General features: G+C 52.6%; 7 protein-coding genes and 1 non-coding gene across 18 annotated transcripts; 3 read left to right on the forward strand and 5 right to left on the reverse strand.

The window, feature by feature from the left end:
* The first annotated feature begins 16,993 nt into the window (after positions 1–16,993).
* On the forward strand, positions 16,994–24,730 carry NR1D1 (nuclear receptor subfamily 1 group D member 1). The gene is made up of 8 exons (XM_059150053.1): positions 16,994–17,640; positions 20,372–20,707; positions 20,903–20,991; positions 21,095–21,239; positions 21,606–22,249; positions 22,563–22,748; positions 23,309–23,519; positions 24,242–24,730. The coding sequence occupies exons 1-8, from the start codon at positions 17,610–17,612 to the stop codon at positions 24,439–24,441; spliced, it is 1,842 nt and encodes a 613-aa protein (XP_059006036.1). The 5' UTR covers positions 16,994–17,609; the 3' UTR covers positions 24,442–24,730.
* Positions 24,731–24,911: 181 nt separating this feature from the next.
* Positions 24,912–48,161, reverse strand: THRA (thyroid hormone receptor alpha). The gene is made up of 9 exons (XM_059150054.1): positions 47,944–48,161; positions 37,223–37,583; positions 34,755–34,822; positions 34,050–34,150; positions 31,800–31,947; positions 30,948–31,153; positions 29,844–29,990; positions 28,984–29,242; positions 24,912–28,355 (listed from the first exon to the last, which is right to left on the reverse strand). The coding sequence occupies exons 2-9, from the start codon at positions 37,273–37,275 to the stop codon at positions 28,105–28,107; spliced, it is 1,233 nt and encodes a 410-aa protein (XP_059006037.1). The 5' UTR covers positions 37,276–37,583; positions 47,944–48,161; the 3' UTR covers positions 24,912–28,104.
* Positions 47,616–81,850, forward strand: MED24 (mediator complex subunit 24). 10 transcript variants are annotated; one of them, XM_059150045.1, is made up of 28 exons: positions 47,623–47,761; positions 52,058–52,146; positions 56,612–56,797; positions 56,886–56,968; positions 67,846–67,884; positions 68,236–68,309; positions 68,664–68,896; positions 69,042–69,098; positions 70,541–70,652; positions 70,810–70,960; positions 71,272–71,385; positions 71,931–71,978; positions 72,385–72,467; positions 72,734–72,820; positions 73,271–73,382; positions 73,867–74,009; positions 74,678–74,715; positions 75,155–75,237; positions 75,586–75,764; positions 75,881–75,980; positions 76,297–76,472; positions 78,378–78,642; positions 78,887–79,068; positions 79,225–79,315; positions 79,644–79,743; positions 80,624–80,704; positions 81,042–81,190; positions 81,348–81,850. In XM_059150045.1, the coding sequence occupies exons 3-28, from the start codon at positions 56,668–56,670 to the stop codon at positions 81,462–81,464; spliced, it is 3,027 nt and encodes a 1,008-aa protein (XP_059006028.1). In that variant the 5' UTR covers positions 47,623–47,761; positions 52,058–52,146; positions 56,612–56,667; the 3' UTR covers positions 81,465–81,850. The 10 variants fall into 10 exon arrangements, with proteins under 10 accessions (XP_059006027.1, XP_059006028.1, XP_059006031.1 ...); XM_059150044.1 differs by lacking the exon at positions 52,058–52,146 and having other exon boundaries at positions 47,616–47,761; XM_059150048.1 differs by lacking the exon at positions 52,058–52,146 and having other exon boundaries at positions 47,624–47,761; positions 56,617–56,797.
* On the forward strand, positions 74,973–75,076 carry LOC131817244 (small nucleolar RNA SNORD124). The gene has a single exon (XR_009348428.1). It is a non-coding gene; the product is annotated as a small nucleolar RNA SNORD124 (small nucleolar RNA).
* Positions 81,851–83,245: 1,395 nt separating the features above from the next.
* Positions 83,246–85,864, reverse strand: CSF3 (colony stimulating factor 3). The gene is made up of 5 exons (XM_059148427.1): positions 85,671–85,864; positions 85,398–85,552; positions 84,903–85,010; positions 84,630–84,776; positions 83,246–84,306 (listed from the first exon to the last, which is right to left on the reverse strand). Exons 1-5 carry the CDS (start codon positions 85,681–85,683, stop codon positions 84,142–84,144), a joined length of 588 nt encoding a protein of 195 aa, XP_059004410.1. The 5' UTR covers positions 85,684–85,864; the 3' UTR covers positions 83,246–84,141.
* Positions 85,865–90,994: 5,130 nt separating this feature from the next.
* On the reverse strand, positions 90,995–104,372 carry PSMD3 (proteasome 26S subunit, non-ATPase 3). The gene is made up of 12 exons (XM_059148474.1): positions 103,965–104,372; positions 100,929–101,119; positions 99,435–99,572; positions 97,376–97,512; positions 96,478–96,668; positions 96,207–96,310; positions 93,612–93,726; positions 93,388–93,507; positions 93,156–93,259; positions 92,741–92,896; positions 91,662–91,712; positions 90,995–91,455 (listed from the first exon to the last, which is right to left on the reverse strand). The coding sequence occupies exons 1-12, from the start codon at positions 104,188–104,190 to the stop codon at positions 91,378–91,380; spliced, it is 1,611 nt and encodes a 536-aa protein (XP_059004457.1). The 5' UTR covers positions 104,191–104,372; the 3' UTR covers positions 90,995–91,377.
* A 2,768-nt stretch (positions 104,373–107,140) lies between these two features.
* On the reverse strand, positions 107,141–118,588 carry GSDMA (gasdermin A). Of its 2 annotated transcripts, XM_059148475.1 has the most exons (11): positions 118,375–118,588; positions 118,013–118,193; positions 113,699–113,864; positions 112,773–112,869; positions 112,223–112,270; positions 111,794–111,817; positions 111,051–111,074; positions 110,299–110,453; positions 109,712–109,826; positions 108,517–108,590; positions 107,141–107,838 (listed from the first exon to the last, which is right to left on the reverse strand). In XM_059148475.1, exons 1-11 carry the CDS (start codon positions 118,586–118,588, stop codon positions 107,596–107,598), a joined length of 1,341 nt encoding a protein of 446 aa, XP_059004458.1. In that variant the 3' UTR covers positions 107,141–107,595. The 2 variants fall into 2 exon arrangements, with proteins under 2 accessions (XP_059004458.1, XP_059004459.1); XM_059148476.1 differs by lacking the exons at positions 111,051–111,074; positions 111,794–111,817 and having other exon boundaries at positions 110,299–110,501.
* Positions 118,589–129,856: 11,268 nt separating this feature from the next.
* LRRC3C (leucine rich repeat containing 3C) lies at positions 129,857–130,681 on the reverse strand. The gene has a single exon (XM_059149666.1). It carries the CDS (start codon positions 130,679–130,681, stop codon positions 129,857–129,859), a length of 825 nt encoding a protein of 274 aa, XP_059005649.1.
* Positions 130,682–137,363: the final 6,682 nt, after the last annotated feature.

Raw genomic sequence — 137,363 nt, forward strand, 5'->3', positions numbered from 1 at the left:
CAGAGCAACAGCAAGCACAAGCACAAGCCAAGAGGAGAGGAAGAAGCAGACTCCCTGCTGAGCCGAGAGCCCAATGTGGGACTCCATCCCAGGACCCTGGGTTCATGACCTGAGCAGAAAGCAGACACTTAACCAGTTGAGCCACGTGGGCACCCCTGAATGTCCTCTTTTCATCAGACCTTCTCTGGTCACCTTATGTAAACTCATACCCTCCTCCAAACTCCCTCTTCCTCCTTTCTGCTTTATTTTTCTTCTTAGTACTTATTACCTTCTAACATAATTTACCTTGTTTATTGTCTTCTTTCACTAGAATATAAGCTTCATGTTTTGTTCACTGCTATACCTTCAGCACCCAGAATCTTAGTCTGCACAAAGTCGGCACTTAATAAATATTCATTGAATGAATAAATGAGCTGTGTAGATGTATTAAAAGAAAGCATCGTCTCTTGACCTTTAGCTTGGTTAATGAGTGATAGTTATATTGATATTAATATAGTATAAAAGATAGTGAAACCTGGTAAGAATAAAGTTGTCTTGGAGTACAGAGATAGAACATACTATCTTCTGGAAGGAATTGAGGAAGTGGCAACTGAGCTATGTCTTGAAGGTTGAGACCATAGGAAAACTGCAGACAGAAATGAGAACATTACAAAGGCAAAGGATAAAGGATAGGTTGGAGTAAGTGAGAGAAACTGACTGAAGTTTAGCTTGTATAGTGCAGAGTATAGGGAATAAAGCAGGTAAGATGGGTTGAGAACAGATTATGAAGGTCCAGCTAAGGAATATTTAGTTTATTAGCCAAGGTGAAATATCAAAGGATTTCCAGCAAAAGAATAGAATGACCAGGGCGCCTGGGTGGCTCAGTTGGTTGAGCAACTGCCTTCGACTCAGGTCACGGTCCTCGAATCCCACATCGGGCTCCCAGCTACATGGGGAGTCTGCTTCTCCCTCTGACCTTCTCACCTCTCATGTTCTTTCTCACTGTCTCTTGCTCAAATAAATAAATAAAATCTTTAAAAAAAAAAAAGTATAGAATGACCAGATTTGCTTTTGTTTTTCCAGATTTGTTGTTTTTTTTTTTTTTAAAGATTTTATTTATTTATCAGAGAGAGAGAGGGGGAGAGAGCGAGCATAGGCAGACAGAATGGCAGGCAGAGGCAGAGGGAGAAGCAGGCTCCCTGTGAGCAAGGAGCCCAATGTGGGACTCGATCCCAGGACGCTGGGATCATGACCTGAACCGAAGGCAGCTGCTTAACCAACTGAGCCACCCAGGCGTCCCTCCAGATTTGTTTTTGAAAGCTAATTGAAATATTTGTAATCTTCACCTAATGAATCAGAAACACTGGAGTGAGACTTTGCAGTCCATGATTTTTTTTTTTTTTAAGAGTTTATGGGGTTCCTGGGTGGGTCAGTCGCTGGGCGTCTGCCTTTGGTTCAGGTCATGATCCTGGGGTCCTGGGATCAAGCCCTGCATAGGGCTCCCAGCTCAGCAGGAAGGCTGCTTCTCCCTCTCCCACCCCCTGCTGCTTGTGTTCCCTCTTTCACTGTCTCTGTCAAATAAATAAAACCTTTTTAAAAAAAGTTTATTTATTCATGAGAGAGAGAGAACAAGCAGGGGGAGAATGGAGAGAGGCAGAGGGAGAAGCAGGCTCCCCGCTGAGCAGGGAGCCCAGTTCGAGGCTCCATCCCAGGACCCTAGGATCACAAGCTGCGCTGAAGGCAGACGCTTAACTGTCTGAGCCACACAGATGTCCCAGCAGTCTGTGTTTTAACAAGCCCTCCAGGTGATTCTAATGCCCCTCAAATTTGAAAAGTTTCCAGGGCTTGCCAATCTATTTTATTTTATTTTTTTAAAAGATTCATGTATTGAGGCATAGGTGGGTCAGTGGCTGAGCATCTGCCTTCCGCTTGGGTCATGATCCCAGGGTCCTGGGATGGAGCCTTGCATCAGGCTCCCTGCTCAGTGGGGAGCCTGCTTCTTCCTCTCCCTCTGCCTGCCGCCCTCCCTGCTTGTGCTCTCCCACTGTCTCTGTGATAAATAAATAAATAAAATCATTCATTTATTTTGGGAGGGGGCAGAAGGAGAGGGAGAGAGAATCTCAAGCATACTTCCATGCAGAGCATGGAGCCCAACATGGGGTTCCATCTCACGCAAGATCACAACCTGAGCCAAAATGAAGAGCTGGACACTCAAACCAACTGTGCCACCCAAGTACCCTTGACTTTTTTTTTTTTTTTTAGTCTCTGCAGGCAACATGGAACTTGAACTCACAACCCTGAGAGGTCAAGAGTTGCTTACTCCTTACACTGGGCTAGCCAGGTGCCCCTTGGCCAATCTATTCTTAAAGGGCCAGACAGTAAATATTTTAGGCTTTGACAGCTATAGTGTCTCTTGCACTATTCAACTCTGCTATTGTAGTGCAAGACAAAATATAAATGAAAGTGGCTTATGATGAGTGTTTTGTTTTTTAAGTAGCCTCCAGGCTGACCATAGAGCCCAACTTGGGGCTTGAACTCATGATCCTGAGATCAAGACCTGAGCTGAGAGCAAGAATCAGACGCTAACTGACTGAGTGACCCAGGTGTTCCATGATGAGTGTTAATCTAAGGTGCCAGGGCTGTGCAGCTATAGAGGGAAAGACTGTGGTTAGACTCCGTGGTTAGAAACAAAGGCTCTAGCATGAGATTGCAAGCAACAATCATAGTTCCACCATTCCAAAGAATTTTATTTAGGGGCACTGAAATTTGAATTTCAAAAAATTTTCATGTGTCATGATATGTTTTAGATTTTTCAACTATTTAAATATTCTTTTTTAAAAAAGATTTTATTTATTTATTTGACAGAGAGAGAGAGCGATCAGAAGTAGGCAGAGAGGCAGGCAGAGAAGGGGGGGGAAGCCGACTCCCCACTCAGCAGAGAGCCTGATGGAGGGCTCGATCCTAGGACCCTGAGATCATGACCTGAGCTGAAGGCAGAGGCTTAACCCACTGAGTCACCCAGGCGCCCCAGTTTAAATATTCTTACCTTAGATGCACCTGGCTAGCTCAGTCAGTAGAGCATGTGATTCTTTTTTTTTTTTTTTTTAAGATTTTATTTATTTATTTGACAGAGATCACAAGTAGATGGAGAGGCAGGCCGAGAGAGAGAGAGAGAGAGAGAGAGAGAGAGAGAGAGAAGCAGGCTCCCTGCTGAGCAGAGAGCCCGATGCGGGACTCGATCCCAGGACCCTGAGATCATGACCTGAGCTGAAGGCAGCAGCTTAACCCAATGAGCTACCCAGGCGCCCCAGAGCATGTGATTCTTGATCTTGGGGTCATGAGTTCAAACCCCACCGTGGACGTAGAGCTTACTTTAAAAGATAACAATTTTTTAAAAATCTAGCTTATTCTTAGTTTGTAGCAAATACAAAAAGAGGCATTGGGCTGGATTTGGCACTAATTTTTGGTTCAGAGATCAACAGAACAAACTAGAACCAATCTACAACAACAAAGAACACTGTACAGGACCCATGTAAATCAATACAGGATAGCGTAGAACAGTTATTTTTTAAAAAATATTTATTTAGCAGAGACCATAAATAGGCAGAGAGGCAGTCGGGGCGGGGTGGGGGGGGGAGCAGGCTCCCCGCTGAGCAGAGAGCCTGATATGAGGCTGGATCCCAGGACCCTGAGACCATGACCTGAGCCAGAGGCAGAGACTTAACCCACTGAGTCACCTAGGCGCCCCTAGAACAGTTATTTATTCTGAGATTACATGCTCCCTATTTTGTGTGTGTTAAAATTTACTTTCTTTTGGGAAGTGAGGGTGATAGTAAAATAGCAATTGGTGGTAGTAGTTTTTTAATGTCCTTACTTGGCAATATAGAACACTGGCAATTCTACATCAGTCCCCCACATTTTTTTTTTTCTGGAAATTTTACAGCTCTGAAATCCAAAGTCTAAGATTTCACTACTCCAGACTAAGTAAACATGCTTTTCTCCCCTAAAGCCAAAAGGCTGGAATTTTTGGATATGAAGGTCTGATCTTCTTGATTTCAAGCCACAGGATAAGATAGATAACCTACCAGAAAGCTGAGCCCTGGGAAGAGAAGCTCTTCTAAGGAAGGAAGAGAATCTGTGCTTCCAAACCATTAGGTTTTTAAACTGCAGTAATCCCTGAACTAAGGCACCTAAGGATAAAAGAGTAAAGACCTAGAGGGAGAAAGTGAAGCAGCTGCCCGTGAAGGCACCTAGGAAAACCTTAGGGCCCATAAAGCAAGTGCCTAAATAGTCCTCTGCCTATTTTATCTTTAATGGGATAATGACCATTCCCTTTTGCCCTCTGGCTAAGGGTATGGATGGAGTTAAAGCCAGCACTATCACTACTCCACGATTTAGGAGGGCCAGCCAGGATGGTGAGAATTCCCCTTCTATGACCTATGTTCTTTGAAGGGAGTGCCTATGCTGTGCTAAGAGCAAGCCCCTTTACCTGTCTGGGTCTTGGTTTTCCTAGACCAATAAGAAAATTGAAGATCATCTTTAAGGCCCCTTTCATGTTAAAAAGACTGTATGAAGCTGTGTTTTCCTGCTAACTGGGGGCAGAGGTGGTAAAAGAGGCTTGTTTTGGCTTCTCCCCAAGGAGAGAGGATTCATCTGGGCGGCTTCCTGAGGCTCTTGGAAAGGTAAATAAAGACTGGGGTTGTGTGGCTGGCATTAGCCCAGCCCCACATGGCCCTGAAATGAGACCAAGGAAGAGAGGCCACCTTTCCTTTCTCCGGGAGTATGGGGAATGGGGAACCAGTATGGAGCCACGGAGGTTTCCGGCTCCGATGCCCGAGAGCTCAGAGCTCTTTCTGGCAGAAACCCTGCCCTGCGTTCCTGGCCTCCGCGAGCAAGAGGTTCGTGTGCTGCTCCTCTTTTCCCCACCGCAGGGGCCTCTCCGAGGGCAGGACACACCCGCTCTGCCTTTTTTTTTTTTTTTTTTTTTTTTGCTTAATAAAATCACAACTCCAATTTGGGCATTTCTCTTCCATTGCCAGCCCCGCCAAAACTTTCAGCGGACTCCGCCCACTCCACGTGGACCTCCCTTCCCTGTCCCAGCAACCCCCGCGAGAACCGCCCCCCCAAAAAAAACACGTGACCAATTGCTGTGTTTCCGCCCTGGGGCTCCCTTTTCCCTGGCACCAACGACTGAACAAAAGTGCCCCCTTCAGGGTGAATGTGGGGCAGCAGGCTGGGAGAAGAGGAAAGTTGATTGAGGTGTGCAGTGCAATATGGGAACGTGGATGTGTCTACTTAAAATGATTTCACGCCTCGTAGCTCCCTGGCTAATAACATTAAGGATCACACAAAATAAAAGATGAGGCTAATTCCAGAGAAGGGACATCGTCAAAGAAAACGACTTTGGGGGTGGAATTGGGAGACTTTTCAATCCCTCACTGCACAGTTGGTTATCTCTACTCCAACTCCCATTTCCCCTAGAGTTCTTCACTGTTGTTGGCAGAGCTCTCTGAAATCCTCAGATACCAGACAAGCACCAAAAGTATTTGAATTACCGTCTGGATAATGGGAATATGGCCTCTCCTAGAGTTGCTTCGTGGCTCCTTCACCACGTCCCCTTCCCCAACAACACTGGAAGCAGTTCTCCCTCAATTGGGCTGGTATTCCTCGACAGCTGACATAAATTATTTACAAAGCGGAGTTTCTTCTTTCAGCGTTAAGGACATCTGTCCTGGATGAGAAGAGCACAAGGGATTATGTTGGAGGGAAAGGTAGGCAAGACAGCAAAATTAGTCCAGTGGGAAGTCTTGATGCAGGGAACAAGAGGACTAACCCGGAAAAGCTAGAAATACAGGTCAAATGAAACCAAACAGGGAACCGGTTTTCCTCGGAAAAAAAATCTGACCTAGCTTTGTCCATTCCCCCGACTCCTTTTCCACACATGAGTTGTGAGGTTGAGAGATTGGATTGGGAATTGGGGTGATGGAAGGCATATGATTGGGAGATGACTGCGGTGAAGAGTTACACCAGGCAGTGTTTAGAGAGGGGTAGGGAAGGTTAAATTTAAAACCAGAATTATCACAGAGCCATTTGTCCCTCAAAGGCATAGAGGTCATGAATAGGAGCCCAAGAGCTACAGGTCCTGGGGCCCAAAGAGGGGGACCTTATGGTAGCCAAGTAGCTGGTTCTCCGGTGTGGGGGGCATGTTAACAAGCAATGTATGGAAAGGAATGGGAGGAGTCCGAGGGCACCTATTTTCAAGGGAAACATCTGAGAAGCGAGTAAGCTAGAACGTTAGAGACTAGGGACACTTGCTCTCCTATAACTCAGCATCTGTCAGTGCTCCCATTACCAGGTGCTATTTCCAGAGTCCTGGGCCTAGTGGAGGAAAAGGGAGGGGCCCTGGTAGAAAGACAGTGGGAGACCCGTTGGGCTCCTCCCCCAGCCTAGCTGCAGTTCCAGAGTTTCGCCGCTCCGGGGCTCCCGAGCTCAACCACAGGCCCGTTAGAGTAAGGGAGGAAGAGAGAATCTCCTGACGGTGTGCGACGTCAGTGACAACCCTGAGCAGAGAGGTGACCTGGAGGTCATCTACTCTGAAGCTGCAGACCCTTCACATGGCCTTTGGGAAGCCATCCAGCCTCAACCCTTCTCTCTAAAAGGGACCTGTGGCACTGGGAGCCAGCTCCCCATCTCTCACCCTCACCCTCCTCTCTGTGGTCATTTCCTCCCCCGCATGTTTCCTTCCCCTGTCCCCAAGCACGGGGTGGGAGCACCACCACCATTCCCCCCACCCAACCCCCAGCCTGTCAGAGTCCTGAGGAATGTTCTCACCCTGGCTGGGTGCCAGGCTGTAGACTTCCTGGGCTTTGGGGGTGGGGCTTGGCGGAGGGGAAGCCCTTTGGAGAGGAAAGCCATCCAGTCCTGCACTGCCTGCGTGCTCTCCCTGTCAGGAGCTCGCTCTCTCTCGCTCTCTCTCTCTCCCCTAAGTAAAAGGCTCATCTATCATTCTCTGTCACCACCACCTAATTTCCTCCCCCTACAATAGCATTTCCTTGCCAGGGCAAAACGTCCACAATCTGGAGGCAGTGAACATCCTAAATACTGTGGTTTATAGTGAGAGAGAGGGAAAACACCTATTTCAGAACCTACCTGCCTGTTTCAGAAGCCTGTAGCTGCAAGGAGAGGTTCAGCTGCCAGGGTCCTGAGGTAAGGGGGTAATTCGGTTGCAGGGCTTCTTCTGGATCCTTCTCAGAACCTCAGATCTAAGGAAGTACATGGGTCTCCATATTGTAAAGCTTGGGAGTGGATTTCTACTCAGCCTTCATATCCCTGAAATAAATCAGCTGAAATCTGAACTCACTGGTCCACATCAAACCAAGGAAAGGGAAATCTTGCCCCTGCAGACGGGGGTGGGTTCAGCAAGAATGGGGAGCAGGAAGAAACCACCACCAAATCTAGTGAAGAGAAACCAGGCCTGTCAGAGACCTCTGGCTCCCATCCAAGGGGTCACTGCTCGGAAATGTTTTTTGTATTTGAGGTTTGAACTGTCTTTTTTTTTTTTTTTTTTTTTTTTTTTTTTTTTTTTAAAGATTTCATTTATTTATTTGACAGAGAGAAATTACAAGTACACTGAGAGTCAGACAGAGAGAGAGAGAGAAGGAAGCAGGCTCCCTGCCGAGCAGAGAGCCCGATGCGGGACTCGATCCCAGGACCCTGAGATCATGACCTGAGCCGAAGGCAGCGGCTTAACCCACTGAGCCACCCAGGCGCCCTGAACTGTCTTTTGACATTGTCCACAAATGACAAAGTGAAAACTCAGTCCTGCAGTACCCCCTGCCGGTGGTCCCTCCGTGCCACTTTTGCAGCCTCTCTCCCTGACGTCATCTGCAGACCTGTGCCAGATTCCCAAGTTCCTATCTTGAAACCTCAGCCCCCACACCCAGGGCCTAGGGGAGAGCCGATGTAGGTCACTGCGGCTGAGCCTGTAGGGCTGTCTGCTCCTTGAGCCCAGAGCCTTTCAGGCACAGAGAGGAACCCTTGCAGAGAGAAGTGAGAGAAAAGGCTCTGGGCTCTGCCCAGAGGAAAGCATATTCCTCAAAAATTGAAGCAGGCAGAGGCCAGGAGTCAACTGATCATGGTTAAGACAATAATGGCATCTCTGCTCCTGAGAGCCTATGTATGATGGAAGAGAAAAGGCCAGAGGAGAGGGGCTGAGCATGGCTACCATCTCTGCTCCCCCACCCCCACCATGCCTCACTCCTGTTCTGTTTGCCTGTGAAAGGGAACCCTTCTAATCCAGTGTCCATTCCCCTAGTTGCTTTGCTTTCCAGGCTCAGGTTTCATTCTCAGGAGCCTTTGTGATTTGCCTTAGAGACCCTCTGCTTCCTCTGGTCACAGTTTCTGGGGCTCAGGAAGCCAGAGTAGGCCAGAGTTGCCCCCACCCTCCCCCATTGAAAGTCTTTTCCTGCTTGTTATCTGTTAAACTCATTTTGCCTGGGGTACTTCCAACCCTCTGGGACCTCATTTCTTTTCTTGGCTCTCCCTACCCGTCTCTGAGATCCCCAGGAGGGTGTGTGCACGTGTGCACATATGTACATGGTGCTCATATTCTCTTAGTTATGCAGAGGGAGTCAGGGACCTATGGCTCTAACTAGTTTGGGGTTCTCACGGTCACCAAAAATAGACAAGGGACCAGTTTCTACCTCCAGCCTCAGAACAATTTAAGCCACAATCAACATTTTTTTTTTTTTTTTTTGAGAGAGAGAGAGACAGAGAGAGAGTGCACAAGCCAGGAGGAGAGGGAGAAGCAGACTCCCCATTGAGCAGGGAGCCCAGTGCAGGGCTCAATCCCAGGACCATGGGATCATGACCTGAGCTGAAGGCAGATGCTCAACTGACTGAGCCACCCTGGCGCCCCGCCTCCCCCTACCCAATCAGCTGTTCTAATAGGAGTCTCAGTTACAGAACGAAAAGTAGGTAAGACGGAGAAAGGATAAATAATAACGACCCTAACCTTCACTTCCTTTATTCTCCCCAATACCTTCCCCTCCCCTTTCAGATCTCACTCATCCTCCCACTATTTATCTGCTCTCACTTCCAGAATCCTTGCACATAGTAGGCACCCAATAAATGCTTTCTACACTGAGTCAAACTGAATCTGGTGGTGCTCTCTGGCTAAAGCTAGCTGAAGAAGCACGAATGGGGAAACATGGACATTCCCCTAATCTGGGGCTAGACCCTGCAGGACGGACAGCAGGGGAACAAAACCTCAGACCAGCGTGCTCCCCTCAGCATGCATCTGAATCACGTGCTGGGCTCCACTGCTGGAGCTCCTGATTCATTAGGGCTGATCAGGGACCTGACAATTTGTCTTTCTCATAGGTGCCCAGGTGATGCTGACCACACTCCTAATCCCAGGGCTGCCAGTGGATCCTGAGAACCACTGTGGCAGGGAAGCACAGCCCCCTACCCCAGTGCTCGCCATGGGGACTTAGCTGCTTCCAATATTATATTATGTAAGAGGAAGAAACAGGTGAGAATTGGAAGCATGACCCCTGCACAGCCCTCCACCCCAACGTGGATAGGGATCTAAGAAAGATAGGGCAAAGGCAGCAGAAGTCGGGGCTGGACTGATTATCTCTTCTATGTCGTTTAAAATAGCCCACGGACTCCATCCTTGTTGAAAGTCACTTCCCAAAAACATGTTTTGCAGCAGCAGCAAAGGAGCACTAGGAATTTCCTGTGGCGAGGCAGCGCCAGCATCGGGAGGGGAGAGGCAGTGCTGAGCGGAGCGGAGAGCCTTCCCTTGGCTCCGGCAGGGCCACGTGCCCCACCCCCTCGCTTGCACATGTCTCCGCCACCACCGCCGCAGCAGCCCGGCTGTTTATGAGCGAGTTGTTGTGGTAGAAATGGAGCAGGCTGCACATGCCCAGGCCATGTGACCCGGGCAGCCCGCGTGAGCCTCGGCCGGCACAAACACACTGGGCCCTGTCCTCTCAGGACCAGAGAAACAGGGGGGAAGATGGGGAAGGAGCGAAAGGGCACTTAGGCTTCCTTCTCCCTATCTCCAGGGTCTTTATCCTCCTACTGTCTCCTTTTGTCTCTCCTGAACCTCAGAGAGAACAAATACCCAGGAAAGAAACATGGTTTCTGCAGGCGTATAGTTTCCCCCCCAGGCAACCCAGTGGCGTTCACACAGCGGCCCACAGCCCCAGGCTCCATAGGAACAAAGGGCCTTCCCAAGCCAAGAGCAGAGTGGCCGCCCCTAGCCCTGGACAGGAGTTGATGAGCCAAAGTCAGCCTGGAGCCAAGACTTGGTTTCCCTGCAGCCTGGGCTCCCCAGATCAGGCTGCCTCGTCCCCTCTTTCTAGGAAGGAGGATGCCACACAGAAAGGCAGCAAGTGCCCATTCCAGGATTAGAACAAGGAGAGTTAAAGGATTTGTGGGGTCAGGGACAAGAAACCAGAGTTCTTTCTGTGGCAGTGGATAGGAAAAGGAAAGTCCCTCTGCCAGTTGGGGATAGGGAGGAGCTGAGGGCGGGGTGGGGGGTGGGGGGATCTGGAGGAAATTCACACTAGTACCCCAGTCCAGCTGGAGAACAAACACTAGTGTGAAAGACAAGCTTAGGCTCTATCCGGCATGAAAGTGCCCCTCCCATCCACCTGGCCCTCCCAGCCCCAGAAGAGTCTATCTCTCAGCACCCTAACCCCAGACCCCCAATGCAGCCCTCTGCTCTGGCCACCCCCACCCAACCCTGCCCATGACCCTGTTTCTGAGCAACAGTGCCTCTTGCTGGGATGTGAGACCGTGCTGGAGTCAGGCGGACAGTAGGTTAGCAGGAACAAGCAAACAAAATGAGCACGACCCACATTTCCTCATCGCCGCACCAAAACTTCGCAGATCCTGCATTGCAGAGCTAGCGTTTTTTTTTTTTTTTCTTTCTTTCTTTCTTCTTTTTTTTTTTTTTAAATCTCTGCTGGTCCCCTACACACGTCTGCATTTTTGCAACCAGCACAGATTTTTTTTTTTCAGGGTGCAAACTGTGCATTCTAATGAGCCAAAGCTCCTTCCTGTGGCATTGAAAATCTCTTTGGCAAATTACTTCTCCATCTTACCCCCCCCCCCAGTTTAGAAGAAGGGGGGGATCCCAAATTTGTGAAGTCGCATCCTCTCTCTCCTTCCTTCGCCTACCCCCCCTCCCCCAAGATACTGCAGTCTTTCCGGCCCAACTCACAGCTGCAGACCAGGGGAGAGGGATGGGAGGAGGGAAAAAATGAGCTTCTTTCCTTCTTTCCATGCAGGCTGAACTGGAGGGGCGGGGGCTGCCTTTTTTTTTTTTTTTCCTGGGCAGGCCACTGCACCCCTCCTTTCCCTCCTCATCCCAGCCAGTGTTTATGTAAGCCTCCCAGAAGCTCCACACAGTCCCTAACTAACGTCTGCCCAGGCCATGGCTCCTCTGAGGTCCATCCTGCTCACGAGGACTGTCATAAGCCCCTGGCCTCCCCAGACAGCTACAAGGACATCTGCAGAGACCCAAGGAATGGAGATAAGGAGAAGGTTTGACTTAGAACTTGTGGTAAGAGGTTGGGAACAGAGGCAGGCACACAGATACCCCTTCGCTCCCCACACAAATTCCCCTGCATCCCAGTCCTACAGAGGCTCAAGGACAGAAAACAGGCCTTTGTCAGGCCTGAAAGACAAAACCATCAGTAGGCTCCAGCAGCAGCACAGCAAAGGTTGAACAGGATGGCCTCAGCATAGCATATGCTGGATGCCCCCCAAGCTAGGGGGAGGAACCCCACGCCAGAAAGAGGGTGATCTGAGACTTAGTCTTCTACTACCAAGGATAGTCCAGGCACCTCCTGGATCCTGTGATGTGAGTGGGATCCTGGGTTCAGAAAAAGGGACCCTCCTTCCAGTTCCCCAAAACATCTGCTGAAGAAGCATTGACCTAGGATGGTGGATGGCTTTAGAAGGGCTGTACTTAGAGGTGCACATTGCTCAAGCAGGTACCTGGGGCAGTGGGATATTGTTTCCTTAGGGCTCTGAGCACAACTTTGGGGGCCTTCCCTACTCTCATTGAATGAATCCATTCTTTTTCATTTTTTTAATTAAACATTTTTATTTTTATTTATTTATTTATTTTTACAACATAGTGATTCAACATTTATGTATGTTACAAAACGTTCACCACAGGCACCTGGATGGCTCAGTTGGTGAAATGATTGCCTTGTGCTCAGGTCATGATCCTGGAGTCTCAGGATCGAGTCCCTGCAGAGCAAGGAGTCTGCTTCTCCCTCTGACCTTCCCCACTCTGAAGATGTCTCTCTCTCTCTCTCTCACTGGCTTTCAAATAAATAAATAAAAATCTTAAAAACAACAACAACAACAAAATGCTCACCACGATAAGCATAGCTCCCATCTGTCACCATGTGAAGTTATAGGAAACAATCCGTTCTTAATACACCCTCTGAAGGAAGCACCATGGTGCTTTAAAGGGTCCTGACCTACCTGCCCCTTCCCCTTCTTACCAACTGTGGATCCCCAAGTCAGAGGGAGAAGAAGGTTCAGATGCCTCCTTCCATGACTCACCTCTGCAGCGGTCTCTGTGAACATGTGTTTGCTGTTTGTCGAACCCTCTCCTGGCCCCCCACATCTCCCTTTACAACCACATAAGGAGAAAGTGGGGGAGGGAGGGTAAGGTAAGAGGAAACATAGGCCTGGGAAGGTGAGGTTCTTGTGGGGACAGAAGGTGCTTTAGGCCTCTCTTTTTGCTGACGTGCCACCCTTCCAAGCAGCATTATTGCTTAGGAAACACCAGGAGAAGCCGGCTACTCAGACATTTTGGTGTTTCTTTTTTTTTTTTTTTTTTTTTTTCAAAGATTTATCCATTTATTTGACAGACAGATCACAAGTAGGCAGAGAGGCAGGCAGAGAGATAGAGGAAGCAGGCTCCCTGCTGAGCAGAGAGCCCAATGCGGGACTCGATCCCAGGACCCTGAGATCATGCCTTGAGCAGAAGGCAGAGGTTTTAACCCACTGAGCCACCCAGGCGCCCCACATTTTGGTGTTTCAATCGAAGTGATCATTTTCTCCAGGACAGACAGTCTTGCTAGTGGAAATTGTTGTCCCCTCAGACCTGGGGTCAGATTCCCAACGTTGCTGTTTTCACTGTGACGTTGACAGTGGTCACGGGGGAGAGAGATGGGGGGGGCTTTAGCCCGTCCAAAAATCTCCTCGAATACCATCACTTTTTGAGGTGACATCTTCTCAATCTTTAGTGCTTCACTTCAAAAACAGCTTCAAGACCAATTGACTAGCCTCTTGCCGCATCCCCGCAAGGCAACAAACATCTCAAAACCTCAAGCTCCCTATTTGTAAAAGAAGAATGAGGCCTGCAGCACAGTGTTGTTATGGATATTAAATGAGCTAATATATGTAAACCACTTAGCCCAGAGCCTGGCATACAGCTGGTACTTAATACATGCTTCTTAGTTCCTTTCCTCAGAGATAGGAGTAGTGAGGCGAGGGTAGAATCGAAGGCAAAAGCACAGCCATAGAACTTAGCCCTGGACCATGCCTTACCCTTTCTTTCTCCATCGCCCCTAAAGAACAAATCAGCTCAGACTTGGGCCCTCCTGTGGCATGTTCCCGAAATTCTCCCCAAGACATCAGTGCTTTGGGTGGGTAAAGGAAAGCCATCTGGCCCTTTAGAGAATAGGAAAAGAATCTAGAAGGGCAAGGCATGAGTCTCTCCCAGGCCCATGCCTTCTTCCCTGATTCTGGGGCATTCCCGGGGTTTCTGATCCAGGTTTGCATCACCTGGGCAGGGAGGTTACTCCCCTGGGCAATGGTTTGCTTGGTGAGGGGGAAGGGAAGGCACCTACTGAAGCCTGACCTGGTTTCCAGCAAGGACCCACCCTCAGTCAGTCAGTCAGTCAAACAGTCAGCCCAAGATTTAGGCCACCCAGGATGTGCCCAGGGTGTTGCCCTGTTACCCAGAACAACACACAGGCAAGGAGCATAGATCCTGGACCGAACACATACATCTATGCACACGCATACCATTCACACATACTCACGCACGCAACCTCTCACTCACACAATTGTTATGTATATCCTGACCAGAATTTAGAGCTCTTGATCTCGTTTCTTCCTCTGCTTTATCTGTGCTGTCCGAAGAAATCCAGGAGAATTTGAAGACATATTTGGAAACACACACACACACACACACACACGCACGATCCAGCCCTGCCCTATAAGAGTGAGGTCAGTCCCCAGAATCCCAGCCTCTGAGGAATCTGAGCATGTGTAACATGGAGCCCAGGCTGTGCCAGCTCTTGGCTTTGCATCCATTCTACACAGTTCTAAACTGAGCACTGTTTATGAAGAGTCCAGTTTCTTCTTGGGCTGAAATTAGCTGTAGGAGGAACAGTTGTGTGTGTGTGTGTGTGTGTGTGTGTGTGTATAGAAGTGAACTGGAATGTCCAGCTGGCAGGAGAGGCGGGAGGCTGTGTTGAATTGCACCTGTTGTCTTAAGGTCAAGGTTGAGGTCGAAGAGAGGCCAAAGCTAGATTCCAGCCAGGTCTCCAAAGGCCAGACTTCTCAGACTTTTCTCCATCCGTTTGGTGGCTCTGGGTCCCATAGGTCTCTGTCCTGCCAGTTGCTGCTGGCAGTAGAAGGAACAGGGTGGAGAGACTAGAAGATTCTGGAACCAAAGAAGAGTCCTGCCTCTTCATTCTTCTGTATCCTTCCCTCCAATTGTAGAAGGAAGATCCCAGAGTTACCTCTTTGTCAGGAAAGAAAAAGGGGACCCCTAAAGAAGTGCTGCAGAGGAAGGAGGGAGCAGAGGTAACCCCCCCTTCTTTGGTTCCTCCCTCCCAGCCTCCGCCTTCATACCTCACTCAGACTGCAAAACAACCCAGCTCCTTGCCAAGAATTAGGCTGACTGAATTTCGGCTCTCCCTGCCTCTGCTTCCTCTTTCCTTTCCCTGGCTGCAAACTCAGGGAGAGATTATGGACCCTTGGCCCTTTCCCTATAGGGAAAAAGAGCAACAAGGAGAACAGGGTAGACAGAATCAATGCACAAAGAACAGAGCTGTGGGCCTCAGAGAGAGTCCAGGACAACTAAGGGGAGTGTGCTGGTGTGGGTGCTGGGGCTGATGGGGCACTAGAGGTCATGCCAAGGGCCCTGATTTTGAATCCAGCCCTGGCAGATACCTGAACCCTGGCCCTGGCTGTGAGGAAGAGCCGGAAGAGCATAGACAGCAAGCAGTACTGGACAGAGCCACTCACCTCCCCAGCATTCCCTCCAGAGCCCGGCAGGAGAGGGAGGGGAGAAGGCTGAGGTCAGAACCAAGTTTTCCTGAAAAGTCTCTTTCCTTGTTTGTCCTAGGCCCTCCCAGGTCCTCCCACGCTCTCTGGGCTACAGCTTCCCAGCTCTGGGCCAGAGGACCAGGGAAGGCCAGGGAAGAGCCCACTGTCTTCTCTCTCCCACTTTTCCTTGTCGGGGGTGGGGTGGGGTGGGGGGGATAAAGCTTAAGCCTAGACTATTCTATGGAGCCCATTTTAGGGAGCACATCTCCCAGGAGTCTGAGGGTCAGTGGTCAAGCCAGCTACTCAATAACCTCCCCCCAGTCAACCTCACTGTCCTCTCTCAGTTTGTGTGTCTCCTCACTACCCAAGTTCATCCTTCCTTAGTGCCCACACTCCTCCTTTTTCTACCTCTCTGGTGACTGTCATGTCTCTGGGCATAACCCTCGCACTGCCCTAGGAGTTGTCTGTGAACAAGTGTGGAAGGGCTTCCTGTGCAGGAAAAATAAAAACAGAAACAAAAACAACAACAATAAAAACCCTCCGGAGAAGCGTACTGGGACTGAGGAGGAGTTAGCGAGAAGCAGCAGGTGGCTCAGGCTCACTTGGCTGCTTGAAGAAGAGGCCCCATCTCTCCCCACAGTCCAAGTCCTCGAGCAGGAGAGACCCATTTTCACCAGGGCTCTGAAGGGAGATGCTATTTCTAACCCCTAGTCAGTATTTCCCTTGCATGTCTGCCCATCTCCCTGCTGTTTCGAGTGGGCATTAGGGAACTAAGAATGAATGTCTCACCATGAGCCACCTACTTCTTCTAGGCCTCATTTTCCTCTTACCAAGGAAAGGATAGTGAGGAAAAGGGGCAGGGGTTAAGATGATCTTCAAGCTCCTTTCTGAGTTCCCTTCGGTGGGATCTTCGTGCTGCATTCCAGCACTGGTGGTTCGGGGGATGGGGTGTCACTCTGCTCCCAGACCCCTGCCTCACCTTTGGCCCCATTACTTTAGGACCTCAAAGCACTTTCACCATAAAGTTCCCCTCCCTGGCCTTTTTTATTTCCCAGACAAAGGGAAATGACTCACCCCAAAGTCACCTCGAATGAGTGGGGTGGTGTCATACAAGCAAACAGGGACTCCCTAGGGACAACCTCACCCCCACGGCAGCAACAACTTTCTCTAGGGGTGTTCTCCCTAAGGAGAGTAGAAGAGAAAAAGGGTCACGTTTCGTTTTGGTCTCAGAACTTGGCCCTGCAGCAGAAATTTCAGCTTAAGTTCCTGACTCTGGGGATATCTCCCTCCCCTACTTGTCATCTCTCCCTGTGTCACCAGTAACCTCAAGGCGAGGTCAGTCCTGCAATCACGTGAAGCCCTCACGTTTGCAAGGTTTGCAGAAAGAGCCTGTTAGCTTTTATCTCCCAGGGAACAGCCAAGCTTGCCAGTCCCTCCCCAGGAATTCACATGCCTCTGCCATACAGGCTTTCCAAACACGCCACCCTGACTTTTCAGTGCACCCCACCCAATTCGGCTCTTAGCTCCTCCCCGGCCCCAGCTAAGGCTTTTGCAAGGCAGAAAAGAGGAAATAAACGCAGTCCGCCCACTTTGCCAGTGGACTACGAATCCCGAAAGGCTTAGCGTTACGCAGGCGCACGGAGCTCAACGTGCCTGCTGCTGGAAAAGTGTGTCACTGGGGCACGAGGCGCTCCCTGGGATCACATGGTACCTGCTCCAGTGCCGCGTGCGGCCCGGGAACCCTGGGTTGCTGGCGCCTGCGCAGAGCCCTCTGTCCCAGGGAAAAAGGCTGGGGCAAAAGGCGGCTGAGATTGGCAGAGTGAAATATTGCTGCCGAGGGAACGTAGCAGGGCACACGTCTCGCTTCTTTGCGCCTGGGTGCTCCGTTTCTCCCCATCACCTACTTACTTCCTGACTGCATCCTCTCTCCCTCTGGGACTTTTGCACCGGGAGCTCCAGATTCGCTACCCTGCAGCGCTGTGAAGCCGTCAGGCAGTGGCACCCCGTACACTGCAGAGACCCGAACCTCCTTGCTACCTTCCTGCCAGAACTATACAGCAGGCTGATTTCCCCCCCTCCCCCACACTCTGCTCTTCCCATGCAAAGCAGACCTCCGTTGCCTCTGCGTCCTACCCTTCTGCAGGGCTGCAGTCCGGCCACCCCAAGACCTTGCTGCAGGGTGCCTCGGATCCTGCTTGTGATCCGCGGGGTCCATTCCTCGCCCTCAGTCACTGCTCAGGGGGCGACAGCGGCAATTGCAACCTCCAGTCTGTATCAAGGTCCAGTTTGAATGACCGCTCTCAGCCGGTGAAGACATGACGACCCTGGACTCCAACAATAACACAGGTACCGGAATTCCTTTACTATCATCGTCCTTTGTCACGGTCTCCTCACTTCCATATATACCTTAGAACAAGAGGAACTTTGTAAGGGACTGGCGACTCCCTCGGCCTGGGGATTTGCTAGCATAATGGGGACCATAGGCTGGGATTTCCAGAGCGAGTTGTTCGTCCTGGGAATGCGCCCGGAAGCGCCGCACCACCACCTCTCAGAGTCCCAAAGCTCCTTTTAGCCTGAAGGACTCGTATCCCGGGCAGGAGGTAAAGGAGAGCGGGTACGTGTGGTAAGATGCACAGTTTTGAGAGACTGGGAGCTTTGGAGAAGAGCACCAAACGCCCCTATCTTCCCCTCCCCCCTCGCCTGCAGCTGTGGCATGCCTGGCCTTCTCGGAAAGAGGACCCCCCTCCTTCCTCTTCCCTTAGTTCCTGCATGCTCAAGGGAACCTGAGAAGCAGTGGGGCGATAGGGGCACCAGGCGGGAGGGGCTGGGAGAATGGGTCGGATCTCACTGGGGAATCCTCAGTGACAGTAGGGAGCGGCACTTGAGGAGCCGGCTGAGTGGTGCCCTGCCCCAGGGAGGACACCCACAGCGCCCGGGAGGCCGGGAGGGCTCACATGGCTGCGGAGTCGGGCCCACGTGCTGCGTTTGTTTTCATTCAGCAGAAGCCGTGGCCGCCACCCCATTGGTCGTTGCATCCCGGCCCCGTTACATAATGAGCTCCGCCCCACCCCCGGTCGCCCCGGCAACGCGTGTTCCCATCTCTCCTCCCCTCAGTTGCCCCGGCCGGGCTGGCGTTTGGGGCCCAGCCCAGGGCCCAGAGGCCCAGGAGGGGCGGGGCGGGGGCGGGGCTGCTGCTCTCGATTGACGGGAAGCGGAGGGGGCGGAGCCTCGAGTTCCGGGGTTCCTCGTTGGGGAGCCACGTGCAGGACGCACACGTGGAGTGGGGACGTGAGGCCGGCTGAGGGCCCGGCTCCCGCCCCGCCCCGCCAAGATCTGGGTGAAGCTGGGCTGACTCACCGCCCCCGCCTGCCTCCTTTTCCTGTCCGCCTGCCTGGGGCCCCCTTCTCCCCATCACTGAAGCAGAGTAAGATGGAGCCATCCTTGACCTCTCGTGGCCTCATGTTTACACTCCTCAGTGGTACCTCACATCTAGACACCCTTCTCCTAGTTCCTTCCACTTTATTCTGTTTGCACCTACTTCACTTTACTGTCTTTAGACTCAGCCTCACCACGTTCCAAATTCTTACTGTTCCTGGAGCATCTCTTTCCTTAGTCCTGCAGACACTGTCTTACTCCCCACCCCCACCAAGCAAGCAGCAGTTTGTCACAAGGATTTCCCCAGAACAGCTACATCTCAGAATCATAAGTGAAGCTTTTATCTTTTTTTCCTTCACAGAAAGGAAAACTGAGACCCAGAGAGGGGAGTTCATTTCCTCTAGGTCACAAATCAAGTTGCTTGTGATAGATCTAAACCTAGAACTAGACACTTTTAGGCATGTCCCTCACTTCCAGGTTAGGAATATCTTTGAAAGAAGGTCTCACCCATCCTTTGGGGGATGGGTGAACTAGGTCATGTTCATTTACCACCAGATAATATCCCATCCTCACCCCCTACCTAAACCCTGAAACTGTAGGAGCTGATCTGTTGTGCAACTATTTTACTGGGAACTGGGTTCACCCTGACCAACCTTGAGCTATTTTAAGGTTGCCCTGCCCAGCTCAGTGTGTGTCAGTGGGTGAGCAAGACATGTGCCTCTGGATACATGGTGACATGGCTTGTGTCGGCTTACACGTGTCCTAGGATCCTCCCTTCTTCCAACCTGCCTGTGGCAGGCCAGTCTCTCAGTGCTTGGTACAGGAGTGGCAGGCAGGTCACCTTTTCTCCTGCTTTTATCATGGGAACACAGCCACCTGGCAGGCAATGTAACCAGAGGGCCAAAGTCCCTGAATGGCCAGAGAGCCAAGGTCATTTGTCACCAGGCTAAGAGATCTAGAAGGGGATTTCCAAAGTCCTAGGCTGGACAATTTGTTTTTCGTGTCCACCTCCTGTAATGTGCACTGCTAAGTCTTTCCTGACTCAGAGGGAGAGGGAGAATCTGTTCTGACACTTGCTCTTGGAGGCCAGGGGAATCAGACTGGGCAGGTTCAATACCTTATCTTTGGAGAATATGTCTCCCAGTTTTGGGGGAATGTAACTGGTTTACTCTTGTAAGACCTCTACTCTCCTTAGTGTTGGCTCGCTGGCCCTCCATAGTCTCATCCCTGGAATGGTCTTGGTGTTAACATTGGCAGCCATTTTTTTTGTGGGGGAGGGAAAACTGGGCATTCTGAATGGGTCTCAACAGCTCATCCCATCCTCTGGTCTGCCTCTGACAACTAAATCATTAGCTGCTGTCAATATCCCAGGGAAGGCATTTGAGGCCAGGGGAGCGGTGCATTATGTGAGATGCCTGCAGAGGTCCTGCCTCTAGGGAGAGCCCTCACACTCAAGGCAGAAACTGAATGTACCCTGCAAAGGGTCTTGGGATATTGGTGGGCCATGTCATGTCTGGTATGTGTTGGGAAGTTGCTCAGTGCAGCTCTTCCTGGGACTCCCAAGATTAAGGGTTCCACGTGGTTAACTTCTGAACATCCAGCAGTGTCTGGGGGAGGCAGGTGGGGGGAATGAGCGGATTGGTGCCCTGTCACCAAAGGTGTATGGCGGCTGACACCCTCTTCCTTCATGTTCTCCTGCCAGGTGGTGTCATCACCTACATTGGCTCCAGCGGCTCCTCCCCAAGCCGCACCAGCCCTGAGTCTCTCTACAGTGACAGCTCAAATGGCAGCTTCCAGTCCCTGGCGCAAGGCTGCTCTGCCTACTTCCCACCATCGCCCACGGGCTCCCTCACCCAGGACCCAGCTCGCTCCTTTGGGAGCGTTCCACCCAGCTTGAGTGATGACGGCTCCCCTTCTTCATCTTCCTCCTCCTCATCCTCCTCCTCCTTCTATAATGGGAACCCCCCCGGGGGTCTACAAGTGGCCCTGGAAGATAGCAGCCGCGTGTCCCCCAGCAAGAGCACCAGCAACATCACCAGTGCGTAAATTGCCAGCTGACTGGGGGAAAGGCGGCCAGGCCTAGGTGGGGCCTTGGGGCCCCCATGACACAATTCTTCCCAGGGCCTTCCCTGGCCTCAGGGATTTCTCCTAGAGTCGCAACAACTGCCATCCGGCCCATCTGGGGCTGCTCAGATAGCCCTGCCGCTCACCCGCCGCCTCTCTCTTCCCGCAGAGCTGAATGGCATGGTGCTCCTGTGTAAAGTGTGTGGGGACGTCGCCTCGGGCTTCCACTATGGTGTGCATGCCTGTGAGGGCTGCAAGGTGAGGCAGGGGGTCAGGGCGGAGGCGGGGTGACCTCAGTCCTCTGGACACAGACGCCTGGCCTGGACGGACATGCTCTCTATAGCTGCCCCTGTCCTTCCAGGGCTTCTTCCGTCGGAGCATCCAGCAGAACATCCAGTACAAAAGGTGTCTGAAGAATGAAAACTGCTCCATTGTTCGCATCAATCGCAACCGCTGCCAGCAGTGTCGTTTCAAGAAGTGTCTCTCTGTGGGCATGTCTCGAGATGGTAAGACAGTGCCACAGGCATCACTGCCACACGCCCCCCTCCCTTCCTTCCACCCAAAGTTTCTGAGTGAATCCCCTCCCTTTAAAAAAAGTCCCAACGGAGACACGTCATCTTGTGTCTCCTTTGTATCGGGGACGCCTGTCTTTTGTCCTCTTGGATAAACACACTTCTTTCCTATTAGCTCCTCTGGCCACCTCCTAGGGCTATCCCTACTTGGAAAACCCCCCCTCAGTGGACGTGGCCTCGGTTCTGATTTTGAGGTGGAACCCCAGGCCTTCAGGGCCTTGCCCTTTGGGGAGGAAGGAAGGAAGAGAAGCACGTGAGTGTGTCTGAGAACTTCCTGACGCTGTTCTCATCCTGTCACAGCTGTGCGTTTTGGGCGCATCCCCAAACGAGAGAAGCAGCGGATGCTTGCCGAGATGCAGAGTGCCATGAACTTGGCCAACAACCAGTTGAGCAGCCAGTGCCCGTTGGAAACCTCACCCACCCAGCATCCGACCCCAGGCCCCCTGGGCCCCTCACCACCTCCCGCTCCGGCCCCCTCACCCTTGGTGGGCTTCTCCCAGTTCCCACAACAGCTGACGCCTCCCCGGTCCCCAAGTCCTGAGCCCACAGTGGAGGATGTGATATCCCAGGTGGCCCGGGCCCACCGAGAAATCTTCACCTATGCCCATGACAAGCTGGGCACCTCACCGGGCAACTTCAATGCCAACCATGCGTCAGGCAGCCCTCCGGCCACCACCCCACACTGCTGGGAGAGTCAGGGCTGCCCCCCTGTCCCCACTGACAACAATATCATGGCTGCTCAGCGTCATAACGAGGCCCTGAACGGTTTACGCCAGGCTTCCTCTTCCTACCCTCCCGCCTGGCCCCCTGGCTCTGCCCACCACAGCTGCCAGCAGCCCAACAGCAACGGGCACCGCCTCTGTCCCACCCATGTGTACCCAGCCCCCGAAGGCGAAGCACCTGCCAACAGTCCACGGCAGGGCAACTCCAAGAACGTTCTGCTGGTGAGGGCACTGGGGGTGAGGTGGGCAGGGGGCCTGGGAGACTGCATCTAGCAGAAGGCAGCTGGGTGTGCCTGGACGCTAATGCGGGAATATCCTCGTGCCAAGGGAGGATGCTCAGCCCCACAGTAAGGGCTCTGCCTGCCAATCCCTGATCTCCACCTGACACCTGATTGCTACTTTACCTCGAAGACCCATCCTCCAGGACCACAGCCCCTAACCCAAGCCAAAACTAGGGTCCAGCCCTGCTGGTGGGGGGAGCCCATCTGAGTCAGCCTGATTGACATTCACCTCCCCACATCCCTTCCTTCTCCAGGCATGTCCCATGAACATGTACCCACACGGACGCAGTGGGAGAACCGTGCAAGAGATCTGGGAGGATTTCTCCATGAGCTTCACACCTGCTGTGCGGGAGGTGGTAGAGTTTGCCAAGCACATCCCTGGCTTCCGTGATCTTTCTCAGCACGACCAGGTCACCTTGCTTAAGGCTGGCACCTTTGAGGTGAGTGACCCTTTATACTCCCTGTTCTTGACCTTGGGAAGGATCCAGCAGAAGGACTTGGTGTTTGGGATGGGCAGGGGCTCTGAAAGGCTTTGGAACCCTGCTATCTGTCCTGGCAGACTCTGACTGCCGGAGGGGGCAGAATCCCTCCCCATCCTGCTTTGGGATGGTTGGGTCTCCTATCATCTCACCTGGGGTCTAAGCACATCCCATTGCCTTAAAAGAACACCTTAGGGCACACTGCTACCCCCTACCCCCTTCTAGGCATGAGCAAATTCACTTTGGTGAACTTTTGTGACCTTGCCCGAGGTCACAGGGAGTGACAAAGCTAAGACTCAGACCCAGGCCTGCTGGATTCCAAAGCCGGGGTGATGTTCCCCATCCCTCCATCTCTCCCCCGCCCCCACCCCACTGCCCATTCAGAAACCACGCTCGCTCTTTCCTGAGAAATCTAAGGGAGCACCAGTGAAACCCTCTGGAAAACTTCAGGGGCAATTTGGCAAGTGGTCCCCACCCCACCCCACCCGAGGATGACTGGCCCTGCCCCCTCCCCCCTCTAGGTGTTGATGGTGCGCTTTGCATCGCTGTTCAACGTGAAGGACCAGACAGTGATGTTCCTCAGCCGCACCACCTATAGCCTGCAGGAACTCGGAGCCATGGGCATGGGCGACCTGCTCAGTGCCATGTTTGACTTCAGCGAGAAACTCAACTCCCTGGCGCTTACCGAGGAGGAGCTGGGCCTCTTCACCGCGGTGGTGCTTGTCTCTGCGGGTAGGTCAAGCTCTCGCCTGAGCCTGACCCCGGGGAGGAGGCGGACGCAGTTCAATTCAACACACCTTTTATGGAGTACCTACGCTATGCCAGGCCCTGCACCGGGCACTGGGGATACAGACATGATTCAGACACAGTCTAGCTGGGGAGACAGACTCATGCCCGACTAATTATAAAACAGTGAGATAAGTGTCACAGTAGAAGCATGAACCAAGGGCTTTGGAAGCATAGACAACTATTTCTGCCTGGGGGAGCTGGGGAAGGAGGTGACACTTGAGTGGGGCCTCACAGGACAAGTAAGATATTGCCAGGCAGAAAGGGGGAAGGGCAGCCCAGGCAGAGGGAACTACAGAGCGAAAAGCAAGGGAGCCTGGACGCTGTTTGGCCTGTTCAGGGAACGAGAGTGGCCTTGTGGGATGGGAGGTGACCAGCCCTGCTGAGCCCATGCTCCCAAGCTTTCAGCCACCTCCTGCTCTTAGGGGCGGAGGCCTGGGAGGAGGAGTTGCGCTCCCCTCCTCCTCCTTCCCCATGGGCCCTCTGAGGGGCTTCAGGGAGAGGCTGCACTGGCAGCGGCGCCGGCAGCGGCCGCGTCCTCCTCCTCCTCCTCCTCCTCCTCCTCCTTCTCCTCGGAGACCTCCTTGGAGACCTCCTCGCAGGCCTCCTCCGGTTCCTCCTCAGAGGAGCTCGGGGAGCCCGCCTCACTGCTGTCGTCTTCCCCACAGACCGCTCGGGCATGGAGAATTCCGCTTCGGTGGAGCAGCTCCAGGAGACGCTGCTGCGGGCTCTTCGGGCTCTGGTGCTGAAGAACCGGCCCTCGGAGACTTCCCGCTTCACCAAGCTGCTGCTCAAGCTGCCGGACCTGCGGACCCTGAACAACATGCATTCCGAGAAGCTGCTGTCCTTCCGGGTGGACGCCCAGTGACCCGCCCGGCCGGCCTTCTGCCGCTGCCCCCTTGTACAGAATCGAACTCTGCACTTCTCTCTCCTTTACGAGACGAAAAGGAAAAGCAAACCAGAATCTTATTTATATTGTTATAAAATATTCCAAGATGAGCCTCTGGCCCCCCGAGCCTTCTTGTAAATAACCGCCTCCCTCCCCCATCACTGACCCTCCCATCCTCCCCTATTTAAGTCACTCTCCCACCCCTCCCTTATTCTCTAGCCCCCCGATTTGTTCTATTCCTGTCTCAAATCCAATAGTTCACAGCTGAGCTGGCTTCTGTGATGTGTGCTCGTTTGGGGCCGGGGAGGGGGTGGGGGCGGTGGAGTGGAAATATTGCCAAGGCTGGGGCACACCTCTCCATCTGGTCAGTTTGTGGGGTGGGTACTCTGCCAGCAGATGGGAGGATACAGGGAAACAGCACACAAGTCTAAGGGGGGTGCCCAAGGGGGTTATTTTCATCATATATTTATTACATAAATATATAGTAAAATAGACGAGCAACAATTACCATAAAAATATCTTTCTTTAAAATCCTGACCCAAAACACAACGGGGTGAAAAATCGCACGTAACAGACATACTGATTGTCAACGTGGGGCAGGAGTAGGAGCCCCCCAAGTCACCCCTACTGGTCTCCCCACCCCTCCCTGGGGAAGGGGACCTACCTCCTTCCCTGTTTCTGGCCATAACCCCCCTCCCCCCAACCCCAGCACCAGCTTCTCATACATTCAGTAGCGCCTCCAGGGAAGTGCCCCCTCCCCCCACCCAGGAGTTCCTGGGGCAGGAATTACTGTCCCCCTTATGGACGGTGTCTGTGTCACACGCCCTGCCCTCTCCCAGCCCTGTAGACCCGCCACCAGGGGAAGGGGTAGGGGCTCCTCCACCCCCACCCTCCCCAAGGCTGAGCAGGGAGGAGGCTGGATGAGGTATGTGTGTTCTGAGTGATGGGGGGGATACTGAGATGGAGAGGTGGGTGGTGGGCACGGGGGAGTGGTCATGGCTCTGGCACCCCCTTGTCCTGGCCTGGCCCATTCCCAGCAGTCCCTCCTCCCACCAATACTGCACCTGCTGCCCCGCCCCGCCTGCCCTAGTGCCCTGGGCCAATACTGGGGGAGGCATGCTGAGCACCCACATCAAGGCCATCCCCCTCATTAGCACCAATGGCCCCCAGGAGAGGGCCCTGTCCCCCACTTCCAAAGCAGGGACTGGGACAGCTGCCTCTCTAGAGCAGGTGCGTGGCGCTCCTGAGTCCCCTGGCTCCTGCCCCACCACGTGTACTTGCTCACACATTCACGCAGAGAAACGCACACATACGCCCCACATCACCTAGAGTGAGGGGGGAGGGGTCAGAGATGGGGGAGGAGTAGGGGATCACAGCTCATATGATTGGGGGTGGGGAGGGATTCCCAAGTGCCGGGAAGAGGCCAAGCCCCTTCAAGGCCTTTTCTCCACCATGTCCATGGCTGAGAATGGGAATGGGGGTGCAGGGTGGAGGTGGGGATGGAAGGATGGGGGAGACAGCAGACAGGTCAGGAATTCCACTGGGCCCCTAGGGGTGGTGTACCCCCAGAGGAGGGTACGAGAGGGCTAACCCATGGGACTGGAGTAATACAGGAATCAGTACCCCAGGAGAGAGAGAGGATAGAGACAGACAAAGACAGCAGGGGCAGCCCACGAGCCCAAGGGCAGGGCAGGCACATGCACAGGTGACAGCAGATACCCTTCCAGGCCCTCCACCCCCGTCAGAACACCTGGACAGCAGGGGCAGGACACGCCCTGATGGGCAGCATAGCATTGCCTTCCCGTGTGTGTGTATGTGTGTGTGTCTCTGTGTGTGTGTGTAGGGGGCTGTGGCAGGCTGAGGGTCAGGGTGGGGTGGCAGGTTCCCCACTGCTTAAGACATTTTTGCCCCAATAGTGCAAAGCGCAGGAAGCCCTGGCACCCTCCCCCCTGCCCCTGCCCCATTCCCCATGGCTTCCGGGGGCATCTGTGTCCACCCATCCATCCCTGCCGACATGCAGCCCTGAGCCCAGGGCCCTCTGGTCTGCTCTGTCCCTCCCCGCCCTCCTCCCCCGACCCATGGGAGGGCTACCTCCTCCCTCCCTCTCTCCCCTGTGGAGTGGGCAGCGGGCAATCGCCAAAAGGAAGAGGAGGAGAGCAGCTCACCCAAGTGCAGACCAACAGAGCACTCCTCCCCAGGAGGGTGGGAGGTGGCTCAAGCCAAAGTCCCTGAATTAGAGAAAAGAAGAGGGGAAAGGGGTCCTAGGGGCAGAGGGGCGGCTGGCCTAAAGAGCTTCAAAGAAAAAAGGAGGAGCACCAACCGCCCCCTCCCCTGGGGCCCCAACTAAGTGCCATTTGTCTAGGCACCCCCCATTCTGGTGCCTGCCTGCCCAGAGTCTGGGTTAGTGCATTGAGTGGGAGTGGGGAAGAAAGAGGGCAGAGGTTAGAGAGAGCCCAGAAGACAGATGGGGACAGGGTCCTAAGGGGGTGGAGGCTCTGGGAGAAGCTCACGCACACGGCCCCCCACCGCCCCCCCAGGGCAGCAGCATCTGGATTGTAGCTAATACTGCAGGTATGAGGAGGGCAGGAGGGGGAGCCACAGTTTTTCCTGTGTGGGTGCCAAGGTGTGGAAGGGGTTGGGGGACAGGAAGAGGTCCCTGGGACTGGGCACTTGAAAGGGGGGCTGTGTGGGCAGCAGGGCAGGCTGGTGAGGGGCCGGCTGGCATCCAGCGTGAGAGGTAGATGGAACTCAGCGGGCACGAGTGGTAGAGAGCAGAGGGGGCACTGGGCAGGGGGTGCCAAAGGGGCACAGAGGGAGGGGCAAGGCAAGGAGGGATGGCCAGGACCCTGTTGTGTTAACTCACAGCTCTGATCGGCAGCCCTACCCTCGGGGACCTGGTATGGGGGGCAGTTCTCTCTGATTTGGGGGGAGGAGGGGCAGCTCTCAAAGTGCTTAGGGGTGGGAGGGGGCCAGCCTCGGTTAATAACTTAATATCATCTCTCTCTCTCTCTATCAGTCGCTCACTCTTTTTTTTTTTTCTTTTTCTCTCTGTCTAGTTTTTCTTCATTTATCTTCTCCCCTTGCCTGGTTTCCAAAGTGCAGTTAGAATGACTAATTTTTAACCTCCAGTGGGGGAGGAGCCAAGCCAAGCCTTTCTTTGCACCCAGGCATCTGGGGAAGCAGAGAGGCCCTTAGCCTGGAGGGGGAACCTCGGTCAAGGAACTGGGCAGGGGGGTGGGGGGCTCTCTCTTGTATGTGTGTGTAGGGGCTGAGTAGAGGGCATCTTCCCCCACCCCACATTCCTCCATCCCCTACGGTCAAGATGGCTTGTCCCCTCTTAGTTCTCCCTCCCTTCCCCTACCTTCTTAGAGGACGGGGTCCTGGGAACTGTAGGACACGGTCCCCCAGCCTCCCACACTGTCCTTTTCATAGCAAGTTCGTGTGTTTGCCCTGTCCCAGGGCTGGAGGTTCTGAGGAGGGACGGGCAGTGCGGGGGTGGGGGGGGTGTGTGGGAGCTGAATCTATCCGAGGATGAGAGGAAGGAGAGAAGAGGGGTGGGGGGCCTCCCTCAGCCCCCAGCTCTGCCCCTTCTCTCCAGGCTCCTCCCCACCAGCTCCGCACACCCTCTGGCCGCCTGAGGCTTTAGACTTCCTGATCCTCAAAGACCTCCAGGAAGAGTGGGGGGAACAGTTCGGTGGGGCACTCGACTTTCATGTGGAGGAAGCGGCTGGCGTGGCAGGCCCCGATCATGCGGAGGTCAGTCACCTTCATCAGCAGCTTGGGCCAGAAGTGCGGAATGTTGTGTTTGCGGTGGTTGACGTAGTGCTCGAACGCCAGCAGGTACGCCTCCTGACTCTTCTCGATCTTGTCCACACACAGCAGGCCCGAGCGGTCTGAAGGGGAGGAGGCGGCGCGTGAGGGTGAGTGAACGAAGGGAGGCAGAGGCAGTGGGGCGCCGGTGGTGGGGAACGTGAGGGGAACACAGCGCAGTGCAGGCGCAGGAGCAAGGGCAGGGCTGAGGAGGAGACTGGGGTGCTGGGGGTTTGGAGAGGTAAAGGGACTGAGAGGGTGAAGAGCCGGGGAAACCTGGAGACAGGGCACAACTAGGGGGGGGGGCGCAAAGAGAAGGTTTGGTGGGAAGAGGGGAAGAGGGGCAGAGCACGGCGACGGAGGACAGAGGAGGGATGGGGGTCAGAAGCTACCGGGCAGGTAGGGGAACAAAGGCAAATGCAGGCAACAGAGAGCAGATGGGGGGTGGTGAGAGAAAGAATGGGGTGAAGATGGGACAAGGAGCAGAGGGGGCAGGGGGATGCAACAGATGGGCCTGGACATCAGAACCAAGGAGCGGATGGGTGACAGAGCAGGGGTTAGGGGGCAGAGAATGAGCCTGGTGACAGAGGTAAGCATGGGAGACAGAGAAAGACTGTAGGATTCGAGGAAGAGGACAGTGATAGGCCCAGGGCCCAGCCGAGCTCTGGGCCCCTGGAAGCTTCCGAGCCCCCCCAGCCAGAAGGCAGGTACCTGTTGACATTAGCAGCACAGCCTGCAGCAGAGCCACTTCCGTATCATCCAGGTTAAAGGCAGAGAGTGACTTGCCCAGTTCAAAGATGGCGTCAGAGACCACGCCCAGGCCGCCATTCTTGAGCTGCTCCCGCTTGACGGCCATCTCCCCGCTCAGCGTCAGGGTGTCGCTCTCGGGGTCATAGCGGACAGCCGCCCGCAGGGACATGATCTCCATGCAGCACCCCTTCAGGAGGATGATCTGGTCTTCGCAAGGCAGCTGTAGAGCGGCAGGGCCACAGGAACACTCAGCATGCCCCCCACCTCCAGCATCTCTTGTGGAGTGTCCTCTGCGAGCTGTGAGGCCACCACTGGCCTCAGCCAGGACGGTGTACTCTGAACAGCTAACCCTGCTCTGGGCCACGGGCATGACCCATATCATTAAACCTCACAATTATGCCTCTGAGTTAGCTCCCGTCATTATCTCCCGCCCCACTGCAGAAGGGGAACATGAGGTGTGCAGTTAGGTAGCACGGCCAAGGTCACACAGCCAGTAGGAGAGCTGGGGTCCAGAGTTAGCGCTCTTTGAAATGAGAACATTCAAGCTGCTAGAGCCAGAGTGGCTAGGTAGGGGTGGGGTGGGGAGAAGGGCAGGGAGGGGTTGGGGAGACTGGGCACTTGCAACCTCTTAGTTCCTTAGGCATTGTTCAGCCGTGTGCATGTGTGTGTGCGTGCTGGATGTGTGTTCACTGTGTGTTGACCAGGAATTGTTCCCTGTCCAGGGAACCTCAGATGAGCACGTGCTGACACCGGGGGAGCCAGGGAGCAGCCCCAGGTTCCCCTCCAGTGTGGCACCACGCCTCTTCCCATCTGCCACTCACCTCGGAGAACATGGGCAGTTTTTTGGCAAAGTCCACCACACGGGTGATGGCCGGGGTGATGATCTTCGTAAACTCGCTGAAGGCCTCTAGGTCCACCTTGTCTCCATCCGGCATGGAGACGATGGGTGACTGGCCGATGTCATCCGGCTGAAGGATGAGACAGGGGTCAGCTGGGGCTGCAGCCCCCTTTCAACCTCTCACTGAGGCTCCCTGCCCACCAGGGGGAGCTCCAAGGCAGGTTGGGGAAGTGGGGCTACCAGTACCCGGGACAGCTGTGTCCTGGGCCTAAGGCTTCTCCTTCACCTTGGGGCAGAGAAAAGATCAGAGCCAGAGCTCCAAGTTGGCTAATAATAACAATGACCATAACAGTAGTAGAAGTAATATAATAATAATAGAAGCTATAGTTATTGAATATTTAATAGCTAGGCACAAGGCAACTTGTTTTATATATCTCATTTAACCTTACAAGGAGGATGTTCTACTTACCACCGTTTGGCAGATGAGGAAACTGAGGCATAGGGCAGCTAAGTAATAAGCCCAATGTCACACGACTAGTAAGTGATAGAACCAGGATCAGAACCCAGGCAGTCTGACTCCTGACCATTATATACACACATGTGCTTGGTTGGAGCCTGTGCTCTTGCCAGTCTACTGGCACACTCCCCCAGGAAGCAGACACCAGTTCTCTGCCTTCACTTGCCACATACAACCAACCATCCATCTCTACCCCAGCTGACCATTCACTTAGCACTCAGTTTTGCCTAACACAATGCCTGGCACCCATCAGGTGCCCCCAAGTGCTGTTACATAACTGTCCTCACCCTCTCCTCCCAGTCACTATGGGCAGGAAAAAGAAGAGAGATGGCCCCTGCTCTCTGGAAATTCAACGAGGAAGGCCCGGCCCTGTATTCCTGGAGCCCCCAGTCAGACGGAACAGGCAGCAACCCACACACAGGAGCATGATTCAGGATCGCCAAGTTGCAGAGAGCATTATCTTCAGATCGGATTAAACTGAGAAGGCTTCCTGAAGGAGGCAAGGCTCTAAGCTCGCTCTGCCTCCCGGGCACTTGACCGCCGCCCTCCCTGAGGCCCCTCTCTCCTTACCAGGAATTTCCGCCTCTGCTTCCAGTGGCTGCCCTGGGCATTCGTGCTGCGATGGGCCTCTGTGGCAACATGGATCAGGTCCCACTCTTCGGGAGTGGGCTCTGGTCGCTGCTGCAGGGAGCGGATCATCTCCTCCTTCCGTCGCCGCTCCCGGTTCTGCTCGATCAGCTTGCGCTTGGCCACCCGCTTAGAGTCATCTAGAACCACTGTCAACGGCAAAGAGACACAATGCCCTTTGCATAGCATCCTCCACGGCCTGCTCTGAAACTACTCTTCCCAATATACAAGTTGGGAGACTGAAGGCCAGAAAGGTTAAGTGACCTCCCAAATCACCTAGATGTTGGGGGGCACAACTTGTGCCCCTCAACTTCTGGATCAGGATAATCAACTGGGATTGTCAACTCCAATTTGAGTGGATCTGGATGACTATTACGTCCTGGGCTAAAGGGTGACGACAGCAGTGGTTACTAGAAGAACGGGCTACCCCTGATCCCTAGCAGATCCAAGTTGCCTTCTCTCACCCAAAAGTGGGGTGGCTTCTCTTACAGTCAACAACACTGTGCTAGGCTGGGGTACTCAGGACTTCTTTCTGCCCAACAACTCTAAGGCCCTGGTGTGCAGAAGGGCAGGTGGGCATTGGGACCCACGTGTAGGGCTCATAGAGGGATCTTCTGTTTCCTCTTTCCCTGGGGGGTTAGGGGCAGCAGGGACTAAATTCCACCATCAGCCTGACCCGGATTGTCACTCTGCCTTTCTAGGTGTGGGCCCTGAAGATCCCCTGGCAGGAAACAGTCAGATCCGAACTCTCCCGCCCGCAGCCACCTGGCTCAACCTGCCCCCCAATCCCCTTACAGTCCATGGCCATGCCCACGGCAATGCACTTCTTGAAGCGACACAGCTGGCACTGGTTGCGGGTGATCTTGTCGATGACACAGCAGCTGTCATATTTGCAGGAGTAGGTGGGATGGAGGTTCTTCTGGATTGTGCGGCGAAAGAAGCCCTGGGGTGGAGGGAGAGGGAGCATGGAGTGATCGGGACCTCCCCTTCTCTGACCAACCATGCAGTTCACTGGGGCGTGGGGGATGAGTGAGGGAAGCTGGTCTCCTCCTGACACCAGCAAGTCCAGGGTCCCTTGGCTGGGCCAAAGGACCTTAGAAATATGTCCCCTCAGCTCTTAGGCTGCGGAGGGGCAGGGGTGCATGGGTGATGGTGGTGGCAGGGGTAAGATGAGGACCACAGTACAGAGTCATGAGCCTGGGATGGTGTCATGTGCTAGGACGCCTGAAGGAAGAGCAGCTCTGGAAGTCCAACGGATACCTCATTTTCCATCTTGCTAAACAATTCAGAAAATAAAACTCCTCCTTCCTGAAACCGTCCTTATACATGCGGTCTGCTGCTCACACAGGTGGAATTCTTGAAATCGGGGGTGTAAAAAAAATTTCAGGAAAAGGCATTGTGTATGGATGCTGGGAGCTTTAAGAGAAACTGTTTAAGTCTAGACATTGGGTTTCATCTTTGCTTTAAAGGAAAAACCTCAAGAATCAAGATGGCAGGAGCGCCTGCGTGGCTCAGTGGGTTAAAGCCTCTGCCTTCAGCTCAGGTCATGATCCCAGGGTCCTGGGATCAAGCCCCGCATTGGGCTCTCCGCTCAGCAGGGAGCCTGCTTCTCCCTCTCTCTCTGCCTGCCTCTCTGCCTCCTTGTGATCTCTGTTTGTCAAATAAATAAATAAAATCTTAAAAAAAAAAAAAGAAAGCAAGAGGGCAGGAACAATACCAAGAGCTAATATGTGCAGACCACTCACTGTGGGGCACACATAAGCCTCTTTTTTTCTCTCTTTCTTTTTTTTTTTTTTTTTTTTTTTTGGTGCATCATCACATTTGATGCTGTGTCAGCCCCTTGAGGTAGGAACCCATTTTGACACTAGGAATCTGAAGTTTGGAGAGATTAAGTGATCTGCCCAAAGGGGCAGGAGAGCCAGAATGACCCGAGTGAGGTATGGGCCAAAGGGCTGAGCTCACTGATTCTGCAGGGCATTGAAATCATCTAATGCATTTACGAAAAATACCAACTCCTGGGTCTCACTCTAGACCTGCAGCATCAGACTCTGGGGGGTGGGGCATTTCTGTCTTTCTGGGCTGCTCTTCTGGAACTCAGCTGTTGTGGAGAGTGAGGGTCCTTGCTCTATGTTACACCTGCTTGAATTGCCTCCAGGAATCCTGCTGTGGGACCCTAAATCCCTGGGGCTCTTGTTGAGGTTGATACTGAGAGAGAGAGGAACTTGAAGCCTTAACATATTTTTAAATACTTTTGTTTCTTGGAATGTCTTACATTTTCACGAGGTGATGATCCTGGAAAATCCTCACAGGTTAAGATGAACAAAGTGAGACCTAATTAAGGCTCCCCAAGCCCGTGACCTTGTCCCGTCTGCCCAGGAGCAGCTGGGCATCCTCTCCTGCTCTGGGCCCCACCATGCCCCCCTCAAACACTGGTTCTCCCTCTTCTAGGTGCAGGGGAAGCAACTGGGAACCTGTTTCAAGGCAGAGTCCACAAAGGCTTCACCACGAAAAGTTCTGAATGAGTACGATGGGAACAGAGCCCAAGACTCAGCACTGAACTAGCACTACCAGTGGCCCCTGAACCACATTTTGAAAAACAATGCTTGTTTCTAGCGTGCCTTTCTCTGGTAGGCTGTGAGCAGCTGGAGGGTCGAGTGCATACTACATCTCTCATACCTGATACACCAAATGAATGGACGATAGCTGGGGTCTCCTGAGAGCTTCTGACATGCCTGGCACTGTTCTAAATACTCTATATGAATTAGCTCATTTAATTCTCCCGACACCTTTCTGAAGTAGGTAGCAGGATTATCCCCATTGTATAGATGAAGAAACTGAAGCCCAGAGAAATTAGGTATCGTATGTATGAGTGGCAGAGCAGAGACTGTGAATGAACAAATGGATGAAAGAGAGCAATGGGGGTGCAACAGGTGGGCTTCAGGTGACATGTTTAGAGGGCTGTCCTTGCCAGGTGGGGAGGGCCTTAAGGCGGGTGAGATGGGGGCTTAGGTGGTGGGGGAGGGGCAGGAGCTGGCTGGTCCATACCTTGCAGCCCTCACAAGTGATGCAGCGGTAGTGATAACCGGTTGCCTTGTCCCCACACACGACACACTGCTCGTCTTTGTCCAGGTAACTAGGGATATACCCTGGGAGGGAGGAAGGGAGGCAGGCAGGCAGGCATGGCTTGGGCCCCCAGCAGAGAGGCTTCTACACTTTCTTCATCCCCCAGCTTTTCCTTCCTGGCCCATCCCCTAGCCCAGCCTCCTGGACGGGGATTTGTGTCCAGGTAGAATCCTGGAGACAAATCAGAGGTCACCTTGTCCATCCCCTTCCCTAAGAACATAGAGAATCCCAGTTCTTCCGACTGCCCATTCAAGGATTTTCTCTTGCTGCATCTGAGGGGCGGGGAATGTAGGAGAAGGAGAAGCGCAGGTCAGCAGCTCATCTCAGGGGAATACAGTTCCTTGGCCCTTTAGCCCAGACCCTGATCTGGGGGCATGGGGCAGGGCTACCTCAGGCAAGGGGGTTAGCGGAGGAGGGAAGAGGCCCTTCTTGACCTGATCCATCTTCAAAGGTTGGGGCATGCCCTTATCACCCCTCTCACCTCCAGAAAAGTCCATCCCAAACCCTCTAGGAGGTTCTCCCCAAGGGATACAGAAGCTGTTGGTCCACGCCCAGGCCCCAAAAGATCCCAGAGCTGGTTTGATGGGATTGAGGGCGGGGAAAGAGGGAACACACAGCCAGGCTCACCTGACATGCTGGTTTTCAGGGAACATTGGCCGTTCTTTCTTTTTCGCTTTCCATCTGGTGACCTGGCACTGGATGGGGGCAAAGTGGGCAGAATCACAGAGCAGTCTTGGGGCAGCCCCCTTCTCAGCCAATAGGTTTACATAATCCCCAAGCCCGACTCCCTTCATCTTGTGTCCTCATCCTACCTCTACCCCTAGGTCAGCTGACAACACTGACGAGGGTCCAGCTATCTACAAGCTTTGGGGAGAGAGATAAAGGGCTTGGCTGGGACACAGGCACGTTCTAGGGCCCAAATGCGTACACACACATGCATGCATTTGAGAACCTTAAACACCCACAGTCTACAAGAAATCCACATGGTTAAGCCTTCAATACATGACACTTAATGCAAAAAGAATCTTCAGGACATGCTTAGAGCTATAGAACCTTTAGAGCACACACAAATTCCTAACATAAGACCAGTACACGTGAATAACCACACAGCCTTCAAAATAAACCTAAGAAGAATAAATAAACACCAGAATCTATGTATCCATGAAACTCTCAGGGCATTCTCAAGTGCATTATATGACCTCTAGATAGGCCATGTGTTATACAACCCCCTGGACAGACTCCTACCAATACCACCCCTCCCCCCAGGAAACATGTTGCCTGATTTCCTGGTCATGAATAACCACAGTGATTGAAAACATATAGTGCTGAGCCACTAGAGCCTGGAACCTGGAATATGAGAATAAGAAGACACTTCCAGCGTCACCCTGTTCGTGGCCTCCATTTAGCAGAGCAAGAAACCGGAAGTCCACCTGCACCTGGTGAGGCTGCACCTTGGCGTCAGAGCCAGGACAAGCCCTCTGAGCCCCTCCATGCAAGGTGTTAGCACCCCTCAGCCACTGCACATGTATGTCACCAGCTTCTGCCCATACGTGTTACATAACCTCAGCACACACAGGTTACATAAGCCTCTACATGCGTGCACGGATTGTATAACCTCCCACACCCACCCTGCGTTTGCCATGTTGCAGGGCTCCACCCCCTGGAGCCTGATGCAGCTCCCAACACACTGACACAGTGACCTTGGCCAGGGTCACAGTCCCGGACAAGTCTGCGCTGTGGGACCCCTGGGGATTACCCCTGTCTGATTCTACAACCACTGGAGACTCAGATCTCCCTCCTCCCACCAGCAGGAGTGGGTATGGGAGAACTCCAAGCCAGCTAGGCGCCCCCCCCACCTCCCGTTGAGCAGGCGGCTTTCAGCAGTGACGACTCACAGCCTCTGGGTGCAGTTCCAGGGAGAGCCACAAGGTGGTGCAGGGACTTGGGGGAGGGGAGGATGATGGGGGAGGGCAAGAAGCTCTGGGGGACCAGGAACCTGCATTCCTGCTTCTCTCGGAATTAGGAGCAGACTCGCCCAGACTCACAGAAGTCTGGGCAGGAAGGATACAGAAGGCTGCAAGTGAGAGCCATGCAGTGACAGGCCAGATCTTTTTCAGAGCCCCCCTGGGTTTGGGGAGGGTTTTGAGGAGGGATACCTAGGGTGCCCTACCCAAGTGCCAGCTTCATCCACTTCCTCCATCCCTCTGGGGACCTAGACTCGAGCCCCAAGGCTTTGCCTGGCCAAGCCTCTGACCTCTTGGCTCAAGATCTGGTCTCCAAGGTAACAGCCACACTCCTCCCCAGAGCACCCCCACCCCCACCCTCTCCCTGGCCATAGGCACAGGCTGTACCCAGCTCTTGGGACTTCATGCCAACTGGGACAGAGCTCTGTGCCACTTGGGGCTGATGGGGGAAGCAGAGACCCTCCGGGCTCCTCAAGAGCCACGCAGCTCCCAGGTAACGCATCCCTAGTTGTGTGAGCAGGGCTGAGTCCTCCTCCACGTGTGAGTAAACCCTTCAGAGCTGGCATTCACTTCCACTTCCTGGGAGGAGCGCCACGGCAGTGTCCATTCTTGCTCATGAACAAGGAAGAGCTTGTGGGGCTCCCAAAAGGTTCCGAATATAAGCATGGGCTGGGACCAACAGTCACGGGTGCGTGTGCCCTAAATGTCATGTCCCAGGCACCACAGCTTCTGGGCCACACACTGGTCTGGTAGGCAGAGGGGGAAAACGGCAAGACTGCCTGCCTTCCACATGCTCAGGTGAGGGGGGCTGAGGGACGCTGGGAGGGCATGCCAGGTTTCCCAGCACTGTCAAGAGACGAGCCACGTGCCTGCCGCCTGTAATTGGTCTTTGTCACCTCCCCCCCTCCGAAACGGACATCTCTCAATCCAAGTGCCTAATTCTCTGTCACATGTGGCCATGACCTCATCTCCTGGGCAAAGGTAGGCGGCAGGCTTGCTGGTTTCATGCCCATCCCTCCAGAGGTGCTCAAAAGGCCCGAGCTCAGCTCTCATTTCCCAGCCAAGTGATGAGCCAAGTGATGAGCACGTCATGCCCAGGAATTGGCACAACCCGGCTGCAGGACCCATTACCTGTTCTCCTCTGGGTCTGACCCACACTCCACCTTGCTTGGCTTCTGTTCCATTCACTTCAATTCCATCCAGGATGCCCTCCAGCACGCCAAGAGACTGGGGTGGGCACAACGGCCCCCCCGGCACACCCACAGGCCACCCACCCCCTGCCACCCAGGTCCTAGGGCACAGCACCCATGGTGCCCGCCTCAGCACTTGGCCTTTCACACCATGCCCTGTGCCCCAAGGGGGGCGGGCGGTGAGAGTGGCCAGGGAGTGGCAGGTGGTAGGATTGAGGGCAAGCTGGGTCCGAGGCGGGACTGGGGGATGTGTGTCTTGGACTGGGAGAGTAGCTTTAGAGTCTTGTCCTGTCCAGAAGTCCCTGCAAAGACAGGAGAGAGGTGGGGATAAGGCAGCGCCATGGTGGGAGTGCATAGACAGGATTCCTTTGGTGGCAATAGTCTGGGTTCTTAGGGGCTTCTAACAAGATGGTGGCGGGCATGGAGGGCAAGCATGGAGAGGGGGTTAGCACAACCCGTCAGATCAACAGGTGCAGCAGGCAAGACTGGAGCCCCCGACCTGGCAAGGTCTGGAGGAAAAGAATGAGGAAATCATGTACCAGGTCATGAATGTCAAGCCTGACATTCAGTCAAGGGTCTGGCCCTTGATAAGTATCCATTAATCGTTGGCTGTTGTTACTAGCCCTCTAGCAGAGTTTTTGTAAGATGTATTGGTAATATAGGGAAAGAGCGGACCCAAGATGAGCAGTTTCCAGCACACACGTGAGGGGTACCTGAGAAGGAAGGGTGGGGCGTGGGGGCAGCACGCAGGGCTCCAGAATGCCCACCTGAGTGCCTTCATGGAAACAGGTGCTAGAAACAGTGGGGAGCCAGGCTACCCCCTGCTGCTAACCAGATTATGACTCCCTCCCCCCCGCCGGGGTGGAGGGGATGCTCCAGAACTTCCTGTATAAGGTCCCCAAGCACAGTTCCCAGTCTGAGGGCCAGACTTCCCAGTTGGTTTGGCTGGGCTGCCACCCACCGGGACAGCAGGGAAAGGGAAAAGGAAACTACCATGCCACCAGAATGAATAACTGAAGCGGGCATCAGAACCCCAGAGATGAAGATCCAGGCTCCGACAGCTGGATCGCTCATTTCCATTCACACAGCTAGCAAGCTGGTGGCTCAGGGAGTAGACCCTCATGGCCTGTTTCCGAGGCCAGCCTTGGCCCCCTCGCTGCGGTCCAGGATAGTGTCAGCCCGGGTCTCCCCTCCTCCCCGCTGCCCCTCTGACCACAGACTATAGACTGGAGGCAGACGGTTGGCACACACTGGCAGGTGTGGGCCTGGGAGAGGGGGACAAAGGGTGATGTTCCCCACACACAGCCTTCATCACGTGGCTGCTGTACCAGAGACCTCGCCCCTGGGCCCCCTGCCCCACCCCCAGGAACTGATAAGGAGCCAGGGTGGGAGCTGAGACAGAGATAAGTCAGGTCATTGGGTAGGGCAGGGCGACAGGACAGGGCTTCTGCACCCAGGCGAGCCCCCACCACGAGGAACCTGGCGGGAGTGCAGGAAGGTGGCCCGTGGTGCCCCTGCTACCCCCTTAGACCAGGACTGGGCACCGGGGGCTGGACAAGAGACTGGGGTTGGTGGGGGGGCAATGAGCGGGGAGCCTTAGCCCAGGGAGCCGTCAAGAAAGTAGGTCAAGTTTTTCTTGGCTTGTGAAGAAATTCCTGTTATAAATTTATAATGGCGTAGCCAGCCCTAAGGGGTGGAGGTAGGGGGAGGAGAGGGAGTGGGTGGGGATGCCCAGGGCCTGGGCACTAGGGCCTCCACTCTTAGCCAGGGCACTGAGGGGTAGGGGCCAGGGAAGTCGTGGGGGTTGGGCTGGACAACCGAGGGCTATTTTCTGTTGCCTCTGTTGCCATGTCTATGTGCACCCAGAGAGGCTTCCTTTGGTCCGTCTGTCTGTATCTGAATGTCTCTGTCTCTCTGGGTCTGGGTGTCTCCCTGTCTCCCCCCGGAGGCTGTGCCTCGGTGCTTGGCACACCCTGGCCGCGGTGCTGCCCCCGCCTGTCTCCTGCCCACCTGGCACACTGCCACCACTTGTTTACAGAAGCTGGAAAAATCCACTCGCCAGCCGGAGGCCCAAGTGCCCCCAGGGATGGGAGGAGGCGAGCACAGGAGTGGGCATGCTGAAAGAGGGGCAGCCCTGGGGAGTGGGCCCTGGGGGCAGGCAAAGAGGGCCAGGGTACATGGGCACCGGTATGAGCCACTGGGGGCCGGGCCAGGCAGGGCACACCAGGAGCACCCACATGGCAGGGCAGCTCCCGCCCCAGGGCCATCGCCCTAGAGGACCCCCTCCTCCTGCACCCTGCCGCTGCCAGTTGCTACAGGGCACACCTGGGGGAGCGCCAACCTAAGCCACCATGTTTATTTTCCCCTCCCCCTCCCCGGCCCGGCCTTAACTCCAAATGTGTCTGGGCACTGCCAAGGGCTTGCACATGCCTGCTGGGGGGAGGGGCGCGCTCCCTCTCTGCCCCACCTCTGTGCCCAGCTGAATGGCGCCCCGGTGCCCGTGGGTGCAACCAGGCTCCCCCGACCCCTGGCAATGGGCAGAGGAGCCAGGTGCTGCCCTCATGCTTGGGGCACCCTTATGTGGCACCAAGCAAGAGCTGGGAGACCCCTGGGGACCCTTGGTCTCTAGGGCCATACCTGAGCCTCTGAGGCCACACAGAGCAAGTGGAAGGCCCAGCACCCAGGAAGGTGTAGATCCTGTGAGCCTATGTTAGGGGTACGCAGGAGAAGGGCAGTGGGGGACGGGGGAAGGTGAGGTAGGAATGCCCACCCCAAAGAGCAGCCTTTCTGCCCACTTTCTGGAGTCCAGCTTACTTCCCCAAGCTCCTTCCTGGTGCATGCCGGCAGGGGTGCAGGCTCAGCCTGAAGGAGGAGAGGTGGAGCTACGGGGTTCTGAGACTAGACTGGACAGCGGGATGGCAAGACCCACCTGTCGGGTGGGCTGGCCACCCACTCCCTCTTTGTCAGATAAGAGCTGTTGGGTGACAGTATGGGCAAGGTGCCCACAGAGGGAGAAGCATTTCATTAAGCTTAAGTGCTTCTGCGACTGGGCGGGGGGGCGGGAGGGGGGAGACAGAGACAAGAAGCCAATGCGGCATCTGTGGGCATTATGCCAGGTTCCCACTGCTGGACTGCCCCACTCCGCTGTCCTGCAGGCCCAAGGGGACTTTCGGCCCCCAGAATCTAGCCCCCAATTCTACACACACTCCTCTGAGTGTCTGCTCTTGGCTTTTGGCCCCATCTGTCTGGGGCCCCTGGACTTTGTCCTTAAGGCTCTGAAGAAAGCCCAGCCCTCCTCCTTGCCAACCACAGAGGAAAAGACATACACTTATAGAGGGGGCCCGAAAAAAGTGGAGGAAGAGGAGGAGGAGGAGAGGGGCGAAAGGGATGGTGGAGGAAGAGGGGGAGAAAGATGAGGAGGGGCAAGAACAAAGAGATGGGCAGGGATGGGGGGCTAGAGCTGGGATGACAATGAAGTAGAGGAAAAGGCAGCCAGGAGATGGGGGATGGGGGACAGAAGGGGTGAGGTAGGGAGGAGAGACAAATGAAGGAGAGGGGAGACAAAGAGAGAAAGGTAACAAAGAAAGATGGGTGGGGGGTGCTTCACGCCCCGCCTAAGTCCCACCCCATGGAGGCTGGGGGAGGGGGAGCAGAAATGGTTTCCACGGTGACAGCTGGTTCTTGGTGGCCTGGCATGTGGGCTATTAATAGTGCTGTGGGTAGGTTCACGCCTCCCTTTCCCCTTCCCCTTTGCTTGATGCTAGGGTGTGTGTGGGGGAGTATCCCCCCCCCCCCATAACCTGGCTATAATGGCTCCACACCACGGGCAACAACAGGGTGATGATGAGGGGCCCGGGTGTACACTGTAGCCCAAATATACACAGGGGCACACACATGCAAACAGGCATCTGTGTGCACACTGGCACCGGGGCCCACGTGTACTCCCACGGGTGGCCGCAAACACCAACAGCCCCTGGGAGCCTGGTGAGAGTGAAGGCTACAGCACAACACCAGCCTCAAGGGGTAGGTCCCCTGCTCTGGGCCCAGGTCACCCCATTCTATTCTCAGGTAGGGACTGAGTAGGCCGGCCCCACCCAACTCACTGTTACCCTGGTGCCAGGAAAGAAGGGAGTGAAGGCGGGAAGGAAGGTACTATTTGGCAGGTATGAGATGGCAGAGGAATACACAGACGCAGCACCAGCTTGGCAAGCAGGAGGGAGAAGAGGGAGGCAGCACTGCTTGGTGGGCTCTCATAGGGCTCCCAGTGAGATGGGATTCTGGAGCTAAAGGGCAGTGACCCTTAGGTCTGATCTCCTGGCTCACCAAGGGGCCTTGGAGGCTAGAGAATGGGAGATGGGGGTGGGGGATATGACATGGGGGCGAATGGTTCCTTAAACAAAAGATCCTCTCCCCCCAAAGAATATAACAGGAAACTCTCCCCTGCAGATCAGAGACAGAAAGACATAAACAGCAGCCTTGACTTGGGCCAGATGCCCAGTATTAACATCAAAGACTGGAAAGACTGTGCATCCCCCCCCAACCCCATAACCTTAACCACCTGCTGCTCTCCTCTCCCTCTTCCCATCCCAAGACAGCTCCAATCACCATCAAGGTGGGTGTCCAGGTCCAAAGGTCAGCTCTATCCCCCCAAGCCCACACCCATGCTCAAGAGTTCAGCCCCTTCCCTGCCAACCCACAGAACTTCTTGCCTCTGCCCCAGTTCCCCTCAGGAACGGAAGGAGGAGATCCAAGTAGCCAAGAAGGCAGCTAGGAGCACCCCCAAGCTGGGCATGGCCCATTTTCCCCACCCTCCCCCCAGCAGCCAGCCAGGGGCAGGGTAATCGGAGCTGGGAGCTAGGGCAGCTGAACGCTGGAGGCATGAATGTCACGGGGCCAAGGCACTCGTTGCAGATGGCACCATGGGCACAGGGCTTGGGGTCCTCCCTTCCCTGCTCCCTTCTTCCCAGGAGACCAGAGAAAGGAGCTGTCTGCAAGCCCTGGGGAGCATCGCCGAGGAGGGAAGGGAATGGTAGAGGCAAAAAGAAAGGCAGGGATGTTTCTCCCAGGCACCCCAGGGACGCGGGAGTTAGCCCCCACCCAAGCAGAACTGGCAGAGGCAGAGGGAGGGGGCAGGGAGAGGGAGAGAGAGGGAGGGAAAGAGAGAGGGAGGAGAGGGAGAGAGGGAGAGAGGGAGGGAGGGAGGGAGTGGGAGGGAGGAAGGGAGAGGGGGAGAGACAGCGCGCGAGTGCTAGAGAAGAGGGAGAGGGGGAGGGAGGGAATGGGGAGAGAGAGAGATTGAAAATTCTGTGTGTGTATGTGTGTGTGTGTGTGTGAGAGAGAGAGAGAAAGAGAGAGAGAGAGAGAGAGAACGTGTGCGCGCGAAAGAGACAGCAGGCGAGGGCGAGAGAGAGAGAGCGCGAGGAATCACGCGTGTGAGCGCGCGCGCGGGCGCGCGGCGCTCGAGCAAGTAAATGCAGCTGAGTCTCCGGCACACACACGGACACGTGCAGACACACACACTCACCCCGCATGCGCAGAGCCGCTGGCTCCCGGTGCCAGGTTCCAGCAGATATTCAGAGCCCTCCCCAGCCCACACATGCATAAAACACGCACACATGGATGCGCGCACAACACACCCACTCGCTGATGTGTACAAAAATGCCGATAGCCACCAATAGCCGATAGCCTCGCTCCGCGTTCCCTATCCCCCGCCCACGCGCCTGGGTAAAAGAGAAAATGAAACAGCTCAGAAACAGACTGGGAGTCAAGATCTTGTCTCTTCCTTAGAAGAGGAAGACAGGAGGAAGAAGGGGAGGTGGGCTGGGGCTGTTCTTTGCCACTGCTGAGGGTGAGGCTGTGCCTTTGCCCCTAACCTTTAACCCCAGCCCCTAGTCCCCAGACTAAAGGCTCATCCTCAAAGCAGGGGGGCAACCATAGCATTTCCTGGGCACCAGAAAGTTCCACCTTGCTTTCCTTGTCTACCCAGAGGACTTCTGACCCCTCCCTCTGGACCACCTCATACAAGGAAGTCCCCTTTGTTACCCCAACCTTGGCCTGCCAGGGAGAAGAGCAGACAACTCTGAATGCCTGAAAATCATATTGCAAACCCCGCCTCCCTGCCCCAGGCATCAGCACACACCAGCCCCAGACGCCTCTGAGAGAGATGGGGAACGGTCTCTGGTTCCAGGGGGACATGTGAATCCCCACCCTGGAGCATGCTAGGCCTTGGAAGAACAGGAGGATCCACAGGCATTGCTTATCAAGCCTGGCTGCAACCCGGATTGAACACATGTGTCAGGCCACATCATGTTATTTACTCTCAACTCAGAGTGAGGTGGGCATCACTGTCTCCAGATGAGGAAAACCCAGGCCAAAATCAGCAACCAATGAATGGCAAAAACCCAGTCTCTAGCTTCACTACAGACATGCTTGCCTCCCACCCCAAGAGGCACAATTCCCCTTTGCAACTGTGAGAACTCAAGTTAAGACTAGCTTCCCACTCCCGAGGCTCCCCAGTGGCCCACCACAGGCCATCCCTCCACTGTCCTTGCTGCACCTTGAAGAGGAGGGGTCGAAGAAAAGGGATTTGGAGGAGAGAGGAGTCTTACCACCAGACTCACAGGGTTAGAGAGGCAACCCAGGAGAGACCCTGGCCCTCAAGGTGCCACACCCACCCATTGGTCCTTACTCAGTGCCTTTCACACCACCACTCCCCATCAGTGCAGGGATGGGGAATTTGTTATCTATCAGCCACGGCCACGACTAGGTCCTGGGTGACCGGCTGATGATGGGCGTCTGGGATGCTGGGTCACTGGCAGACAGGTAGTGTGCTGTACTCTACAGGGCAAGAGGCAGGAGGGTTTCAGGTTGCAAAAACTTGTAGGGAGAGGGATGTGACAGGAAGGGTGAGGGGGCTGGAGATTAGGAACCCACTGTCTTCCCCAACTCCCATCCCATTCCTGGGACATCTGGCGATCCAATTCTCCGCCCAGCTTCTCCAAAAAATCCAGAGGACCCCAGACCCACAGGCTTCCTCTGTGTAACAGCTAACACATTCGGTGCTTCTTATGCAGGAAGCACTGGTAAAAGCAATTTATATATTCTAACTCCTCTAATCCTCAAAAAACTGAATGAGATATTCTCATCCTCAATTTCTTGAAAAGGCAAGGGAAAGGTTAAATCGATTGCCCAGTGTTATACAAGCAGCAAGTGGCAGAGCTGGGATTCAAACCCCGGCACTACAGCTAAAAAAAAAAAAAAAAAAAAATTACTTCTCTTAACCATGAGAGTGTATTATTTGCTAAAAGAATCATACCTTGTTCTATGACCCAGCTATGTCTCCCCTGTGACTGAGCCCCAACTTCCCCTCTATAGCAGCCTATATATTATCTAGGGTAGAATCAGTACCAAATGCCTCCTCATCCAAACAAGTCATGGCTAGTGGGGAGCATGAGAAATGCTGGATGCCCCCCTGGGCTCTGGGCCCCCTACCCCCACTACCCCCTGCTCAAATTCCCACTCTGGGCTGGAGCCTACACTCAGGAGACAGGGCCTCACTCAGCCTCCCACATAATCTGGGCAGCTGTACCTCTAGAACCCAGCTCTGGAGGCTTGGGCAGAGGGCACAGCTGTTGGGCATCTCTGAGGTGGACCTCAGCTGCCAGGGGTGTGGAGAAAGGCCATTGTGAGTCCTGCCGCTGACCCTGCTCAGTGGCACCCTGCCAGCTCCCGCTACTGCCCATGGGGGCGACTATTTTCCAGTGGGTCAGCGTGGTGGGGTGGCTCCTTGCGGGCTTGCTTAGGAGCTAGCTGGCTGTAGCCCGCAGACCCAGGGCTTCTACCCAGCAGGTTTGCCACCCCAAGAGGTCAGCATGAGTGATCGCCTGACCGTGCCCCACTCCCACCCTCCGCCCATCCCTTCCCCCCCACCGGCCCCCAAAACTTGCTGCTGCAGCTGAGCGGATGTCCTGAGCAGCCAGCTGAGCCCCCCACCTCTCCCACCCCAACCTTTTGTTGACCCCAGAGGCAGGGCAGGCAGACCAAGGGGCGGGGTGTGAGTATTAACAACTGGAAAAGTATGAAGCTCATTACTGCCAGTTCCCAGCTCTGAGAAAGGAGGCTGTGGCAGAGACTGGAGACAAGAGCAGGGGTAGACAGGGGCAGCGGCCCCGGGGGAGAGTTCCAGACTGTCAGAGAAACGAGGAGAGAGACAATCAGACACAGCAAGACAGAGCAAAAGGGAGACAGCGTTAGAGAGAAATTCCAAGTCAAAAATACACATCACTCACCCAGACACTCACCAGCGTACGGCCTCCTAAGGAAGGCTTCCAAGTTTAGACAGGAGGGCAGAGGTGGGAAAAGGGGCCAGACTCATGGTGGGAAGCAGGAACTCCTCTGGCAGAGGGCAAGTCAATGGCCCCCAGGGAAAGGCTCAGACAAACGACCCTGGCAGGAGCACCTAGATCCCGCATTTGCCTTCAAGGTGGCTAGAGGGGCCCCTCCCCAACTCCCCACCCCCACCCCCCAGCAGCTAGGATAATCTCAGCTGCTGGAAGCCACTGGACATTGCTTCAGCCCCATGACTCGGCCCTCTGGAACCCCCCTGCCCCTGCTCTCTTTGCTCTTGTTTCTCTGTCCCTCCAAAAAAAAAAAAAAAAGAAGAAGAAGAAGAAGAAGAAGAAGAAGAAAGAAAAAGAAGGCTGAGCCTAGAGGAAGACAGGAGGAAGCTTGAGAGAAAAAAATCTACAACTGTGTGTGCATCTAGGGGTGCGCCTGACTGTACAGCCACAGTGTGCACATCTGGGGATGTCTGGACACAGCTGTTGGCGTGGACCTGTGACTGCATGGACCTGAGCCTTGTGAATGCCTTCTGTACCTGAGTCCCTGGGACCATGTGCAAATGAGTACACCTGTGTCTGGAGTTCACCGTCAATCAATTAACATTTACAGGGCACTTCCTGTGCTAGGCTCTGGGTGGGATCCAGAGCTCTTGGAGTGATTCTCCCAGGTCTCAAGGAGCTCACCATCAAGGAGGGGGGCGGGGGATGACAAGCCGATAGAGCCTGAGAGACGGAGAACATTATCATGAAAGCATGTTTTGCACCACTATGCAGGAAAGTCTTTTCATGGAGATGAATTTGATTTTCCTCAGAGTAGAGATTTTGTTGTACACAGAACCTTGGAGATCCACAGTATGAGTCCAGGAAAATACTTGTTGCTAAGTTGTGTATACATGTGTTGATGTGTAACTGCATTTGCATTTGACTGACAGTCACTGTCAAGGCAGGCGATGATGCCTGTGTGACTGGGCTCATGCTAGCACGTGTGTGCCTGTGAGTGACAGGGTCTTTTGTAATGTGCGACTGTGTGCAATTGCTCTGTGTTCATGCATGCGTTCGATAGTGACTTTTTCTGTGTGGGTGACAGCGACTCCTCCTTGCCCGTGTGTGACAGCATCTCTGTGTGACCCTGTGCGTGGGTATGTGCATGGATTGGTCTCCTCGCTCTTGGTCTCCCGTGGGTGTGTCCCACCCCTTTGAGCTCCCCGGTGCAGCAGCAGCCTGCTTCTTCCCTTGTCCCCATGTGGGTGTGTCCAGCAGCTCCTGTCCTTGAGTCTGCCTGGGTGTCCCTGGGTGTGCATGGATGTGGCTGTATGTGTTGGAATATCTCTGTCTGCATGTCACATTTGCTTCCCCTCCCTCATCGGGGACAACAGCCCCCTTCATCTCTTCCCCTTCCTGGGGCCAGAGCCAGCATTGAGGGGCAGGCTCCTATCCCACCAGCTTTCCTTCTGCGACCTCCACCCCTGTAAATGGTGGCCCTCTCCATTGGCCTTATCATCCCTGCCCCCCGCCGCAGGCCTTTCTTTCACACCGGACAAGGGAGGGCCCCAGGCACTGAAGGGGCACCAGAGACACGTTGCAAAGGGAGGGAAACAAGGGGGGGCACTCCACACAGGTCCCTTCCTCCCTCTCTTCCCCTACCGCACCAGCTTGCAACTCTCTGGATCATCTAGGGACCCTCACATACACTCCCTGCTACACACACACACACTCCCTCCCCTCCAAACCGCGTTTTTTGCAATTAGGAGTGTTGCAACCAGAGAGCCCTGCTCAATTGGGGAGGCGGGTGGAATGGTGGGGGGAGACGTCCCTCTCCCCAGGCCAGTGCAAGCCCACCCCCCACCCCACTCATACAACCCTCCGCAGCTGGAGGCGGCTTTGCAAAGGCCACTCGGCCTCGGCCTCAGCCTCCGAGGCTAGGGGTGGGGGGTGGGGGGGGCAGGCCTCCGGCGCACCGTAAACAAACCGCGGCGGGCGGGGGAGCTCCGGCGGCCGGCAGCGGGGCCGGGCCCGGGAGTGCGCAGCAGACGGGCCGGACAGAGGCCGGGCGGGCCCTCGAGGGGGAGGCCTGGACGCCATCTCTGCCGGCGAACCCCGGGGCCCACCGACCTCCTAGCAACACCTCCCTTTCCCAGGGCGTAAGTTGCGAGCTCCCGGACTGTGACAGGGTGACCGGGGAGCCGGGGAAAGCCGAGGCTGGCAGCGGGTACCCCCGGGCGCCCCCCAGTCCGCCAGGGAGCTGGACCTAGAGCCCCACGGCTTTGCATAATCAATCGCGAGGCATTTGCATATTAATGCCCCCTCGCTCCCTCCCCCTTACCTCGGCGTGGCGCGCTGGACAGGGCTGGGCAGCGACGCGGGGTCTCAGCGCCCCGTGCCGGGGGCGTCCATGGGGGGCCGGTGGGGCCCGGGCCGCCCGCCTCCAGCGCCCGGGTGTGAGTGCGAGTGAGCGCGGGGGGGGCGGGGGGCGAGTGTGGCGGCCCCGCGGCTCCTCCGGCAGAGGCGGCGGCCGCTCTTGGCTCCTCCCTCCCCCGCCCCGCTCCGGCTGGGGCTCGGGCTCGGCGCGCCCGGCCGGCTCGCGGCTGCTCCCTGCAGGCCGCCTCGCCGCCGCCGCCGGCGGCCCCCGCCCCCCGCCCCCCGCCGCGCCCCGGGACCCCTGCCAGCCGCCCGGCCGCCCCTCGGCCGCCGCTGCCCCCGCCCCGCTTGCGCTCGCCCGCCCCACTCCAGGCGCCGGCGGCAGGAGGGGTGCTCGGTGACATATTTTAAAAAGATAGCTTTGGCTTGCTGGAAGAATTGGAGGTTTTTGGTTTGCACCATGGGGATGGAGAAGGGAGTATCAACGGGCCGTCTGCGCCTTATAAGTCGGCGAGAAAGTCTAAATTCCAAACCCTAAGGAGCTTTAGCATTTGTTTCTGAGTTCGGGGCCCTTCTTCGCCAGTAACTCACTGTGTGACCTTGAGCAAATCACCACCGCTCTCGGGGACAGAGCTTCCTCAACCTTAAAACGTGAGGGTTGGGCAAGTGAGCTCTGGGGTCCTTTTTACCTCAATCATCCCACGTTCTTAATCCCGTTGGAAGGTTTACTCCCCTTACCTCCCTTTCCCTCTCATTTCTAACATTATTACCTGATCCACTGCCTCCTCTTTCAAATGTCACCCTCTTCCAATGTAGGCTTTCTAGTCACTCTCATCAGTTATTTCCTCAACAATCTGGTCCCTTTGGAGAGCTGGGGAGGGGTCAAATCTTGCTCCTACCTCCTCACCTCTCACTTTGCAGTGGTGATATTTCCTCCTGTGTTTGCCCCCACCAAAATCCAAATGGTACTGGGGCCAGTCTCTGGAGGAGGGCAGGCTGCATAAAAATGGATCTCCTTCCCCAAAGGAGAGGCCCTGCCAGCCCCACCCCTCATGTACACACACACACACACACACACACACACACACACACCTGCATTCATGGACATAAAACCATCTCAGTGACGCCAGAGCCCCTTTCATCTCGGGATCTCCCAGCGCCAGGCAGAACCCTAATTACCCCAGCACCCCCCTGGCCCCGCCGGTTCCCCCACTGTCATTAGCCCAGTTTTACCAGCGGGGGCCACAGCCTTTCCTTGGCTCCCAGGGCGGGGCCCTGTCTCCAAAGTCTGCTCTTGGGGTGGTGTGTGTGTGTGTGTGTCTGTGTTAAGGGGAACTGCTCTACCAATTGCCTGGTTTATACTGGGCAGAATCCCTTGCTATGTGTGGAGTTCTAAGTCTGTCTGAGTAGGGCTGCCCTTGCTCATGTCCCTCTCCAGCTCTTGGATCCTCATCTCTGTTGGAGACATTTCTCTTGGGATGGGGGTGGGGTGGGTGGAGCACCATTGGGGTCTGCAAGGCACAGGGGAGGGGAAGGCCTCTCTTGGGACCCCCTGGGAATCATGGGGATAACAAGGGTGGCTGGGATGAAATCTGCAGGCTGCAGAGTGGGTGGTGATGAGGGGTATGCAATGGGAGAAGGGAGCCTGCAGTGCTCAATGGCAGCTGCACTGGGGATTTGAGTCTACTGTGTGCAGAGTCAGCATGCAGTCCGTGAACCTGTGGGTTCAGCCTGGGCTTGCAGTGGACATGCAACAGCGGCAGTGTGGGGCAGAAGGCTGCATTGTGGAGAGTCAGGGCAGTGTGCAGTGCGAGGTGCACTGAGGCTGGCTGTCTGCCAGTTAATGCTATGTCTCGGTGATCACGTTTGTCTGATACCCCCGGGGGAGCAAGGCTGTGATGTGCACTGCTTAGGGTGCGTGCTCTACCCTGGATAGGAATAGTCTCTTGAGATTGCACTGCCCAGGGAATTGAGCTAGAAGCCCCATGCATGGGATACCTTTATGAGATGAGCTACATTTATACTCTGCATCCATCAGGCAGAACCAGGAGGCCATGGGATCTAGCACTAATCTGGATCAGGACAGGGTGATGCAGTCCAGAGGGGGAACACAAAAGTGCTATGGGTTTGTCTCCCTTCTACTTCAGCTTCCTCCACGTTTGTTTCTCTGACAAAAGGCCCTAAAGATATCTGGTGAGGGAGACTTTTTGAAATCCTAGACCCAAAGCCACAGAAAATGAAGTGCCTCCTGATCTACCTCCCCCCCACCCCCAGGGGCAGAGTGGGGCACCTGGAACTCAAAAATAAGAGTTTACCACTCCCATCTTCTCCTTACCTCTCTGCCTTGGCTCCCAATATGGGCTAGTAACAGACCTGGGCAAGGGCAAAGTGAAGGGCACACAGCCTCTAAAGCAGGCATACAGCCAGATGCTGGGATCCAGCCCAGGTCTGGGCTTATAGCCCCTGCCTGGTGTTGCATCAGCCCCCTTTCTGCCCCACTCATCCTGCCTACCCCCATTTCTTGACACTTCTAGCTCCTCTCAGAGTCATTTCAGCCCCAGCTTCTGTTGTGTCCTTGCCAGGAAACCCCCACTCAGGCTGTCTCCTCCCATCCCCCCCCACCTCTGCTTCAGGGCTGAATCCCTGGGGAGGGGGGGGAGGGCACAAGTGAGGATGGTTAGATACCCTCCAAGGGGATCTGCCTGATGGTCCCCTCCCTCTCAGATTTTGGTTGCTAAGGAGGCAGCAGGAACAGCCTGTTCTCTGGGCTCCCATCGGAGCAGCTATGCCTGGGCCCCGCCCTCTCTCCCTTCCTCCTTCCTTCCTTCCTTCCCAGACTGTTGCTAGGAAGCACCCCAAGATTTCTCAGGGTCCCACCCCTAGAAACCAGGGGATCCAGATATCTTTCTGAAGAGCTTCCCCCAAAACCTGGAAGCCAAGACCCCACACAGCATCCTCCACACCATCCTTCTTGTGCCAAGAAGCCACAAACAGTTGTGGGGGGGGGGTGTGGAAACAGGGGACAGACCCTTTCCCAGCCTGCCCTGGAATTACCTGGAGACCTGGGCCTCAGTAATCCCACCTCTCCCCAATCTGGAGCTCCTAGGCTCTGGGTGATGTCAGCAAGTGGTGAAGTACCCAGTAGATACCCCCTGACTCTGCAGACACAGCCCCATTTATTGAGGAGTTCTGGAAAGACAGCAGGGGAAACCAGCTAAGAAAAGCTAAACCTCAGGTGTTTCTCCCCCTCAGTGATCTTTCAATCAAGAAAGATAGTGAAAATGGAGAAAAGAAAGGGGGGACAGCTTATGGGAGTTGGGGATCAGTTGGCTGGCAGACAAGAGACTGGGAAATTCACCAATGAAAGACCTGCTGAAGGTAAATGGGCCACTTAATGTCCCCCTCCCAATCATCTTTGTCCTATCAGGTGCCCTGGGTATGGGTCATAAAGCAGAGGGCCAGGGAAGGGACTCAGGCCTGGCTGAACCTTGCTCTTGGTAACTGAGGGATGAAGTGGAAAAAGAAGCTGACACCTTCTCCAGGTTGCCTTTCAGGGGTTCTTCTACTTTTATTCATTCTTTTGATACCTTTTTTTTTTTTTAAGCATTTAATATGTGCCAGATATTGGACCCCCTAAATTTTCCAGCTTTTGGTTTCACACTTTTTTTCTTCAAAGATTTTATTTATTTATTTCACAGACAGAGATCACAAGTAGGCAGAGAGGCAGGCAGAGAGAGAGAGCGGGAAGCAGGCTCCCAGCGGAGCAGAGAGCCAGATGTGGGGCTTGAGCTGAAGGCAGAGGCTCAACTCACTGAGCCACCCAGGTGTCCCTGGTTTCACACTCTTGCATAGAGCCTCCTCATCCTGCCTTTACCAGGAGAGAGGGGAGGAGGGTAGGGGCAGAGTGTCCTTTACCATAGAGTTTGAGCCTTCCCAGAATGCAGCCCTCCCCCCTCCAATGAAAGGAGATGGGACAAGCTGGTATGGAGGCCAAGAGTGTAGAGTGGTTCTCAGGGCCTGGAAGGAGGAGTGGTGCAAAGGAAATGACAGGCTGGCTTCCTTTCCCTGCCACTGTCCAGGCCTGGGGATCACAGGACGTCTCTTCTCTGAGCTGAGTGTGAAGACGGAAGACATCCTTCAGGGAGTTGGAGAGGAAACTACTCCAATGGTTAGTTCAAATATGCCTTTCATTGTCCTGGCTGGCTTCTCTCTGGACCTCTGTGGGGCAGTGGGAAGACAGACATGGGGAACTGTGGGGGATCCAGGAACCGTCCTGAGGTGGGTCCACATCGTAGGCTTATCCCCTCCCCTCCCCCTCTCCCCCAGAGAGATAGAAAGTGGGGATTTTGATGTGGGACTGCTCGGGGAAGGGGACTGGTTTGGAACCAGCTGGATATGAGTGTGTGAGAACAAGTCTTTCTCCATGCACCTGCTGCCAATTAACTCCCCAGAGTGGGGGGACCCAGGCAAGCATCCAAAGAAAATTTTCCAGCTAGGGGAGGGGAATGACTCAGTTTCCCTGTGTAGCGAAGGGATGCTGAAACACTTTGTGCCTTGTACGCTTACCAAGCATTTCAGTGTTTCTGGGTCTAGACTCGTGCCACTTTTCCTTACACCTTTTTCTAGCCCTGATAAGGAATGTACCCATCCCTTTGGGTACCAAAAAGCCCTATTCCCCACAGCCCCTTACCCAGCCCCAAGCCCCCCGGTGGCCTACCAGCTTCTTTCCTGCCACTGCTCCAATGTTGCCATGTCATTCCTCCTGGGTGTCTTCCATCTGCCCCACTTTTCCAGGCAGACCCTTTCCCCTGCCAGACCAGCCAACAAGATGAAGAGGTTGGGGCTTGGAACTAAGGGAGCAGAGGTGGAAGCTTAGCCTTTATCAGTGCTGAGGGGGAAGAAATGGACAGCAAAGAAAGTGGGGTAAGAAGGGCATTTGAGAGGGATGGTTTCCTTTCTATCCAGAGGGTATGCTGGTACCTCTTCTCTTACCCACAGGAGGATTTTCAGAGATCCCCATCCTTGGGGACAGAGGATCCAGCCAAGGAGCCAGTGGGTCCTGGGAAGCTAACATGGTGTGGAGGGAAGAGGTCGTGTATGGAAGGGCTGTCTCTGATATTGATAGACCAGAAAGGCAGGACAGTCAAAGTAGAGAAATTGAAGATGGCCCATGTCCAGAGCTAAGGGAGTCCTCATAGTCCCTTAGGAGTCCAGTCCTTGGGGGAACCCTGCCAAGCCTAGAAAGGGAGCTGCTGGTAAGAGGTGGGGGGACAGGGAAGGCAGATGGCCTGACTACAAACGCCGCCTCCCTGCCACTGTGAAGTGGGAAGGAGGTACCCCTCCATCCCCCAGAGATCTGCCAGGCTTTCTGCCAGAGAGGGATGGTTTAAGCTCAGAATATCACTATCCTCAGGGCCCAGATATTCCCACAAATGTACCAACACCCACTAACTCAGTCAGGAGCAGTCCCAAAGTTGACAACTTCTCTCTAAGAGGGACAGTTTGGGCTATGAGGGATGGGAAAGGAGCTATAGGACCCAGGGAGGGCTCAAAGGAGGGGATGCTGGGGTGCTGTCACCAGAAAGGAATGGGTGGGGGGAGCAGGCAAAGGCCAAGTTGGGGCCTGGGAGAAGGGAGGCCAGGTACATGTGAGGCTGCAGAAGAACAGGGTTTGTGGTTGTGTCAAGGGCGAGTGAGTGTGGGATTTGTGGTTGTCTCAAGTATAGCTGGGGGCAGGTTGGAAGTTAAGTGTGAGGAGTTTGGGTTCTCCCTCCTTCCTGTTTGGAAGTTTGGCAGCTGTTTTGCAGAAATACTATTTCCCAGTGGTGTCACTTAGGTAGGCACAAAGGGGAGCAGAATGGAGGCAGTGTGGATGGGTGCATGGGGAAGGAGAAGCCATAGGCAGTAATGACCTCAGCGGGCTGTGATCTGGTCCTCCTTCAGCTGCACTCTACCCCTGAGAATAGGGGTCCTTGTCTCCCTGTTGTGATTTTGCTCCCATACCCAGAATCCTGTTATTCTCTGCCCCAAGGGCCAACAAGTTTGCTTCTAGAGTCTGAGTGCGCTGTGCTTCCAGATTCATCCCCCTGACGACTGATTTTGCAAAAGTGTGGCCAAAGAATGGTTGCTGGAGAATAGGGATGGGACTCGGCCTCAAGGACTGGGATATCAGCCTTAGGGTATGGGATGGGGGAGCTGAAAGTAGAGGGTGACAGAATGCTGGTTGTGGCCTCCATGTTTACTCTTGTCCTTGGTTATAAATGTTAGGGACGATCTGTCCCCAGGACAGGGCAGGGATAAGGGCCATATATAGAGAAGGCTCAGACACTGGAGCCAGAGGTGAATAGCATGCGTTTCTGAGCTTCTCACTGAAGGGGGAAAAGAAGGCTAATGTCTAAAGCCCTGAATATAATTATGCATGATTTTGTTCCCTAGGATAAGCAAGACATTGTATTGTTTTTTTTTTTTTTTTTAATTTATTTGACAGAGAGAAATTACAAGTAAGCAGAGAGGCAGGCAGAGAGAGGAGGAAGCAGGCTCCCTGCTGAGCAGAGAGCCCGATGCGGGACTCGATCCCAGGACCCTGAGATCATGACCTGAGCCGAAGGCAGCGGCTTAACCCACTGAGCCACCCAGGCGCCCAGACATTGTATTGTTTTTAATAAACTTAAAAAAAAAGGGGTAGTTTTAGACTTATAGGAAAAGATTTGAACATAGTAGGGGCTCCATACATGCCATAGCCAATTTCTCCTTTTATTAGCCTCTTACATTAGTATGGTATTTTTTTTTTAAGATTTTATTTATTTATTTGACAGACAGAGATCCCAAGTAGGCAGAGAGGCAGGCAGAGAGAGGAGGAAGCAGGCTTCCCGCTGAGCAGAGAGCCCGATGTGGGGCTCGATCCCAGGACCCTGGGACCATGACCCGACCTGAAGGCAGAGGCTTTAACCCACTGAGCCACCCAGGTGCCCCTAGTATGGTATTTTTAAAAAACATTTATTTATTTATTTACTTATTTATTTGACAGACAGATATCACAAGTAGGCAGAGAGGCAGGCAGGGTGGGGGCAAAGCAGGTTCCCCGCCGAGCAGAGAGCCCGATGTGGGGCTCAATCCCAGGACCCCGAGATCACAACCTGAGCCAAAGGCAGAGGCCTCAACCCACTGAGCCACCCAGGCGCCCCAGTATGGTAGTTTTAACAGCTAATGAACTAATATTGATATGTCACTATTTTTTTTTTTTAAGATGTATTTATTTATTTGACAGGCAGAGATCACAAGTAGGCAGAGAGGCAGACAGAGAGAGAGGAGGAAGCAGGCTCCCTGCTGAGCAGAGAGCCCAATGCGGGGCTCGATCCCAGGACCCTGGGATCATGACCTGAGCCGAAAGCAGAGGCTTTAACCCACTGAGCCACCCAAGCGCCCCTTGATATGTCACTATTAACTAATGTCTATGCTTTACTCACAGTCCTTAAGTTTTCACCCAGTGTTCTTCTGTTCCAGGATGACATCCAGGATGCCAGCTTATATTTAATAATTATGTCTCCTTAAGCCCTCTTGGCTATGACAATTTCTTAGATTCCCCTTATTTTTGATAACCTTAACCTCAGTTTCCTCTTTACTTCTCCCCATATTCAAGCAGTATGCAGGGCCAGGAGATTCTGGGAGGACTGCCTAATTTGGGGGTTAAATGGTGATGTGTGTACAACTGATCAAGCCCCAGTGTCATCTCTGCAATACAGGTGTGGAAATAAGGATTCTGGTACACCCAGGGGTGTAAGAGCACCCCCCCCCCAAAAAAAAAACAGTCTAGAAAGAGTAAGAAGTATTGCTGAACGAACGCCACACCCATGCTGTGCATAGTAAGTAGATTGTAAAGGAAGGGGGTCAGAATATCATTTAAATGCCTGGTCAATAGTGACGTCTTTGGGCGACGCTTGCTTGAGAACGGTCTTTCAAGAGCTCTCCGCTCCCTCCGCCCCCTGAGTCTCTGATGCTTCAGTTTATACACGTCCTTCTCTAAAGCAGAAAAACAATGTGGGCGGGATACCTTAGTCCCTTAGCGCCCTCGCTAGCCCTGTCCAAGGAACTACAATTCCCAGAAGACATCGCGGAGCGACCTATCTCTTGCTGCATTATTATTGGCTCGTGATTTTTACTCCCAGCCAATAGAAGTTAAGCTCTTTGAAAAGTGCCAAGATGGCGATACCTAGGCTCTAGACCTATCTTGTACGGTAGGCTTTGAAATTGGGGAGGTGGTGGATGAAAAGGAAATAGGGGATTATACTTTCAAGGTTGGGGTAGGTGGAAGAACTAGAGAAAAAACTCTCGATTTGGGGTGGTATGGTCTGAGGACGCAGCCGGAGCTAAGGGCGTAATTAGACAATCGGAATGGGCTTAACCCCTTGCCATCCTCTGTCTTCACTCTTTAAGCCCCTTGGACACCCTTTTCTTAGTGCTCCAGTTGAAGGAAGGATGATTCAGGAGGAAGGAACCTGACAGAATTTCTTTCTTATACTCTTTCCCATTTTTTCTTTCTAATTACTCTACCTCCCTTAAATCCTCCTATATCCGTTTGATTCAGCTCGGCCCTCCCCAGTGCTTTAATTCAGAATCCCCTCTCCTTCTCTTAGCTCAGTTTCTTCCAACGCAGAGCTGACTGCCACCGGCCCCTTCTCAGCGTGAAATCATGAAGGTAGTGAACTTGAAGCAAGCCATTTTGCAAGCCTGGAAGGAGCGATGGAGTGACTACCAGTGGGCAATCAACATGAAGAAATTCTTTCCTAAAGGAGCCACCTGGGACATTCTCAACCTAGCAGGTCTCAACTGAAGTAGGAAGGAAGGCTGGGAGGGCTAAACCCAGAAAAGCTGTAACCACTCAGTCTTGCTTTGTTATTCCCTTTGCAGAAGCACTACTGGAGCAGGCCATGATTGGACCCTCCCCCAATCCTCTCATCCTGTCCTACCTGAAGTATGCCATTAGTTCCCAGGTAAACTGCCCCATCTATTCCAGAGAGTGAGGATTTCAAGGTAAAAGACTTGGAGTACACTTGTCAGCTTACACTTTCTAGGTGAATTTGTTTGAACACATCACTTCTCTGAGCTTCAGTTGTCTTGTGAAAATAATAATATTTCATTGGTTGTGATGAATGTTACATTAACTTAAATATTCATGAACGTGTCAGTGGTGTAGGCCCTGGGGATATATACATTAACTTAAATATTCATGAACGTGTCAGTGGTGTAGGCCCTTGGAGAACAAGACCTGATCCCAGTCCACAAGGAATTTAGTGGGGAAAAACAGACATGAAAATAAGCAATCAGTCACAGGATGGGTTTATGATGTAGGGTAGGACAGTATTAGGAGAGTATGTGAGAGAGGCATGGAATTCAGTGAGCAATCAGGGAAGGCTTTCTGGAGAAAGTGTTGTTTAAACTAAGAACTTATGGTTAATAGGAATTAGCCAAGCAGATTGGTGAAAAGCAGAAAGAAAAGCTTATGTAAAGTCTGGGAGGCAAAAATCGCATGTTGTTTAGGAACCGAAAATTTGTCTGGCTAGAGCAGTAGTTTTGGTCTCAGCATCCTTTTATGCTCTTAAAAACTATTGAGACTCCCACAAAGCTTTTGTTTATATGTATTTCATGTATCCATATTTACTATTTTAGAAATGAAAACTGAGAAATTTAAAAAATATTTATGAACTTACTTAAAAGTAACAAAAAGCAAAGTCTATTAAATAAAGCCTGTTATATTACATGTTAATATAAATAGCCTTTTAGTGAAAACCATATTTTCCAAAACAAAAAAGCTAGTGAGGAAAGTAGCATCGTTTTACGTTTTTGCTAATCTCTTTAATGGTTTAATAGAAGACAGCTGAATTCTCCTATCACTTCTGCATTCAATTGTTGCAGTAGGTTATTTTGGCTAAATTGTATGAAGAAAAATCTGTCCTCAGATATCAGATATTTAGTTTGAAAAGGGCAGTTTTTGTTTTTTTTTTAAGATTTTATTTATTTATTTGACTGACAGAGATCACAAGCAGGCAGAGAGGCAGGCAGAGAGAGAGGAAGGGAAGCAGGCTCCCTGTTGAGCAGAGAGCCGGATGCGGATGCGGGGCTTAATCCCAGGACCTTGAGATCATGACCTGAGCTGAAGGCAGAGGCTTTAACCCAGTGAGCCACCCAGGTGCCCCAGGGGCAGAGAATGTTAATAAGCTTTTCAAAATAAATGGATATTCGTTGACACACTAAATTCAACAGGTGATGTGAAACCATATCAATGAACTTAAAAAAATTAGTTAATTGATTTTTAAGTAAGCTCTACATCCAACATGGGGCTTGAACTCACGACCCTGAGATCAGGAGTCACCAGGCTCCACTCAATGAACTTCTTATACTCTGTTACATTAAAATCCATTGGTCTCTTTCTTGCACCTTGAACAGATCTTTTACTTATGTGTAATTTTATAATATCATGAATTGGTCATGTGGAACATATCTGTTACTGAGTAACACAGATATTCCAATTGTTGACGCATTTAATTATATGATTCACATGTCATGGAGCCTCTGGGACATTCCACATACTGTTGTGGGAGAATGAGAGTAGAAAAGGCAAACGAGGGATGCCTGGGTGGCCTAATTGGTTAAGCCACTGTCTTTGGCTCAGGTCATGATCCCAGGGTCCTGGGATCGAGTCCCACATTGGGCTTCTTGCTCAGCAGGGAGCCTGCTTCTCTCTCCACCTCTGCCTGATGCTCTGCCTACTTGTGGGCTCACTTGCCCTCTCTCTCTATGAAAAATAAATTAAAATAATAATAATAATTTATTTATTTAAGATTTTATTTATTTATTTGATAGAGAAAGAGAGATCACAAGTAGACAGAGAGGCAGGCAGAGAGAGGGGGAAGCAGGCTCCCTGCTGAGCAGAGAGCCTGATGCAGGGCTTGATCCCAGGACCCTCAGACCATGACCTGAGCCAAAGGCAGAGGCTTAACCCACTGAGCCACCCAGGCACCCCACATCTTAGCAGTATTTAAAAAATAGTTTTAACTTCATAGATTCCAGGGGTTCCTGGACCATATTTTAAGAACTGCTGGGCTAGCACTTCAAGAAGGAGACTGGTTTATAGAGAGATAGGGAGGCTTGTGGGTGATAAAGGACCTATGGGTGATGCTATAGAGTTTGGACTTTATCCTAGGGTGACGAGTAATCATTTAAAGAGTTGTAAGTGGAGGAATGGTGTGGTAGCATTTGTGTGTGTGTATGTGTGTGTGTGTGTGTATAGCTGTTTAACATGTAACAAAAATGTAGAGGCGCCTGGGTGGCTCAGTGGGCTAAAGCCTCTGCCTTCAGCTCAGGTCATGATCCCGGGGTCCTGGGATTGAGCCTTGCATCGGGCTCTCTGCTCAGCGGGGAGCCTGCTTCCTCCTCTCTCTCTCTGCCTGCCTCTCTGCCTACTTGTGATCTCTGTCTGTCAAATAAATAAATAAAATCTTAAAAAAAAAATGCAGATCTTAAGACGAATTCACTGAGTTTTAGCAATTGTATATACCCATGTCACTAACATTCAAAATAAGATACAGAACATTTCTGTTTTCCCAGAAAGTTCCCATGTGCCCTTTTCTATCCCATCCTCCTACAACCACTAAATGTTTTCTGTCACTGTAGATTAGTCTTGTTTATATTTGGAACTCACTGAAATGGAACTGTATAGCAAACACTCTATACTCTGTCTTCTTTTGTTTTCCATAAATGTCTTTGAGGGGCACCTGGGTGGCGCAGTCGGTTGGGCATCTGACTCTTGGTTTTGGCCCAGGTCATGGTCTCAGGGTTGTGAGATGGAGCCCCGCGTCAGGCTCTCTGTTCAGTGCAGAGTCTGCTTGGGACCATCTCTCTTTCAGCCCCTCCCCTCTGTGCTTTCATTCTCTCTTGCTCAAATAAATAAATAAATAAATACGTCTTAAAAAAAATTTTTTTTTTAAGATTTCGTTTATGTATTTGACAGAGAGATCACGAGTAGGCAGAGAGGCAGGCAGAGAGGGAGGGGAGGAAGCAGGTTCCCCGCTGAACAGAGAGCCCGATGTGGGGCCCGATCCCAGGATCCTGAGATCATGACCTGAGCTGAAGGCAGTGACTTAAACGCCTGAGCCACCCAGGCGTCCCAAAAAATAAACGTTTTATCTGTGTGGCTGTGCATGTCATCAGTTCATTCTTTTTAGATTGCTGAGTAGTAACCCTCAGGCAGCATGTAGTTCTTGTACTTCCTTTTTCCTCTTAGCTTATGTATGCTTTCCATGTGAGCACATACTCATCTACATTATTCTTTTACTGCTGCATAATGTTTTGTGTGTACTGTAATACAGGTTTTTAATTTTTTACTGTTATACTCATTGTTTCATTGAACTTTCTTTTTTTAAAAAATATTTTATTTATTTATTTGAGAGAGGGGGAGAGAGAGAGCATGAGCGAGGGTGGGGAGGGGCAGAGGGACAGACTTCCTGCTTGAGAGGGGATTCCTGATTTGGAATTCAGTCCCAGGACCCTGAGAACATGACCTGGCCCAAATCAGACATTTAACTGACCTAATCACCCAGGCACCCCTCATTGAACATTCTTATACTTACTTGTCTACACTTCTGGGACTGTTTCCCTAGGATAGATATCTAGAAATGGAATTGCTAGTTTAAAGAATTCCCACATATTCAGGGTGCCTGGGTGGCTCAGTCAGTTAAGCATCTGATTCAGTTTTGGCCCACGTCATGATCTCAGGTTTGTGAGATTGTGCCCTGAGTCAGGCTCCATGCTGGGTGTGGAGCCTGCTTAAGATTCTCTCTCCTTCTCCTTCTGCCCTTCCCTCCTCCCTTCTTCCTTCTCTAAAAAGAAAGGAAGGAAGGAAGGAAAAGAAAAAAAATCCCCCATATTCAATTATAGTACATCCTGCAATTTGCCCTCTAGGAAGGATGGTATTAGTTTATACCCCATCCATAGTGGGTTTTTTTTTGTTTTTTTAAAGATTTTATTTATTTATTTGACACACCGAGAGAGAGCACAAGTAGGCAGAGAGGCAGGCAGAGGGAGAGAGAGAAACAGGCTCACCATCGAGCAGGGAGCCCGATACAGAACTCGATCCCAGGACTCTGGGATCATGACCTGAGCCAAAGACAGACACTTAACTGACTGAGCCACCCAGGCATCCCCCGTCCATGGTGTTTGACAGTGTTTCTCAACACCTTTCTAATGTTGGATAGAATTTTTTAAAATTCCTTTCCAGAAAGCAAAAAATTACATCACATTATAATTTGTATTTCCATAACTGTGATGTTGAGCATTTTTTTAATATGTTTATTGGCTCTCTGTATATCTCTGGGAATGGCTTACACGTATCAGTTGCCCATTTTTCTTTCTTTTTTTTTATTGTAAAAGCTTTATTGAGATATAAATCACATACTATACAATTTACCCATTTAAAGTATACAATTTACTGATTTGTAGTATTTTCAGAGTTATGCAACTACTACCATAGGCAATTGAGAACATTTTTATCACCCCAAGAAGAATTCTTACTGACTTTTAAGTGTCTTAATATAATTGATCTTGTAATCCTTATCTGTGAAATTTTCTATCACTTTTTTTTTAACTTTTTGGTTTTCATTTTTTTTTTGTTTTTAAAAAGATTTAATTCATTTGACAGAGAGAGAGAGAGAGAGAGAGAGAGAGCGAGAGCGCACACACGCAAGCAGGGGAAGTGGCAGGCAGAGGGAGAGGGAGAAGCAGACTCCCTGCTGAGCCTGACACTCAGGGTTGGATCCCAGGACCCTGTGATCATGACCTGAGCCAAAGGCAGACGCTTAACCTACTGAGCCACCTAGGCACACCTGCTTTTACTTTCTTAGCAGGCAGAAATTTTTAATATTTTTGTTGTAACAGTTTTAACAGTTTTAACCATTTTGCCTATATGGCTTTCTCTTGCTTAAAGGCTTCCCTGCTCCAAGGATCAAAATATGTTCTTCTCCTATTTCTGCCAACACTTCACTTTTATTTTGTGTATTTATTTTGTTTGATCCACTTAGAATTTATTGTGGTGTGAGGAAGAGATCCAAATTTATTTATTTCTCCAAACAGATGGACAGTTGGCTCAACTGCCTTTATTGAATAGGCCATTCATCCATATCCTAAATTCTCTTACAGACAAAGGTCTATTTCTTGATATTTTAGTTTAGTTCATTGATATATTTGTCTCTGCTTGCACTAGTACTTTATTGTTTTATTACTAAACCTTTACAGTATGTTTGATGTCTGGTTAGGTAAGTCTTTGCTTAGTTGTTTTATTTTTCAAAAATGTTTTGACTGTTTTCACACATTTTCCAAATTTTAAAATCAACTTGTTAAATTATTTTTTAAAAATCCAATTGTATTTTTTTTTTTTTTTAAAGATTTTATTTATTTATTTGACAGAGAGAAATTACAAGTACACTGAGAGGCAGGCAGAGAGAGAGAGAAGGAAGCAGGCTCCCTGCTGAGCAGAGAGCCCGATGCGGGACTCGATCCCAGGACCCTGAGATCATGACCTGAGCCGAAGGCAGCGGCTTTACCCACTGAGCCACCCAGGCGCCCCGCAATTGTATTTTTTTTAAGATCACTTATTTATTTACTTATTTGACAGAGATCACAAGTAGGCAGAGAAGCAGGCAGAGGGAGAGGAAGGGAAGCAGGCTCCCTGCTGAGCAGAGAGCTTGATTCGGGGCTCGATCCCAGGACTCTGGGACCGTGACCTGAGCTGAAGGCAGAGGCTTTAACCCACTGAGCCACCCAGGCGCCCCTCCAATTGTATTTTGATGGAGATTTCCTTGACTCTATGGATTTGGGGAATTTGGGATTAATTTTAGAAAGATCACTTTGGTGATCACTCTGGTGGTAGTTTTAAGAACGAGTTGGAGAGGGGCTCGTGGGCTCCTGGGATCAAGCCCTGCATCAGGCTCTTTGCTCTGTGGGGAGCCTGCTTCCTCCTCTTTCTCTCTGCCTGCCTCTTCACCTACTTGTGATCTCTGTCTGTCAAATAAATAAAATCTTAAAAAAAAAAAAGATTCTTTATAAATAAATAAAAAAAGTAATGAGTTGGAGGTGAGACAGAAGGTAGGGAGACCATTTCACCAGGCATATGTATATTTTTTATTTTTTGCTGCACTTAACTATTTTTTTTAAGATTTTATTTATTATTTATTTGACAGACAGAGATCACAAGTAGGCAGAGAGGCAGGCAGAGAGAGGGGGGAAGCAGGCTCCCTGCCGAGCAGAGAGCCCGATGCGGGGCTCCATCCCAGGACCCTGAGATCATGACCTGAGCCGAACGCAGAGGCTTAACCCACTGAGCCACCCAGACGCCCCAGCATATGTATATTTTTTAAGTTTATTTATTTGTTTAAGTCATCTCTACACCATCCTGGGGCTCAGACTCATGACTCTGAGATGAAGAGTCACATGCTCTTCTACTGAGCCAGCCTCGAACCCCAGGCTTTTTTTTCCCTTCTTTTTTTGCCAAGGATTAGATAGTAAATACTTTCCACTTTGCAGGCCATGTGGTTTCTGTCACTATTATTCTGTCATTATAGTTTGAAAGCAGATATAGATAGTATATAAGTAAATGGACATGCCTGTGTTCTGATGAAACTTTATTATTATTTTTAAACATTTTATTTATTTGAGAGATTGAAAGTAAGTGAGAGAAAGAGAGAGAGAGAGAGAGAAGCAGGGGGAGGGGAAGAAGGAGGGGAGAAGCAGACTGCTCACTAATAAGGAGTCCAACATGGGCCTCAGTCCTAGGACCAGAATCATGACCTGAGTGGAAGGCAGATGCTTGACGGACTGAGCCACCCAGGCATCCCCTGATGAAACTTTATTTACAAAAAAGATAATGGGTCCAGTTTGGCTTGTGAGCCATGGTTTTCCAATCCCTGATTTAGGCTGTTGCAGTAATTCAGGTAAAAGATGATATTAGCACAAGCACAGGAAGTGGCAGCAAAGAAGAAGATAAATTCAAGAACCATCCAGGAGGTGGCAAACGAGAGGGTTTGGTGATGAGGGGCATGAGAGAGAGGATGAGATCATGGCTGATGGGATCATAAGGACACAATAGAAGAGTAGGGCCATTGTTAGAGTTGGGGTACAGCTGATGGGTGGAGAGGACATTGATTTTGGCTGTTTGGTTTTTTTTTTTTTTTTTTTTTTAAGATTTATTTATGTATTTGAGAGAGTGAGCAAGCATGGTGGGGAGGAGCAGAGAGAGAGAGGGAGAGAAAGTTCCAAACTGACTCCACACTCAGCGTGGAGCCTGACATAGGGCTGAGATCATGATCTGAGCTGAAACCAAGAGTCAGACACTCAACCAGCTGCACCACTCAGGTGCCCCTGGCCTTTTTTTTTTCTTTTAAATAGTGTTCTTTTTTTTTTAAACATGTAGTTTTAAAGATTTATTTATTTTAGAGAGAGAGCTAGAACACGAGCAGGGGGAGGGGCAGAGGGAGAAGTAGAGAGAATCTCAAGCAGACTCCCAGCTGAGCATGGAGCCCAGTGAGGGCCAAGTCCCATGGCCGTGAGATCATGATCTGAACTGAAATCAAGAGTCGGACACACAACCAACTGAGCCACCCAGGTGCCCCTGATTTTGGCCTTATTAAATAAGGTGCCTGTGTGAGCTACCAAAGAGAAGACACTTGGTAGGTAGTTGAACATACATATCCGGAACTTAGAAGAAGAGGCCTAGACTGGCATTGTTAATTTCAGAGTTGTCAACTGCAGATGGTGATTGAAGCTGTGGGCGTGGACGAGAGTCCCCAGAGAGGGTGGGGAGTGAGCAAAAAAAAAAAAAAAAAAGACCCAAACCAAATCCCCGAGGAACCAGTCACATGCAGGGAAAGGATTCCTCATACAGGTCTGCAAAGAAGAGGGCATTCAGGTGGGAAGAAGAGTAAGAGAGAGTGGTATCGAGGGTAGCCAAGGGAGGAGAGGACTGTGAAGAAGGCGGAAGTGTTCCCTGGTGTTGGGTGCTGCGGAGAGGTCCATGAGATCGGAACTGAGAAGTACCAGTGGGGCTTAACAAGCATTTTGTTGATGAGCTTCCTGAGGAGATGCCTGCAGAGGTAGGGACACAAGTGACTGGAGTGGGCAGAGTTGTGAACAGAAGGCAGGAAGATAGAGACCAGTGCTCAGAATGCATGTCTCTGAGAGCAGCAGAGAGAGCGTGGTGGTTAATTGGAAGTGGAGGGCGGGGGTGTCTTGCGGGAAGTTCTTTAAAAGGTGGAAGACTCTTGAGATGTGTAAACACCCATGGGAAGGCAAGAGGGAGAGAGCAAGGCGGAAGAACGGAAGTAAATGCCCATGCGGGAGCTTCCATACTTGTAAAATGCTATGCAGAATTAGGCACTGCTTCTTCCTTCAGAGTTAAGAGGCTCTTTGGTCCATTGCTGTGCACATGGAGGGCACTTAGGAGTAGTTGGGGGTGTGGAATATCGAGCAGAGGAGAGGAGGGAGCCCCAGGTCCGTCTGGGCTAGCCAGGTGCGCAGTGGGCCACACAGGGGCTGATGGTAGCTGAGAACTCCTATTTTGATAGATATATTAAGCGTGAAATAGGTTCAGTCCTGCTGTGGGAAACAGTTTAGAGTTCACCGTGTGGAAAGGATTTTTAGGTCTCAAGAGTAGCTGTGCTTTATTGATACTGTTAGCACAAACTTACAGGACGAAATTCTGAATTTGGAGACCATAAATACATTAGAAAATACAGCGTCCCTCAGAACATACAGAATTGGGGTAGGGGGTGGTTCTCTTGTAGTTTGGGGTCAGTTTCAGAGGGAACATCCAGCTCCCCCTTCAGGTTGGTATCCAACAAGGTTCAGTTCCCTGCCAAGCTCTTGCTATGGGGACATCAGTTATAAATAAACAAACACTCTGCCTGGAACGTTATGGTCATCCTGCCCAGGCAGGCTCCCAACTTTCTTGATCACCATCAGACACCAGCTATGGCTTCACAGAACATCTTACTGAGAGCAGCGCTGAACACTAATTGTATATTTAAGTCCTGTGTGTGTTTTGTTCTTGTTTGTTCGAGAATAGTAGTTAAAGGTGTCTGAACAGAGAGCACTCTGTTCATATGATGGAGAAATTGTACACAGAAGGCATTGCCATGCATGCGAAATTCACCATACTAAGGCCATTGAGGCTGACTTCACTTTCTCCTTAAATTTTTGGAAATCTCTATTCCTCTAGGGAAGACAACCCATGAGGCTGGTGATTTTCCTGACAGTTTCTATCATTGTATTCTGCTTTTTTATTTTGGTGTATTTTGCCACTGATGTTGAGTATATAAATGTAACTACTTTCTAAAGTATTATTCCTATTTTATCAGCATGCTGTAGCTATTTTTTAAAAAGTGGCAGAAGACTTTCTGTAGGTTTTATTTCATTCAGGACACATTAGTTATTTCTTTTGAACTACATCTCCATTCTTATGATGGTGATGAAGAGGTTTTAATAAAAGAGATGTATTTTTAAAGTACAATTTTTTTCAGAATGCTAGTTCTGAGAATTCATCAATCTAATTCATCAATCCATCAAAGCAATAAAGACTTGCTGAAGACCTACTATGTGCTAGGCCCAGGCTAGGTTCTAGAGAAACAGATACAAATTCACCTCTATTTCTGTTCCCAGGGAGCTCGCAGTTCAGGTAGGATTTCGTTTGGTCAAATAAGCTTGGGAAGTATTGCTTACTTTGCCTCCATTTATCTTAGAGATTCTCACTGTATACATTCGTATTATGATTTAGAGATACCCTATAGTAAAGAAAACTTTATTTATTTTACGGTTTCTCAGAATTCATATCACACAGAAGCTCTGTGTGTGTGTGTGTGTGTGTTAAGATTTTGTAATATCTTGGGGAATCTTCAGAATACCATCACGTAGTAGAAGTTGCTACAATCACAGAAACAGTCAATATCTTGCCAGCCAGTCCAGTCACCACGAGCCACATGTACCTGTTGAGCACTGGTGATGTGGCTAATCTGACTAAGGAACTGCATTTTCAGTTTTATTTAATTTAAATTTAAACAGCCACATGTGGCTAATGGCTTCCCTATCGAACAGTGCAACCTTGGAAGCTACTTCGAGAAATGCTGATCCGGGATGTGTCTTTCCTTACTCATTCTACAGACATTTTCAGCAAGTCCATCGTGGTCACTGAGTAAAAGCATCCTTGTCCTCAAGGAGCTCCTAGTTTGGTGGGTGCCATAGGTACCCACTGTGGCATAATGGGTATAAGGGGGTTACTTGGAGCACACGGGAGAGAATTTCAGCTTTGGGTGGGGGGTTGGGATTGATCAGAGAAGGTGTCCTGGAGGAGTCCTGGACAATAAGTCCTAGAGAACCAGTTAAGAGTGTGTAGAATGAAATTCCCTTTTTCAGGGTCTAGGTGCTACCTGTTCATTGCAGGGGATGTTTGTTCGTCTCCATTTCTTGTCCAAATAAAAGTATCATTTATAGAACTTGTAGGAGTAAAATAACATAACTGCATTCTTGTCCGTTCTTCTGCTTACTAGCAGTCACTTGAACCTTCTATATAGTGGACAGTTAATGGCCTGGGAACATGGAACTTGGCACCTTTGAGTGCCCACCCTCATTTTCTCAGTGGGCGTATGCTGATGATGTGAATCTGATAGAAGCAGGAATAGGGACAGTGCCTCTTTTTCGGTGGGTTGAGGAAGGCCTCTTGAAGGAGTTGAGGTTTTTGAGAGCTGCAGAAACTTTAATAAGTGTCAGTATTCGATCCTGTCAGCTGTGTGACCGTAGTCTGAACTTCATCTTTCTTCTTTCCCTCTAGATGGTGTCCTACTCCTCTGTCCTCACAGCTATCAGTAAGGTATGACCGCAGCCACTCACGAGCTAGGTGGAGGGCAGGAGGCGGAGAGATGGTAGTCCCAGAAGGGACCCCGCCTCCTTGACTGGACTGGCAGCACATGGTGCGAGCTCAGACTGGACTGGCAGCACATGGTGCCTCTAGCTGGCATTGCCGCGTTCCATTGGAGGGAGGGGGATCCCGGGAAGTGGGGGCTGGCAATTAGGAGTCGCTTTCTGATGTTGAAAGAATGCTGAGTCTGAAACCTGAGGTTGGAGGATAGAGGAGCAGGCATCCTGAATATGCCATCTGCCTCATGTGTGAGACCAGGGTTGACTGAGATGTTCTGTAGCATTGTTGCTGTTCTTTCCACAGTTTGATGACTTTTCCCGGGACTTGTGTGTCCAGGCTTTGCTGGATATCATGGACATGTTTTGTGACCGACTGAGGTAACGGCCGGGCTCAGAATCTTCCAGCATTATCTTAGTGTCAGGGAGAAGTTCCTAGCCCACAGACTGACACCAGCTTGATGGGGTCTCGCACTTCTTCCCACTTGCCCGTCCGCACCCACCCATCCTGCTCCTTTTCTACTTAATGCCCTAGGACAAAAGGCCTTTTCTTTCTTTGGAGCGCTCATTTGAAATCTTGTCCAGTGGATGCCTACAGGGCTGTCTTCCCTAGAACTTTGCTAGCTTCCCAGCTCTCTTCCCTAGTAGGGGTGTGCCAGGCACTCTGGGGAACATTGGTGTGGGTCATATTTCAGCCTTTGGAGCCAAGACAGATTTTGCATCCTTTCCCGGTAGCTGTCATGGCAAAGCCGAGGAGTGCATCGGGCTGTGCCGGGCCCTTCTCAGCGCCCTCCACTGGCTGCTGCGCTGCACTGCAGCCTCTGCGGAGCGGCTCCGAGAGGGGCTGGAGGCTGGCACTCCAGCAGCGGGGGAGAAGCAGCTTGCCATGTGCCTGCTGCGCCTGGAGAAGACCCTCAGCAGCACCAAGAATCGGGCCCTGCTCCACATCGCCAAACTAGAGGAGGCCTGTATGTCCCCTTGGTTCCCCTGAGCCCCACCTGCCACTGTTCCCATAGCTGGTTCTTTAATTGAGAGGGGAGAGGCAGGATGCCATCCCACTTCTTTCCAGGAGGATCTGAAATCATCCCACTTCCTTTTTTTTCTCCCCATAAGCATTGCATACATCCCAGGGACTTGGGCAGGGTGGCACCCGAGCCAATCAACCAACAGGTATTTACTGAGCATTATTGTATGCCCAGCACTGTGCCAGGTGCTGGGGGCGGGGGGTGGGGGGCTACCAAAGGAGCATGTGGCAGGGTCCCTGCCCTCAACAAGCATACATGCTAGTGGGGAGCAAGGCCAGTATGTAATATACGGAAGAAATTAGAGGACGAGAGAAGCACACCATCCATCCTTGTGTTTGTCTCCACACTACTCATCTGAAAGCACATGACTCTTGTGTTCGAGTGTTGCCTAACATGGCCCTTTAAACACGGTACCTGTCTGCTCTCAGGCCTGTTGGATCATGCACCTCTTGACTCAAGCGCAGATGTGAAATAATGGAACCCTCCAGAGCCTGAGAGGAGACAGATCACCTGGTGGGAGGGGAGACTTTGGTGTTTCTGGATGTGGGGCCCAAGGCCACAGTCTTGTAGTGGCTTGAGACCACCTAAGGATCTCTTATTCTCCAGTAACAAGAATGCTAGAGTGGGTCACACCCAGATCTTCAGGACCCGTTTAGAGAATTTATTATTAGGATTTATATATTTGTTGGTTCTCAAAGTGTGTTTTGTTGCCTGTCAGAAAGTTCAGGGAGATGACCCCTCCATGAAAACGGGCTGTGTTGACAGTGTCTTACCTATCTTGAGCCCTTGATAAATGTTTAGTGGCTTGAAAAGTGAATGAATATTTAACTTAATTTTAATGGATCTCAGGTCTTATCTTTTTGTTTCCCCATGCCACATGGAGGCTAACGGGCTAGTTGGTGCCAGTATCCATCATTTGACCCTCTGGAGTTGTAACTAGGACAAGTGACACATAATTAAGTGTGAATTAATGCAGTATAGACCATGAGCTCAAGCATTTGGGAGGAGAGGTCAGTGGGTTGGACCAGCTGGGTGAGTTGTCAGAAGGATCTGGGCTTGACCAAAGGCTTGAGGAGAGTGAGTTTGAGAGGTGGTGCTGGCCCAGGCGGGGGCACCTGCAGAGGGGCTGGGCAGTGAGAGCAGAGGCCTCGGCAGGACGAGGCAGGGGGTAGCCCAGGAGGGCTGGTGAGGGATCTAGCTCAACGGCAGTAGAAAGTGGGGCCCACTTGCAAGGGTGGCCACCCCTGATGCGATTTGGGGCCACCTCCTTTTCCAGCCACTGGAACCCCACTGTGCCTCTCTCTGCCACTGCCTATGTTAGGCTGTACCTAGGCTCTCAGTTCGGCTGCTTGCATCCCCCGCTAGAAGGCAGGCCTCTGGGGATGGTTTCTAGGGTATTCACTGTTGGTGCTCACCCCCCTTCTAGAAACAGTGCATGCTGCCCTCAGGCCCCTGGCCTCCATGTCATCCTCAGGGGAAGCCTCCGTATGTGGTTTTGAGGGCCCAGTGGGGCCAAAGTTGAAGAGCTCAGGGCCAGTGTCTTCCTCTCCTCTGTTTCCCATCGTGGGTCTGCCTTTCCTCCACCAGCCTCCTGGACTGCCATTGAGCATTCTCTCTTGAAGCTTGGGGAGATCCTGGCCAGTCTCAGCAACCCCCAGCTCCGGAGCCAGGCTGAGCAATGTGGCACGCTTATTAGGAGGTACCGGGCTTCCAGGCTCTTCAGGGTAGAGGGAGAGAGGAAAGGCCCAGGGTGTGGGTGGGGAGTTGTGGCCCCTGGCCTCCACCCCTCTGCTCTCACCTACCCTCTGTCTCTTCCTGGCTCCCTACACTGTGCCCTGTGTATCTGTTCCCTTCAGCATCCCCACGATGCTGGCTGTACACTCGGAGCAGCTGCACAAGACGGGCTACCCCACAGTCCATGCGGTGGTCCTGCTCGAGGGCACCATGAACCTGACAGGCGAGACACAGCCCCTGGTGGAACAGCTGATGATGGTGAAGCGCATGCAGGTGGGCGGCCCAGAGCTGCTGCTCTGTCCACATGGTGGGCTGGCTACGTGGGGCTGTGGAGAGGAGTCTTCTGGTACTTCCTAGGAGAAAGGGGGTTTCTCCTGACTCACGGCGGAAAGCACATCCCTGTTGTGCATGTTGCTAGCATTTCACATGACATCCTTACTCCTCACCCTGGAGTGGGGCAGCACCTGTCCTGCATGGCCTCTGAGCTCGCCTGACCAGCCCCCACCTTGCCCCCACCCTGGGGCCTTCAGAAGATGAAGGGGGATGGGCGCCCTCTTAGGCTTCACTCTCGCATCATCCCACAGCATATTCCCACCCCACTTTTTGTCCTGGAAATCTGGAAGGCTTGCTTCGTGGGGCTCATCGAGTCTCCCGAGGGTACAGAGGAGCTCAAGTGGACAGCTTTCACCTTCCTCAAGGTACCTAGGACGTGGGGCAACAGAGCGCCCAGTCTAGAAATGGTTCTCAGGAAAAGCAGCGACACCCAGGATCTTTGTCCTGCATTTCTCCCCACTGGCATTGTCCGCCACCTGCCAGGTCCCCAGCGCAAGTTCCCATTGAGTCTTTTCTCTGAAAGTCCCAGAGCTATATTTAGCCGACTTGGCAGGCGCCTGCCATCTCTGAGCACACAGGTGCCGTTTAGCTCTGTCATCAGCCAGACTGGCACAGGGCAGTTATGGGCCAAGAGAAGTGGCCCCGGTCCTTGAATCAGGGTTCCCAGGGCTTATGGCGATTGCTTGTGGAACCAGCAGAAGTGAGGGGTCCCTTTTGCCTGTAGGCATCAGGCACCGGACACTTGGAGGCCTGCCAGCTTTCTGATTTGGCCCCAGAGTGCTGTCCTTTCTGGGGTGGAAGGGTTCCTTCCTGTCTTTGCTCAGAGCAGGGAGATGGAGGGGATGCCTTCGGTTCTGGGGGAAAAAGAAGAAATCGATCTTCCTGTTTCTTCTCTTGCCTCACTCTCTAGATCCCACAGGTGTTGGTGAAGTTAAAGAAATACTGTCACGGGGACAAGGTAAGCTGGAGAAATGAGATGAGGGGGGCGTGGGAGTTGGTGAATCCTTCTTTCCACGAGGGCACGGGAGAAACGGGGTCAAGGGAAGGGTCTGATTGGTGTCTTGCACCCAGGGGCAGGCTGGAGGCATGAGCGCGCCTGAGCATCTGCGTGCGTCCATACGCGCCCCTGCTCTCCACATGGAGGCGGCCAGGCCACACGGGGTGTGAGGTGCCCTGGGTGCCCAGGGCCAGCGTAGAGCACTGGTCCTCTACACTCCTCCCCGTCCTGTCACTGCAAGCTGGTGGTGGCTGTGACCGGCTTGTCGCACTTTATATCCAGCGGGGTGTCCCCGTGAGCCTGCATCACAAGCTGTGGGTGGAGCGGAGGGCCTAGAAGCCAGATGGTCACTCCTGGCTCTTTGCAGGACTTTACCGAGGACGTCAGCTGTGCTTTCGAGTTCCTACTGAAGCTCACACCCTTGCTGGACAAAGCTGACCAGCGCTGCAAGTACGACTCCTCTGCTCACCCGCTCCTACTGGAAGGTGCTCTGGGCTCTCCCCCTGCTCCTCTGTGCTAGACGGCCCTCAGCGGACGGGCCCCTGGTTCATTCCCCTTGGCAGGGGCAGGAGGCAGCAGCCCGTCTCCCATCCCTCAGGCACTCAAAGCATTCTTCTGTCCTGAAGGAGGGAGGACACCATGTAGGGGCCTATTGTCCCACTCCTCAGGAATCCCTGCCGTGTGCCCCGACCCCTCATTATCTTTTTCCCTCACAGCTGTGACTGTACAAAATTCCTACTCCAAGAATGTAGCAAGCAGGGGCTTCTGTCTGAAGCCAGTGTGACCAACCTCATGGCCAAGCGGTAAGCGTGAGCTCCCTTGGGCTGGCTGAGGCACCGCTTGCCCTCCTTCCCTCGCGTCCAGTGTGGACCACTGGGTGCCTTCCCCCCTGTCCAGGTGCCTGGGGCCAGGCCTAGGGTTACCAGGAGCAGCAGACACTGGTTTCTGCCCACCAGGGTTCTGCACCCTTGGGTGCTACCCTTGAATTCCCACCCTCTTTTGTGAGCAAAGTAAAAATCCTAAATCTTCTTTTAATCTCAAGTGGACTTTCAAAATTGAGGTAATGATCAGTGACAGACTGAAGCAGTTGGAAGAGTGGGTGTGCTTTCATAAACATCACCCCAACCCCGAGGTTCTGCCGTGTGCCCCACCCTTCCTCCCTGGCCTCTGCTTCTGGAGCTGGACCAGGGAGCACGTCAGGAACTAATCTCTGTGTCTTTTCTCTTCTCTTGGCCAATGGCTCGTGGCCACAGCGCAGCAGACCGGGAGCATGCACCCCAGCTGAAATCAGGAGAAAATGCCAACATCCAGCCCAATCCTGGGCTCATCCTCCGGGCAGAGCCCACTGTCACAAATATCCTCAAGGTGCGTGTGCCCTTCCCTTGCCTCCAGGCTCATCTCTTCCTTTTTTCCTCTTTTGGCTCTACTTCCAGAGAAATAAATCGAGGCCATAGAGCTCTTTGTCTTCTGGCTTTTGTATGAGGTTACTTTGGAAGTAGAGAAACAGGCAAGGCAAGGAAGCCGCCATTGAAAACTCATATTTGTTGAGCATTACTTGGAAGGCAGGTCCTGTGGTAGGGCCTTTCACCTGCTCCCGCAGAAGCAGTGGAGACTCTCACCCTCCCCACTCTCACTGCCGCGATCACAGTTTAATTACGAAGGATGGATCAGAGAGCGAGGATAGATTGATGGAATTGTTTTCCAGATTGGAGTCAGAAAGATGTGGAATGAATTGCAGGTTGTGGTATGCCATTTAATGGAGATGTGCAGAGAGGGAAGCTGCGGTTAGGCTGTATCTGGGGAGGTCTTCAGTTGCTCTTCAGGACTTGATTTCCTGTCGTGTCCCCAGACGATGGATGCAGACCACTCCAAGTCCCCAGAGGGCCTGCTAGGAGTCCTGGGCCACATGCTGTCTGGGAAGAGTCTGGATCTGCTGCTGGCCGCTGCCGCCGCCACTGGGAAGCTTAAATCCTTCGCCCGGAAATTCATCAAGTAAGGAAGTCAGCCCTGGCCAGCGTCAGGGAGGCAGGCCTGAAGGAGGAGGTAGCAGAATGGGGCAAGGCATTGAGGTCTGGGTCTCCCTGGAGATGCCCAGACCAAACCAGAGGATCCCACTTGGAGACGCTGGGGGAAGGGCCAGGTCCCTGGATGTCAAGCCCTTTTTTCTTTGCAGCTGAGCATGAAGTGGAGGTGTTTAATGAGATGAGAGGCATTGAATGGTGGATATGGAGGGATTTGGGTGCGCCCAGTTGTTAATAAGGGGCTCTTAAACACTGTTGACTTTTTTGTTTGACCTGGAATTTGATATAAAGAACTTTGTTCCATCCAGTGAGCCTTTCTCTGGGTCTTGGAATGTGTGTGTGTATATATATATATATATATATATATATATATATATGTTTTTTAAAGATTTTAAAGTAATATCTACACCCATCATGGGGCTCAAACTCATAGCCCTGAGACCAAGAGTAATATACTCTACTGACCGAGCCAGCCAGGCGCCCTGCCTTGGAAATCTTTTAAAAACTGTTTTTTTCTGTGTAGCGGTGGTGTGCTTTTTAAGTTTAACCTTTAATTCAGACTCTAGTGACTGCCTTTCTGGACAGGTATAGCCCCCTGACCTCTTGCCCTGCTAGCTGTGACCTCTTTTCTTTCCCCAGTTTGAATGAATTCACAACACACGGCAATGAAGAACTCGGTAAGTTAGCTCTGGGCACCCCTAGACTCAGCACTGTGGGAGGGGTGGTGGGGAGAGAGAACAGGGGAGGGCAGAAGGGCCATTGCTTCTCCTGGGAGGCTGTTTTCTCTCCCAAGTAATGACTGACTGAAGCTTTTGGGGAGCCTTGAAAGAGGGGAATGCTAGGAAAAGGATTCTTCCCAAACCACCTCTGTCTCTTGCCCTCCCCCTTTATGATTTGGTTGGCTACCGGGAAGAAGTTGGGTATCAGGAGTCTTTGATTCCAAGGAAGGGATGATGTTCTAATTGCAACTCAAGAAAAGGATTCTGAGCTTCAGAGCTTTGAAGGAGCCACTTGGTCACTGACCTTCCTTGAGGCAAATCCTGATCCCCTCCCGATTCAGACCAGGGCTCTGGGCCGTGTTCGGGGCTGTGGGGTCAGCCTTCTTGTTCTCCATAGCCAAAGCAGCCTCCGTTCGCGCCTTGCTCTTCGACATCTCCTTCCTCATGTTGTGCCACGTGGCTCAGACCTATGGTTCAGAGGTGAGTGAGAGGAGACCACTCAGGTTTAGGGGTACCAGGATTAGGGGTGGGAAGAAGGGGAAGGAAATGACCAATAACTTGATGCACACACCCCCACCACGGTCTCCCAAGCTACTTAGTCTGGCTGTAGAACGCAGGTGCCCCCACCGCCGGCAGGTGCTCCCACCGCCGGGCAGGTCCATGGGTGCCCCATGGGTCACATCCACACTCACCACTAGGTGGCAGCATAGCCCCTGTCTTTCTCCCTTTGACCAGTTTGTCTTTAGTTCTTCAAGCTGGAAAGTAAAGGCAATGGGACAGGAAACTGAGGCACAGGGCATTGGCTGCTGACGCTCCTTCCTTTCCTAGGTGATTCTGTCCGAGTCAAGCACAGGAGCACAGGTGCCCTTCTTTGAGACGTGGATGCAGACTTGCATGCCCGAGGAGGGCAAAATCCTGAACCCTGACCACCCCTGCTTCTGGCCTGACTCCACCAAAGTGGAGTCCTTGGTGGCCTTGCTCAACAACTCCTCGGAGATGAAGTTGGTGTCAGTGGCCCGGTGCCCGCTCCAAGGGTGGTGGTGGGGGCAGGCTAAGACCTTCTCCCTCAGCCCATCCCACACTCCCCCATGGTGAACTTTCTCCCACCCCCACCCCCTCATAGGCAGATGAAGTGGCACGAAGCCTGTCTCAGCATTTCAGCAGCCATCTTGGAGATCCTCAATGCCTGGGAGAATGGGGTGCTGGCCTTCGAATCCATCCAGGTAGCCCCACCTTTCCAGCAGCCTTCTCTCTTCCCTGAAACACAGAGCCAGTGTTCGGTAGCTTGGTATACTTTATAAGAACAAGAAGACCCTTTAATCTAGGAGCTCATGCTTGGATGTTGATCTTCTTGTAATCATAGGCTTAGCTACTCCCTCCCACCCAGGTAACTTGGGGAAGAGCATATTTGTGGTGAGAATAGGTGGGGGATGTGGTCCAGGACTCCACCTGCTAAACTTAGCTGCCCACGGAGGCCAGGGAAAGTGATGGTCAGGGAGGGGGCGATAGTGGCCTCAGTCACTCCTTCCCCTCCCCCAGAAAATCACAGATAACATCAAGGGGAAGGTGTGCAGTCTGGCAGTGTGTGCTGTGGCTTGGCTTGTGGCCCATGTGCGGATGCTGGGGCTGGATGAGCGCGAGAAGTCGCTGCAGATGATCCGCCAGCTGGCAGGGCCACTGTACAGTGAGAACACGCTGCAGTTCTACAATGAGAGGTCAGTAGCCCCTCATGCCCTCCCTCCTGGACCATTGTCGATCTGCCGTGAGAAGGCAGCACCTCCAGTAGCCAGTATCTCCCTCTGTTCTTAATGTCCCCAAACAGGCCTCTTGCTCACTCACTCGCAGTCTCATTTCCATGTTCGTGCACTGACTCGGCGACACTGAGTGTGTGTCTCTGTGCCAGGAATGTTTATGACCCAACACCTGCTATGTCCCAGAAGCACAGACCCCGAATTGCTATGATTCCGGTCTTCAGAGAGCCCAAGTTCCAAAGAACTAGCTTACCAGGAGAACAAAGTGGTTGTCTCCGCTGTGGCTTGGTCTAGGCACTAGGAGCCCATCCGTAGAGCTATGACCCAGGGGCCTAATCACCACCACCACCACCACCCCCTCCCCGGTCATCCTCCCACCTGCCTCTCCTTTGTGACATTTTGCTGCCTTGGCTTTTCAGAGGCTTGGCAGACCTCCCTGGCGGCTTCATCTATGTTGAGTTCAATGGTATTGGTTCGTTCCCCCGTCCATTAATTTTCTTTTTTAAATTCTGGTTAAAAAAAAAAAAATACATAGCATTTACTATCTTAGTTCAGTATATAGTTCAGAGGCATGAGGTGTTCACTTCATTGTGAAACAGATCTCCAGAACCTTTTCATCTTATAAATCTGAGACTTTGTACCTATTAAGTAACAACTCACCCGTTTTTTTCCCCCTCCCTTAGCTTCTGGTAACCACCATTCTGCTTTCTGCTTCTGTGAATTTGATTGCTTTAGGTAGCCCACACAAGTGGAATCCTATAGTGTTTGTCTTGCTGTGCCTGGTGTGTTTCACTTCGCGTGATGTTCCCAGGATTCATCCATGTCATAACCTGGGTCAGAATCCCCTTCAGAATAATACTCCGTTGTACATATGCGCCACATTATCCATTCCTCGGTGGATGGACACTTGGGTGGTTTCTCCCTCTCGGCTGCTGTGAATAGCGCTGCCATGCAGTGGGCATACGCGCGACCAGTGAGCTAGGCCAGAGGACGCATTGGGTAGCCATCGAGGTGCCTTAGAGGGGAGAAGGGGGCCCATTGTGCTGAGATATGGTTGGAGAGGGTCTGTGAGGCTGTGACCTTTTTCCTCACCTCCTTCTCCCTTCTTCCCTCAAATCCTTCTTCCCACAAGTAATGGAGGGTTGGCTATGACAGAACCCGTGCTAAGCTCCCTGACTCCTCCCGGGGTGAGGAATAGTGGGGAATCTGGGGGTACTCGTGCAGGTGGGAAAACTGGCACTGAAAGTCACAGCAGCTTTCCCAGAGCCACCCAGCGTTCCAGGAACAGTGAGCACTCACACCCGGATCTGAGTGCTAACTCCGTCAAAGACTGCTCATGAGAAAATTCCTGGATATACGCTTTATATTTGCCCAGCTATCAAAGGCCGGGAAGAGTCTTGTGGGGCAGCCCTTGGGCCCCTGTCCTGGAAGTAACAGTTTACTTTGGGAAGAGGCCAGGGCTGGGCGGGGACCCCCCCTAGCACTCAGCCCAGAGGGAAGTGATTATATTTATTTACGTCCAGGGATTGGCAGGGCTCAGGTCTGGGGAATGGGGGGAAGTTGGAGACAGTGAGAGAGAAAATATGAACATATCGTTGAAGTAACCTAGGGGAGGAGAGCAAATTGCTACCTCGGCTTAGGCTTTGTGCCCAGCAGGTGAGAGGCCTACCAGAAGCAGGACTGGTAGGGTCACGTCTGCTAGGGTCTTGTGACTTCCTTTTGTTTCCTCCCTCTGTGAAGAACGGGGTTAATTCCCCAGGAAAATTTCCGTAACTCGAGTCCTGGGAAAGGTCTGACCTGGGTGTTTGCTGCACTCTTGAACCTGATGGGGCCTGAACCTGAACAGCAGGTCCTGTCCCCATCCCCTAGGGTGGTGATCATGAGCTCTATTCTGGAGCACATGTGTGCTGACGTGCTGCAGCAGACGGCCACCCAGATCAAGTTCCCGTCCACGGGTGTGGACACAATGCCCTACTGGAACCTGCTGCCCCCCAAGCGACCCATCAAGGAGGTGCTGACGGACATATTCGCCAAGGTGCTGGAGAAGGGGTGGGTGGACAGCCGCTCCATCCACATCTTTGACACCCTGCTGCACATGGGAGGTGTCTACTGGTTCTGCAACAACCTCATTAAGGTACCTAGGGGCCAGACCCCCACCCGGACCCAGGCTGGGGGATGGATCTCCTCAGACTCAGGGAGACAACTGAGAAAATACCCCTAGCCTGGTCCGCAGGGCTCGGTCTTGGAGCTCCTGGACTCTGAGGGGAGCCGCCTGCTCTGGGAGTGCTGGCCAGAGGCTGTTCAGAGTGAGGGATGGAGCCCCGGGAATCCCGTGGCAGGAGCCCTCAGCTCCTGAATCGCCCCGCCCTGCCGTCCAGGAGCTGCTGAAGGAGACGCGGAAGGAGCACACGCTGCGGGCGGTGGAGCTGCTCTACTCTATCTTCTGTCTGGACATGCAGCAGGTGACCCTGGTCCTGCTGGGCCACATCCTGCCGGGGCTGCTCACCGATTCCTCCAAGTGGCACAGCCTCATGGACCCCCCCGGCACTGCGCTGGCCAAGTAGGGTTCTCTCGGAGCCTTGGGTCCCCACGGCGCACGGCTGGCTGCCCCTCACCTCGGGCCGCCCAGGGAGGCTGGGCTGTGGGGACGCCCTGTCTGCCAGGGCCTCTCTGGGGCCCTCTGACTTGACCCTCTTTCCCTGGAACCCTTTGCCAGGCTAGCCGTCTGGTGTGCCCTGAGTTCCTATTCCTCCCATAAGGGACAGGCGTCCTCCCGTCAAAAGAAGAGACACCGTGAAGACATTGAGGTAGGAGACCCCTTCGTTCACTTGTTCATGTGCTCAACAGACATTTCCTGAGGCTTTTGGGGTCAGAGATTCCTTCCCAGGCAGCGGCCCCGCCCCTGGATGGCTGTGTTGGGGCTCCCCTGGCTGAGCATCTCCAGGGGTGACTGTGTGAGGGGGTCTCTCACTGGGGTTGTGGGTGGGTGGGGGAAGCTGGGCTTACTGGAGATGCCCACTGAGGCCTGTGGGGAGCTGACTCTTCCCCACTTCCGTCTGAGCTCCAGCTCTCTTCCCTGATAATGGGAGATTTGGGGGCGTAGGCGTCAATAATAGTGCCTCTCTTGCTCTCCAGGATTATATCAGTCTCTTCCCCTTGGATGACATGCAGCCCTCAAAGCTGATGCGACTGCTGAGCTCCAATGAGGAAGATGCCAACATCCTCTCGAGTCCCAGTGAGCATGCAGACTGGGCTGGGTGGGCTCCTCCTTTCCTGGGAACTCACTCCTGCCTGGGAGAGCTGCTTGGTATAGAACCTGGCCGCCGGCATCTTTGCTGGTTGGAGACAGTGCGCTGGGAGTTTGTCCCGTTTCCCCCCCCCCCCCCCCCCCCACTGCTCTGTTTTCTGCCTGCGGAGAGGCTAGAGAGGTTGCTGAGGACCTCCCCCCAAAGACCGAAGCTCTTCCGTCCAGACCACAGCCCAACCCCGGACACACCATTGTCCCTTCCCTCCCCTTTACTCACCACAAGTGAGTTCACTACCTCGGGCACAGTCTGTGCTTTTGACTCACCAGCTCTGGCCTTCCTTCCACTGAAACAGGCCCTGAGGCTGGGGGCTGGAACTGCTTCCCACTCTTCCTGCTTGAAGAGCACCTCTGGCTCCTCTTGCTGTCATTACCTCTCCCTGCCAAGGGCTTCTTCTGTGGCATTTAATTTTTCCTGTTTCCAGAAATTTCTCTTGAGTCTAGAAGTTTCTCTGAGGCCTTTTAGGCATTAAAGTGCCAGCTGTGCAGTTGAATAGAGGAGAGATGCTATGTCTGGCACCCACAGACCTTATGACCTTTGGCTGATTACTCAGCAAATCCGATCTCGGTTTCTTTGTCCATGAAGTTGGGGTGTAAGGGTTGCACGGCCTGATCTGTGTGTAGCCCACAGATTGGCGCCTGGCAGTGCTCACCAAGTGTTCTCTCTCATCTCCCACTGAGATCTGTGACTCTGGATCCGGGACCTTCCCTGGGCTGACCCTCCACACCTGACGGGTGAGGGCGTCCCCTGGGAAGTGGGTTTTGAAGGTAGGGGACCTTTGCCTCAGGCTCCCTCCACTTGACCCCACAGCTGACCGCTCCATGAGCAGCTCCCTGTCAGCCTCCCAGCTGCACACGGTTAACATGAGAGACCCGCTGAACCGAGTCCTGGGTGAGTCCCCTACTGCCCACCGGCCCCCGGGGGCTGAGGCCTTGCCAGCCAGAGGAGGACCTCCTGGTGCCCCTTCACCCGTTAGTGTCCCTGTCTCATTCCTCCATCTCTCCAGCCACTGGCCTTCCTGTCGCCCCCAGGCTCCAGTCGGTTCCCTCTCCCCACCCCTGCTTGCTTTCCTTTCACACTTCCTCTTTTTGACCCCCCACCCCCAATTTGAGGGGCACTCTAAGGGCTTCTTTCTTTTCACTTTTCGGTGCCACCACCTCCCAGCCTAACGTCTTCTCAGACTCTTCTCACGGAGTGCTCCCTCTCCCCCCATTCTGCTTCTGCGCAGCCAACCTCTTCCTGCTCATCTCGTCCATCCTGGGCTCACGGACTGCGGGCCCGCACACTCAGTTTGTGCAGTGGTTCATGGAGGAGTGTGTGGATTGCCTGGAGCAGGGCAGCCGAGGCAGCATCCTGCAGTTCATGCCCTTCACCACCGTGAGTGCTTCGCCCCCAGGCTTAGGTGGGGGCGGCAGGACTTAGCGGGGCCTGGGTGCGGGGGCAGCCCTCAGAGTAGGAGGGCCTCCTTCCTTGCGGGACCTGGTGGCCCCCAGCAGGCAGCCCCTGCAAGCGGCCATTTGTCTGTCTGAGGCAGGTATCGGAACTGGTGAAGGTGTCAGCCATGTCCAGCCCCAAGGTGGTTCTGGCCATCACGGACCTCAGTCTGTCCCTGGGCCGCCAGGTGGCTGCCAAGGCCATTGCTGCGCTCTGACAGGCTGGGGGGTGGCCACAAGGGCCGTGTGGGGGACCACAGCCCCAGGCGCCTCACGAGGGAGGAAAGATGAGACAGCATTGCTCATATCCACGTGATGTAAGAGCCCTATGTCATTTCCAGATTATTCCCCTGTCCTGACATCTGACCTCTAAGACGTCTCCCAGTTTCTTTCATAATTTCCTCTGCCCGCTGCCAGCACTAAGGACTGTGTGCAGCCTGGCTGTTAGCCCAGGGCCCTCAGCACTCCACACCCCTCCCCCTTCCGACAGTAGATGTACCTCTGGGAACTTTGCAGGTGCAGAGTGTGTATATTTATATTTTTGTAACACATGAGGGAAGTTTCTCTCAGCTCATTTGTAAATAAAGATCTTTGTGGGTCCCTGTGTGAGTCCCAAGTGGTGTGAGTGCCTGAGTCCCATGGAGGCAGGGAACATCTTCTCTTTGGAAGGCCGTGTGCTTGGCCGAGGAAGAGGCTCGGTCCTGTGGCTGAGGAGGGCTGGGCTCAGGTTCCTGTGTCTGTCCACTCAGCAGGGAAAGCACTTCCCCTCCTCAGACCCGCACCAGGCAGTAAGGGCTCAACACTGCACGCGCCGCCTACCCCCACCCCCCAAAGTCAGACTTGACTCCAAGAAGGGAGGGAGAGGTTTTGGCAAAAGGCCCTGCTGGTGCTGGGGTAGGGTAGGCTGTCCTGACACTGTCCCACTAGACCCAACCCCACTCAGAGCCTGACTGGCCCAGTCTGACCTGTCTCCAGAAGAGGACTGGGCGATGAGGGGCAGGATCGGTTTAACCCTTGCTTGTCTTCACACATCTCCAAGCCCCAGCTTCTTCAGAACCATGGGGCGGGGGTCGGGGGGGGGTGGGCAGCTCTGAGCCACGCAGCTGGGGATTCTGGTCCTCTCAGCCAGACCTTCCTCTCTAAGGAACCAGATGGAGGGGGAAAGTGGGAGGGCCTGAGGAGCTCAGGGGAAGCCTTGAGAGCTGGACTGGAGACCGGGAGGCCATCTGGACTTTCCCGGGTCTGGTGGAGGCACCCTGGAGCTACTGGTGCATCTTAGGCTGAGGACAAGGAGAGGAATACTTCTGGCCTGTAGTGTGAAGCAGCTTTCCGCGCTCTGCTTCTCTCTCGCCCACACCTGTCTGCCGTCCCTGGGAGCTCAGGCTCGGCCCCTGAGGCCAGACCAGCGGGAGAGCTGCGGCGGGCCTGAGCTTGCTGTTGCTCCCCGCCCCATCAGAGGCAGAGCTTGAGGGAGACAAGTGCAGGGCTGGGAATTTGAGTGCTGACCTAAGTTGGCATCTTGAACTCAGCTCCTGATCTGTAAAGGGCACTTCTCATTCTATCTCCATGGGCAAGTGTGAGTGCAGATGGGCTGGAGTTTATGGGAGGTGGCAGATACTAAATCCCCCTCGCTTCAGTGTCTGTCTGCGTCTGGACTCCTAAGACCCCCCACCCCCACCCCCAACCCCACGTTCTCCTCTCCCAGTATGGTGGCCCATCCGCCTCCGTCTTCCCACTAGGCTGTGTCTCAGGGAGGGCAGGGACCTCGCCTGCCTTGTCCACTTCAGTGTCCCTAGCACTTAGCCCAGTGCCTGCAGAGTAGATACAAGAGAGACCCGTGCTAAGGGCGTGAGTGTTGACGAGCTAGAGGACTGCCCCCTTCCTCCCCCTTCCTCCCTGCACCTCCTCTTTCTGTCCCTCTGGCCTCATTCACCATTTGACTTCCCACTCCCCCCACCCCGGGCTGGGCACCAGCTGGACTCAAGAAGGAGGAAAGGCATTTATTGGAGACAAATAAGATATTTTATTATCAGAGTTTGGCTACAGTGAGAAAGTAGGGGCAGAGGTGGAGGGTGAGGAGCTGAGCATTCCTCTCACATACCCCGTCACATAACCTTCCACGTCTTCCCCTCCAACACTCCCAGTCCCACCACCCCCTCCAGCAAGGCCAATACAGGAGCCTCTGCCCAGCCCTTGAAGGGTCAGAATCCTGACCCTGGTGAGGGTGGGGCAGGTGTCCGGAGCATGTCATTGTCGCTCTAGGGCATCCAGAAAGAGGAACGGCAACAATGCCCAGGTTCCCCATACAGGAAGTCAAAATATGACCAAAAACATCTTAAAAACTAGATTCCCCAGCAAATTCGTGGGACCCCAGGGTCAAACCTCCCCGCTCTGGCCACCTCCTGGGAGGCCTAATGCCCGTGGGGAAGGGGACAGACAGGAGGAGAAGCAAGACCTAGCCCACCGGGCATGTGCAAGCCGAGCTGGTGAGGCCAGAGTGAGGGGGAACCCAGGAGGGGAACACTGCTGTTTAAATATTAAACAGGGTTTTCTTGTCTCCCACATGGGAGACTTCCTGATGCTCCCGGGGGTCTTAAGGTGGGTACCCTTGGGGTAAGGAGTTCACTGGGGTTCTTCCCAGTGCCCACCGCAGAGCCAGGCCGGGGAGCAGTCACAGGAGTCAATACGTGGTATTTACCTAGCTACCTCCCTGTCCAGGGGACAGGAAGACAGGGGCTTTTCTCCCTGCTACAAGCAGGAGAATGGAACTCAGAGACGGCAGGAAGGACCCAAGGGTCCGGGGCTCTTTCCTGCTTTTTCTTGTCTTTAAATATTAGATTTAAATAAGCATAAATATTAAATAAAGATAAATACACTGGTTGGGGAGGGTTTTGCTCAGGGTTTGGCAAAGGAGCGCAGAGCACGGTAGGCCAGCTCCAGGAAGCTCTGCAGGTTGGAGGCCACCAGGACCCCTCCGGCCCGGCGCTGGAAGGCCGAGGTGAAGGCTGGCATGGCGCCCTGGGTGGGTGGCACTGCCGGGGCCACCCCGAGCTCTTCCATCTGTTGGGGGAGAAGAGGAGATCAGCTAAGTGGGCATGATTAGCTAAGGAAATGCGAAGGGCTGGGGGGTGTGCAGGATCAGACCACACAGTTGATGGGTGAATGGTGGAGGCTGGCCTTGAACCGAGGTCTACATCAGGGTCTGGCTCCCGCCCTCATCTAGGGTGAGTGGAAGGGCTGGCATTAAGAGGGGCCTGGAGTGGGAGCTCTCTCACCCTGAGAAGCCTCCCACACTGACCCTAAGGAACTGGGATCCTCAGGCTTGCAGCATGATCTCTGGGGACCAGCTCAGTCCAACCCTTGTGGCTCTCAGTGAGGCTCACCTCCCGCCAGAGGTTGATGGCGAAGTCGCCGATGTCCAGCTGCAGCGTTTCCAAGGCAGGGGTGAGCTCAGGGGGTAGCCCTGTCAGAGCCTGCAGGAGGCCCTGGTAGAGGACGAGGCCGTTGTGGAGTTGACGCAGGCAGCCCGTCTGGGGGACAGAGTGGCGGAGTTAGGGGGTGCTGTCCGGGCGCTCCTTTCAAGGCCTGGAGGTCCAGAGAGACTTCCAGACCATTCTTCCCTCCCTTCCACTCCCTCTACCCCTCCAGAAACTCACCAGCTGCAGGGCGTGGCTGGAGCAGCCACTCAGGGAAGGCTGGGGGATGCCCAAAGCGTGTCCGAGAAGCACCAGCTCCTCGGGGTGGCACAGCTTGTGGGTGGCGCACTGGGGACAGGAAGGATGCTGCGTGAGGGGGAGCTGAGGGGCCTGGCGACTCCTGTTTCTCCAAGGTCTTCCCCTCCCTCCCAGTCCTGCCAGGCCGCTCAGCCCCACTCTGCCCTCCATGGTGATCCAGAATCTGGGCCATCCGGGCACTGTCCTCGAGATACTTCCCAGCCAGCCTTCCAGGGCTCCACTCTCTTGATTCTCTTCCCCTTCCCCTGGGGTCTTCCCTTGGCCATGCCCCTCCCTGATGATGTCTTCTCACCACTCCCTTCCCCTCCCTTCAGCTCTTTCCCCTTCCTCCCTCCCTGTAGCTATGCCCTCTTCTTTCCTCCACTGGCCCTCTCCCAGCATCCAGGTCCCCTCCTCCCCTCCGCGCCTCTCACTCACCAGCCTCTCTTGCAGCACGGTGCTGTCAGCCTGCACCTTCCTCATTTGCTCTAAGCACTTGAGCAGGAAGCTCTGGGGCAAGGAGCTGGTAGGGCCCAGGGGGGCGGCTGCTCCAACCAGCCAGAGTGCCTCATACCACAGTATCAGCTGCAGGGCTGAGAGCAGACAGGGGGTGCTCAGAAGACAGGCGGTCCACTTCCACCTGGGGCCCCCCCAGCCCCTCTGCCACTCCAGCCTCTCCCCTCCCCCACCCCCAGTGGCCGGGACACTCACCGATCAGCTTCATGGAGCTCTGGGCAGCAGGCTCAGCCAAAGGTCTGGGTGGATCTGTGGGCGCCAGGCTCTGGCAGGGACCGGCTGCACAGGGCCTTTATACGGGAGCCCATGAGGCCTGGGAGGAAATTACCTGGTGCCACGACTGAGGCTTAGTAATAACTTCCCAGGATTTATGCAAATTTGGTGTCCAGGACAATGCGGGGGGGGGGGGTGCTGGGACAAGAAGCTGTTTGCGAAAGTTTTGTGAAATTGTGGAATCCCTGCTCTTTCTTTGACATCTGGTCCCCCTCAAATGCTCTTCCTCCCCCTCAACCCCACCCAGGCCCGAAATTGCCCCAGGGTGTTTGATTAGAGCCGCTGAGGGAGGTTGTGCCTGCTGATACAGAGGCAGGCAGGCGAGGCTAGAGGCTGGTCAGCCTGACCCAGTGGGAGGCAGGCCTCCAAGCGGCCCCTCCCTCCTTCCCTCCTGGCCAGAGGAGGGGGAGCAGCCGCTTGTGCTTTCCCTTGGGACTCCCAAACTACCTGCTCCCTAGACCCCGAATTCTGAGAGGGAAGAAGCTAGTTGCCCCCATTTCTACCTCCCAAACTCCCAGAAGGCTGCCTTCCTGAGACCCCTCCTGAGGGGCCCGGGGCCTGAGGTAGGGACACTAGGGTTTTGCCTCCTGTCTCCACCCCATACATTGATGGGCATCATCCCAGTTTCCTGTCTTGAACTGGTTAGCTGGGAACTCCCCAATACCCCCCATGACTCATTCCTTTAAGCCCCCAGAATCCTGGCAGAAACCAGAGGAAACCGGATGTCTGTCCCAAATGAAGCAAGACCCTTGAGGCTCTGGGTCTCTTGGTTCACCTGACCTTGCCCTTCCTCCTCCTCCCGGGGTTCTCCTCCCTCCAATGGTGGCCCAGCGCTTTGGAGCTGGGGGAGGGTCTGTGACACGTGGCTTCCCTGGCCAAGTTGACTGCCTGCTAGGTCAGTGCTAGGCCTGCCAGAGTGTGTGCAGCCCTGAGGTGGAGAAGGGCTGGGGGTGAGAAAGAAGAAACTGCAAACAGCCTCAAATCCTAGAGCCACGCGAGTCTTGGAGTCTGGTTCCTAGAGCCACGCGAGTCTTGGAGTCTGGTCTACACCCCCTGAACCCAGCCAGAGAGGGATGTGCCTTGCCCAAGGTCAAGGAGAGCAGGCTCAATCTTCTGAGTTACAGCCTGGAAATTCGCCTCAGGCTTGAGGGTTTCCTACAGGCCAGTGGGCCTGCCTAGCAATCCTTGGACCACACCCAAGGCTGTCACTTTCCGTCCCAATTTACCTCAGTAGGAGCCAAGGAATGGACACCTCTTCATAAGGAGTGTGTCTGCCTGGGTGAGGCCATCTCTGGGGCGCGGGTGCCCCCTGGTGGCCACAGTGGGCAGGGACTTCACCTGCTGATCTGTTCTCTTGCCTCAGGTCCCCTGTCCCACTGGGTGGGCTGGGCGGGGAGCGGGTTGGGGGTGGGCTGTCAGCCACTCTATCTCACGTAGGCTGGCCACCGTGCCCCGACTGAGGCCAGCTCTGCGTCCAGCTCTCCGGGAGCACAGGGGTGGGTTTAGAACTGCGGGGGGGCAGGAGATTCACTTTCACAAACATGTCCCTTCATCCTCCCTCAAAGAACCTCCAGAGGACTCCGCTGGCCCCAGACATTGTGCTGAGCACTCTCCACACATTATCGAGTGTATGACTTCCAGTGAGTCTATGAGGAAGGTACTGGAACCACTTCCCATTTTACAGAAGATGAATCAAGAGTTGGATGCTCAACCGATGTATCTATCCAGGTGCCTCTTCACCATTAAATCCCTTAATCAGTGTTTGGCCTCACAGACCTAGACCCAGACTATCAATTCACCTACAGTCCAAGTGTGTAGGACGTTTGATTGAGAAAATACGTTAATTCCGACAAAGGTAGCCAGGATGGTGAGAGGACTCAGGATCAGAATTTGAAGAAAACAGGCTGTTCTGACTGGGGAAGTGAAGGAAGAGCTTGTTGCCTGATCTCAAGGGCTGGAAGTGGGACAGGGAGCGCAAGCCACAGCCAGCGAGTTTTCCTATGAATAGAAAGAAAGAGCTTTCCAGCGGTCAGAAGTGTGAGAAATGGAGTGGGCTGCTTCCAGGGGGAGTGAGCTGCCCGTCCTGGGAAGCATTCTGGCCTCCATTCCATAGGGAAAGAATCCAAAAGTCAGCTGGTAATTATTGGACACCTCTTATATGTCAGGCACCTTCCATCACACTTGCGTCCTTCATCCTCCAAACCGAGCGGAAGGATGTGGATCGCTCTCATTAGAGACAAAGGGCAGGTCAGTGAGGTGAAGGGTCTTGCCTCAGATCTCAGAAGGAGGCGGTGGCCAGGCCAGGCGGGACGGAGAGTCAGGCTTCCCCAGCCTGCACTATCCCCATTACGTTACCTTCCTATTCGGAGAGCCGTTCCTCCCAGAGGAGGGCTTGATCCCCACTTCAGCCCTATGCATGGGACGATAAAGACCAGGTAGAGAGCCAGGGCTTGCCACTGGCCAGGTCGCACAGGCTGAGCCGGACCAGAACCATCTTCTGGCAAAGGGCCTGGCTCTGGAGACCCCTGGCAGTCATTCCGCCTTCCAGCTTCCTGAAGGCTTTCCCAGGTGTTTCTCAATGGCCAGAACTGGCCCAAGACTTCCCCTCATGCTTCCTGTTTTCATCTGGTACAGGACCTGGAGCATCTCTCAAAGGGTTCTGGGGTGACTCATTTGTTGCAGACTCAGCCTGGGAGCCAAGATATGGACACCTCGTGTCAAGAATGGGTTTTACATTTTTAAGTTGTTGGGTGGAAAATCAAAAGGATATTTCCTAACATGTAAACGTCATACGCAATTCAAACCCTGGTGTTCTTAATTTGTTTACATATTGTTTATAGCCACTTTCAAGAAGGTCAGAACTGAAATGAATAGTTGTGACAGATCATATGGCTCACGAGCCTTAAAAATGTGCCATCTGGCCCTTTGAGAAAAGTTTGCACATCACATCCACTGTCCCTGCATACCAGGAGACACAGAGCTGTCCTCTGTCAGAGCAAATTGATGCGCACCAGTCAGGAAAGGGCTAAATAAATCAATGTCCACAGATGCCTCCGCCTCAGCCCCTCATGGAATGAAAACTCCATGAGGAAAGGAATTAACCGGCTTTATCTGTGCTGTTTCAAAGTGCTTAGGACAGTGCTAGGAATGGTATCAACACGACTAGATCTCAAAACCAAGAGTGAGTGGAGAGCAAGTTACATTTATGTGATAGATACATCATTTAAAAGATTTAAAAATGCAACCATATTTTGCTTAACACAAGGTATAAAGACAACCTGGAGGGCTACCCCTGAATTCATGGGAGCGGCTGCCTCCAGGGAAGGTAGGGAAGGGCCTGGGAAAGGAACAAGATGGGCTTCCAACTGAGCTGTGGTTTTCCTCGAAATGATAACTAAATGTCACCATTTATTAAACTTGGGTGGAAATACGTGGGGATTTGTTATGTTATTCTTCGTGCTTCTCTGTAGTTCTCTAATTAAAAAGAAAAAAACCAGAAGGTGGAGTGCACAGTGAACTCTGCGAGCACAAAAAGGGCACTAAGCTTCTCCAGGAAGAGAAAACCAAGCCAATGGGAATGAATTACAAGAAACTTCCAGTGAGCAGACAGAAAAATAGTCCATAGATTCCAGGTGGGCAAGAACCAGGAAATCATGGCAAATGACCCCCAGTTCTCTAGACCAGGGTGACACTCTCCATTCTATTACCAACCAGGAGAGGGTCTAAAGCACTTTGAGCTGGGTGCTGACTGTTAAGATTCATAACCTTGGGGCACCTGGCTGGCTCAGTTGGTAGAGCACGTGACACTTGATCTTGGGGTTGTAGGTTTATGCCCTACATCAGGTGTAGAGATTACTTAAAAATAAAGTCTTTTTTTTTTTTTCCTTTTTTTTTAGAGACTGCATGTGCTCCAGCAAGAACCTGGGGTAGGGGGTGGGGGCAGAGAGAGAGCGAATCTTCAGCAGGGTCCATGCCCAGTGCAGAGCCCAACACAAGGCTCAGTCTCACAACCCTGAGATCATGACCCCCCCGAAATCAAGAATCAGATGCTTAACCAACTGAGTCACCCAAGCACCCCCAGATAATCTTTTTTTTTTTCTTTTTCTTTTTAAGAGTTTCATTACACTGAGAGGTGGCAGTAGCTTTTTAAAGCAAATGGGCAATGACCAGTCACTGTGACCACGGCTGGGATGGATCAGGAACCAAAGCCAGGCCAGTCTAAAACATGCCTTTAGCGGAAATTAGGGATATTGGGGGATGAAAATCTTCAGTTGGTATGAACAGAGTGTACCTTTCCTAACAAACAAAACTTCATTGGACCCAGGGTATGAGGCAATGGGCAAAGGCCCAGGAGGACACAAACCCCTCATGCACTCTAAGAATCTCCAAGCTAGTTAGGACTTTCACACCACCTCCTAGGAGTATTTGATCTCAAGGGAGTGTTTCAGAAGCCAGGGGGATATATCATTGTGAGGCAGGAAGCCTGGAGGTGGTGTAGAAATCCATGGGCTGGAGGGCCAGAGCACAGCAGGAGAGGGAACACAGTTAGCAGGAGAGGGAACACAGTTACCAGGAGGCAAAAAACCCCAGGCCCCACTCAGATAACAGAGCTCTTGGCAGGAACAGAGCACATGTACAGCAAGGTACCAGGGGCTGGGGGATAGGGGACACAAACACAGCCACAATTCAATGAGCCAAGATGGGGAGCAGTACCCCTCGAGGCCAAGACTTCCAGACCTACCCAGACCCATTCCCACCTCCACTCCAATCCACAGCTGGAGTAAGTGGGCGGGGCCACAGGGAGGGGGAGGGGGTCCTGCCTGACCCAGTTCTGTTCTCCCATCCATTAAGGGCCAACTGGGCAAGGCCCTGCTCTCCACTTCTGGAGCCCCTTCTCTCCTCTGCAGACCTCACCCAAGGGCCAGTCCCTTGCCTTTCCCTTGATCCTCCAGAGGTCTAGATTTCTAACTTCAGATCCAGCTCAAGAGTCTAATCCTTTATTGGACAAATGTGGGGAAGGACACTGAGGTTTAGTGACTTGCCCAATATTGGCCAGCCAGTTAGAGAGGAGAGAGGCCCTTCTGGTGTCAGATCAGCATCTGCTCCTCTGCTCCCCCTGCCCTTGGCTCCCCCTGCCTTTGACCCTGTCCTCATCCACAGTCACACTGGGCTAGATAGAAAAATCTGGCTGTCAACACTGCAGAGTGTGAGAGCAGAGTACTGTCACTAAATGATGCACAAAGAACTTTGGAGAACTTTTTATTGTTTAAAAATCATAATTGAAGCTTCAAAAAACATACATCCCAGCACATGTCCCAATTCCAGTCCCCGACTCCCGGGAGAGCACAGGGCTATTCCCTCCCATTCTGCTGCCCACACCACTGGCCAGGACCCTGCCCTGGGGAGGCTGCCCGCCCACCTTCCTGCCCACCGTGTGCTATGTCACTGGCTGGGGAGGGGTCCTGGGGTGAGGTGGGGTGGCCGGCTCCCTGCACCCCTCACCCCCCGCACATATGAGTCTGTGAGACATGTACAGAAAGGGGCCAGTTCCCCAGGCAGGGTACCCCAAGGGGGGGGGGTAGATAAAGAGCCAGTCCCCACTCACCCCAACCCTCCCCAGCCCCCCAGCTCAAGGGAAGCTGTCATCATCATCTTCTGCCATCTCCTTGGCGAACTCCAAGTCCTGCTGTTCCCGCTCACGCCGTTCCTGGAGCAAGAGGTAAGGTGAGGGCTGGGCTGCTGGGGACCAGTGGGGCTCTCTCACACAGTGCTTCATCCAGCCCAATCCCCCCCAAGGTCAGGGACTGCCAAAGCTTTGGAGCTGCTCCAAGCCTTTCCAGACACTGCCTCCCTCTTCCCTCTCTGGAGAAAGTCTGAATGTTTCAGTTCTATCTAAAGCAGAATGCACCTTACCTCTGCAGACTCCAAGTCCTTGTTGTATGATTTGGGAGGAAACCTCATGGCCTGAAGCACAGGAGAGAGAGAAGCAATCAGATGAAGAGAAGGCATGCACTTAACTTACATTTATTGTGCTCCTTCTGTGTACCAGACACCACGACAGGAGGAAGGTTATTCAATCTCCAGTTGAGCCTACTGGGGAGCTAGGCATGTTAGTGAATTACTACATCACGTGGTAACTGCTAAAGGAGAGAATCAGAAGACCCGGAGGTTTAAGTGACTAATGTCCCTGAAGGCGCAGGGAGGGGGACTGGCAGTGAGGAGGGAAAGGAGGAAAGGAACAGACTGCTGTGGGAATGGAGGAAAAGCATTCCAGGCAGAGGTTTCCATGTGTGAAAAGGCCTGGCCTGAGCAGAGTGGGACCAGCTGGCGTTGGCGGGGGCGGATAGGAGAGGCAAGGGAGGGGGAGGAAGGAAAATCAGGGAGAGAGTTGGGGGAGAGGGGGAGGGAACACCAGTGGGAGGGGACCAGGTTGCAAAGGGCCTCTCATGTCTCCCTGAGCACAGCATTTACCTGATTTTAAGCAAGGTAACAACAACCCCAGTTCCTTGAGGCAAGAAGAGACCAGGAAAAATCTGACACACAGTACCAGTACCTAGGTCAGAGCCTGCCACAGGATCAGGGCTTAACAGCCTTTTGTGGAACGAGGTACCTGCCTCGCCTTCTCCACAGTTCAGGCTTCACTAAGTGCCCTGAGACAGCGACTGCATCTCATGACCTCAGCCCCAAGGCAGGCCGGGCAGGTCTTTCACTCTCAGCCTTACAGATGGAGAAACAGGCTCAGAGAAGGTGAAGGACTCCAGTCTGGAAGTAAATCTGGAAGCCTTCACTCTGAATCCATCTGCTCCTCCCTGGCAGCCAGACCCTCAGAGGCAGTCAAGGGTCTTACAGGCCCACAGGCCGAGTCCTTTGTTCCCACCAGGCCCCTGCCCTGCCGTTCAGCGACTCTACAGAGATGGGCTGAAACTCGGCTCTTCTCCTCTGAGGACTCCTTGGGTACTGCCAACTCCACCCCTGCAGCCCCGGCTTCTCACCTTGACAGACATGTTGTGGATATCGAGGCAGAAGGAGATCCGCTGGTGGAAGGCCAGCTGGGGCTCACGGGTAGAGTAGATGTCAATCATCTCCTTGGACTGGACGTAGCCCTTCTCGTGGTTGATGCTGGCCTCAATGACACCATCCCGGATGGCCTGCAGGCCCCCCAAGGGATGCAAGGTCACCAGAAAGCCCATCTTCTAAACCTGAGAACATCCTGTCCTGTCCCTTTCCTCCTTATACTCTCACCTGCTCCCTTGTGTACAATTTCTCTCTGAAAACCGTCAGGCTTCACTCTAAGACCAGCACTCTCTGAAAAGACCACGCCACCCCCTCCTTAACCAATCTTCTCCCATTCCTGTGGCCTGAAATGCAGCAGGAACATGGCGGCTTCAGTCCCCGAGTCAGCCCCACCTTGGCAACAATGAACTCCGCGTCCTCTGGGCTATCCAGCTGCAGCTTCTGGGCGATGTCGGCCAGGGAGATTCGGGAATAGGAGAGGCTGATCATGCGCACACCTGGGAGAGGGAGGAGCAATGGCATGGGCAGGGTGGGCACAGCCCCTTCACCCACCCATGGACACCCGTTGCAGAAGCCTCATCTGTGCCCTGCTCTCCCAGTGGCCCTCCCAGACTCTGACCCACACCTGTCTTAATGACGTTGTGCCGCAGTCGGATGATTAGGGTATAGGTCCCATCTGCTTGAAATTTCTCCCCAAACTGGTCAAGGACCTGGTTGAACTTGGCTAGGTTTCCGGTCCTGACAGCTGGAGGGGGAGAGGAGTGAATCAGATGATGCAAACAGGCAAACCCACAGAGGAGGTCATGGCGTCAGGGGTCCGGCCAGCTCTGGGAGGGGGACCAGCCTTACCTTGAGTCAGAAGGAAGTAGGGCATGAGTGAGCGCTTGAGGGACGGCTGGCGGAACTGTAGTCGGTCCGGGATTTCCCCGAGCAGCAGCTCCACCACAATCAGAAGCTTGTGCACCTGGTGGTATGTGACACGGGAACATAGTGGGCAGGGAGCCCCAGCAGGAGGGAGGAGGGAAAGAAAGAGGGCGTCAGTGCACTCGGACACACTGTGAAACGGGGAAAGCGGCTCCGTGATGAGGCCTGTGCAGAGCTGTGCCTGCACCCAGAGCCAGGGACCGGGAAGAGCTGCCCCCGTGACCACACGGAGCTCTAAGTTCCACGTGCACACCACGCTGCCACAGCAATGCTCTGGAAGTTCAGGCCAGATGGGCAGGTCCCATGGCTCTGAAACAAGGAGGAGACAGGGCCCAGAGGCCTAAGGAATCTGCCAAAGATGCTGATTAGGGATGTGGACTATTATTGGAGGAAAGGAGGTAAGCGTAGAGAACTTGGCCCCTGGGCAGAACCTTTGACAATAGGCCATGTGGACTCCGGAACTACCGGGGAGAACCGGCCCTTTCTTCTCCATAAAACCGTGAGGGATTTGTGAATAGTGCCTCCTGTGGACTTAGCACCAAGCGAGGAAAATTACAATGGAGGCGATGATGCCAGTGATGTAGGAGCTGCCTACGAAGCAAGACGAACAGGACCACAGGGGGCTAAACCACGTGACAGCCAGAGTCAAGAGAGAAGTAAGCCATTATGATGGGTGGTGGGTTGGGGCACCTGAGTGACTCAGTTGGTTAAGTGTCTGCCTTCGGTTTGGGTCATGATCCCAGGGTCCTGGGATTAAGCCCCAAATCGGACTCCTTGCTCAGCAGGGAGTCTGCTTCTCCCTCTCCCCCTGCTTGTGCTCTCTAATCAATCAATCAATCAATCTTAAAAAAGAAAGAAAGATGGGTGGTGGGTGACCATGCCGACACTCACCCCCACACACCTCCGATGCTACCCCGTTCCCTGGAGTGCGGGGAGACCCAGGAAAGAGGCACAAGTTAACACGCACACGCCGTCAGGATTCAGGTGAAGCAGAAAGAGAAGGATGTTTTGGTCGAGGGGACAGACTCACCAGCGTGAGCACATGTCTCAAGAAGTTTGGAAGGCTATCATGAGGGACGTGGGGCCTGTCTGCGGACGTGCTGTTTTGAATGCCAGACCAAGTTTGGAGTTTAGAGACAGAATGCTAGTCTTCACTCACTAGCTCGGAAAGGCTGAGTGACCGAGTCCTGGGCTTCCTTGTCCGTACAGTGGGTGGCATCGGTGGCAGCGGCTGTGTCATCATAAGCCTTGCCTGCCTCCCTCCCAGGACCTGTGATACTCTCTTGGGCTGGTTGTGGGGAGCAATGTAAGCTTCCTGGGCAAGGCAGAGACGGGCCCGGAGCTCTGTTCAGCTGGGCGGCCATGTGGAAATTGGGTTCATAAAGCGGGGAAGATGACCAGAAGTGCCAGTGGCTCAAACAAAGGCACTGGTAATGCCAGAGAGGAGACAAATCCAAAAGACATGGAGGCAACTTAGGGAAGGTGGGGTGGGGGGTGGCTCCCTCACAGTCTGCTGGCCAAAGACCTCACTCCAGCTCCCTCTGCTCCTCGCTGCCACCTGCCTCCACCACGGGGCCCACAGCCACTGGCAGTACAGTCTGCGCTTTCCCAGAATGCCTCTCCCCAGGGCACGGCACAGTTTATATACGGATTACCTGTATCTTTATGACTTTAGGGTACACTGCATGTTGTAAGCAATCTAATATTCTGAATATTCTGCACACGTACTGTGAATGTCTGAAAAGCCATTCCTTTCTGTGAAAGTCTACCCATCATCAAAAACCAGATTAAACTATTTTTAAGATGTCTTTAATTATTTCACCAAAACCAAACCTGTCTTTCTCTGAACCTCTGAACAGAAACAAACCACATCTTGACTAGATGGACCTAATCACTGTACATCTCCATCTGGTTCTCTTTCAAGGGGATGAGGGGGTGGCAATCATGTTAAGGTGGGAACGGAGGTCTGTAGTTTGGAAAGGTGGGTCCAAATTCCGGCTACCAGACTCTGCGACTTTACACAGGCCCTCCAGCCTTGCTGAGTCAATGCTGTTTACCGAGCTCACAGTGCCTAGTACCAAGGTCAGCACTCAAAAAGTACTTGGTGACTGAGAGCTCTCAGGTGGCCGAGATCTGTTTGTACCCAAATCTGTCAGCCTGATGGAGATTTCCCAGGCTCCCTGGCCACAGAAAACACCGCTCCCAAATAGGCATGCGAGGGACCAGGAAAGAGTCTAGGGTTTCTCAACACAACCCAGGCCCAGGCCTGGCATGGCTATAAGGACTGCCAGGGAAAGGGGAACATTCTGAACCATCTACCAAGGAGAATTTTCAGAGTATAAACCACGGGAGGTGCAGGCAGAGTCTGCTTTGTGCGCTCTGACCAGTGCTATGCACAAAGGGACATGCAATGCAACTCCTGGATAATGAAGGTTCAGGAGGCCTTCCCGGGGTCCCCGCGCAAGGGAGAACGAAGGCATTATCAGCTGAGTAAGCGGCAAAGGGAGAACTGCTGCTCACCGTCTGTTTGAAGCCGACAGCTGTGTGCTGAGGGGCCTTGCGAAGGGCATTGGTCATTGTTCTCCGGGCCTCTGAGTACTCCAGCTGAATGGCTTTGATCCGGCCTGCGTGCGGAGGAGAGAGTGGCTCAGGAGAACAGCATCACCCAAAGCCCCTCACAAGCCAGAGCGCCAAACGGGCCCCTTGGGCACCAAGCGCGCCCTATCTTCCAGCACTCTGTGCCAGGGAGCCAGACACCCCCTCTGGCCTGGGGGCCGCGCCCCTCGCTCACCTGTGTAGTAGAGGTACCTGGCCCACTCATTGTTGTTGGCCTGCTCGGGGAACACGGACTTGGACACCAATTTCTCGGCCTGGTCGTACAAGCTGTAGTGCAGGTAGTTCCGCAGCAGCAGGTTGAGCAGGGTGGCCTGGCCGTCCGCATCGTGCCGGAGCGTGGCTGTCCGGAGCCGAGCGTGCAAGAAGCTGCACGAAGGTGAGAAAAGCATGTCAAACGTCTCGAAGAACGACTTTGAACAGCTGTGACCCCTCTACTCTCTCAATTCCAAAACAAGTGACACAAACTGCTTTTCCGGTTATTCACTGACTCTTCAACTCTCGAGTGCCCACGGTGTGACACACTGTCCCAGGTGCACAAACAGGATGCAACTGTGCATTCCAATGGACGAGACAGACAATGATCCTGACAAGTAGGCGTCGTAGGTAGCACGACAGAAGGAGATCCGGACTATGGAGAAACCAGGGTAAGTGCACTGGGGAACGCAGGAGGTGAGGAGGATGGGGCTGCAATTTTAAACAGCTTGATCAGGGTAGGACCTTTCTGAAAAGGTAATGATTAAACACAGGCTGAAGGAAGGAGGGAGAAGAGCACTAAAGGCGGAAGGAAGAACCCTTCCTGCCTGGCCAGCATGGCCAGGCAGCCAATCAGGGGAGCAGGGAAAAGCAGAGACTTGAAGGTAGTGAGCAGGCGCCAAGCCTCACATGCTGTCATGACTTCAGCTCTTCCCTGAGGAACATGGGGAGCCACCAACAGTTTTAAGCTGAGGAGTGAAATGTTTTCCGTCCTGTCCTTCTACCCTTGACCTACCCATCAGTCCTCCCTTGAGGTGGAGTGTAGGGAAGACCCTGAGGGACAGTTCTAAACCTTGGGGTCAGACTCTGGCTCCCTGTACCTGCGCACCACATCCAGCTTGTCCAGAAACTCATAGACCCGGGCGTGATAGTAGTAACACTTCGCGGCCACAAGGTCCAGGGCCCGTCGGTTCTGAGTGCTGATCTTCTGCATCAGGTCGTCTGAGATCTTCTGTGCCTGTGGAGGCAGCCAAATGAGAATCAGGTGGGAGCTCCTCAAAAAGTTAAACGGGGAGCTACCCTATGAGCCAGCAACTTCCCTCTCAGGCATCAATCCAGGAGAACTGGAAATGTATGTTCACATAAAAGCTTGTACACAGGGACGCCTGGATGGCTCAGTGGGTTAAGCCTCTGCCTTCAGCTCATGTCATGATCTCAGGGTCCTGGGATCGAGCTCTGCATTGGGCTCTCTGCTCAGCAGGGAGCCTGCTTCCCCCTCTCTCTGCCTGCCTCTCTGCCTACTTGTGATCTGTCAAATAAATAAAGTCTTTAATAAAAAAAAAGCTTGTACACACATGTTCACAGCAGCGCTATTCATAACTATCCCTACAATGGAGTATTATTCATACATAAAAAGAACTGGAATATAGATATACACTACAACGTGGACAAATCTAGAAAACATCATGCTAAGTCAAAGAAGTCAGACACAAAAGGCCATGTGTTATGTAATTCTATTTATAGGAAATGTCCAGAATAGGAAAATCCATGAATCAGATAATGCAGATGAATAGTCGTTGCCAGAGGCTGGGGTGAGGGGAGGATGGGGAGTGATTACTAACTGTGACGGGGTTTCTTTCTGGGGTGATGAATTATTATGGAATTAGACAGTGATGATGATTGCGCAACCTTGTGAACACATCAAAACCCACTTAACTGTACCTTTAATTTTTTTTTTTAAGATTTTATTTATTTGACAGAGAGACATCACAATTAGGCAGAGATAAAGGGGGAAGCAGGCTCCCCGCTGAGCAGAGAGCCCCATGCGGGGATCGATCCCAGGACCCTGAGATCACGACCCGAGCTGAAGGCAGAGGCCCAACCCACTGAGCCACCCAGGCACCCCTGTACCCTTAATTTTTAAAGAATATATTTAATTAATTAATTTTAAGTAATCTCTGTACCCAGTGTTGGGCTCAAACTCATGACCCAGAGATCAGGAGTGGATGCTCTACTGACTAAGCCAGCCAGGCGCTCCCTAACTGTATACCTTAAAGGGGGTGAATTATATCTCAAAACAAACAAAAACCAACTCGTGGCAAGGCAAGGAAAAAATAAAACAGGAAATGGAGCAGAGGAAACTGTCATTTCTTTCATTTTTAAGACTGACTTACTGGAGAGAACGAGCACATGGGTGGGCACATGTACACACTGAAGCGGGGGGTGGGGGTGGAAGGGCAGGGGAGGGAAAGAATCTCAGGCACACCCCTGCTGAGTGTGGAGCCCAACTCAGGGCTCGATCCCACAACTCTGAGATCATGACCTGAGCCCAAATCAAAAGTCGGATGCTTCAATGACCAAGGCGCCCAGGCGCCCTGGACCTGTCATTTCTTGAGCATATTCTTTGGACAGTGGCTGTGACTGACAAAGAACTTGGCCCCAGCTGGGGAGCCAGTGGCAGTGCAGTACCCACAGAGCTGTTCAGTCCTGTCATCAGAGCTGCCACTTACTGAAATACCATGGAAGCTTACTCTATGCGGATCACTGTGCTAGTATTTTACTTAACATCAACAGTGATGTCGTGAGTTGGGCACTGTTTTCCCCATTTGACACAAATCCAGGAGAAACTGATTTGCCTAAGGTACAGCTAGGATTTGAACTCAGGATTCTATCTCCAAATCTCCTTTTCCTAACAGAATCCACCGCACTGGTACCATGCCACAGAGAAGCGCGGTGCCAGCCCCTTCTCATGGTGTCTCAATAGGGTCTAAGGGGGATTCCCTGGATGTGGGGTTCAGCACATTCCCACATGGGCGAAAGAGTCGAGGGGGATGATGAAGAACCCAGGGACTCTCTCCAATTCTTCACCAGAGATGGTTTTTCCCACAAACCCCATGGACCGCTGGGGGCCTGTTCTTCTGGCTCACTGGTCCTGGATACCTCTTTGTAGCGCTTGCTGTTCATCAGGAAGATGACCACGAGGAGCTGCAGGTAGGCTTCCACTTCCGGCAGGAGGGGGGTTGACGCGGCTTTTCCTGTTCGGGGACGGAACTGTAAATCAGCTTCGGTATCCATGGGCTAGGAGGAGATAGGAATTACTGTGGAAAAGCTCAGTCAGATCAACCAGTTAAGAATTTATTTAATACTCAGGATGTATTTCAATAAATATTCACTAAGTACCTATTATATGCAAAATTCTTCTAGGTACTGGGGATATAAAAATAAAGATGGCACAGTCTCTTTGGATCCAAAGGAAATCAAGGAGGCTGGCAAGAGAAATGAAAAGTGAAAAAAATGGAAAAACAAAACAAAAACCATAATGGTGACAGAAAGGATGATGTAGGACCCCTCAAAGAGCCTACAATCTAAGTAGAGATTAAACCATTACACCTGGAACCTCTGCAAATTTTATCAGAGAGGGTTTAATAAGGTAATATAATTCTAGAGAGGAGGTCAAGAATAATGAGATACAATTTTTTTTGGTGGAAACAAAGGAAATTTGGGAGAAATTGACATATACATTGTACTTATCAGAGCTAGTCACCAAAACTGGCATAATGTACAAAAGCTCAAAAAGCAAAACATGTTGGGGGTAAATGTAGAGATATATGGGTTAAAATTTTTTTTCAAGGTGAAGACGGAAGAGGGTGTCTGTTCCCAAACAACAAATTCATCATCATTCCACCTCAAGGGATTTTTTGAGTCTGTTCTACGGAACAGTCCATGAGCATACAGGGAGATGGCTGAAGGACAATGAGGTGTGAGAAGGGGTAGGACCTGGACATAAGGGGGATTTTACAGCCAGAAAGGAAAAGGAGAGGCCTCTCCTGACACAGAGTCCACTGCCAGCACCAAACGAACTTCAGTATTCACTATGTGTTAGGTACAGTTCTAAGAGTTTTACACATACTCCTTTCTTCCCCTGCATCCCCCAAATCCGTTTGCCACATTTAACAAAGGAGAAATGAAGCATCAGGAGGTTAGATCACTTGTCCAAGTCCCACAGGTACCAAATGACAGAGCTGGGATGAAAATGCAACTCTACCTCCAGAATCTGTGCTCTTAACCACCATCTTATACGTCCACAGTGAGGCTTTGGAGGCAGAGATGGGGTGGTACCTTCTCCTAGGACAATGGAAACATCACCCAATGGGAGGAAAGTGTTGGTGTTGGGGAGCAGCAGGAACAGAGTTTGGCTGGAAGGGTCCTGATTCCCAGCTCTTTTCCCTGACTCAGAAGAATGATACTACAGGGCAGGATGGTTCCCTTATTAGTGGACAAATGGATGGGTATTAAAATGGGCTGCATTGTTTTGCTAGTCAGCTACAGCAGATTATATGACAGGGTTTAGGATGGGAAACAATTACATTGAGAGGTGGGGGTGGGGTGTGGTCTGAGGCTAAGCTTGTACCTTAAAGCACCTGATTCACTTACCTCTTCCAGGAAGGGTAGTAAAAAGTCTCGAGTGGCATTATTTGAGGTGAAGAAGCCATGCACAGCCTTATACAGAACATAGTGGTTGAGGCGGCGCGATGTGGAAGGTAGCATCCGCAGGGCCCTCAGCACGAATCGAGGCTCCTTGCCCGAAACTGCCTTCTCCAGCTGTTTCACATGCTCCTTGATGTCTGAGGAGGACCACAGAAGAGAAAAATGTTACTTCTAATTATTCCTATTCTCCCACCACTCTAGACAAGTAGTTCTAGGGAGCCTCTTATAGAAGGGCAAGATGTTGCTGGTCATTTCTTTTGCCTGATATGGTTAAGCAATACTTACAGATGCCATTCAGTGATTTTAAGACATAACCAAGAGACAAAGAAAAATAAAGCTGGGGCGGGGGAAAGGGTAGAGGGTGACAGAAGGAGTAAGAAAGGAGAAGCAACCATGAGAAACACATACAAGACAAACACATGGAGACTTATCAGTTCTCTAAATAGGAAAAGACTTTCTAAATATAAACAGTGGGAGAAATCCCCCACCCCCCTACCCCCATGAATGATCAATTCCACTCTGCAAAAAATCCTTCTGTGTAACTGTGTGAACAAAAGAAAAATATTTGTGACAAATGTGACTACAGTCATAATCTTATTTTACAAAGAGCTTTGCGTAAATTAGGATAAGTAAAAATGAACATAAACAGACAAAGCAAAACGCAGACAGCTAACTGATATGAAAATATATTTCACTAGCATTTGAATAATTGCAAATAGAAATGTTTTCAACTACCAAATTGGTAATACTTAAAAAATCGTAACACAGAGGAGCGTCTGGGTGATGCAGCTGGTTGAGCATCTGACTCCTGGTTCCAGCTCAGGTTGTGATCTCAGGGTCCTGGGATGGAGCCCTGTGCTGGGCTCTGTGCTCAGTGTGGAGTCTGCCTGAGATTCTTTCTGCCTTTCCCTCTGCCCTTCCACCTTGTGCACTTGTGCTCTCTCTAAAATAAATAATCCTTTAAAAAAATCATAACAGGGACGCCTGGGTGGCTCAGTTGGTTAAGCAGCTGCCTTCGGCTCAGGTCATGATCCCGGCGTCCTGGGATCGAGTCCCACATCGGGCTCCTTGCTCCGCAGGGAGCCTGCTTCTCCCTCTGCCTCTGCCTGCCATTCTGTCCGCCTGTGCTCGCTCTCTCTCCCTCTCTCTCTGATAAAAAACAAAAAACAAAAAAAAAACATAACAGAGTCAAGGATGAACAGGATATTTCTGTTGGTATAATGTAAATCGGTATAGTTTCTCTGGACAATACCCATCCAAAGCTTTAAAAACATATGCCCTCTCAACTAAGGCATATTGAGAATCTAAAGAAATAATCATAAAGGTAGATTAAAAACTTGGGTACAAAGATGACTGCTGCAAAGCTATTTACAATGCTAAAAAACTGGAAACAAGTGTCCAAGAATAAGGGAACGCACTGAATTGGTAGTTTCTTAGTTACCTTTGTACGTTTAGCACAGACTGCCTGGGTCTGCTTCATGGCATAATAATGGTAACTGATAACACTACAGAGAGTTTACTATAGGTTCACCTTGTGCTGGACACAGGTTCTAAGCATATTAACCTTTACATCAACCCAATGAAGTAGGTAATATTACTCTCATATACAGAGATGAGGCAACTAATATCAGAGCTTGTATGCTTAGCCACTATATCGGGTATTCAATAAACGTTTCTGGAATAAGTTGAATGCTATGTTTATGGATATGTTAGATGAAAGCACACAAAATCAGCTGTATTTAGTTATGTCTTGCTCCAAACTGTCTATATAACTTGATCTCAATTACAGAACAGCTCAAAAATTCATAGAAAAAAAATGTCAACCATGGCTGATGTTATTCCCTGCTACTTGAGACTTCCTGCAATGAAACACGAACTACTTTACAACAACAACATGAAGTGCTTTATAAGAAATATATGTATGAATCCAGTAGCACCTTTGCCAACGGCTATCATTATTTTGGGTAAAAGTGTCTTGATTAGATACTGAGCCTGTGGCCCAACTTTAGAGTAGGGACTGATGCAGTCAACATTACATCCTCAAAAACACCACCCAGGAGCATAACTTTGCTTATCTCCATGTTTTTGAGAAAGGTTCTCCTGCAGTTAAGAGAGAAAACCCAATAAAGAGTCTCGTTCCACTCGATCCAGAGGAGGGAAAACAGCACCAGATTCACAGTGGGAAGCTCTCACTCTGCCCACTCCAAATGTGGACAGGATGCTCTGAGGAAAGTGAAATGTGAATTTGGAGGAACAAGAGGGCTGTAAGAAGCTGGGAACATGCACCTAGGAGAAAAGAAATGGGGGGATTGGTACACAGCTTAGGTCGAACGTGAGTGTTAGGAATTCAAACAAAGATGACACCTAAAAACTTAAAAGTCTGTAATGTGCTTAAACTCTTTAAGAACAAAAATAAGGGCCTGGAGGGAGAGAAAGAGCAATGGGATCCTTAGGGTACCTTAATTACAGAAACAAGGAAGCAAGATACGGAGTACGGAGGCTTCTCTTAGAGGAGTTTGCCAGAGGTAGCTAAGACAACAGAAAACTTTTGTACAATCTTAAAAATTCAGGGCCAGTATTCTGCGTCACCCTGACCCCCTTTGCACACATAAATACAAACACTGCTTTCTAGAAGGACCAATCCCATACTGGGAGCGTTAGAATCAGTTCGGTGGATGTAAACAGAGTAGACTGGAGAGGACTTAGAAGAGAGAGAGAGTCCACAGGCCCAGTGAGACTTACTTCTAAATGCAACCAGGGTAAGGCGGGAGGAGGTGTGTTAAGAAAGGAGTCCAGAGCCTGGAGAGAAGGATCATTATTGGGCCTGGGGTCAGGAATGTCAGGGTGGTTGGGGACGGGCACTGAGAGTGATCCTAAGGAATTGGGGGCGGTGGAAGCTGCCCTGGGGTCCCGAGGATAGGCTACATCAACGGGGCGCTATCATGCGTGACCACGGCACGTCCCCGGCCCTGGCTCTCATACCCTCCAAGGTGACGGTGTCCAACTCTCGCTGGGAGTGCTCAGCCGCTGCCGCCGTCCCCGCCGCTTTGCTGTCAGGCTCCCCCGATGACCCGCCACCCGCCGCCACCTCCTCTTTCATCTCCACATCCTGGGGGGTCGGGGGCGGCGGTGGTTCTTGTTCCCCTCCGCCCGGCGGCGGCTTCGCTTTGTCTGCGCCGCGGCGCCGCGCCGAGCCCTCCTGTTTCATGGCGCCTGGGGTCGCGGCCTACTCCGGGGACCGAGACCAGGGCCTCGCGTGAATCCTCGTACCAGAGACCAAGAACCGAGCTGGGCCTGCACACGAGCGCGGGCTCGCGACGGGCCGCACGATGACGGAGCAGCTGCAAACCCCTTCCCGACGCTGGGCCTTCTGGGAGACGCCAGGCCTGGCAGGCCGAAGACCGAGTCCACAAAAGGAAAAGAAATCAACAGCCGAGGTGGAGGATGGAGGCGGATCTTCGAGGAAGGAACAGGGAGGAGCTTGTATGGGTCCGCCCGGCATTTGGAGCGGTTCAGGATTATTGTTTGTTTCTCTGGAGTGCATTTCCGGGCGCGTCCACGAGATGTCCCCTCAGGCTCCAACGTGGGTTACATCGGAGTCTTAAGAGCACCCTCACCAGCGTGGAGTGGGTAGGGCCTATCGCAGCGCGGGGCGTGATGACGTCATGAGTCGCCGGGCGGTTTCTGGCCGCCTCTAGCTCCATCTGCACCTGCTTTTCCCCCTACCCCCCACCCCGCGTTTGGGGTCTTGGTCGAGATTCTCGAGGCTCGTACTCAACGGCCGCCCAGTGCATCCGGCGCGAGGGAAGAAGCTGCGAAAGAGGGATTGTGAGCACTGAACGGGGGAGTAGGAGAAATCATTGGGATTCAGAGTTCCTTGTCAAGAGTTGAGCAAGTGCTGAAAATAAGACCTAAACCCCCCGCAGCCTGGGAGTGCGGGTGGGGGGGAGAGTGCGTTTGTGTACAGTCACCGCAGTATGAAGTATACCGGTCCACTCTGTGTACGGCCCAGAGCTAGCACGCTCGGGCGCGGGGTTATTAAAAACAGCTCCAGAATGTAGTCAGCTGGAGGCTCCGCTCTGCCGTTTATTGTGAGGCGGGAGGTCAGCTGCTGGAAGCCTCTATTTGCAGAGGCTTCAGGGAGTGCGTCGGGGCGCCTGTTTGCACCCAAACCGACACTGTAGTGAAACGGGGAGCACAGTCACAGTGTACCTGAAGAGAATCTAAGAATCCCCAGGGCAGGGAAATGGAACCGGAAATCCTGTCCACTTATTTTTCAAAGGAATCTTCCAATGATTCTGCAGGAGGAAGATCCCGGTTCCAAACCCTCCCTATCTTTGAACTTTTCTCCCTTCTGTAGATGGAAGTCCAAAGTTTTAAACTAGGTCAGACCCTACAAGACGATCTAGCTCTGCTGTAATGTCAGAGAGGGCAGAGAACACGCTTTGACCGTATTCTTTTTTTTTTTTTTTTAAGTTATTTATTTATTCGACAGAGAGAGAGAGATATCACAAGTAGGCGGGGAGGGTGGGGAGCAGGCTTACTGCTGAGCAGAGAGGCCTATGCGGGGCTTGATCCTAGGACCCTGAGATCATGACCTGAGTCAAAGGCAGAGGCTTAACCACTGAACCACCCAGGCACCCCCTTTGACCATATTCTTTATGTTCATATAGAAAGAGGTATTCTGGGGTGCCTGGGTTAAGCCTCTGCCTCTGGCTCAGGTCATGGTCTCAGGGTCCTGGATGGAGCCCCGCATCAGGCTCTCTGCTCTTCCGGGAGCCTGCTTCTTCCTTTCTCTCTGCCTGCCTCTCTGCCTACTTGTGATCTCTCTGTCTGTCAAATAAATAATAAATCTATTTTTAAAATAAATCTTTAAAAAAAAAAAAGAGAGAGGGTATTCTTCGTCTCCTCCTTGTCATATTATTACAGCAAATAGATCCTTGCACTGAGCAACTGCTTGCTGAAGGAAAAGCATTTTTCTGGCTTTAGGGAACATGCCTTGACCAATTCCTCCCTAACTGTCTCTCTGTCCCCTTGGGCTATGGGATGGATAACAGGACTTTTGAATCATCACTGGAATAAACTCATTAAAGCCTCTTCTTCATAACACCCTATCGAACTGAAGGTGGGCGAGAAGGGTCAAGGAGGAAAACAGAAAACAGATGAGCCTTGTTGTTCATCCTTACGAAGTTACCCTTCTGGATAGTTAGGGTGTTAGCTCACCTCTTTATTAAGTATACATCACAAGAGAAAAACAACCAGCTCAGCAGACAATTACTCAGGATGTCTTTGAGCAATGTAGTAAGGCATTGGAAGATGCCCCAGAATGGGGGAGGATGGCTTAACACAGTTTTTGGCAGTTGATCATGAATTTTTGTTGAGTGAGGGAACTGGAGGGAGGGAGAGGGTGGCTAAGAAAGGGGCGAGTCTGACTCCTGGGGCCAACAACCTTGGAGAAATTACTCTACCCATAAAACTACTTTAAAAGAAATTGGTGAAAGATGTTAAAACTCAGCTTTAGACAGAGGAGGATGGTATGAACCCACTAGTTTTATAAGATTGCGATAACCATATTTGCAGGTCCATATGGCAAGCCCATATTACTTCCTCCTACAACCACCCTGAATTGAGGGCAGCAGAAGGAAAGGTGAAATAAGATAATATCACCATTTCTTTTTAAAAGTTGGGGGCCAGTCTTATTCTTAGGTACTTTTTTTTTTTTAAAGATTTTATTTATTTATTTGACAGAGAAAGATCACAAGTAGGCAGAGAGAGAGAGAGGGAAGCAGGCTCCCCGCTGAGCAGAGAGCCCGATGTGGGACTCGATCCCAGGACCCTGAGATCATGACCTGAGCCTAAGGCAGTGGCTTAACCCATTGAGCCACCCAGGCGTCCCCCCCCCCCCTTTTTTTTAAAGACTTACCTGCATTCTCTTTGATATACTTGCAAGTTGCCTTACTCTTGGGTTTGTATCACAAATAAGCCTGTCCCAGTCCTTCACCCTGAGTCCGAGGACCCTAAACCCTCCTCTTTGAAGACAAGCTGCTTTGATGATTTTCGAACTTTAGAATCTAGATTCTACATTCTATACCTTCATAGTTCTCTGGGCTTTCCAACTGGCCCGTGGATAGTATAATAGTACTCATATGCACATGATCTATATGTAGTAGGACAGTGTTTATTTTTTTCCTGGCAGAAGTTAAGAAAAACACCAAAAGACATTTCATCCAAAGTGAAATAATATTTTCCATTAATTCCAGTAAATCTTGATTTTTGGAAGCATAAGCAGGAGGATTGGGATAAGAAGTGAATTATTTTTGGTTTTGCTGAAATGGTTCATAGTTTTAAAAATTTGAATTTTTCCAAAAAACAAACCAAAAAAAATTGAGCTTTTCCACTTTTGGAGGATCTAAGCATCAACAGATGGGTTGTGGAGCTGAAAGGGTAGGGGGAGAGGTAGAGCTGGACAAGCAGGTATCACTTATCTTGGGTAATCAGCCGGGGTTTCCATCACCTTCAGCTTGACGGCTCTAAAATACCCCTGGGTGTGAAGAACACAGCACAGGGAGGTCGTGAAGGCATGAGGAGGCAGGAAGCAGGTGGAAAAGGCAAGTTAGGAGGCCTTGGTCAGCAGCTGCAGGAGGGAGAGGCCAGCGTATAGGGCACAGAGGCGGGGGAGGGTGTCTGGGTCCCATGTGTACTGGGGACCCGATCTCTGCACTTCGAGGCCACTCAGCCCCACTAGGGCCTCTGTGAGGGTCAGTTCCTCTTCCCCAAGGGAGGAGAGCAGGTCAGGCTGCAGGGGGAAAACACCCTCTTTATCCTGTAGGAAACTCTGTTCCATTGTGTTCTCCACCTGCAAGGAACCAAAATAGCATAAAAAGAAAGAACTGGAAACCTGTCCTCTTTTCTCCTAACTTATAAGCACCATGAAGAAGGGGGCGCCTGGGTGGCTTGGAGGGTTAATCCTCTGGTTTCAGCTCAGGTCATGATCCCAGGGTCCTGGGATCATCTGCTCAGCAGGGAGCCTGCTTCCTCTCTCTGCCTGCTTCTCTGCTTACTTGTGATCTCTGCCAAACAAGTAAATAAAATCTTAAAAAAAATCTTAAAAAAAAAAAAAAAAAGCCACGAAGAGGGCTACCTTTCTCTTACTATAACTCCTTTCATTACATTACAACTCCACGTGGGCCTTCTAACCACCCTGTTATGGCGGGCAGCCCTTTTTTTTTTTTTTTGTTAGCCCTATTTTCCAGAAGTGAATTGAGACAGTCTTGGCTGTGAATAAACAAAGCCAAGGTGTTCTGTCTTTTCAAGCTGAAAAACCCAGATAACTGCTCAGAAATTCACTCTGCAACTTCCAGTTGCAAAATAACAAACAAGGGAGAACATGGAGATAAATGAGCCCTGAGCGTGGGCCGCTGCCCTACAACAGAGGCTCGCCAGGACAGTCTATTGTTAGGCTGAGTCTATATCTTTCCATGGGTTCCAGCTGACTCCCTCCCAAACCCTCTTGGCACCTGCAGTTTTCTCTCACCAGCTTAAGCTGCATGGGTAGGATCTTTTTCTCCATCGATTTTATCAGCAGCTTCTGTTGGGCTTCACTTAGCTCTGGAGGTAAATAAATAAATATAAAAATGCAGTGCTGGTACCAAGGGGGCTCCAGGCCCAAAAGAGGTATACTTCCGGAATTTCAGTGTTCATGAATCCACACATTTAACCCAGGTTGAATGCTGCTTTATGCTAGGCACCTTTGTTGGGGTGTTGGGTAAAAATCATACGCCTTTCACTCAGGGAACTTGCAGGCTAGCAGAGAAGACAAAGCCAGGTGCAGGGACAGCACAGGGTGTTAAGGGACCCATAGCCAAGGGGTCTGCTTTGGACTTAGCACTTGAAGGCAGGCTTTTAAAGGGGACAGACATCTCAGCTTACTCCTGAAGGACCAGGGAGTTTTTCTAAGTGGGGTAATGTTTCATGCAGAGGGAAGAAGAGAATTCGGAGCAAGATGCGAAGATGTCACTCTCTGAAATTAAAGCTAACAAATTTCTATATAAAAGTGATGAGCTTAGGGATGGCTGGGTGGCTCAGTCAGTTAAGCCTCTGCCTTCGGCTCAGGTCATGATCCCAGGGTCCTAGGATCGAGCCCAGCCCCACTTCAGGCTCTCTACTCAGTGGGGAGCCTGCTTCTCCCTCTTCCTCTGCACCCTGTCCCCTACTCCTGTTCCCTCTCACCCCGCTTTCTCTCTCTCAAATAAATAAATTTAAAAAAATAATCTTTTTTTTTTTTTTTTAACCAGTGATGAGCTTAGCTATATGTAGAAATTTTAACTATGTGACTGGTAAAACTAGGGTTACTTCCCAACCTCTATTAGCAAGGCTAGACTACCTTCTCAGATGATCCAAGGTGCCCAGGTGAATCCTTAGGAAGGTAAACAATTTTTTATTTTTATTATTTTGTTTTATTTTATTAAGGCAATCTCTGTTCCCAACGTGGGGCTCAAATTCACAACCTCAAGATCAAGAGTTGCATGCTCTACCAACTGAGCCAGCCAGGCGGCCCTCTAACCCATTTCTTTAAATGTAGATATAAACTATTTTAACGGTGGTATAATTTGCCTGTCATGCATGCATGGAGTTGTTCGTTCATTCATTCATTCATTCATTCATACATCCGGGTGATTCATTCCTATCACTGAAGAGGTACATAAATGAAGACCTTATTCTCTACTCACCTGTTAGGGCTCCGAGGAAATAGAGGATGCCACCCATAGCCTCCTTCGATACCAAGACATCTTTTGGGAGTGCCTCCAGGGTCACTTCATGTCCTTTGTCTAGAGCCCCTTCGAGCTGCGAGGAAAGGTAGGCAGCAATTTAAGATAACATAGGTAAAGGGCCCAGCACAGTGCCTGGCCCATCAGAGTCCCTTGAGATATGTTAACTATCTCTCGTTTCCTTGTTTCTTTTTCAAGGTGTCAAGTTCTGAAAAGTATGGGGCTCCTGGATTTCATGGTCCCCGAGCCTTGAACTCTGGGAGGGAAATGTTCCAGTCCCCTTTCCGAGGAAGGGTCCTGCTGGCCCACAGCCTACCCTCTGTCTGTCAGCAGGTGCTTTGAGAGAAGCTGTCCTGTTTACCCTTTTCCAGAGGCATGATGAGGGCAGTGGCAGCCGGGTGGGGGTGGGGAGGACACCTGGCCAGCCTCAAGGAAGACACCCACAATTGATTCTCCCGGCCACTGACCACCTCTGTCCTGTCCTGTCCTCTGCCAGTTGTGACACCCACACACACCCACCCACCAGCAACCTTCCTCTGGGGCCTCACCGTGAGTTCCAGGTCCTGTAGCTCCTTTTTCTTCCCAAGAAGTTTGCTGAGGCAGGTGAGCAGGGAGTTTTGCCCTGCCTGGTTTAGCTTCTTTACTTCTTGGATCTCTCTTTGAACTTCTTCTTTTAGTGTCTTGAAGTCCTCATGTTCCTCCCCTGTTGAGACAGTGAACATGGTAAGCCAAGTGCCCTCGGTCCAGCAGCCTTCCCATCCAGCCCCCTCAGGTCCCCGTGCTCTGCTCCCAGCCTGAGCCTGACCTCTCTTCTTGACCAGGGAACATGATTATGAAGTTTCCATGAGCCGTGACTTGAGGTGTTATGGGGGATGGTCTAGGGCAAGGAGGTGGACCAGGACATACATTATCATCTAAGCGGACGGTTGATTCTCCCCACGTTCCCAAGCCCCATCCCGTGACAGTAGACAATCGACTTTCCTTTCTCTTAGACTCCAGCTTAAAGTTGAGGAGGAAAGTCTATTTCCCCTTCTGGAGTTATTCGACAAAGAAGAATGACTTCGGTGACTGAGTGAAGGCGAGGATGGGTGGGTCTTTATCCAAGGATATGGGTGGATTGAGGTTAGCTTGAATCTTGGCCTGACCCTCTAGGGGCCTGGCATCCTAAGCCTATGTCCAGGGGAATAGCTTCTGGAAGCGGCTCCAGTTGCCCAGACCTGGGACTCAGCACCTGTCTTTCCCTCTCTGCAGCCCACTGCCTCATTCCAAAGTCTTGGGAGAAACTCAGAAAATTCCTTACCAGCATCAGATGCCAGGATAACATCTGGGGGTGAAGAGGAAAGAAAAGACAAGAATGTACTCCTCCAAAACAGTAGCCATGCCCAGGGAATGAAACATTAATGGGGGTTAGGAAACACATCCTATTTCCTGGGATGTCCCAGCTATCTTGAAGCTACACTTGCTCCATTCATGGGAGGCAGGAATGGGGCAGGAAAGAAGCTAATCCAACGTGAAAAGGGGCCCCTAGATTGACTGAGTTGGCATCACTGTGACTCAGTGACTCATCTATCCCAGATGCTAGGCAACAGAGCAGAAGATGTGTGTGGGACAGGTTACAGCTAAGGAGGCCCTCGAGGACAGAGGTCTGTGGCTTCAGACCACCTGAGTAGCCTGTCTAAAGTCTTCCCCTGCCACCACTTTTTCCTAAGTCATTGGAATTTCTGTCATGTTTTGGGGACAGTTGTTTGCTGAGACCTGCAAACAGTCAGTCTTTCAGGGAAGAGGAGAAGAAGATTGGAGTTTTAAAATTCTGTGTCAAGGGACAGCTGGGTGGCTCAGTCGGTTAAGCATCCAACTCTTGATTTTGGCTTGGGTCCTGATCCCAGGGTGGAGGGAGAAAGCCCTGTATAGGGCTCTGTGCTCAGTTGGGAGTCTGCTTGAGAGTCTCTCTCCCGCTTGTGCTCTCTGTCTGTCTGTCTGTCTCTCTCAAATAAATAAGTAAATCTTAAAAAAAAAAAAAAAGAAATGAGAGAAAAAACTTACGGGTGAACTTCTCCTCTGGCTTTTCTGAAGACAGAAACAACATACATATGTCAGCATAAAACCTATTTGTGCCTTTTTATCTAGAGCGGATGTCAAGGCAGCTTTATCAGTGATTATTATAAAAACACACGGAGATTATGTTAGCTCATTCCCTTCCCCCGAACACACATACAGTCTGGGAACACACAGTATCTCTGAGTCTCATTTCTGCTTCTGACTTCCGGTCTCTTTTAGTTTCTCTGTCTCTCTAGGGCAGTATTTATGTGCTTCTGTCTCCCTTTCCTGAAGTTGAGGGCAGATATTTTCATAAAGGGACTTGGGAAACAAAACGAGGGGCTCCTTGAAGGATTATGGCACATGCTAGTGGAAGGTGCAGGATTTTAGCAGATGATGTCAGGGTAGGGTGAAAGGGGAAGCAATTTCACTTACCTCCGGGAGGGAAGGTTTGCATGTTATCATTGCAGATATGTGGAATATCTATAAGAGAGGCGAGAGCAGGAGGACCCTTAAATGGCTGCCCACCTTCCCTTCTCTATTGTCAAGTCCATGGGCTTCGCTAAGGGCTAGGTCCCTGTCCCCAAAGGCCCCACCAAATCCCCTGCTCCACCTCTGTTGCTCAAGGAACTCTTCTCTTCCTCCGTAAATCCTAGGACGACTCTATTTTCTGCTTTGCATCCTAGTGCTGGTATCTGGGTCTGTTTCCTCCATGGGGTGCAGACTTCTTGAGAGCAGAAGGCGGAGCTTCTTCATCTCCGTGCCCCGCCCCCCAGCTAACCCGGGGCCTGGCATGCTGGAGGTGTTCAGGACCCAGGGGCTCCTTTACTCCCTCTCCAGAGCAGTTCTGTCCCTGGCAGCTGGGACCACAATACAGTAACTCCAGCACTCCTTCCCTGGCTTGCCACCAGAGGGGACCGGGGCGCCTTAGTGCTAATGCGGGTAATTCTTGTCTGGAGGGGACAACACACCAGTGTCTGCTCACCCCACTCATCGTTGCCTTTGACCATCAGTTGTCTCACTCGAAAGGCCAGGATGCAGCCCTTGGGGATGGTCACGGCCTCCTTGTGGTTTATGGATCCCTAGGATCAGAGACAGTGAAGACTTTTGAACCCTCCGAGAGTCTGAGACATGGGGTGTGGGTGGGACACGTGGAGGGGCAGGCCCGAGCACCTCTGGGGAGATAAGAAGTTCAAAACCTTTCATTTGTGTCCCTGATTGCCTTTCCACCTAGTCTGGGCTCCATGGGATACACTTTGAAGCCCTTTGGCATCATCCCGCTGACGAGGTGTATCTCCCTTCCTGGTGTAGACACAGAAAGGAACTGGACGGACCAGCTCCATCACCTGCCCGGGCATCTCCATCCCACCTGAGAGTTTCCACAGGCCCTGTTCCTTCTTCCTCTTCGCCATCTGGCCTGTGCTCACCTCCTTCAGGAAGCCTTCCATGACTAACCCTACTCCCAGTTCCAACTCACCCCTTGAATATTTATACAAACTAGGTTTAGGTATGTGGAGCATTTCTCATCTACATCGAATTTTCCAGGCCTGTGTTCTCGGGGCTTTAACCCGTGTGTCTCCTTCGTGAGACTGAGAATGTCTCTCTCCAGTACACCAGGAACACCATGAGGGATGACCCATGACTATGAGTTCCCCCTTCCCTGATGGCTCCCTGTGGCATCTGGAACAGGCCTCTGGCCACACTGGGCACCCTTGACCAGAGAGTGGGCTTGGGTCTGGCTGACAGGGGCCTGAGTCTTGAATAGCAGGAAGACGGAGTGGGTCATTTTCAGTATCCTGGGTAGGCACCGATGGGGAAAATGAATGTGTTTAATGCAGGCTCCAAGGAGAGGCTAAATACAGAGGTGTGTGTGTGTGTGTGAGAGAGAGAGAGAGAGAGAGAGAACCAAACCTGAAGTCCCAAGGGGGCGAAGAACGGGAGGGAGAAGCAGCCCTCCGCCTTGCCAGCTCTCTCCAGAGTGACCTCCTGCACTGTCTCCACCACCTCCATGACCACATACAGGTTCTCCCCTCGCTCTTGCATCTCCTTCAGGAACGGGTGCTCGGCTGCCAGCTTCCTGGGGCAGGAGACGCACGAAGGGATGGGTCAGAACCTCTCCCCGCCGGGGCCATCATGCGCTTTTCTGTTCCTCGGCCACTCGCAGGAGCGAGGCATGGTGATGTCAGGGAGACGGGTGAGGACTCTGGAGTAGAAGACTGAGGCCAAAGCCCAGGTGGCAGGGCAGCCACTCTGCGTCCGGGGAGCCTCATCCATAAAATGAGGGTAATGACACCTCCCTCCGGGGATGCTGAGAGGAAAACTAGGAAACCATCTGGCATGGCTCTTGGCTCCGAAGAGGGCCCCCTGCCTGCTCCTTTCTCTTTTCCCCTCTGCCTCAGGGTGCCTTCCCCTCTCTTCCCTCCTCCCTGTTCTCAGTCCTGTTCATCTCTCCTGGGGCCCGTCTCTTCACCTCTCTCTTGCTATTAACACCAGTTCCTCCTCCCCGCTTGCTGGCTTCCAGAAACATGTCCTTTGATCTTGCCACTCCCTCAAATTACCCTTCTGGTTTTTTTCCTTTGCTTCACTGGCAAGTATCTCAAAAGATGGGCCCATACACACCACTTCCTCACTGTCCATTCCTAAATTAATCATTTGGCTTCTATCTCCACTCCTCAACTGAAATCCCAACGACCTCGCACCCGCCGCGTTCACAGACCTTCCCTCACTCTGCACAACACCGACCCTGCTGCCCAAAGCCTCCCCGTGACTCCGTCTTCTCCTGGCTTCGGTCTCACCCTGCCAGCCACCCTGTTTCTGCTCCCAGCTTTCAGCCTTCTAATTCCTACCTGTTCTGTCTGTGTCTCCTGTGCTAGTTTCTTCGGTTGCTTAAAATATTACATTCTTTAAGATTCTGTTCTCGGGTGTCTGCCGTCTGGACTTCCTTGAACATCCGCTCCCCGCACCTCATTCCTGTAATTTCCATCTTTATATGGCTGACTGCCCCACAGGGATCTTGACCTTGACTTCTCTCCTGAGCTCTGGGCCCTCGTTTCCAACTGCCTTAAAATTTTTCTTCTAAAATGAGATATAATTGGGGCACCGGGGTGGCTCAGTCGGTTGAGAGTCTGGTTCTTGATTTCAACTTGGGTTATGATCTTGGGGTTGTGGGATCGGCCCCCTCATCGGGCTCCAGGCTCAGCATGGGTGGGGGATGTCTGCTTGGGCTTCTCTCTCTCTTCCTCACCCTTTGCCCCTCCCCCCACTTGGTCCCTTTCTCTCTGTCTCTAAATCAATGAATAAAATCTTTAAAAAATAAAATAAAATGAGATATAATTGACATATGTCATCATGTTAGTTTTAGATGTACAACGTATACAATATAGTGTTGTTGACTGTGGTCACTCAGCTAATGCCTCACTGGACCCACAAACTCAAAATGTCCAGAAGGGGCTCACAGTCTTTCTCTCCAAATACTTCTAAAGTCTGTCTCCTTGTTTCTGTTCATGTCATCACTTGGGTCCAGTCTCAGAGTTAATTTTTTAACGTTCTCATATATGTAATTATTTTAATAAAAGTTGTATTTATTTAAGGTATACAACATTTTTTTAAGGTTTTTTTTTTTTTTTTGGTTCGTTTGTTTAGGTTTTTTTGTTTGTTTGTTTTGTTTTGTTTTTAGTAATCTCTATACCCAGTGCAAGGCTTTGAACTCACAACCCCGAGATCAAGAGTTGCATGCTCTTTCAACTGAGCCAGCCAGGCGCCCCACAGAATGTTTTGACATACCTCTACATAGAGAAATGGTTGGTACAGTTAAGCTAATGAACATAGCTAGCTCCTCACACAGGTACCATTTTGTGCATGTGTGGTGACTGACTCTCTTAGCAAATTTCCCGTGGACAGCATACAATTATTAACATAGTTATCATGTTGGACATTGGCTCTCCATCAGCATCATCTCTGACCAAACCTTCTCCCTCACCCTGCAATCAGCCATCAAGTCCAGTCCATTCTGGTGCCCCAAAGGTGCCCCAGCCCCAACGGGTTCCTCCCTCTTTATACTGACTGCTCTTCCCAGTTCTTGTCTTCATTTTGCATCTCTGATGGACAGTGGAATGGTGTCTTGCCTGTCTGCCTGTCCTCTAGTTGTCACACTTCCTCTGTCTGGCCAGATTAATCACCACGCACATCAAAGCATCCTCGGGGGGGTGCCTGGGTGGCTCAGTCATTAAGTGTCTGCCTTTGGCTCAGGTCATGATCCTAGGGTCCTGGGATCGAGCCCCACATGGGGCTCCCTGCTCAGCGGGAAGCCTGCTGCTCTCTCTCCCACTGCCCCTGCTTGTGTTCCCTCTCTCACTGAGTCTCTGTCAAATAAATAAAATCTTAAAAAAACAAAAACAGGGGTGCCTGGGTAGCTCAGGGGGTTAAGCCTCTGCCTTTGGCTCAGGTCATGATCCCAGGGTCCTGGGATCGAGCCCTGCATTGGGCTCTCTGCTCAGCGGGGAGCCTGCTTCCTCCTCTCTCTCTCTGCCTGCCTCTCTGCCTACTTGTGATCTCTGTCAAATGAATAAATAAAATATTTAAAAAAACCCAAAAACAACAAACAAACAAACACCCCAAAGCATCCTTGGGGTCCCCCGAAGCCTACAGAATCGTTCCACATCCTTGACCAGGCATCTGGGTCCTCCATGATCTGGGCCTTAGCCTCTGCCTCCCACTTGCTCCTACTTTTTCTGCTCCTGCCAAACCAGCTCTTCATGCTCCCTAGTGGTTTTGAGATTTCTCACCCACGTGTCTTTCTAATGTCCTTCTCCCAGACCTTCACGTTCAATTTCTACTCATCTTTCAAGGCCTGGATCATGGGCTGTCTCCTCCGTGAAGTCCCCCTTCATTTCCCCAGCCAGAAATCCCTCCAGCCTGCCACAAAACTCAGGCAAAGTCCTCCTAGACACTATCTCTCACCCTGGATTATAGTTACGTTTTACAGATTTTTTTTTTTACAAGCCCTAGATTGTGAGTTTCTTTCTTTCTTTCTTTTTTTTTTTTTTTAAAGATTTTATTTATTTATTTGGCAGAGAGAGATCACAAGTAAGCAGAGAGGCAGGCAGAGAGAGAGAGAGGAGGAAGCAGTCTTCCTGCAGAGCAGAGAGCCCGATGCGGGGCTCGATCCCAGGACCCCAAGATTATGACCTGAGCCAAAGGCAGAGGCTTAACCCCCCAAGCCACCTAGGTGCCCCGATTGTGAGATTCTTATACAAAAATATTCCAATGCACCCCAGCTCCTAGTGGGGTGTTTTGCACTCCTTTGAGGCTGTATGAATATTTAAGCACCCCATCACTTCCCTCCTGCCTCCCTTCTTTCAACCACCACTTAACTACTTAAAAGTCAGTTCCCCTGGCAAGCACCCCCATTTGAGGTGCCCAGCATTGACATGGCATCAGCCACACCCCTTGTGCCGTGGGAGCAGTGTTCCCAAGGGCTGCCTCGTATAGGTATAGGACCGGGCAGACGGCTTGATTTATGGGAGCAGAACGCTGTGCCCAAGCTTCAGGGAGCAGATAAGACCTTTTCCCTTTTATAGAGTCAAGTTTAGGAAGGAACCCTAGAGGTTTTCATGGAACCACATCATTTTTCAGGAAAGAAAACTGAGGTCCTGAGAGGAAAAGTTATTTTTTCCAAGGTCGCATAGCAAGTTAATGTGAACATGCTCATACTCGTGTGTGTGTGTGTGTGTGTGTGAGAGAGAGAGAGAGAGAGAGAGAGAGAGAAAGAGAGAAAGAGAGAATGAGAGAGGGGAGTGGTACTGGGAGTCGTGGAAAGAGATGGCTAGGAGTGGTTAGGAGATGCACCCATGGACCACATGGTCGTCTTTTTCTTTCTTTCTTTTTTTTCTTTGGAGATTTATTTATTTATTTGACAGAGAGAGAGCGAGCGAGCGAGCGCACAAGCAGGGGAGCAGCAGACAGAGGGAGAAGCAGACTCTCCACTGAGCAGGGAGCCTGAGGCAGGACTCGATCCCAGGACCCTGGGATCATGACCTGAGCCAGAGGCAGACACCTAATGACTGAGCCTCCCAGACGCCCCCAGAATGGTCACCTTTAAGAGCTCTGCTGTGATGACCCATAGGTGAAGGTCAGTGTGAGGGCCCTGCCCATTAACTCAGGGCCCAAAGCAGCCTTTCCAACCACCCACCCATCCTGGTAGCCCCCCAGCCCTGCCACTCTTACCTCTCCTGGTGCAAGGTCTCCAGAGCCTTAGGGGCCACGCTGAGTGTCTGGACCTCCAGGGTACTGCTCCGGGACAGCCCCGCAGTCCCTGTGACCTTGACTGTCTTTGGCACATCCACCTCTCCCTCCACTCGGGCATCCAGCATATTCTTAAAGCTAAAGTTCCCAGAGTCTGTCGGATCTGCAGGAGAGAGAAGATGAAAGGAGCCAGGCTGAGGGGCATCCCTCTTCCCCTGCCTCCTGGGAGATCTCAGGGCTACGTGACACCAAAGCACAACTGGGCAGAGGGAGCTTTGGGTTCCCCCTCGTAAACCAAGGCCTGGCGCCCACCCATTGGGGCCCAGCCTCGCACCCGCACTGACCTGCAGGCGAGCTGCCAGCTTCTAGAACGTCCAGGAGGGTGTAGTCTGTGCGGACATACCGGGCACCCCAGAAGAGTGTGCTCTTCCTCTTCCTTAGCACCAGGCAGAACGGATGGAAGCGCTTGAAGTCTATGAGGCTGTCAAGGGGCGTCAGGTCCCCTCTAGGGTTTAGCTGTCTGGCCAGGGCTCGGGTGACATTTTCAAAGATGGTCATTTTCTCTGTTGGGATCGGGTTTTGGGGAGAGACAGGAGAGTGATAAGCTGGGAGACCGGGACATGGTAAGGGCTGCGGCTGAGAGAGATCACCTGGCTTTGGGGGAGGGGGTGCCTTTAAAGATGCTGGGACACTAGGAATGTCAGAGCTGAGAGCAATGCAAGGCACCTCCGCTTTGTGAGGAAGAAAAGCAGCTGAGAAAGCTGAGGCAACTTGCCCGACGTCACACGGCTGCGTAGAGAAGCCAGCCTTGCCTGTCAAGGGTTTTTGCGCACAGCTCATTCATGTCCCTCATGAACTTGAACTTGGAGCCGGGCTGGGACGTTTCACGCGTGAAGGAAGTCAAGCTTCTCCCATGCAGCTCTGCCCAGCTTCCCTTCCCCCAGAGAACTCTGATGGCTGGCACCGGGGAGTCCGGGGAGGCAGGCAGCCCCCACTGGTGCCGAGGGCCTGAGGAGGCAGACGAGGTTCTCCTGCTCTGTTGTCCCTTCTTTGGGTGGAGGTCACTTCCCTTGTGCCCACCCCCTGGCTCCTGCCTCAGAGCAGACCCGCTTCCCGCCAGGGGCCACCCAGTACACCCAGGCATTTCAATCGTTGCCTTGGTTCCCTCTGCTTCCCTCCCAATCTAAAGAATCCCTATTCATCCCTCTAAGATTCAATCTGGGTCACCTCTTTTGTGGCTCCCTTCTTCCTCCCCTTCAGGCAGCTAGTGACTCTATCCTGTGTCCCCAGAGCACTTTGTACGCGCCCTTCCTGAACACCTGCAACCTGACGTTGTTCGTGTTATTATGATCTGTTCTCTTGGCTTTCGCCTACTCGACTGTGGCCTCCCAGAGGGCAGGAAACGAGTCTTAGTCATCTAGGCACCGAGCACAGCACCTGGTGCAGGCCTAGAGCCTGGCAGATGTATGTGGAAAGAATGAATGAGGAAATGGATGGATGAACGTGGCCCTGGGAGACATATACTGAGGTGCAAGAATGTGGGGTCTGCAAAAGCCTGAACTTCAGAGCCTCAGGTCCCGGCCTTAGAGGTTCAAGTCCAGGTTCTTTGGCTGGGAGGATCGCTGGCCCAGCCGTGGGTGGGAGAGGACGCACCAGCTGGCCTGGAACTGCCCTCACTGCCCCCATGGGCCCCTCACAGAGTCAGAGAAGCGGGAGGCACACAAGCAGGTGCATGGGACACCTGCCAATCACATGGGCTCCAAGGTGCCTTTTTCACCCCTCATTCCCCGGGTGGGCCAGGATGAGACAGGACAACCTCCAGAGGCCAGTCCGATGCCTGGGGAAGGGATCGGGAAACTTCTGTCTCCTTCTTACCAGAGAGGGGCTCCCAGGACCACTTCTCACTTCCCCCTGCAAGGCTTATGAAGATATGTTCTCCCCGGGCTCTAGGGCATTCCTAGGCCCTTCCCTACCCACCCATGTTCTCATTCATCCCTAGAACACCCCCACCTCCCCTGTTGTCACCAAGCTCTTACCAGACAGCCGTTTCGGGTCCTGTCCAGCAGCCGGATCAGGGATAAGGGCCCAGGACTCGCTCAGTCTGCAGGTTGAGGGAGCTACTGTCCCTCTCCAGCATGGGCGACAGCTTTATGCCTCTCTGGAGGCAAGGATGTAGGCTTCCAGGGACCCCGCCTGCCCCGTGACCCCACCCCTCTCCTGCTCTACTTCCGGGAGAACAGCATCAACCTGTTCCACGCGTGCCCTGCCCCAGGCCCTGGGCCCTGGCCTCCTGAGGGCTGCGGGGGCGGGGAGCTGCCTGGCAAGTGCCAGCGTGGGTGGAAGGAGCCAGACCAGAGACAGGTGGCCACTGAGTCTTGGCTCGCTGGGTTGAGAGGAGAGGAAGGAAGGCACCTTTGGGAGAGAGGCCACGGAGAGGCAGTGGGAGGTGTGTGCGTCTGTACGTGGACATGTGCTGAGGGAAGGCATTTCTGTTCTGACACCATCATGGTCATTGGGAAGCATCTTGGATTCATGATGAGGCCTTGTGGGCGTGATCAGGGGGCAAGAAATCCTGTATGTCCACGATTCCAATCGAAAGCAGAGTGGCTGAAAAGTTGTCATCTATCTTTCTGCCGGTCTGTCTGCACATCACTCCCTCCTGCCTTTTATTTTAGCTACAAAGATGTGTCAATGGCACCGCTAGCCACCTATGTCTGTGTAGGCAGAGATGGAGATAGACCAAGCGGTTTTCTGGTGTGTTGTGTTCAGCATGTCGGCTCCTCTGGGAGTGTTGTACCCACACAGACACGCAGTGGCAGAGCGGAGTGAGTGGCAAGGCTAGAGGGTACATCTGTCTTGGGAGCTGTTCTGAAGACTGTGTCAGATAGGAATTTTTTTTTTCTTTCAAAGATTTTATTTATTTATTTGACAGAGAGAGGGATCACAAGTAGGCAGAGAGGTAGGCAGAGAGAGAGGGGGAAGCAGGCTCCCCGCTGAGCAGAGAGCCGGATGCAGGCCGATCCCAGGACCCCAAGATCATGACCTGAGCCAAAGGCAGAAGCCCAACCCACTGAGCCACCCAGGTGCCCCTTGATAGGAATTTTAAAGGAGACTTTATGCACCTGGTCAGGTTTCTAGATGACAAATCAAGACAGTTCCAAGCAAGACTCCTATAGTGTTGGGATATGTATCAACAATATCCCAACATATCAGACAACTGAGTCTGTTTTCCTACTCTAACTTGGAGGCTCTTCTCATATACCACTCATCCTAAAAGAAATGCAGACTGAAAACTGTGAAGAGGGGCACCTGGGTGGCTCAGCTGGTTAAGCGTCCGACTCTTGATTTTGACTCAGGTCATGATCTCGGGGTGGTAAGATCGAGCTGGGCATGGAGCCTGCTTAGGATTTCCCCTCCCCCCCCCTCCCCACTTCGTTGTCTCTCTTTTTCCATCTTTTTAGACAAGATCGGGCATGTTCAGGGTGGTATGGCCATAGACTCCACCTTTTTAAAAGATTTTATTTACTTATTTGAGACAGCGTGAGCAAGAGAGAGCACAAACTGGGGGAGAGGCAGGGGGAGAGGGAAAAGCAGACTCTCCGCTGGGTAGGGAGCCTAATACGGGACCTGATCCCAGGACCCTGGGATCATGACCTGAGCTAAAGGCAGAAGCTCAACTGATTGAGCCACCCAGGCGCCCCTCTCTCTCTGTTTCTGAAAATGAAAACCGTGAGATGAAGAGGTTAGATCTTTACTGGAGGTTTTCTTGAGGGTCTGATGGTGAATGCCAAGATCACACCACATTACGCTTGGCAAAACTCCTTAAAAACCGAATTATACCACGGTCTCCAAAGTATCATTCAATATGACAGATGCTCTCCAATCTCTCTTCTCTGTGTCATAAAACAAAACCTCCTGGGTCTCTGGTTCCTGCCCCCATCTTTTGGCTCAGCTTCCTTCCTATCCCCCAGGCCCTTCTTGAGTGACTATCTAGTAGTTCCTCCTTCAATAGCTCCAACCAAGGGCTTGGATGTGTGGGAAGGCTGTCATTAGTCACTCGGTCCCTGTCACATGGGCGCATGTATGCAGAAATCGGTGTATGTGCTATATTCGTTCCATCTCTACTTGTGTCTCCCTTTCTGTATCTCTTGATCAGTGCTTTGATGTGACGCCACTGTCATCGAGCCTGTCATCCTGGGCTGTGCGGTCTCTCATCCTTTAATCAGCTCCAGAGAAGGGCCCCACTTCCCACCCTCCCACTGGCCCACCATGGCCTCAGTGAGACTTTGGGGAGTTTCCCGCTGGTGTCTACCCTCTTTCCACTGGCTGCAGGCCAAAGTTTCCAGCCTGGGGCCCCCTCCAAAGACCTGGAGACTGGTGATTTGGAGAAGCCCCATGTGTATGTGTTCTTTTTGAGGACCTCTAAAGTCCATTTAGCCAGCTTTCTCGCTTCTGAACCGGAAGTTTTGCTCCTTTCGTTTCTCTCACCGTCCTTCATTCACTCTGGACTCTACCAGGCCTGTACTCATTCTCTTTGTGCCACCCTATCCCACTTCTGTCCCATGGCACCATCCCCCAAATGGCCTAATGATGTTCCAAGAAGGCAGCTTGGAGGGTTCAAGGCAAAGAAGAAATAAGGGTTTGCGGGATCAGCCAAGTTGAAGATCTTGTGCTTTTGGAATAAAAATATCCATGTCAGCCTTGTCCCTGCGCTGCTCCTCCCACCCATCCAGGATACCCCATCTTTTTGTTACTTCTCCTGTCCCTGTTCCTCATAGTCTTAGGGACAGGCCAGAGAATCCCTTTAGAGTTCAGAGGCTCCTTCTCCTAGGAGTCTTGGTTTACCAGCAGGGGAATCTGGGATATAATTTAAATTGTGCTGGAAGAGATTTAATTTAGACTCATTCGTAAGAACTCTTTGGGTGGATTAAAAGTGCCTTATTGAAAACAGGAGGCGGGGTGGTGCGTGGTGCTGTTGTAGGCAGCAAGCTCTGCTCTCTATCTCCCTCTGGTGGTCACTCCGGGGAGGTAATGCGATAATCATTTCTAATGTGGGCACTAAGCTTGTGATTTGTGTGTAGTTGCTAGAAAATGGGGTTCAGGGAAGGGAGCTGATCTAGGGGAGGAAGTCATCTGTTCTCTAGAAACCTGACGGTCTCTCTGACCCATCGAATGCACTGCAAACGCAGACATTGGGACAGGCTGTTATTTCCTTATCCATTTTCCTTTTACTGTTGTTCATTTTCTCCGTAGGAAGGGGCCAAAGAGGATAGAAAGGGAATAGGCTAATGGAGTTCAGAAGGGTGTAAGATACTGATCCTGGCAAGAATGGGAAACAGCTGGCACAGACATACTGCCAGACCTTCTCTGAGTAAAAACCGACTAGGGAGGAAGATGGACTGGAGTGGAAGCTTGACTGTCGGATGGAGGGGCAGGAAGAACACGTCCCCGCGGCATTGCAGTTTATATTGCCTACTGGAGGTTGGAAGTTTTGGGGTTCAGGTTGAAGATTGTGAGCTATACTTCTATAAATTCTCCTTTCTGAACAAAATAAAACCCCCAGAATCCTCTCGTTTCTTTTCTTTTAAGATTTATTTATTTATTTATTTGAGAGAGAGAGCGCACGTGCAGAGGGAAGAGGCAGAGGGAAAGGGAGAAGCAGGCTCCCCTGCTGAGCAGGGACTTGATCCCAGGACTTCAAGATCATGACCTGAGCCGAAGGCAGATGCTTAACTCATTGAGACACCCAGGTGACCCCCCACAGAATCCTTTCTTATTCCCTAAAATACTTTCAGATTTCTTCCCAAATTCCCAAGTCAGCTTTGGAGCCCAGAGACCTCCAAACTCCTGGCTGAGTAGACAAGTCTTGTGACACTTGTTCAACTCAAAGTCATGCTGAAGAACTAAAGAAGTGTGTCAAACTTCAAGGTGTCAGCCCTCGCTGTCCCCAGCCCTCCACTGCCAATGCCTCTACCCACGAGGCTGGTATCGGCAAGGAGCCAGTTCCAGCCCAAATCCAGATGCCTCCTCTGTCAGCTGATGCCCCCTCCCCCCAAGAACCCCAGCTCTTTCTGAGCCCCTGGAGATGCAGCTGGAGCAGGCGTTGGAGTTCCTGTCCACTTATTTTTTTGTGAAAGAGAAGCTTTCCTCCTCAGCTATGATTGTTAGGCCCCTCCTGATGGGATCCCTAGATCCTTGTAAAAGATACTGGGTCCCAGATGGAGCCTTTGTAGGTCTGCCTCCAAGAGAACTTGGAGCCGAAGTGCCTCTCATTTCACCAGCAATCTTGGGTCTATGCAAGACCCACTCTGCTTTCCCTTGTCCTGGTCAGGGAAAGCCAGGTGTTCTTGGCATGCACCTGAAGGTTGGAAGGGGTGGCAGAGGGGACACAGAGTGATGACAGGATGTTGTGCTCCTTGGTATAGAGGGGTCCATCCCTTGGTATGCAAGGCTGCAGAATCCTACCAGGGCCTGGGTCACCTTCAGCTCTGATCTGAAAGTCCCTGAGTAGCTTGAAGTGAAGACAGAAGAGCCCTACCTCCCTCTAGATGAAATTCTAGTCCAGGGAGGTCTCCATCTGCACAATAGAGAATAAATACCATGGGATGATTTGAATTTGGAGAAGCCCCAGTCTCAGAGGTGGTCTGCAGTAAAATTTTAAATTTCTGCTCCTGCCCCCACCCTTGACCCCCTCTGCCCATTAGTGCCAGAGTTGAGAGGAAATGGACACAGATTAAGAGTCTGGAGACCTGAATTCCATACAGAGCTCCGCTAGGAGCCTGCTGTGTGGTCCTGGAGAAGTACCTTTCTTTCTCTTGGCTGGAGACATCATTTGTGACTGATGGGCTGGAACTGCATGAGCTCTTGCATCCCTTCTAGTTGTCAGCCCTCACACCTGTCCTGCAACCCCCAGGCCTCTCACCTGCTCTGTCAGGAAGGAACTCTTTCTGCACAGACACAGCTGGCAGAATAAAATTCTTAATCATGTTAAGCAAGAACTCCTGTAGTTTTCATTTTGCACTGAGACCTGTAAATTACGTTGCAGGTCTGGCTTGGTATCATTTGGTCTAAGCCAGGAGACCTGTCAGTCACATCAGGGAGGGACCCCAACCCTGCTCCAGACCCTCACCAGGCAGAGCCCTTAGTAGGTAAACCATGTACCCAGCCAGTATGGGGTTCGGTTTACTAGAAGTCTCCTGCAGTCATTCAGAGGACTGAGTCCCCAGTCCTGCCCCTCGGATCCTTAGAATCTCTGGTTCACTAAGATTCAGGGGCCCATCCACCTGGCAGAGTATGGGAAGTGATCAGCTAGGCACTCCTGCAGTCGGAGACAGGAAAATCCCTGAGGGCAAGTGTTCTCCCGGTTCAGAGAGAAGACGCGTTCAGAGCAGGGACCCAGGGTATCGCTTAGCTTAAAAGAAGCCTCCCTCCAGTGCGCTGAGATCTTCCTGGAGCCGCAGGCTTGTCACCCCCATCCAGCCCGCCCGCGCCCCAGCCGCCTTTAGCCCCGCCCAGGCCAGCGAGCCCCGCCCCTGCCCTACAAGCCTCGCCCCCCCCCCCCCCCCCCGTCATCTCCGCCTGGATCCCACCCCCGGATCTCACAGTCTGGCCCCACCACTCCAGCCGCCAGCAGATCTCCCTTACCATCCCGCCCCACCGCCTGAAAAGGTCCCCTCGCTTCGCCCCGCCCCGGACCCGCCCCGGACCCGCCCCCCGCGCCTCCGCCCCGCCCCTGCCGGGTCCCCTCTCCCGCAGCACCAGGCCTTCGCTGGGCGGCCGTTGTCCCCGGGTCAGGCCCTTCAGCGCCAGCCGCTACTCCTCCACGCTCTTCCAACCCCGCGACCTGCAGCGCCTGAAACTCCGTGTGCTCTCGGCTCAGGCCCAGACTGGGTGCAGGACAGTGGTGACCAGGACCCCGCTCCACCTGCTTGGGCACGACCTCACTCAGCGGGTCCCCCACCCCAGGCACAGAGGCCCCCTTCTGGGTCTTGGCGTCCTGTGCTCTCCCTCAGGTACCCTTCTCCAGGGGAAGATGATCAGGGCAGGTCTGGTGTGGGGTGCCCGCGGGGGCTCAGCTCCTTAGTTTCCAGTGGGCACTGAGGATGCTGAGGTGGGGGGGGGGGCAAAGGGACACCTCCTGTCACCATAAGTGGCTGTGATAGAGGAGCAGGAGAGCCCCACGGGAGGCTGGGAAACAGCTGAAGATATGGGAACTGGGCAGAGGATGGAGCTGGGAGGGAAAGCCTCATCTTTGTATTTGGCACATAGTAGTAACTCAATAAATGTCGAATGAATGAATGGGCTTGTGGTGGCATCTCTTTTGGCAGCTTGGGGCCTCACTCTGCTTGGTTTTCTGCCTTCCTGGTTTAGGACACGGTGCCTCACAGGCAGTGAGGATGCTGGTGACAAAGTCCCCGCAAGATGAGGTGAAACCCCTTGTAGTCAGAACTCCTTTTGTCTGATGGGGGAACTGCAGCCCTCCTGTTGGAACAAGCTGTTGGGCTGCTTCTGGTTTTGAGGCCGATATGCCCTCCCTCTGTAGGAGAGCTCAGTGTTGCACTTGAAATGTCCATGTGTGAGCCCAGGACAGGAAGGGTGAGGGCTGGGCCCCACCTGGTGCTCCTTAACTCCCGGGTACCCACCGTTGGCTCCCTGTTCACTTCCTCTTGTAGATAATGAGGCTTTGTAGATGCTCAAGTCTCTGTGTTTGGGGTAGGTCTTGGTGTCCCCAGGTTCAGAACTCCCCAAAGAGAAAAGATCCTGTTTCTTCCATTAGTCTGGGGGTTCCCTGAGAGTTAGGTTAATGTCTCTCCCCCTCAGATTGGGAGCTCCCTCAGGGCCGCTCCAGGCTCCTGCTCCACAGGGCCAGAAAAAGTTGGTGGTGCGAGGGCTGAGTGAGGGACTTCTCTTCTCCCACCCCTACCTACAGCCCGCCGGCTCCAGAAGCCTGCACTTGGATGCCAAGCTTCGTCCTGCCCCAGACCTCCCGGGTTCTTCTGCACCAAATATGTGGCCGGGCTCTCTTGGCTCCTGGCAGCTTTGTTCCTGGTTCCTGCACATCCCGGTGGGAGTATTGGTTTTGACAGAGTGCATCTGTACCAGCCAGAAGGGCGAGAAGCAGCCAGCAAAAATGAAACTGTCCAGCTGCCTGCTTGGCATCTCAGAACACAGGTCCTATGATCTTTGGTTCCCGGTAGAGAGAAGGATGGGGGAGAAACCGGTTATGCCACCCCTTCCTGCTGGCCCAGTGGACAAGTACGACCCAGAGGCCAGCGTTCAGAGGGAAGGGCTTAGGGGTTCAGCCCCTGTTGCTCCAGACGGGAGCATTTCCGAGTGTGTGGAGCCCCTGTTCTGTCCGGTGTCCTGTAATGCACTGAGCTGAAGCTATAGCCTCTCATGTCCCCTCCCACCAATTTCCAACAGAGGGACCCCAACTGAGGAGGGTGAAGGGGTCTCTCCCTGGCACCTCCCTCTTTGCCTCTCTTGTCCTCCTTCTCCTGCCCCTAGGTCCCAAGAGGGAAAGGAATTTGAGCCAGAGCGGGCCATGGGGAGAACTAGTAGATCGCTTTTGCTATCCAGGGATTGAGGACCCCTCCCGACCTGGGTTCCAGGCAAACTTTCCTCCCTGGACCCATTCCTATCCTGAGTTTAGCTCAGGGAATTGGTGTTAGGTGTCCAGCTGAGGGAACCAATTCTCTGCAGATCTTACAGATGCTGTTTCTGCCGCTTAGGATGACAGAAAGTCAAATGAGGCTCCAGAGATGGGCATAGATGACAAAGTCTCAGGGCTTCATCTGTCCCCCAGCCTCTCACTCCCGAGGGTCTACATGGTCTGTTTCCCAGCATCCAGTGAGACGTGACCCAGACTGATTTCAGGAATGGGTAAGTGAGCAGAGAGAGACAGACAGTGGCAGGGGAGAAACTGATGGAGGGTTTGATGGGGTTGGGGCCAAGATTCCAAGGCCCAGGCCAGGGTGTGGCTGGGTTGCAGGTTGAACTGCAGCCTGAAACTTCCCACACCCTTGTTCTTTCCCCACTGCAGTGCATCCCTGGAACTGGGGAGGCCCATGTCTCCTGAGAAAAGAGGATGGGGTGGGGGGTCCCAGGTGTTTCTGAGATGAGTCAGGTTGAAGCTCTCTGGATGATACGAAGGAGCTCAGCCTTGGAGGGGTGGAGGGAGCCTTGCAGATGGCAAGAGGAGGGGTGGGGTTGTTGGAGAGGAGACAGGGAAGTCAGGGTGGGTCAGAGGAATGGGGAGGTGATGGGTTCCTCTGTGCTTCTCCTTGAGTGGCCGCCCCATCGACTCTAGGCTCTGCCCCAAACTGGGTGGAACCCTGGTTCAGTGATTTTTATCTTCAGCCTCTATTGGGGTGTCCATGAGCTTCCCCATGGGAAGATAATCCTCCATGGAGGCAAGGGATGGGGTGTGTTGACCTCTTTGGTCCCTTGAGAAGCCCATTTGGTGATAGGGATATCTCCTAGGGTCCCCCCTCCTTTAGCCAACTTGGTCTCTGCCACCCCAGGAATTCTTTCATTAACTTTGAGCACATCTAGTTTCTCTGGACCCCCTGCTCAGACTCCCACTGAGAGAAAAGACAGATTGCGAAGAGGGGAATAGCTCTCTCTCCCTTTGCTTCCTATGCCCCGTCTAACAGGTTGGAGGCTGCCAGCTGATGACTGATGCCTGGACATTGCCCTCTTCCCCCTCCCTCTTCGTCCCCTCTTCAGCCTCCTCCCATCCTCCATTCTGGTTCCATCATCATTAATTCATAGGCGCTGGCATCCCCAGCAGATAGACTCTGGTGTCAGGGGCTCGGAGGTAGGAGGGGAGAGAGGAGATGGCATCCAGCCCAGTGGGAGTGTCCACCACCAGGTAAAGCGCTCAACACCCTCCCACTCCGCATTGTCGGGCCACACGCATTCAATGAGATGGACAATATAAAGAAGAGATCGGGGCCTTCATAAAAGTGACTTTATTGAGTTGTCCAGGGATATTTTTGGGGTGGGAGACCTCCTAGTCCCCATCCCCCTCTAGTTCCCAGTGACCCATCTTTAGCTCAGAGATAGAAGAGTATAAAGTGTATACTGTATACCAGTGTATAAAGGAGGGAGCAGTGAGATGGAGCATCTCTGGAAAAGGAAGCAGGGCCCCCTAAGCCAGGAGGGTCCTCAAGAGAGGACAGAGGGAGACGAGCCTGGGGCTGAGAGAGAGGCAGAAAGTGAGGGGGGAGCTTCTCAGGAGAGGTGGAGAGAGCTGAGCAGGAGCCCACAGGGCCCGGCGTCTCCTTGCCTCTCTCTGCACCCTCTACTCCAGCCCCCCACCCCCACCCCAGAGTTGTCTGATTGCCGCCCATGCTTTCCAAGTTGTTTGCACCCGTTTCGCCTTTGTCCACCACCTGGGACCTGGCGTCCTCTGTCTTCTGCCCAAAGCCCTTCTCATTCTTGAAGAGTCAGTTCAAACATCCACACAGTGAAGCTTGGCGATCACTTCCTCCTCGGTGTTCCTACAGCTGCCTGCCCCTGGCTGTCATTCTCTGTTCTGCTGCCCCCCACCCCCCCGCAATGAAGACTTGGGAGCTTTGGGTCTCCGAGTCTAGCACAATTCAGACACATGGTAGGCACCAAAGACTCCAGGCACCACAGAAGGTGTGGGTTGAGAGAGTGAGAGATTGGGTTTTTAGGGGAGAGGGAAGAGGAAGGGGGGTGGGATTTGGGGGATGGGGTGGGACTGTGGAGGAGGCAGAGAGGGTCAGAGGAAAAGAGAGGGCAGAGGGAGTGGAGGGTAGGCCAGGTCGTGAGAAGGGGCTGAAGGGGTGGCCCTGGTCCTCAGACCATCGTGCTGAGCGTGGAGGAGTCCTCTGAGCGCACAGGCGGCCCCGGGGCCTGCTTGAGGGGACGTCGGGTCTCCTCCCGGTTCTGCCACAGGTAGTGGGCCAGATAAGCCCCAACCAGCGCCAACCAACCCCCCATGGTGACCAGCAGGGCCACGTCCGTGCTCCGCTGGGCCCCGCCCCGCCCGGGCCCACACAGCTCTTCCTGCCCCGCCAGCGGCAGGAACTCCTGCCCCACGAGGTCCGGGCGGGCTCCGGGGCCACACACGATGCCTGTTCCAGTGCCCGGGGCCAGCCTCACCTGCCTGAGCACCTCCTGGAGGGCACAGTCACAGTGCCAGGGGTTGGCGGACAGATTCACTTGGATCTGCAGGCCCACGAAGGCCTCTACGGGCACTGAGGCCAGCCGGTTGGCAGAGAGGTCAAGGTGGCGCAGTGTGCCCGCCAGGCCCCGGAACGCGGCCCCCGAGAGGTGGGCAAGGACATTATGGGACAGATCTAGCTCCTCCAGGACAGGCAGGTGCTGGAAGGCTCCAGCTGGCACCGAGGCCAGCCGGTTGGCATCCAGGTAGAGCTTGCGCGTGTCGTTGGGGATGCCGGCGGGCACCGCGCTCAGGCCTGCCTGGCTGCAACGGAACGTCCGCTCACCGGCTTCTTCGGCGGCATAACAGCCCTGCGGAGGTGCCTGGGGACTGGACTCCGTGCCACCTGGGCCTATCACCAGCAGGAGAGACAGCAGGTGACCAGCTGGCAGGAGCATGGCTAAAGATTGGCATAGTCCTGGAGTAGAGTAGGAGGAGCTGCGGAAGAGAAGCCCCATAAAGGAAGAATGAGTCAAGAGAATTCCATTCCCCACTGTCAGCTCTCTCTTCTGGAGGTCTCCCATGGGGGCTCCGTGGGCTGGGGCCTCCCTTTGGGGGTTCACTCAGGTCTGGGTTACTTTTGCTTCTCCTTTGGGGTTTAAGTCTCCTTTTTCAGGCCCTTTGGATAAGAGGCCCCCTGGGCCCGAGATTCTCCTAGCATCTCTGTTTCTGGAAGGTTAATCTCTAAGTCTCTTGGTCCAAGACCCTGTTGGTCACTTTGGGTCTGGGGGCTTCTATGTCTCTGCTTCTACCCATGTACTAGTTTCTCTTGTTGGAATAAAGTCTTTCTCTGCCAGCCCAGCTGGGTGGTCCCTGTAGGCACCAGAGGGCCAGGACGGCACTCATATGAAGGGGACAAGGAAGACACACCAGCGGTGGGACTTCAGAGTGTTCAGCTAGGCTAGGTGCCTAAGACCTGCTTTCTCTGCCCATCTTCTCCTTTTTCTGGAGCACCCACCCCTCCGCCTGCCCCAGCTTTGTCCTCTCCACCCCACTCTTCTCCACCCCCCCACCCCACCTGCTTCCTCCTCCTCTTAACCTCTCACCCCTGCTGGTGGGAGAGTCTTCTCCTGAGTATCCTCTCCCCGGAAGTAGTCTGTCTCCTTGCTGCCCGACTCCGCAGACCTGCCTCCTCCTCCAGAAACCCTGTGTTCTTGTAGCTGCTGGAAATCGGGGGCTGGGGCCCAAGAGTGTTCGGTTTCCTGGCATGTGACTCCGGGCCCCAGGTGTCAGATACCTGAGCCATGGCCTGGCCAGGAGATGCCAAGACAGGGCAGATCTTGGACCCTGATGAACAGTGCCATGGGGAGGCCAGGCCCAATTCCTTTCTCTGTCTCAGGCTCCCCTCCCAAGGCCTTGACATCATCATCTTCTGTCCCTCTTCTCTGAGCCAGGGCTGAGACTTTGCCTTCTAGAACCTCTGCTGCTAACAAAGAGCCTGGTCTAGCAGATCCCGGCTTGGCAGGCCTGGGGTAGGGGTGAGGGGACAGAATTGGAGTGGGCCCCATCTCACATCCACTGCCTCCAGCAGCCATCTCCCCCAATTCCGTCCCGCCCCCACTCTTCTCTTCTGTCCTTCTACTGTGCCCTGGGCCACCTTCTTCCGTGGTAGATGAACTTCCTCAGCCTTTTCCTCGGAAAACTTGTCTTTCTCTGGAGGACCTCATCTCCAGGCTCCTCCCAACGCTCTGGCCTAGTAGAGGGCGCTGTGGCTCAGTTTTCATTTATCTGCACAGCTGGTGGCTGGCCCCTCCAGGGCTTGGAAGGGCTTCTTCCAGGTGTCTGAAGTCTGATATGGTCCCCTCAAGTTTTCCTGCTGATTTTCTGTTTTGAGCTGGAGCTGACTCTGGTCGTCTTTGTTTGCTGGAGCCCTGGGCTCCCAAGCTGGTCCTTTTAAGTCTCGCTCACGTCTGGGAGCTGGGGAGGGCTCCTTCCCCTGGGCCTCTTGATCTCAACCATCATTTGCAGCCCAAGCAACCCTGTTTCAGTGCCCTCTCCTAAAGGAGGGAAAAAGAATGGGGGAGTGGGGTGTCCCCTCCTTTCTTTTATTTTTTAAAAAAATCTTTTATTTATTTATTTATCAGAGAGAGAGAGAGAGAGAGCGAGCACACACATGAGTGTGAGTAGGGGGAGGGGCAGAGAGAGAGGCAGACTCTCACTGAGCAAGGAGCCTGTTGCAGGACTTGATCCCAGGACCTCGGGATCACCACCTGAGCCAAAGGCAGATGCCCAACTCACTGAACCACCCAGGCGTGGTCATATGCTGTGGTCATATGCTGTGGTCATATGCTGAGGCTGAGGTCATATGCTGTGGAGACCCTTCTAAGAAGGAAAACCTCCCTGGATTTTGTAAGAGACGGTGAGTGACCAGAAGCTGACACATAATTTGAAGGCCCAGTGCAAGATGAAAACATAGGGCCCCTTGTTCAAAAACTGTTCAGAATTTCGAGATGGCAAAAGCAGATTGTTAAACCAAGCATAGGACCCTCCTCAACACAGGGCCCAGGGCTCTGTGGGACTGTAAAGGCCGCGCACCCATGAAGCTGGCCCTGGAGGTGACCTTTGATCAAGCAGTTTCAGAAGTGCCATGGGGCCCGAATCTGCTATCGGATGATATCATCTCTGGAGACAGTCACCACTGACTCATGCTGTGACATCAGCAGAGGCATTTCTCAGACTCAACACTTGTCCAAGAAATCAGATAAGATGCATGTTCTATGCATGGGCAGAAGCAGCGAAATTTTGTCTGTGGGTTCCTTGTTAAGTTGCTCGCTAGGCCCGCTGCCACTGAAAACTAGGGCGTCCATTTTGGGATTGTGGCTGAACGTGGAAGAGCAAATATTTGGAAGCTTACCCCTCACGCTGTTCTTCTCTCACGCTAGGCAGGAGTTTAGCTAAATAAGACACAAGAAGTGAGCCTGGCTGTTGACAGAGTGATGTCCTTCTCAGAGGAGGGCAGCTACAGAGAGCGAGCGGGCCTGGGGTGCCCAGCATGGCGGCGGGAGAAGCAGGCAGTGTGCATAGAGAGGAGAGTCCCCCTGGAGCATACATGTGGCTAATAGAGGGTGGCCAAGGGCCGTGCTCAGCAGAGAAGGAATGGAGAGGAAGGGGGAGCCACGGAGGAGGTGCTCAGTGCAGGCTGGGGGTCGACGAGGTTGGGGCAGCATTTCTTCTCTGCCATTCCCTCCTCCGTTCAGCGAGGATTTCCTGTGGGCCTCACGTTCCAAGAACTGTGCTCATTGAAGGGGACACAGACCCTGTTCTTCACCTGGATCCATTAAATTCAACTCTTTGTGGCTGGGGGTGGGATGGGTGGGTGGATCTAAGCATCGGTATTTTTCAAAAGCTCCCGAGGTGGTTCTCCTGTTCAGCTGGGAACAGCCAGTCTGGAAGGAAGATGCGGACATGTTGATACGTGTTTCCACAGGCGTTCCTGTGATGTCTGCTGTGTGTCCAAGAAGCTTTCAGACCCAGAGAGAGCAGGATCTGCTGGCTGTCAACTCCGTGTTGCCATTTTCTCTCGTCCCCTTTAGGGCCTTTCAGTGGGGCCTGAGAACTGAACTCGTAACACAGATCGAGGGGAGAAGAGCGCACACATATTTATGTAAGCTTCTTGCAGCCCAGGAGCCCTGTAAGGAAATGAAAACCCCCCAAAAGGGGCAAGTTGCGAATACTTTTATGCCAGGTTGAATAAAGAGAGGCAATATATGGAGAGGCTCAAGAAGGATAAAAATTTTTTTTTTTTTTTAAAGATTTTATTTATTTATTTGACAGACAGAGAACACAAGTAGACAGAGGCAGTCAGATAGAGAGGAAGGGAAGCAGGCCCCCCGCTGAGCAGAGAGCCCGATGCGGGACTCGATCCCAGGAACCTGAGATCATGACCTGAGCCGAAGGCAGCGGCTTAACCCACTGAGCCACCCAGGCGCCCGATAAAAATTATTTTTAACAAAGTCTGTTGGTACAGAAGTCTCTCAGCTTTGACTCCCCATCGAATGTTCCTTTTCTCCTGGTACTGAGAGGACATTTTTCACATGGGAGTTTTGTCTCCTGTTTTCAGGGGAAGGGAAAGGGCGGGGTGGGGGAGACTAGAATACCCTTCCTGCATCTGTTGTTTTTTTTATGTGAACCGAGCTCAAAATAATCTTAACGCCAAAGTGGCATATTTTGGGGTGGCATATTCTGCCCCCTTCAATATCTGTTCCTGCTTTCGTTCCTTTATACCACCCGCCGATTTGGGAGGAACAATGTACTCGATCCCTCCTGATCGAGCCAATCAGTCCTCTCCTTCTATCGGGAATCCTGTTGCCCATTTTCCCAGCCTCCTTTGTGGCCAGGGGTGGCCCAGTTCAAGGACATCTAAGGTGGAAGTCTGCTGAAGGGGTTTCTGGGACCGTCTTTGGTTTGTTTACAAACGAGGATGGACCAAGCCCTCCCCTTCTCCCTGCTGCTTTTTCCCTGCTTTGAACATGGAGGGTCAACCATAGCTATCCTGTGACCATGAGGCAACACAGCAGGAGGGAAAGGTCAAGAGTATCACTGAGAAATTGGCCTGAATATCACTGAGCCACTCAACCAACACGAGCAACCGTCTGCTTCTTTCCTTCTGTGAGAAAAATAAACCCCTGCTTCAGTGATTTTCAACTTGGCTTCACGTTAGAAGAGGGGAAGTTTTGAAAACTATTGGCGCCCACGCCCACCACAGAGATTCTGATTAACCTTGGCCTGGCCTGTGTCCAGTGGGTGGGGACTTTTAGAAGCTCCTTGGGTGACGCTCCTGGCAGAAATCTCTTCTCAGGATCACTCCTTTGCTTGGGTTTTCTGTTGCTTTCAGCTGGGAGCATTCTTACCTGATAGACTCACTTCCCCAGGATATCAGGAAAGCTCTCCTAAGGGGCGACATCTGTGCTGGGTCTTCAAGGCTGAGTGCATCAGGTGGAGGAGCAGAGTATGAGCAAGAGGAGGGGAGCATGAGAGGGTTTGGTTCTCCAAGACTGAAGAATGGAGGGGTGGAGAAAGGCTATGGTTGAAGTGGAAGGAGACCAGATCCTTGTGGATTGTCAAATTGGTACTTGATTTAGCAGTTAGTAGGTAAAGGGTTTTAAGATTAGCTTTGATGTTTCAATCACTTTCTGGTTGTATGGAGGGTACGTTGGTAGGAAAAAAACCAGTTCCTGGGACAGTCCAGGTGGGACGTGGTCAAGACCTGAGCAATAGCTATGGTGCAGAACCAAAGGAGCTATGACTGGAGTGTTCCATTCCTTGCCATGGCTTACACGGGGTACATGGGAAAACCCTTGGGCTGGGCCCAGGACCGCTTTTGCCATTGGGTGCTTCCCTCTCCAATCCCCTTGGACCTTTGATTCTTTGGACCTCATGTTCTCTGAAATCTCTTCCAGCCTGATGTTCAGTGTGTCTGTGATGGTGAGGCAGGGAAGAGGTTGAGGCATGGCAGGGCCTGGCTCCCAAGTGCAGGACGTAGGAGAGACGCCCACCCTGGCTGGGCCAAGTCCCAGCTCCTCCCTCCAAGGGCAGTAACTCCATGCCTCCAAGATGTGACGCTGAAGGAGAGAAAGTAGGCCTCCAGGTCCCCACCTCCCTGACGTGGGAAGTACCCACATAGAGAGGGATAATTGAAAGGAAAGGAGGAGAGTTAGCTACTTTACCTATTATGTCAGCCAGGGACTCATCTGATGCCAGTTTACTGGGCAGTTTAGGCGGTGGGAAGGGGGCGGTGGGCAACAAACGCCTTTGCTGGAAAGTTCCTCGTGGGAAATGGCAAAGGGGGCGTACACCCATCCATCTCTCATTTGTTCAAAACACACCTCCTGGGCCTCTTAGACATTGGGGATGCAGAGAGAGGTAAAATGTCCCCCAGACAATAGAGGAAGCCAGACTTGTGCACCTGATAGCGGAGGTGTGGGCTCTAGCTGCGGTGTTTGCAGAGGGCAGAGGAACCCGGAGGTTTGAGCAGTAGACTCTACCTGGACAGTTGGGGAAGGCTTCACAGAGCAGGTCACAGGTGGGGGATGGGCTTGCGGGATGAATAGGAGTCAACCAAATGGAAAAGGCTAGGGGGGAAAAGCACTGTAGACTAAGCTAAGGGTCAGAAAGAGCAAGGTGTGTTCTGAGAATGGTTAGGAGCTCAGAGAGGGTGTATCTGGGATGTAGGATGTGGGAACTAGGGTCAGTTCTATCCTTCCGCTAACATTCACTGGGAATCCACTGTGCGGAGGAAATGCATGAGTGAGACACAGAGCAAGCAGCCTAGCAGGGGAAGCGGGTGTGTAGCAGATAAATTTAGTACCCTCGGTGCAGACAGAAGTCTTTACAAGGCACCTATGGGAACATGAGGTCCACACTGGACAGGGGGTGTGGCCTGGAAAGGATCTGGAGAGAAATGCCACTACTGTAGCTGTGTGACCTTGGGCAGAATATTTAAACTCTCTGTGCTGCAATTTTCCCATTTTAAAGTCAGGATAATAAAAATACCTACCGCACAGGGCCGTTTTAAAGATTAAAAGAGCTTATACATGTGAAGCCCTTACTCCAGTACCTGGAACACAGCAGACACTGCGTGAGTTAGCGGCTGTTATTAGCAGTGGAGGAGGGGGCATTAGGTTGGGGAGGAAGGTGATCTGGGGCAGTGGGCCCCTCAGGATTTCTAGAGAGGTGGGACCTGCTAGGGGTAGTAATGCCATTGGACGGGCACCAGAGGAGTTTTTCTTAAAGCCACCGTTTTCATAGTTGGTGCCCTTTTGATCTGTAATATTTGAAGTTTTCTAGCCTGCCTTTTTCCCACGGGAGAAAATGCCAACAGTCCCTGTCAAATAATACGCAGATTGAGGGGTGGCTACAGAACAGTGCTGCTCTTGGTTCCCAGAAGGAGGTTCTGGTTCCCAGGCCTTGGCACTGGGCCCCTGGCCGGCTCAGCCCTTTCCCTCTGCAGCCCCAAATAGCCAGCCACAGGGCCGGGTGAGAGGCGGAGAGCGAGGGCCCCGTGGCAGTGCCCTCTGTTTCTTACCAGCTCAGTAGCCCTCACTCAGTGCCTCTTTGTCTGCTCAACATCACCGCCCCCTCCCCACCGCTGCCACCGCAGGCCTGGGGGTGCCTGACACCCAAACCCAAACCCCACTGCCA

The sequence above is a fragment of the Mustela lutreola genome, chromosome 15, assembly GCF_030435805.1.
Source record: "Mustela lutreola isolate mMusLut2 chromosome 15, mMusLut2.pri, whole genome shotgun sequence".
Lineage (NCBI taxonomy): Eukaryota > Metazoa > Chordata > Mammalia > Carnivora > Mustelidae > Mustela > Mustela lutreola.

Coding starts and splice junctions, on each gene's coding strand:
- NR1D1 (XM_059150053.1), top strand. CDS start 17,610: ATGACGACCCTGGACTCCAACAATAACACAG. Junction 20,708..20,902: donor GAGCACCAGCAACATCACCA/GTGCGTAAATTG, acceptor CTCTTCCCGCAG/AGCTGAATGGCATGGTGCTC. Junction 22,250..22,562: donor ACTCCAAGAACGTTCTGCTG/GTGAGGGCACTG, acceptor TTCCTTCTCCAG/GCATGTCCCATGAACATGTA.
- THRA (XM_059150054.1), bottom strand. CDS start 37,275: ATGGAACAGAAGCCAAGCAAGGTGGAGTGTGGGTCAGACCCAGAGGAG. Junction 31,154..31,799: donor CGTGGGCATGGCCATGGACT/GTAAGGGGATTG, acceptor TGCCGTTGACAG/TGGTTCTAGATGACTCTAAG. Junction 29,991..30,947: donor AGCAGAGGCGGAAATTCCTG/GTAAGGAGAGAG, acceptor CTCATCCTTCAG/CCGGATGACATCGGCCAGTC.
- MED24 (XM_059150044.1), top strand. CDS start 56,668: ATGAAGGTAGTGAACTTGAAGCAAGCCATTTTGCAAGCCTGGAAGGAG. Junction 78,643..78,886: donor TCTGCAACAACCTCATTAAG/GTACCTAGGGGC, acceptor CCTGCCGTCCAG/GAGCTGCTGAAGGAGACGCG. Junction 79,069..79,224: donor CCCGGCACTGCGCTGGCCAA/GTAGGGTTCTCT, acceptor ACCCTTTGCCAG/GCTAGCCGTCTGGTGTGCCC.
- CSF3 (XM_059148427.1), bottom strand. Junction 85,011..85,397: donor CCGTGCTGCAAGAGAGGCTG/GTGAGTGAGAGG, acceptor TCCTGTCCCCAG/TGCGCCACCCACAAGCTGTG. Junction 84,307..84,629: donor CCATCAACCTCTGGCGGGAG/GTGAGCCTCACT, acceptor CTCCCCCAACAG/ATGGAAGAGCTCGGGGTGGC.
- PSMD3 (XM_059148474.1), bottom strand. CDS start 104,190: ATGAAACAGGAGGGCTCGGCGCGGCGCCGCGGCGCAGACAAAGCGAAG. Junction 99,573..100,928: donor TACTACCCTTCCTGGAAGAG/GTAAGTGAATCA, acceptor ATCTCCTCCTAG/CCCATGGATACCGAAGCTGA. Junction 97,513..99,434: donor ACAGCAAGCGCTACAAAGAG/GTATCCAGGACC, acceptor CTGCCTCCACAG/GCACAGAAGATCTCAGACGA.
- GSDMA (XM_059148476.1), bottom strand. CDS start 118,588: ATGACCATCTTTGAAAATGTCACCCGAGCCCTGGCCAGACAGCTAAAC. Junction 110,502..112,222: donor GCAAACCTTCCCTCCCGGAG/GTAAGTGAAATT, acceptor CTGGATGGGAAG/GCTGCTGGACCGAGGGCACT. Junction 109,827..110,298: donor TACAGGACCTGGAACTCACG/GTGAGGCCCCAG, acceptor CTTTCCTCGCAG/CTCGAAGGGGCTCTAGACAA.
- LRRC3C (XM_059149666.1), bottom strand. CDS start 130,681: ATGGGGCTTCTCTTCCGCAGCTCCTCCTACTCTACTCCAGGACTATGC.